The 124,531-nt window shown below is 36.6% G+C and overlaps 1 protein-coding gene and 1 long non-coding RNA gene across 6 annotated transcripts; one reads left to right on the top strand and one right to left on the bottom strand.

Annotated features, from left to right (window-relative positions):
• Positions 1-22,219: 22,219 nt before the first annotated feature.
• LOC129269535 (myosin-10-like) lies at positions 22,220-102,491 on the top strand. 5 transcript variants are annotated; one of them, XM_064105927.1, is made up of 39 exons: positions 22,220-22,243; positions 28,441-28,552; positions 39,841-39,870; positions 41,571-41,663; positions 42,479-42,542; positions 47,109-47,207; positions 47,589-47,732; positions 50,061-50,156; positions 50,450-50,568; positions 51,007-51,159; positions 51,355-51,525; positions 52,010-52,174; positions 52,658-52,772; positions 53,773-53,957; positions 54,544-54,665; positions 56,372-56,441; positions 57,016-57,176; positions 58,466-58,592; positions 58,999-59,184; positions 59,539-59,687; positions 67,863-67,977; positions 74,555-74,710; positions 76,191-76,339; positions 78,903-79,047; positions 79,952-80,164; positions 80,510-80,716; positions 81,462-81,719; positions 82,224-82,391; positions 83,012-83,179; positions 83,627-83,752; positions 84,563-84,775; positions 86,354-86,515; positions 87,323-87,451; positions 87,743-87,955; positions 88,455-88,538; positions 90,950-91,074; positions 91,647-91,755; positions 92,293-92,465; positions 99,142-102,491. In XM_064105927.1, the coding sequence occupies exons 3-39, from the start codon at positions 39,844-39,846 to the stop codon at positions 99,248-99,250; spliced, it is 5,268 nt and encodes a 1,755-aa protein (XP_063961997.1). In that variant the 5' UTR covers positions 22,220-22,243; positions 28,441-28,552; positions 39,841-39,843; the 3' UTR covers positions 99,251-102,491. The 5 variants fall into 5 exon arrangements, with proteins under 5 accessions (XP_063961997.1, XP_063961999.1, XP_063961995.1 ...); XM_064105929.1 differs by lacking the exon at positions 39,841-39,870 and adding an exon at positions 37,887-37,943; XM_064105926.1 differs by lacking the exons at positions 22,220-22,243; positions 28,441-28,552 and adding an exon at positions 97,498-97,511 and having other exon boundaries at positions 99,142-99,260.
• An 8,655-nt stretch (positions 102,492-111,146) lies between these two features.
• On the bottom strand, positions 111,147-115,728 carry LOC135155756 (uncharacterized). Its single transcript, XR_010294934.1, has 2 exons — positions 115,608-115,728; positions 111,147-113,775 (listed from the first exon to the last, which is right to left on the bottom strand). It is a non-coding gene; the product is annotated as an uncharacterized LOC135155756 (long non-coding RNA).
• Positions 115,729-124,531: the final 8,803 nt, after the last annotated feature.

Genomic DNA, 124,531 nt, shown 5'->3' with positions numbered 1-124,531 from the left:
GTCAGAGCTTCAAATGTTGGTTCGCTTCAGTCCCAATATAGAGGTGTAATATTTTCCCCCATCTTCTGAGCAATTATCTTTGCCACATGTATTCTCATTATTTAGTACTATAAGGATTTCTCAAATGTACACTTTTCATACAACTGTGATGTGAAATGTGATTAATAAATGAATGTGTTAAATTTCTTCCTCTAAAAGAAAAAAAATATATAAGCATTGCTGAAACTAAATCATGAACATACATGTCCAACTGTCCTAAGCTAATGCCAAGGTTGAATACATTTAACAATTTTAATTAGTGAAATGGGTGTCGTTATTAGCTCATTTGCAACAGGCTTCCATGATTTTGAACTATGTTTCAAAACCTTGATATGGTAACTATTGTAGTATTACTACCACATTATTGGGGCTCAGTCACTGATAAAATTCAAGATTCTCATGGCAAAGTTACCTTTAAAATTAGATTTTATGCAACAGGGACCTTATGCCCTGGAAAATCTCTCCTGGGATCCTTTTTTTCCTCACCGTATCTTTTTTTTTTTTTGGGGGGGGGGTGTATTCAACTAATTTACGGTTACTCAAGTGGATTCAATTGTTAATTGATCCATTGTTTAAAGTAAGCAATGACACCTAAGGCTTGAAGATGCTGCTTGACTTCCATTCAAAATGATCTATGATGACTTCTTGTTTCACCTCTCGTAAACCATTATCAAATTATCACTTATATATTAAAGTTTCATAGTTGGGCTTTTAATACACATTTAACTCAGCGCATGAGTTTGAGGTGAGCTTGCAGTGCTCTTGACAAATAAACTTAATAAAGTGATTCCAACTTCCTTGATGTAGGATATGAACTCTTTTGAATTGAATGTTCACGTTCAGCAAGTGATCAAGTGCTAGCAATATACTTATATTCTATATTGCATTCAGTACCCAATGATCAAAGAAGCAGTCTGTAATTTCATACGGTTGCTGTTTTAAATGTCTTCCTAAACATTTGATGAAGGCCCTACATTTCTGCAGAAAGGTGTGGGCATGGATTTTTTTGTTGTCTGGCGTTCTACATGTCAGAAGGTTCTTTCACACATGCCTATCACAAAATACATGGCAATTCATAGAACTTGTTCAGGCATCAAGATACCTGTATTTTCAATTATGCATTCACACTTGCCTAAACCAGATGAATTCCCCATACTTTTGAGCCAGCAACGAAATTCCCATGTTGCTGTAGCTAATGATGCAAAGACTTTGCTGTACTTCAAAAGTTCTTCTAATTTGCCCTTATACACTGTAAAAAATGCTGTTTAGATTTGTATAGTTTAAACCTGTCACTCTAACAACTATTTGTAAACTTTTCCAAGTTATTTAAACTTTGAAGCAAGTTGTTAAAATTTGTAAACAAGTTTACAAAAATTAGAGTTACAGACTTAAACAAAATGCTTCAAATTTTAAACAGCATTTTGACAGTGTACTGTGAACATCTCCACAACCTTTGTGATGCCCCTGCGAAAATATCTTATCTTAATCTTGAAAACTATAAGCATATTTTTATAGATATTTCATTTTGGGGATATTACAAGTACTTTGCTTTCACACTGGCAAAATACTGGGGAGTATTTTATGAAATACATGTAAATATTGATTGTTTACTAACAGTTGTTATAAGCTACTGAAATGCTTGCATCTGATTGGCTCAGAGCAAATTTGTCAGTAAAAATAAATGACAGGGATGCTTCATGGAACACTCCCCAAGGTTTTCTTTTTATCTGGCGGATGTGAAAGCACTCAGTACTAAATATACCAGCAAAATATTGTTTTTATGAGGTAAATGTTGGAAGATTTGGTTACTGCAACCATAGGCCAATGGATTGAGAGGAAAAGGATAGATAATCTGGCTGGTAAGGTTGTATGATACCATGATATCTACAAGTACAAGGAGAAAAAGAGAATAGTTTGAGCAACCAGGAACTCGGTATTAGATTATCACTCGGTAATGATAGGATGACCTGGGATGCAAACCATGACAGGATTCTCTTTTCTGTTCTTTTTTTTTTCGTCACTTCCTGATTTCTACAACTGCATTATTGAGCAGGAAAATTTGGCATTCATTGGTATTCATATCAGTGGAATACCCTAATTGAATACAAATTGATATAGAGTTATTAAGAACCAACACCAATCTGTTTTTTCATTCATCAATATGTCAAATTTCTTGATATTGAATAATGATAATAAAAATAGGCATGCATAATGATTTTTAAGAGTTTTTAATTCAAGTAATTGTTGAAATTAAACCCTCTGTCAGGTTTTGGTAAAAATTTCCCCTCCTCCCAAAGAATGTGAACGTTATTCCATTTATGCATTGCATAAATGTCTAGGCATATGTCCTAATTTTACTCTGGTGTGAATAAATATGAAAAAAAAAACCCAAACAGTTTTATTAGAGGTATTTTGTAATTTACATGAAAATTTATTTGGATCCCTACCAAAATAAGAATAACTGCATATATGTGTTTTTGTTACATTTTGGTTTATACTCCAAAACCATTCTCATTCTCCAGAATGGAATGGACTACTAGTAAACATTTTGGGATGTTATCTTTGCCTGTATCATTGTGACATAGGCCTACATGTATGTAATTACCGAACTAGCCAGATAAGGATCTTATTAAAGAAATACTTTAAAGACAAATAAAAACATTGAATAGAGGGTGTAGAATTGTTCTTACCAAGAATCAATGGATAACAAAGGAGATTTAATGGGAGTGTACTTCTGTAAGATTGGAATGTTAAATAATACTTCAATATAATTCACATGATTATTAAACTTTTACCAAAGCTTTATGTGGGCTTTAAAATGTTTTGAATTTCAGTGAGTAGTTTTTTTGTACAAATGTTGAACATATCAAATAGGTCCAAAGAATGCAAGAATCACACTACAGTCCTAGTTTGTTATGACATATAATGGATTCCTTTCAGTATGAAGAAATTATTCACATGGATAATCAACAATTTTGGTTTCAGGTTTTGGCCGGTTCTCAACATTGATGAAAGGTTAATGGCTAATAGTTTGTTGGGTCATTAAGTTTGACTAATGTTCATCATTACTGTCAGCATATTATTTGCAATGAATCTCGGGCTAGTTATGTGTGGCTTTTAGTCTGCCACCCAGATTCATGCTAGCAGTTTGGAATCGTCCCATTCAATGTACACCTACATTCTGCAGGGTTCATGTAGAAGCGGACATCCTAGGGGTGGATGTTGTTTGGCAGTTGTGGCTGTGGAAGTCCTACCCAACTCACCCTTGTATATCCTGTTTTTATATCCGATGGTGTATTTTATGCTTAAGTTGACATAATGACTTGGTTGGGAGTTGAGACTCAATGGTAAAAAAAGCTTCCAGTGATTCTTCCTGTGTTATTCAAGAATATCCGGTAGCTACTGTTGGTTTACCATGGGCAAGGAGAAGCCTTTTTGGAGTAGAATACATACCCACTGATCAGACTCCTTATTGCCTGTTACATTCTGTTGTATAACAGCAATGCAAAGAGCTTTGAATGCTGTCTGTTGTAAGGTGAAAGTTTGGAGTCTTTTGAATTGAAGAAAAAAGTTGAATTATTAACGAATTCACTCCTTAGTCCGTGTGAAGGCATCGGTTCTTTATTTTTTCGTCATTAAATCCCATATATTATAAATAATCATTAAATCCAACCAGCTATTTATTGGGAACAAGAATGTACATCTTTATTATGTGGGTGGAGCTGAAAGAGGAGTCCTAGTTTTATTGATCCATGAAATGAGGTGTGAAGACCCTGGTATCACCCCTCTGAAGAAGCTATCACACCAGCTCAGTTTCACAAGACATATCATGATGACATTTGATGTTGGAGCTGATAATTGAAGGGATTAAGTGTGAAATTCCTAGGACATCTTGAAGGGTACGCACAAACTCATAGTGCTGAATTAGAATATTTAGGCTAATGTTATTTTTTAATGCCAGTTCGTTACTCGGCTGAGTTTGTTGCTTTCCCTTATATCTTGTGTGAAGGAGCCCGTTAAACCTAAATGCATTCCTGTCATGTATCATGGCATCAAGGAACCCAGACTTAATAACATGATCTTCATCACCCCCTTGCTCTCCACAACATTGATAAATCCATCGGCATTCTTTCTTTCTCTCTCATTCTCATTGGATATTAATGATGGATGTATTTATTTTAGGGCAGGGTGAGGATTTATTATCAGGCTCTGATTTCTTGTGGGGGGTGAAGTGACATTACTCAATCCTATGCCTGATTTACTATGTGAAATGAATATTGCATGGTTGATGGAGACAAGGTATCTTAGCAATGAACAATATTCTGCATCTATTAGATCTCTCAAAATGATTATGATTAAGGATAGGAGGGAATGTTTGACAACAAAACGATTCAGCCTCGTTCAAAGACATATTAAAATCTCTAGCGATTAAACACAACTCCAAATATCACACGCAACTTGATTTTCAGTAGCTACCTCTCTCTCAATGTGTTGTTTGATAAATGAAGCAATGACCGTTTGAAGGATGACATCAGGGAGGTGTCTTAGCATCAAGGCCAACCCTTCTCATTGATAAAACCATGGACCTACTAAAACAGGATACACTGAGATCAGGGGTGAACAGATGGAGTCAACATCACTATCAAACTCTCAAGGAACTGCTCCTGAAATTGGGTCAAAACTCTCACAGGAAAAGCCCCCTTGTTGTTTCATTGTCTCGACCTGATCGAGGAGTCCGTTCAGTCAATCACAATTATTTTCATTCTTCAGTTGCATGAAATTCAGGCAGGCATTTTATAAGGAATTTTCTCTCCCAGGCAACCTTGATTTCAACCTGAGGGCAAAAGACATGAATGATAAAAAGGAATATTCAACGAATGATATATTTTGCTATTTCATTTTGTTTACTTGCACTACCATAGTCTATTCCCATCTCAAGGATGTGATTTGTTTGGCTGGCTGCCTACTGTTTGAGGAGTATCAGCCTCCAGAATGTAGAGTAAAGCTAATGAGGTGTGGTCAAACAACAATATGCTATACTATTACGCCTCTCTTGAATTGCACTGAAGTCATATGAGTACATATATAGCTCACACAACTTTTTAATAAATCATTACGAAGGCTTGAGTGTGGCTATTTTTAATTTATAAGTAAAACCCCCTTAGTTCCCTGTAGTCATCCTTGTAACTTAAACAAGTAGACATCTTTATGCCGTTGAAAATACATTTTACTCCCCATGAAAGTCTTCTGTTTGTTATGACTGCAGGTATTATGAGCTACCATATTGGCTATAGTGTCATACTCACAGTATTACGATCCTCTAAAAATACTCTAGTACTAACCTGCATACAACTAGGGTGATTGAGTTATCTCATGAGTACACGTTCACACTTCATCAAAGGTGTGCTGTGCCCATTATTATCATCTACTACTAATGATAATGCCTCATATTGCGGCCAAGGGTGAAAAAAGAAGGGAGAAGAGAAATGAGGGAAAATAGATCCGGTCCTGCCGAGAATCTAGATTGCACATACTTGAGATGTGAGTCAGCCCTGTATTTTGGCAGCGAAGAAAAAAAGAAAAGATGGAGGGTATGACGGCATGAGCCTTTAGTAAAATCCATGGAGTTTGACAGCGGGTATTATTATGAAGCCAGACAGTCGTTGATCCATGACATCCACGGCTTTAGCCTCAAGGAATTCATTAATAATGCATTTCCTTGCTCTGGTTAAAAAAATATATTCTCAACAACCTGACCAAAGACTAATTTTGCCCTCTTTCCACGAAGTTGTGATGGCGTTTTCTTTTTAATACCTGAATGCTACATACACGTATGAAAGCATAATATTAGCAACCAAAGGACTGGCAGCTTAATGTCCTCTCCGAGGGACATTGGGATTTCCCATGCGATTGGCTAGAAATCAAGCTGCATATTATAATTGGTACATTTACAAAGACCCCTTGATCTGGTCCCATGTAAGATAGTATAGGCCTCATGATTCATGTAACTTTGACATCTAATCTTAACTTCCATGGTAACTATTCCGAACAGCAACTCAAAACCAAGGAATCTGAAAATTACCACCGGATGGCAAAGTTACCATAGCTGTAAATTTTTGTGCAATGAGGCCCTTTATTTCACTTTGAAGCGCCCTTTCGGGCCGTCATCGTCTCCAGTCTTTTCTTGCAGTTACCTTTATCTTGAAGATTTGAGATACAGCATCATTTGTAATCAAATGAGAAGAGTGTGGATGTTAGCATTACTGACAACAGGACCCTTGCAATGGGATACTTCTGCCACGCCCATTTAGGATGAACTGTAGCATGGGTGAAAATCCTAGCATGGTATAAGGCCTACTTTATGCATCACTGTTGATAACGATCCAGTTTGATTGCTTATTAGAATGGCATCTATTAGTATAGAAAAAGAACAGTATCCTGTTTGGTAAGGCCCAAAAGATCAGAAAGGGGAGCAGTAGGCCTACTCACTAGATCACCAGAATGCGCAGTACAGTGTTACCTTAATTTTCTAAAGTCAGGGGTCAAGTCTGAAGCTATGATAACAATTCATTTCTTGTCACTGGGCGTACATGCCCGAAGCATACCCAGAGAGCCATTCAAGCATGATTGAATAGGTTATTTTGATGAAAGCATCTCAGATGTGAAGCATAACTTGCTTGTGTGCAATATGGCAGGGGTTTATCCTCTGTAATGAAGATACGATTCTTATGGATGAAGAGAGCAGGTGGCCAGATTGCATGTTGGGTTCATCCGAATTGCCCCTATTCCATAGCTTTAATTTTGATATCTGCCAGTTTCACGTCTTTAAAAAGGCATGTAGGCCTATGAGGTATTGGATGTGACAAGTCTGATGCATTGGGTATGAATTGCTTATACCTTGGTCACATTTACTCTACGGCGGCCGTACGGCGAGTTGAAAACAGCCGTTTTAACATTTTTTGTACTAACTACATATAGGTTGTTTGAATTAAAATCAATAAAACGGCTGTTTTTGACTTGCCGTATGGCCGCCGTAGAGCAAATGTGACCAAGATATTAATTGTCAGTGGTTGGTAGAAAATATAGGCCTGCCCCTGTTAGGCTGCGTTTATGCGACCTCAAGCCAGAATCATGATTTGAATCATGATTTGAATCATGATTCAAAACACAAACATGAATCACGATATCACAGAATCAGCGTTTAGACGACCTTCATTCCAAAGCTGTTTCTCCTCAGATTCGGGCCAATCCAGTGCGCATCACTAGTGCGCAGTTTGACAGAGGAAGTTTTTCGCACGTGTTTCGGCTCTCGAAATATATTTTGCTTCCAGAATTCAACCTAAGTTTACTTCTATCATATAGGGTCCATATGCTTCTATTCATCTTGTTAGTTAATCCAAAATGGTGTTCGGAAGTGAATTTCAGCGTAGATCCAATTTAATATTGACACTCTATACTCAACAACAACTGAGATCATTGTCTGTCCAGTTAATTCATTTACTAGAACTTGAAGTTGAAGACATGACCAAAAAATGAAAAGTAGTGGACGATGCGAAGACCAACACAGAATTTGAACATGACAAGAAATGCATGCAGAGTAATCATGTACATACAATGAGCACATAGAGAGCCTTGAGCTTGGCAAGAGTCAAACCGAAAGCCGTAGCCCGACACAGTGAGGTCATAAATTATAATCATGATTCAAATCACGATATCGTTTATTCGAACATTTTCGTACGTGATTCTGCAGAAACGTCTTTCCAAACGCCCCTTTTTTCGTGTTTCATGTTTGTGATTCTAATCATGATTATATTCAATTTCGACTAAACGCAATCGTGATTCTGCAGAATCATGATTTGAATCATGATTCGAATCATGATTATAGGGTAAAAAAGTGGCGGATAAACGCACCCTTAGCCTCATTCATTGTAATGCAATGAGCTTGTTTCCATATGTTGGAATGTTGATGCTGATTAAAAAAAAAAAGAAGATAAATCTTGGGACTAAACTATTTGCTTCTATTAAACAAAAGATGAACCCATCGCCATGCAAGCTACATACAGTGTAGGCCTATAGTTCTAGCGCTAGGACTCTGAGGGATTGTACACAAGTTGTATAGGCCTTGATACAAACATGCTACTGTGCACGGAACTAATGAAGAGATTTGATTCCTTCATACACTGTGTGTCCATGTGTGTAGCAACCCCATTGCAGACTGTCAGTGGTTGTTTTCATTACTTGACCTCAAATGACCTCCATACCATTGTTAGCATACTTGGCTGGGCTCTTGTGGTTTTAGGTCCTAGGCCAGGGGTTCTCAAACTTTTTCTTTGAAGGGCCAGATGAGACTCCTTGTAAACCTGAAAGGGCCAGGGTGAAGTGGATACTTATTTAAAAAAATGTGCAATCTGGCCCTTATTTTGGAGTATTTAATCCAACAAATTTATAACAGTTTCATATGGAACGCAGGTAAAAATAGAAAAGATTTCAAAATACAGCGAGATTCAATATAAATGATAACAAAATTGTAGTACTTTGTTAAAAGGAATCTAGATTGTATCTATACATACCTGGTATTGGGGTCACAGATAATGGCTTGAAGTATCAATATTTTTTTTTGTCAAAGTAGAAGGAATAATAGAGCATGTCTGTTGTAGAATCTAACAAGGATAGTCTCCTAGTCACTTTCAATATGGGGAAAGAGACAGTCTGTCAGCAACAAGTTGCTTGAACCTTGACACAAAAGGTGTAATTGCCAGACGAAGGCACTGATGCAAATGTTCACTGGTCAAGCAGGGGCGGGGGGGGGGGGGGGGCAGCCCCCTCACTTTTTTTCCAAAACCATGTACAAAAACGGAAAAGTGACCATATGATTGTGATTTTTTGCATGGCCAACCCCCCCCCCCCACTTTGAAAACCGTTCCGCGGCCCTAGCCTGTCAAGGTACTAACTTCGGTTAGTTAGTTCTTTATAATGTTCATTGTGGAAAATGCACTTTCGCACCTGTATGTATAGATCCAAACATGGTGAGAACAGCGCTGGTCAACTAATAAGAAAGTAGATCGAACAGACAGAAAAGACTTCACTAAACTTTTTATTTGACTGCCATTATACGGTTAGGTCGACATGGATACACGATGTAATCATATTGAGCTATGTTTCATAGTGTGACTTAAAAGTGATTAAAAAACCCAGAGTCTCGCGGGCCGGATTGAGAAGCTCCGCGGGCCGGATCCGGCCCACGGGCCGTAGTTTGAGAACCCCTGTCCTAGGCCCTTGCTCTCCTCTCCTCTACCCCTCCCTCCACCTTCAAAAGACTTCCAAATTGAATTTTGTTATGTTTTCATCAGGGAATTGATAACAATTCCCTGATTTCATGATAAAATATAGGTTTACAAGGAGAAAAATTATGTGGAGGAGGCACTTGATTTTGAAGTACAGTAGATATAATCTGATAGCCATTGGGCTGAGTTCTTGAGAATTTTGTCTGAGGTCCTTAGCTCTCCATAGGCTAGCTCCTTACTTTATATAAATTATTTGTCTTTTGGTTTATGTTGAAATGTTTTTTTTTTGCAGGCTGCAAGGAGAAATAGGCATAAATGGAGGATAGTCCATACATTTTGAAGTGGATATATAATCTGATGATAGCTTGATATTATTTGATATAGGTCCTGTATTGTATAATCCTCATTTATACTGAGGAAAAATATCTTGATTTTCAAATGAAGACAACTGTAAAGCTTTGCTTTATGTACATGTCAGACTGTTTTAGATCAAGATCTAAAGAATGAAGAACACTTAAACAATTACACATGATATTAGATTATTGCTCACTTCAACTGCACGAGCCTATAAACTTTAAAATTGTCATTACTCTGTCCATATGACTTGACTGATTGCCATGTAGGCCTATAAAACATTTAAAACACATAAATATAATATTATCCAGTTGTTGTGTTAACCTGTGAATCTGGATATGCCGTTGATGGCAGCAGAAACTCCTTTAATGGCAGGCTAAGTATAGCCCAAGACATTTTGCATTTGGTTCGCAATCCATCGACACATTATTGCACTTGGTATATTCTACATTTGCACATGTGCCTACTTTGTCACGTATCATCAGATTCTGAACTGTGCAAAATGCGTATGGACTGAGGTAGACAGAACAGTTGTGTTTTCATGGTTGGATACTGATTCTTGGGCTACAGTTGTTTCCAATTAAAAGAAACAGAGAGTATCCTTTGAAGACATTTACCTTTAAAGTACCAAGTTTGCAGAAGACTCTAATGATCCTTTGGCACAATATATTTCATGGTGATTAAATTTATCTTAATAACATAGTTAATAATGTGATGGTTTTCTCTTTGCTAATTTTAGAAAAAAAGTATAATCATCGCTGAAATTCCAATTTTTAGTGTAGGCCTATGCTTGGTCACATTGCTCTACCTGTGTTTGTGAACAATATCAAAAGTCATGAATGTGAAAATTGGTGAATATTTAGAAGAACAAAATTCTGAATATATTTTAAAACTTTTGAAATATTGGTTTTTATATAATAATTTAATTAGGTCTACCCCAAAAGTAGTTGTGTAATATGTTTGGAAAGATGAAAGATTGTCCATTCACAATCACTCTTGTCCATTGGGTGGTATATTATCATCCCAGACAACAACCCTTAAAAGGGAAGTTCATCCTTTAATTGGAAATCAATCAACATATTTGGAATAAGAGTGTAGGTCTGCTGTGGAAGTCCCCAGGTCAGTATTCTTAGCTACCACTGTTGACCAGAGGAACCATGATGGTCATTAAGTATTGTTTACTGTCCAGGGTATCCATGGTAAACACTGACCAGTGATAAACACCAGCCCTGATAAACACTGACCAGAGATGACCACTGAGCTAACTTGGGATGGTGGCTAAGCCTGTCTTTTTTTAAAGACTTAACTGTGCACCCATTTTGCCCTTTATGAGACCCCTTCTGTGGTCACTTTTAATGTAATTTATATACAGTGTAGTAAAGTGCTTGATGATGAGAATTTAGAGGCAATGGCAGGTTAGGCTAAATAAGATTGCTTTCCCCATAAACCTAACTGACATACCCTCCCCCCCAAAAAAAGTGGCTCCAACTGACCCTTATTTTGATACATTTTCCAGCCTTTTTTAAAAAACAAATTAAGTTGATTCAAAATTTTGCAAATTGTGGTAGAATATTGTCCATATTGCTATCAGACGAGTCTTTTGACTAAGCAACCTGCAATGATATAAAAATAGCTCAAGGAGCTCTTTCATATCATGCCTTAAAAGAATAATGACTGACCCTATATTTTTGCTTCGTTATGGCAATCAAACATTTTAAAGGCCGTATTGGAGACTTCAATATCTGATTCTGATGGCATGAGGAGAAAGTCAAGATTTAATTCATTGGAAAAAAAGATAAAGGAAGGTGTCATGAAATCACAGCAAAAATTCAAATCACAGAAATTCTCAGCAGTGATATTACAAATGAAACGAACTTGAGTAAAGCAGTTCTCAGCTTTTCTTCATGAAGCATAAAATGTATCTATAACACTGCAGGCCAGTTGAGAAGTCCATCAGGGAATATCAGTATGGATTTGATAGATGAGTCAGGATTATGATGAAAGATGCTGATGATGTGCTTCATGGGAGGGTGATGCCTCTCCTCAAATTCACCTAATTTATATCTTCTCTCAGCCCCCGAGACAGCTCGACTACAAGCAGTAATAGAGTCCTCGTCATCAGTGTTTATGAAGCAGTGAACCTCCCTGTCCAGAAGATGGTGGATACATGTTGAGAAGATGCGCTAGATTGTTAATTATTGATTTCATGATAGATTTGTCAGTTGCATCTCTTGGCATCCACACCCACCCCTCTTCGTGTACAGAAACACAAAATTATACAAGAATGTACCCATAAATCATTGTGGGGGGGGGGGGCTGAGGAGAGGAGAAGTGCCCCCCTGTCTTTTGAAATTTGTACAGATGCCTGTGGAGAGGGTCGCCCCCCCTTGATAGACCATAAATCTCACGATTTTTCCTGCTCAGAAGATTGTGAGTACAAGAAGAGAATTTGCGCTAGATTGTTCATTATTGATTCCTTGATAATGATAGATTGTCAGTTGCATCTCTTCGCATCCACCACACTCCTCTTCACATACAAAATCATACAAGAATGTACCCGTATGTACCCATAATCATTGTTGATGATCTGGGTGGGGGCGGGTGCTGGGAGGAGGGGAAGTGTCCCCCTGCACTTTGAAATTTTTACAGATGCCTGAGGAGAGGGTCACCCCCCCCCCCTTGATAGACCAAAAATCTAATGAAATCACCACCTATGCCCATGTTGCAGCCTTATGATAATAATCTTCCTTTCTTTTAGCCCCTTTATTCCCTTTTCTGGCTAAGTATATCAGGATATTTCATCTTAATAAATGGAAACCACTGTTATGATAGGAATAGAATGTTACCTGGGATTTATTTTTAACAACCCCCCCCCCCCCTTTGATGAATGTTCCCCCACAAATCCATTGTAATGTAGCAGTTGTTTAGTGAAAGTCATGAAATATTGCAGGTAGAATTTTTATAATAATAACAAGAGGCCTTATTTTGCCCTCCCTATTTTGCAGAGAGTATTGGGGAAAGAGCTAGATTTATTTGCCTGTGTGTGACACTGACAGTTGGTATGTGCTTGTGGTTTTATTCCAGCTACGTATTTTTTCCGGATAAACATGACATATCATTTCACAATAGACGTATATATCAAGCTCTCAACATAATTCAAGAGAGTTTTTCTGTACATGATGAGGCCACTTGAGAATAATGACAGGCGCATGCAATGAAATCAGTATGCACATATATGGACATGTATGCAGAATTTCAGTCATTCTTTTTGGTTTGATGATTTCACTTAAGTGGTATTCAATGGTCTCGACAAAATGGTTAAACCCCACAAGTTTTAAAACCTGAATCAGACCCCCACTTTTCAGTCAAATTAACCCAACATTGCTTCTACTAAATTCACAGATGCAGTGAAAATGTTTGATCCAACACCCCCTGAACCCCAAAAGGCAAAAAAAAAAATTGGGAAAAAATAAAACAGACCCCAATTTGATTATGATTGTTGTGGTTGCCTCTGTTTGTCATTGCCTGCTACTGATTTTGTTTTCATCATATCATACAAGTAAGCACATGGATTTCATGTCAATTGTGCCTTATTAATTCTAGAGTTAAAGTCATGTTAAACGCAAATGTGTGGGCTCTTTCATGTTTAACCCATCAAATTCATGGAGTTTATCTCCATGATCCAGCCATGACGATCTGTGTTAGTAATCCAACCGAGTCTTGCTCTGCAGTGGTACACACAGCAAACTCATTGGTTCCAACCCACACAGTGGTCGGTACTCCATACGTTTACACCACACTCAATGCAACTCAGTCGTGACCTTGGTTCGGGTCATCAGCAGAGGTCGCATGAATGTCTTCAAGAACATGGTTTCTAAGGAACATGGAAGGTCTTTGTCAAAAGTGAAACTCTGAGAACTTTGGAATGTTGGATGTTAACTTTGAGGCCCCTTTTTCTGTTTAGATCTTGTCTGGGTTAGTCTGCAGTTATTCAGACCAATATCAACTTTATTTAGAAGGATGTCTTTTTATATTGATTTTTCACTTCTTAGTTTACCCCCTTCCAGGCCACCTAGTCTTTCAGCATATATCAGAAAGTTTCAGCGACAGATGATATTTGAAACAACTTTTTTTTCCTTTTTTTTTTGGGGGGGGGGGGGGGCCTGTGCTAATATTAAAAACAGATAAACATGTATTGCTGGAGAATGAATATGAAGCATCTGTTGAAGGGACCACCATATATTTTTTAAAGAAAACATAAATAATATACTTTAATGATATAGATGCCTATAGTGGTAAATTTGAATCCTCACATTCAAAATACATGTCTTGATTAGCAGTTGTTTGACTCATTTAGAATTGAATTAAGAAGTTTCAACATTTTCAAAATTTCAGCCAGAGTGACCTGTTCATTCCATCATCCCATATGTCACAATGTGCGTCGATTTGACAGAGATGTTACATGTGCATGCTTAGTAGTTGCATAATATCACATACTATTTCTCATTAAAGTAATTAACTTATTTCCCCTCTCAACAACTGGACCGTGTGATTGTCTGTGGACAGACATAGAAGTTGGAAGAAACGCTTGCTGAACATGTGTAGTTTTCAACCGCGAGAATATGGGGGGGGGGGATGACTCACTGTTACTTGTACTGTGACTGAGACGGAACCGCATCAAGCCCATTCATGAATCCACTCTTGCATTCAACCATTCTCACCAACAGCATGCCAGCCAAGCCTTGTTTCAGACCCTTTTAATAAATTTTATATCAAATAAACTAGGGGAACTTGGAGTTGATGGGACTCGAGTCTACTTCATATTCTACAGGTCTTAAATTCACCAAAAAATGATGTGATGATATTTTGGAAGCAAAATATTGATGGTAATATACGTTACCATTTAATGTAGAAAAAGTGAAGAGTATTGTTGCTGAGGCTAGGGACCTTCAGATATATGCACTTCTATTGTTTGCCGTAAAGCATACAGCTATTATGCATTTACCCAATCACAATTATCCTGATCAATAGGAGACTGTAGTTCTTCATTCGTATAAAGATAGCATTATTGTCTGGTGATGGATTCACAAACCTATAAGCTTGTTATTCGCTTATGTGCAAATGTTTGGACTCCTGCTGTGTCTTTTTTTCATTGCGGTGTCTCTGTTAATCTATTCTCATGAATTCTTTCTCTTCAGCTCATGTCTTATCATACTTCCCATTCTATCAGAAATATCTATGTAGCAAAGAGGCCAAATCATGGTTTGTTCACTGAAATTGGTCCTCGGTCGTCACAATTAGAGTGCTTGCAAATTATGTGCTCATTACAATGGAATGATGAATACAGTTTTTTTCTTGAAACACCTAGTGTTGATTTAATGGTTTTGGGGTATTTCATTCGTCATTTGACAGATACCATACATACCAGTGGGTTTTGGTCTTAAGAATGAGGTCATCCAACCTGTCTGAGTGTGTATAACAACAGACCAATGTCGTCACAGCAAAGTAGTGATGGTCTCAGTAGGTTAAAAAAAGGGGTGTGGCACTCTTCAGCTGTTTTGTTGACAATTGCATACTGTACATGTACCAGACTGGCTGACCTCCCTTGGGTAACATTGCATTGAGATTACACATACAAAAGAGATAAATAGATCAACCACAAAATTATAATGATATGACATTGGATTGTTATCTCTATGGGAAAGTAGAAGGGAAACAACGGAACTTACAGAAGCTCTACATGTGATAAATGGAGATTTCTTTATTTAGATGATAGTAGAGAGAATAAGAAAGTTGAAATTAATGAAAAAGTTGGCCCAATGGGCAGAGACATTTGTTTAAAATTGGAAACCCAATATTACCTTAAGCATCATCATGCATGTAATAAACTTGTAATAAACAGATACCTGAATCGCATGATCACTTCAAACTTTTCTATGCACTTTGCATACAGCTTTCAACATTAATTCTAAACAACAAATAAACCATTTCTCTAATAAATGATTCCATTGATGCACAGAACCATTTCTATCATCAAATTCTGTATCATGTGTAAGATTCATGAAGATTTGAGAAATGAGAGTTGTGAATATACACCCAGAATATCACATATTTGATATAAAGAGGGAAACAGTTGTGCCAAAACAGGAGTCTAGCGGAAAGAAGAGTCTAGAACGGTTGATCCCCTCTATGCCTGGAATCAGAACAAAATTGAACCATGGCTTCCTCTGTAGCCCTTATAGAACATTTGATGAGGGTGTATGTCATCACTCATAACATGTTCATAACTCAGGCTATAGCTAATAGATATTCAGCAATCCAGGGGCTGAAGCATAGTGATTGATCATACATTTTATTATGTCTGTCTGTGTGTTTTTATTTGTTTGTAATTAATTAACAAACACATATCAATTGATTATTTACATCTGGCACTGACCCTTAACATCACCATACAAAATACATGACTTGGGACTTGAATCCAGAAACCTCTGCTTCGGTTTGTAACTTCTCCCATGAATTTTGGATTACAGGGGCATTCCATGTACAGTATAAACCAAGTTGTATGATGATTTTTATAATTGATTGCATGTTATGATCAGTCTAATCAGTCCTAAAAATCAGCCCTAAGATCAAGCGTTCGGTTTTGTGTCACACCCCCCCCAGATCTTTACAACAAAAAGAATGCAACTTTTTTTATCTATGAGGAAACACCTTGCCAGTGAACTCAAAGATGTTGATGTTTCCAGTTCTTGATATTTAATGATAACGTTGAAACTTTTAGCAAAGGCTTCAGGATTTTCACACATATTTGTTACAGGTTTTAGGTTTAAGTATACTGTCTGAAATATATCTTAAATACCCTTGAAAAAGGAATGACAAATTTTGCTCATTTGAAAATCATTCAAGGATGCATCTATTTTTGTCCAGGTGTAATGTTTAAAGATGTGTGTTGGACCTTTCCTAAGAAGTAGAACTTTGCAAAATTGTACTATCAGTTTTCTATCATTTACCTAAAGCTTTGGTATTAACAATTTATAATGCAAATTATACTAGAGTAGCATCTACCATTCTAAACTTCAAGCTTGAGAAATAATTATTAGACCATAGGCATAACATATGGAAGCTTAGCTGTGGCATAATGAGCTGAAAATTTATAAGGGGGGGGGGGGGCAGACATGGCATATAACTTCTAAAAAGCTGTGAGTGAGCAAGCAAAACATTGACCTTTTGAGACAAAAATTTTGTGATAGATTTTGACATGATATTCAGAAAACGATATATTTAGGCCTATAGATATGACATCTTATCATTTATACGAGAGTTTAAAGTTGAGAGAGTATGTTTGTATGAATTGGTTTATGAAGTGCCGAATGAGACAAGAGGAGTATTTAATATCATTTAATTTACTGTATACATCATTGAGAACATGAGCTATATTTGGCACTCTTCCAAAACCATCAAAATGCAAATTTTCCATTCAGTAGAAACCATAATAAAAAAGATAAATCTTTCATCTTTTATGACCAATTTATATTATGTTCCCATAATTCCTCTTCCATTTTATTGATGTTTATATATACTTTGCAGATATCATTAACTGTGAAGTAGAAACAAAACTTACTTGCTCGATCTGACTCACCTCTGTATTAGAGAGCACTTGTCCCAAAATATGGGCCAGTGTGATTTCTATAAGTAATAATTATCTAGGATTTATGCTATTTCATCTGACCATTCAAATATCCATGACCCTCCTTTAGGATTTAGCTTTAGTTTAACAGTAATGTAATTATAAGTAAGAAAAAAAAAGATAAGAAAATGAATTAAAAAGCATGAAAGTAGATCAGATAGCAAGGACTTTTGATACAAATCATGTGAAGTGTTCCATATCATTCTCTGTCCTGATCACTCATATGTAGCAATCAAAGAGGTGAGATGAGTGTATGTACCATGAATTGTTCTGAGAACAAAGGTGGTGGTGAATTCCATGCATTCTTTTCTTTTATTTGCTCTCTATTCTTGTCTCCTCTTGTGTGTCTGATCACTGGTGTACCCACTGTTATATACCCCATAGTGAGATGTGTCTTGGCTTTAGAAGGGGAGTGGCACTTCTTTATAAAATAGGGGGGAGGGGCTGATTTGTTTTGGAAGTTGATTTTGGAATGGCTGTTTGTTGTTTTCTTGAAAGTAAGGTAATTTTTGAACCTATTCCACCAAAAATACTACACTAAATCTAAGGTTCTCCCTGATATGCATGTGTGTAGTAATGTCCTTTCTGATTTTCACTGTCTTCCAATAAATCAGTTGAATACAGCGTGTTTTTTTTATGGCGACATTAAAAATTCCTTACCTGAGGTGGGTTGAATAAGTAAATACATAAGAATGTTTACTTGTTGCAGCTCATATTAATATAATTGCTCATATTTACAAACACACTCATTCATTTGGCTACATCCTCCATTGATAAATAAAGAAAAATAGTTGAAATAGGATTTCTGTGAAAGGTTTTATCATGGTTTGTTTACTGTCAGAGTCCTTGCAAACTAGCCGATCCAAACAATCCTTATCAATACTGGGATCACATTGGTAAATACAGGGCCTCTTTCATTTACATTTGTTACTATCACCTTACTAAATACCCACTAAAACAAACATGATATTTTCCTCTGCATACCATACCATTAAACCTTTTGTTAGCTTGGCACACACATTATGCAAGGTAACCAGGAATATCATGAGCTTCTTAAGCTTTAATGGTATGCAAGCATTAGCTTGAATTTAACAGAGATTCATGGTAAATATCAATGGAAACTTCTTCCATAGATAATACACCTTGAACAAATCATTTGCAAGTAGATATACAGGAAAAACATCATTTTGGATTAAAATGTTGAAGATAAAGCATAAAGCTAGCAATCGTTCCGGGGGGGGGGGGGGGGTAATTTCTACAATTTATCATACACAAAAATCATCACATACTAAATGATCAATACAGGGTCAGAGGTGTTTGGGTGTGTGTGGGGGGGGGGGGGGATGAAATGGTCACAGCTTCTTTCATGAGCCAAAGACCGACATGATTCCAATAGTAATGGCATTATCTCAACATTGTTTTTTGGGGGCTATTATATGTTTCATTAGGCCAACAAAAATAAAATACAAACAGAAGAAATATATATTTACAGATAATCATCCAATCATCAGATAAAACAAACACCCCCATAATAAAAAAAAAATGTTTTGTCTTCAAACCCCTGTGAGAAATGAAATGAAGTTATCCATTCTTTTCCATGATATATATAGTTACAACACACATTTAAACTAATATTAGAAGGAGTATTTTTATATACACATGTGAGGTAGGAATATGATGCAGTGTTACAAATACACATGTAACAAAGTATTAAAAGAGAAAGAAGTTAAATGCTACTTGTACATTATGTTGGCCTGCCTATGATCTTGATTTAGTTTAGCACTCTCATTGCACATACAATGTAGATCCCATGCTGTGTGGTTTCTATGAACTCTATTGGTTCCAATTAATAAGCAACAATCCATGAACTTGACCTATCTGCAAAGATTTGTTCAGTACTGAGGTCATATTTCTGTTTCTATAGAAAGCTAATGGTGCATGATCACTTCATAATACTCGGTCAATAATACAATTGGAATATATTTAGGCTGATGTAAGCATGTTTGTGTTAACCCCCCCTAAGCGGATGTTCCATTTACCTGAATTCTCCCATTCAATATGGCTAAAATTTCCTATTTAAAGACAAATACCAGTTCTGGTAACAATCTCAAAATGAGTTCGAACAGAATCCAATGAAATTACCACCAAAGTGTTTGTATACTGTATAAATACAAAATATGTGCCAAATAGCTCTGGAAGAAATTGCATAATTGCTGAGAAATTAGCAATATAAGCACAGAATTCCATCAAATGTCGGGCATTATTCGAAGCAATATTAATACACTGTCCCACATATGCTTTTCTGTGTTAGTGATCATCAGAATTATTGATTTTGAGCTAAGATTTCATGATTTTAGAAAGAAAAGGTTTACATTAATGTACCAGTTCTAGATATATAATAATATTTTGACAACTAACCTTAATTTAAAAGAATTACTCATGAAATAATTGTTTGCTGCAACTACTGTCTTTTACCTTTAATGCGACTGAAATGCTACACTCCCATATTCAAAATGAACTGTGTAATGTTTGTAGTAGCATGAAAGCGAATGAAGTACTATTATGAGTCCCTGCATGTTGCGTGTTCCGTTGGTTTGCGGAAATATTCAACTCCAGGGAGGAAATCCTCAGGTTTGAGCTGGATTACACATTTGTAAACAATTTACCTCTCAGTGGGTGGACACACTGCCTTTGATAATATACTGCAGATCCTTCTCTTATATCTCCATTCTCTCTTAAATTTTCATATTGCAAGGAAAGTGCTGTATATAGGGGTTGATATTCTAAGGTTGACAATATATCCGTCTTATACTTCAACAAAAGTTTGATTCATTGAAAATATAATATAATGAGGCCTATTCAGTTACATTACAGCCTCAATGTTGCATTAACTGATACATATTATAATTAATAGAGTTATAGGCTTTCATACCTGCACATCCTCTATGGACTGACACATAAGTCATATTATTATAATACATGTACACTGTTGGTCATAAAGGTGGAATAAAATATTTTTGAATAAAAATCGACAGTTTTGTTGGTATTTGAAAGGCTACGCGTAGAAAAAAATGGTAATTGAGTGATTACATAATGTTTCCCGATTACACAGGTGACATTATAACATGAGAAATTTGGATTACGTAATAAATTATTTTGTTGTAGACTATAAAAGCCTATGCATATGATATTCTGTCCCTTTCCCTGATTTAGCACTGTGTATAAGAAGTTTGCATTTTTTCGAGTTCCTTGTACCGTTTGAAATAAAAATTGGTAGAGACGTTCCCTGGACTATGCCTGGTCAAACGGCAACAGCAACACGCGAGAGAGTGGTAGCACTGTGACAGGAGGGCTACAAGCAGACTGATATCGCAGAAGTCCTAGGGATATCACAGAGTGCAGTCTCTAAGATCCTGAAACGTCAACGTGAGGCTGGGAATGTGTGGCCACGGAAATCTCCAGGACGTCCCAGATTGACCACAAGAAGAGATGATCGCCAACTGTTGAATTTCAGCCGCAGAAACCGGAAATTGCCCACGAGCCGTCTTCGTCGCTTGTGGAGGAGATATCATGGGATCAATGTTTCCCGGTCAACCGTTAATCGCAGATCGCTCCAACATGGTTACCGAGCACGACGGTTGACCAAATGTCCACGCCTGTCTGTTCGCCACAGAGTAGCTCGTCTTTTCTGGGCTAGGGAGCACAGAAGGCTTCATCCAGGACATTGGCAACATGTGGTCTTCACGGACGAGAGCCGGTTCATCCTTGACCGAAAGGATGGGAGACAACGATTTCGTCGATTAGCCGGGGAAAACCTTCGCGATGAATGTATCCACGAGACGACTCAAGGCGGAGGCGGCTCAGTGATGATATGGGCCGGCATCCATTATGGAGGGAAAACGCCACTGGTGGTTCCGGACGGAAACGTCAACGCCGCCGCCTACAGGGATATCTTGGAGTTCCACTGTCTTCCATATGCAAGACGAGTGTATGGGCACAATTTCCGACTGCAGGATGACAACGCTAGACCGCACAGGGCCGCTGCAGTAAGGGAATTCCTGGAGGCAGAGGGCGTCGTACAGTTGCCATGGCCAGCTTGTTCGCCGGATATGAACCCCATAGAGCATGCATGGGATGCCCTAGGCCGAGCCATCAACGACAGAGAGGTCATTCCTCAAAATCTGCAGGAGTTGGCAGATGCTCTGAGGGAAGAATGGGACGCTATGCCTGTTGACGTCATCAACAAGCTAGTGAACAGCATGCCACGACGTCTGCATGCGCTGGTTCGTGCCAGGGGTGGACATACCCAATACTAGTGACTGAGTATAAAGAACAATGACTCAAGTTTGATGCAAATTTGTCCATGAAATCACAAAAAAAGTCATCTGGAAAACTGAGAAAGATTGAAAATAAATATCTCATGATCCTGTAATTTACTGTATATTGTCGTCATTGTTCCATGCTCATGACATCCATCGCTTAGGACATAAACTTGTAAAATATCACTGTCAAACGTGTGTAAAAGGCAGAATAATAAAGTATAGTGGTTATCATGCACCATAAATGCCATATTAAAATCAGGTTGTAATAATTACGCTCTAAAAATTTGGTGAAAAAAAAATATTCCACCTTTATGACCAACAGTGTATATATATTAATCTCAGTTAGATAATACTTTTAAAGCTGTAGGCCTATATGTTGAGAAAAGGTCATACTTGAGCTATCAACTTCTTTGATTAGGAGATGTTGATTTTATTTGTTTTTATTGTCATCATGAAAACCTTGTAATACTGCATTTATGCAGAAATACCCTTTTTTTAACATGACATTTTCTTTTTCTTTTCTGTACAGATCGTGAGGATCAGGCTATCCTGTGCACGTGAGTATGGCCTAAACTGCATCATTCATACCCCTTTCATAAACCTATCCTCCAATTAGCCGCCTAAGAGTGATGTGGATAATTCAATAAAAATTGCGTTCACAAACTCCGAAAATAATCCGCACTATTTTTACGAGCGCCCGTCCTGAAAAAGGCGGATAATCGTCATGACAACTGCACACGCCCCCTCCGATGCGGTTGTGTTGGAAAAGGGTGACCTTGTGACCGCACCATGGCAATTATCCGCATTGTTTGGAAATGCGTTCATAAAGTCAAAATCTGGTCCCGATGCCGCTATTATGCGGATAATTGCAGCATCAAAATAATGCGGATAACTCTGGTCCTCCTCCGATTTTACGACCAAATTATGCTGCTATTAGCCGCATAATTGGGTTTATGAAAGGGGTATAACTCTATGCCACTGGGATGTTAAAACCTGATCTTAAAAATTGTTTTTAAGCCCAGCTCAAAAAAAGCTGTATTTTCTATTTATGACTGAAGCATCATCCTTCTTTAACATAGAAATAGGAATTTTGTTTTCAGACAATAGTTTGCCAATATTGCGGTAATTCTAAAATACAGCTTTTTCTTTGCCTGCTCTAAAAATTTGTAAATTTTAAGAAACAAGAATTTAACTCCCAGCAACAGTATATTTCTAGGGGCTAAATGGGCCTTGTGCCCTTGCTGCCACATTCAGTGGGAGTAAAAGTCAGGAAAAATAAAAGACAGATGGAAAAAACTTGAAAATTTTATTTGATGGACAAGTGAAGAAGTAGCTAATTTCAGAATTTGGAACTCAGCATGAGGTCAGTACTTTCCATTGTACAGGGAGTCCCCCACTTTTTTTTTTGGGGGGGGGGGAGGGAGGGGGGCACTTTTAGATCACCAGCCTGATTTGCAATACTGTATTACATTTTGCATGGGACCCTCTGAGAATATCCAGGGCTCTTTAAGTTTTCATTGTTTGAGAGGGCATCTCAGGTGACTTCACCCCAAGCTCCCCATACCCCACCCCTGCCTGGTTTCAGATTTTAGAAAGGGTTCAGTTTCAGTGCTTGACCCCCTGTCCCCGCAGTTTATTCTTACCTTGATACGCCACAGAATAGCTATTAATTATAAGCTAAAAAACCCCAACATCTCAGTTGATGAATACCAGCACAAACAATGAAATAAATAAAGGTGATGAATACAATAGTCTTGTTACATAACATTCAATACACCATCAACACAGGTAATATATGGGGGGGGGGGAGTATGTCCACACTGAAATGATTTAAAAAAAAAGAAATGAGGACAAAACAAAGGGTTGATTCTAATGATGAAAAATTCATCAAAAGCTTCATCCTGGATTGTTTCCATCAACACTTACAATGTGCATGTTGTTTGATCTTCGCCATTTTCAGAAAAGAAGTGGAAACCAGATTAAGTGTAGGCAATAAAAAGCTCTAAATTTTCAGAATTACGTTGTCAACACATATATTTTATAGCCTCGTTGGTGTAGAAAGTTACTCCAAATTTTCCACAGAAGGTAAATCAAAGTGTGAAAAAGTAAGCAGCAAAAATGGAAACAAGACTAGCTAGGCACTTTAAGCCCCTTTCACAATTGACGTACGACCTGTTTACGACCACCTGCAACAATTTTTTCTTGTTGTTGCACGATCGATCCCTTGGTGTCTTGCGAGCACTCGCAGTCGTTGTAGACGATCGCACAAACTCGAGGTGGTCGGAGGTGATCGTGACTGGTCGCATCTGAACTTTGAACATGTTCAAAATCCAAACGCGATCAAATACGATTGATTCACTCGCAACAGGTCGTACCATCGGTCGGGCGACCATCGTGTTAGTTTTGTTAAACGTTGTACGACTTGGTGCGAGATGTGGCACAACTAAGTATAGTCGCATTTAGTCGACTGGAGGTCGTACAACACTTGCATGTGCTGGAGACCTACAGAGATCAGTCTTGCGACTGGGTGCGATAATATAAGACTGTTGCAAGATCGATCGAAATTACGGCTTACAACATTCCACTACCGTTGCATTCGCTTGTATGCGACCGTTCAGCCCCTTTCACAATTGACGTCCGACCAGTTTACGACCGCCTGCAACAGTTTTTTCTTGTTGTTGCACGATCGATCTCTTGGTGTCTTGCGAGCACTCGCAGTCGTTGTAGACGGTCGCACAAACTCGAGGTGGTCGTGACTGGTCACATCTGAACTTTGAACATGTTCAAAATCCGAACGCGATCAAATACGATCGATTCACTCGCATCAGGCCGTACCCGGGGTCGTACCATCGCTCGGGCGATCATCGTGCGAGTGTCGTTCAACGTTGTACGACTTGGTGCGAGAGGTGGCACAACTAAGTAGTCGCATTTACTTGACTGGAGGTCGTACAACACTTGCACATGTGCAAGCGACCTACATGTACAGAGACCTGTCTTGCGACTGGTTGCGATAATAATATGGGCCATAAGACTGTTGCAAGACCGATCGCAACGGCTTACAACATTGCACTACCGTTTCATTCGCATGTATGCGACTGTTCCACTCGCAATCCCTCGTGCAACACTCGCATGTGATCGCACGAGCACAATAAGAGCATATGCGACTTACTCGTGCAACGGGGTTTACTGGTTGTTTTTGTTGTACGACAGCTGTTGCAACTGTGAAAGCCTCTGTGCGATATTATGAGATGACTAGCGATTGATGCCTGTTGCAGCCTGTCGCACGACCAAAAGGTCGCAAATGGTCGTACGTCAATTGTGAAAGGGGCTTTACCAAATGATAGATGCCCCATATTGGACCAAGTGATTGTTATACCAAATTAGCAATTATACCAAGTAAATTAGACCAAATGGGTTTAGCCCATTAGACAATTTGTGAAGGAGACCAACTGCTTGTTGACCAAGTAGATATAAATCTTGCACATGGACACACCAACTCTGCCCTCCTTCCTAACTCACTCAAGAAGAGTAAAACCCATTGCTTGAATTCAGTGACCAACACCTCCTGCACAGGAGTGTTCATTCAGACACCTGTCTTGGCCTTGGTTAACCTTTATGATAGTTGAAAGCACTGTTATGGAATATGATCTTAGGGGGAACTGATAAGAATCGTGAAGGTGCCTGGCTAATATCTTCCATGTGACTGTCAGAACCTAATATGACATGTCGCCAGAAGGTGGCAATTCGCTGCATGAGGCTCACCTAGGCCCCACCAGTGTACACCAATGGTTAAGTAGGGATTTCATTAAAAAATTGTAACAGGAAAAAAATGTTTGTCTTCAAAATTGTGATCTTATGGATATCACAATTCAGGAAGAAATAGTTTATAATTTGGTGATGTAAGTTCTTCAATACATGACATGATTATGATTACTAACAATTTCTGAATCTTGTTTGCAAACAAAGTATTATTTTATGTATTCCTTTCTACATAAACAAAATCATGTCACTAAATTGATGAAGATATTTTTTAAAGTCTGTCCCCTTAAAGTTATTTCAAAGAAACTAAAAAAGTTTATACAATGATTTCCACTTTAAGTAAATTTTATTAGCCATGACCACTTCAAAAATGGTAAGTGGAAATATTAAAGATTCATAATATTCAGTTGATTTACCCTCAGACAGTTGAGGTCAAGCAGCCTTATACCCTTTTTACACACGCTAAAATTTCCTTAACCCCTTACTATAGGTGGGGCTAAATTGCCATTTAGCCCCACCTATAGTACGGGGTTAAGCTTAGCCCACTTTCTTTTTACACAGCATTTTTGCAAAGTGGGCTAACCCCACCTTTAGTACGGGATTATTTGGCCCTGCAAAAAAGCAGGGTTATCCCAGCAATTGCGGTGCTAAGAGCGATAGTACGGGGTTAAGATTGCTAGTGTAAAACGAAAGTGGGCTAAGCTTAACCCCGTACTATAGGTGGGGCTAAATGGCAATTTGGCCCCACCTATAGTACGGGGTTAAGGAAATTGTAGCGTGTGTTAAATGGTACGAGTGAAGTACTTTGTACTACGAATGATCGACAAAAACCACTAGTCCGGGGTTAGCGAGTTTCGTGTGTGAAAAGCAAGCTTTCCTTATCCGGGGTTAGCAATAACAATTTGGCATGTGTAAAAAGGAAAAAAAATAGTACGGGGTTAAGGATAGTACGGGGTTAGCGATAGTCCGGGGTTAAGAAAATCCTGTGTAAAAAGGGTATTTGTAATCTAAATCATGTTTTGACGCAGTGTCTGTGTAATCTGACAATACAATCGTGATTAAGGTTGAATTCCAGCACTATTTTTAGGTAGAGTTCTTTGCCAGGAGCATTGTTTTGCATGTTTTGCACTAGCAAAATATGACCCAATATTGATTGAATACTTTAGTTGAACTACTTAGGTGTTTCTGTTTTTGACTTCTATTACCTGTTAGATTCCATAACTATCAATCTACATTGACCCAACCAATCAAATGCCTTCAAACTAGAACTTTAATAAGTGCAAGAAAGAAAGCTTATCTGCTGTTCCATTCAATGATATTTGTGCTTGTTTCACTACTTTTTTTGCCCCATGGAATATGTCACTTTGGAAAGAATGTGAAAACATGTTTGTCACATTTGACTGTGAACTCCCTTGACTCTAAAGTACAGCACTTTTTTTCAATGTAGGGGGACCAGATGAAGTATCTTAGATTTTTGTAGAATAAAACAAATTGAGAAAAAGATCTTAATCTATATTTAGTTTCCCTGGTTTCGCTCTTGTACGCAATTATGATACAAAGGTTTTGCTCTAGACTCAGAACATAGCATTATCAGTGAAACTGAAATCAGAATGAGAGAAATGGGTGAGATATTTGAGAAATGAATTGTTGAGTTTTGGAATTGAAGGCAATCAAAAGTCCTGAGAACTTGAATATATTAAATAGAAATATATCAAATGGCTTTGTAAGATAGATCAGGAATGTGTTGTATGTATTCCTCTGAATAAAAAAAATAAATAGACACAACAAAAACATGGTAAAAAACTCTGCCAAATCTAAGAAGTATCACAGTATGTGCCTGCAATTTTTAAAGCATCATTCCTGCATTTTTTAGACATTGTCCTTCAGGTTGAAAATAGATAAATGGTGGTAATAGTAGAAGAACACTGGTAAAACCAAGAGTAGGTGGTTTCAAACCGCCTCGATCACAAGAATCCCCGTTAAATTACGAGAACTTTTTTAGGCTGAAAAATACCCATTAATTATTCCTGCATTCACACCGCCCTAAAACATACCCTTCGGGATAAGTTCCTGAAGTAGTTCCTGAAGTAACGAGCATGCGCAGTATGGTCTGATAAGCAAGCAAGGCGCGAGATTCAAAATCACTAGCCCAGCAGCCACCCACGGCGCCGCACCCAACGACACGCTGGGCTAAAAGTTCCCGTAATTTGCTTTCACATCGCCAAAATACCTGCGACCTTGGAAAAATCCCTGCGAAAGTTCTCGTAATTTCGCCAAGTACCTACTATTTAGCGGGTATTTTCTTTCGGGGAAATTACGCGTAGTTTGCTTTCACATTACCAAAATACCTGGTATTTTCTGATCGGGGTAAATTTCCCGATCAGAGAATACCTGGAACTGACGAACTTCGAGGCGGTCTGAAACCACCTATTGATATTGTGAAAAGCTAATTTTTCATGTGATTTGCTTGATCTGGTTATTATACATGTCAAGACAAATTTAACATTCCCTATACATTTTTTTCCATCTCATTAGGTTCAGAACTTAGTCTTTCATCAAATTTAAAGTTGTTAGAGTCAGACTCATTGGCACATATTCTGAAGGCGGGTTTAACTTAGACCATGGTCTAACTCTGTGCTAAAATTATGGGAAGCCAAACGTTTCAAAATTTTGTTTACAGTGAATGCTTCTCATGTTTACTGTGCTCTTTACTAATTCTTTAATGGTGAAGACAACTGTCATACTTATCCTTCCCAGGCAGTTAATAATGTTTTGGGAGTCAAATGAGCTGATACATTGAACCTCTACTGTTAGAGATTTCTGTAACAACTGGCTTTCTATAGTTAAACCACAACTTGAAACCAGAGTTAAAATTAAACACGACTTCAGAATACGGGCTATACTGTTTGACTTGTATTGCTTAGCTTTGCATTATAAGGCAACCTGAACATTATTTTTATTGTTATCTTTTTTTCTTAATATCATTAAAATCCAGTGGAGAATCTGGAGCTGGAAAGACAGAGAACACCAAGAAAGTTATCCAATACCTAGCACATATAGCAGCCAGCAAGGGTGGCAAAGGCACAGCCACAATCCACAGTATACAAGTAAGTATTCAACTAGCAATGCAACTATTTAATTCGCTAACCACATAACGCCTGCACTAGACATCCAGTGGGTAGAGATTTTGTATTGGTATGTTTTAATGACAATTTGATAAATCTTTGGAATGCTATTCCTCATTTCAATTTGATGCTGACGGTGCATTGATATTAGAGGATTTGACATGAAATATTTTTCCAATACACATTTTGTGACGGAGATCTTTCATGAAATTGACATTGAATAGATAATGTTTTTTTCTCAGAAAATGCAGATAAGTCGGCCTTAAACACTTTGTTTCATGATGCACACTGGTGAGCTTGTTTATCTACAAGTTTATGAAAGCACTCGAGTGACTTGACACATATTTGTCCGGACAAAATCTCTGCTCACTACTAAAATGAGGATATGATCATCACAATCTCAATCACTTTGAATATAAATAACCATATTAAATCTATTAAATAGTGGTGAAGTCATGATTTTTTTTTGCTTGCTTCGGTGAAATAGAGATATCCAATGATTTCAAATGCGTTTTCATTGGTGCCTTTAGTTAAAACCACCTGTTAAGTTGAATTTTTTTTAAAGTATAGAACGTTAAAAAGAGCAAATTGATTAATTTGTAGCAGTGCGATTAATTATTATTGCAGCCTTTTTCTTGTGATATCGATCAATGGTCTAACATTAAATGTTTTAATTCAGCTTCATTAACAAAGTATAATTTTTTTTGTTATATCTAATAATATTAATGCTTTATTGGCAGAAATCTAGTTTATAAGTGGAGTTCTAACGTAAATTACCAATATCTATTAAAAGTAGCAAACAAGTATACATAAACTTCTTCTCTAACCATAATTAGATATTTATGAATTTTAGTGATAATTGTATGGTGCTATAATATGACATGTATTTATCATGCATTTTATGTATAACTTGATATCTTTTCTCTTTTCAAATAAAATGCCAATATTGATATTGCTGAAATTGGGCCGTGATTATTACTGACAGAGACTCACCAAGACAGTGTTGGAAATATGTACAGTATCTTCAGTTTAGAAGTGATACGGTCCATAGCTTGTTGATTATTCTCTGAAAACCGAATGTATGGCTTATTACCTTTAGCTCTAAGTGCTATAAAACTTTCCATTCACTAAAGACTTAATACAAGTCAAGTATCACCCAGCTCCCATTGGGTAATTGGATTTTGTTAAGATTTAACTTAACAAAAGAAATTAAAGGAAAATCATGTTTTATTAAATATTTACTCATGTTGCTATCAAAAGGTAGCAACTAGCTAGCAACATCCCCTTTATTATATCATTTTGCAAAACATAATTTATATAATTTCAACTTTAAAAGCCTCTTATAGAAATCTGTGAAGTATGTCCAACACTGTTTGAGGTACTGTTAAATAGTTTTCATGTGTAATCAAATGGTTTTAGGTTAAACATAAGGCCCAGGCCATGTTCTTCATCAGCCCGAGCTTACAAATCAACCTGCAGAATTTCTCATCAGACAAACTTGGCAAAGTAAGAGTGCTCTTTGCTGAATAATCCTGCAAATTCATTAAGACCCACTTGAGAATATGGTACAGGATATATTTTTATGAATGTTTCTTACCATCGCTCACTAGATGAAGTGGAACCCAAAATGCGCATGTCTCGTAGCTCAAGGTCACATTCCATGGTCAAGCGAGAATTATCCCACTTGGGCTTTGGCATGCAGCGGGGGTTTTCTTGAACATCAATATTTATCTTGAAAGAGAGCTAATCAGGCTAAAATATTGAGATTTAGCAAACTCGGGCTGATGAAAAACTGCTATATGACATGCTTGCCACGTGTATTTTTGCTCTAAAGATTATTGTTTTTGTTTGTTTGGATGTGCATTGAATGCCGTTGATGCATGACTTCCAGAAAGCTTGGTTTTGTTTTCAAGTTTCAAAAGACAACTTTCTGTCATATGAAAGTTTTGTTTAAGTTTAATATAGGATTTATTTTTCCCATGAACCTGAGTGAGTCTCATAATTGCCTATTTTGGAATTTTGGAATGAAAAATATTTTCCTACTTTGAAGAACTACATGTAGTGAAGTTACTGCATGGTATTTTCCCCTCTCTTTTTCGACTAATGTATAGTCTTTTTGTAAATATTTATTTTATAGTTATTAATTTATGTTATTATTAATGAGCTCATAGTATCTCCAAGATTCCCTTTTTTTCCCTGTTCCAAGAAAAGTGAGGGATAGGGGACAGATATTTGAGAGATTTTGAAAGTGCACTATGTTTGAAGAGTTTGTGCATGCAAGGTCATTGGTTGTTGAAATATGGAATAGTCTGTATTTTGCTTGGATGATGATTTATTGTAAGTCATGCATGACTTTATGAACGATTTTTCAAATGACTGGAACATGTTCATGTTATGGTGCTCAATCATTTGAATTTGTATCAGCTAATGTTGGAGAATGATCATTCAAGTTAAAACTCTTGATGTTGATGAACATTTTAATTCAACTTATTTCCAAAATTTGATAGGAGTTTCTCCGAAAATTTAATATCCCTTTGTTAAAACACAAGTGAAAAGTTTGGGGTATCCTGTTTAGCACAAGAACATACACCAGTCGTTTTAAATCATCTAACTTATGAAATGTTTTCTGAAAAGCCCCCCCCCCCCCACCCTAATGAGTGAAAGCATGCTACATGTAGTTGTACTGAGTGATATAGAGTTGAACAACTAGGGGACATGAAGAAAGTATAATGTGAAGATCATCACATCAACACCTTTCGTTGATATTTAACATTAACATTTTTGTGGTGAACTCTCACCCAGGAATGCCATAAATTTGTCAAAGATATGTGGCAGATCTGTCAAGTACACCAACAAATTTATAATATTTTGGATGTGTTTCAAATAAGGAGATCAGGTTTTATGTTGTTGACAACCAAATAGCCTATATTATAATTCACTTTTCCAACTCAGGTCCTGATAGGTGCCAAGATCTAGAATTGCTTCAGGAATATTTGCATGTACTGTCCGACCCTGGGCATATACAGGGTTGATCTTGTATGGGGATGAGAGGGGAAGTGGAGGGGGACTGACTTTGGAGTAAGAAGTAAAGGGAGGATACTTTAATAAGAATTTCTAAAATACTGACAAAAATGATCCTGTAAAAAAACTAAATGAATGGAAGATGATTATCGAGATTGCCTGATGTTGAATGAAACTGACATCCATGTGACTGTATAGGGGCTAAAATCTAAAATTTATATGTTCCTCTGATATACCAGAAGCAAACAAAATATTCCAACATTTTTTGCTTTTCAGAAGTCTTTTTTTCTGACATAAGATAAGTTCAGGTGGTTGTGAGCATGCCCCCAATTTAATGGAAGAGGTGTTCCAAATTACCAATGTCGGCAAGTTCATAAACCCGATGACATCACTTGAATTATGGTTACTCCTAGTCCACCCCCACGTTGCTTATGCAGCCATGTAATTAGACTCAAGGTCCATTCCTGGGTAATTATACACTTATTTGAAGATCCTCTCACATGAAAACACATATGTGGCTACATTATGGCTCCTGCCTTGTCTACAACTTTTGTAAGGCTTTCAGGCCTGTAATGAGCTTTGTGAAATGGAAAGTCACAGGCTTCAACAAAATTCCATGAAGGGAAATATATAGGTTAATAGCTGGAGCTAAAATGATGCAAATTGTGATAGAAATATACTGCCTTCAAATATCATCCAGATTCCAGGGTTTCTTCGATGCGAGGACATATTTAAACAGTAGTCATTCTATTTTCAATTATCCAAGATGCCACCAACAACTGTTCAAACATTTTTTCCCCAATTTAAAAGAGGCCATAGAGGTAATTTATTATCAGAATGTTCTTTCTGACTGTCAGACTTTAAATGCAATTATTAGATCCAGACATCAGTGAGTACATAGCTGAATTCTATAGGGAAGGATTTATTCCAGTACATGGGACTACATGTACATGGCATCTTCATACGATTTTAGCTTGGCTTATTATGGTACAATGTGTTGGAAAACGAGTCACAAAACAAGGTTAATGAAAACATATGAATGTTTTCCCCTGGGCTTGTACATAGCCTTTTATTCCTTGATGGAATGTTTTCTGAACATACGTGAAATAAAGTGAAAATGGGAGAAGGAAATTGATTTCAGGAATAGACGTTTGGAATCTTGTGCTACACTCTAAATTCCAAGGATTCAAAATAAATCCAGATCGGCAAGATATTAGATTTAGATTTAACGATGTGGATTTAAATATAAAGCTAAATGATTTTAATTCAGATATTTTTTATATTTGAAAGTTAATCCTTGAGAGTGAAAATAAAGCCCAAACTCAGCTGGTCAGTATTCCCAGTCGATCTGGATTAATTTCGAATCCTTTAAATTTAGAGTGTACTACTTCTGAGTGCTGGACATTGTTAAATTGTGTATTTTCTACAAAGAAATCTAGTTTTTAGGCAAAAATCAATGTTTTGGCCAATATGAATTGTATACAAAACAGACATTTCACCTTGTTTCACTCATTTGAACTGATAACCCATGTTTATGTTATTATTGGAGGAAATACAATATATTGCCATTGAAGAGAGAGAGAGAGAGATAGAGAGATGGAGAGAATGAAAGAAAGAACAAGGTGTAGGAGAAGTCCACATACTTGTAGTTTGAATCAACTTGTCAGAGCTTGTTGTTGTTTTGTTGTTTTATTTTGATTTGTATGGGATTTGGAAATGAAGTCATGTGGTGTCTATGATTTATTTGTTGAGTTTTCAGTGTTTTCTGTATTTTTTTATTGCATGCTTTGGTGAGCATTATTTGCGTTAGTATTTTTTTTTGCTATTCGATATTTATTTTAGATTTCTTTTCCCCTTTTTACTCGGGGTGTTTTATCTATTCTTATAATCAATTTTGAAATAGAAGTATATCTTTGAAAGATGATCTCATGAATATGTTTCCCTTTCTCTCTTCCTTTATCATCTCTTTACTTATGGAGTGTAGCAGGTAAGAATAATGAAAGCAAGGATGGTATCTGAAACTTTCTGATTTTTTTTATTTGTCATTTTCATTCGCAGTTTATATACTCACACCAGCTTCCACAGATTACATACATTATATATGATTATTGGGACTTGAGGATATCATTCGGTTTAGTCTGGGACATTTTTAATTTCCTTTAGTTTCATTTATCATTTTGATTTAACTTTGGTGAAGGTTCATGTAGAGAGAAGATTTGTCAAACTATTAGGATTCAACCATCGGTTGATTCTGAATATTTCAGTGAAGATACATTTCCTCTTTTCTTTCATCTATTTTAATTGTAACACATGACATAACAAGAGGACATTTATTTTGACTATTAAAAGTGGTAGATATTATTTTTTGAAGAACTAGAATTATCTGATAAGATATTCTTTCAATTTTTTTTACAGCGGGTGGACTGTAAGCTTCAGAGCTTCTCAAATGATATATTTTCAATTCAGTTTTTGCAATTGCACTTTTGACAGCATACAGTGTATAGCCACCATATATTTTCATTATTTTCTTGTTAATCCCATCAGAATATTTACTATATTTTTAGTGTTCACCTTATTATTATTATCATTATCTATAGATGAAGAATATTCACAGCAAATATATTCTGAAACATTTATCAATTATCTGATAAGATATTCTTTCAATTTTTTTTTACAGCGGGTGGACTGTAAGCTTCAGAGCTTCTCAAATGATATATTTTCAATTCAGTTTTTGCAATTGCACTTTTGACAGCATACAGTGTATTCTGAAACATTTATTAATCAATCAGTTTTTTCTTACTCAAGAACAGCTTCATAATCCCGACACATCAACTAGATCATGACATCCATTTTACACCGTACTCTACATTTTTTGTTATTCCCCAGGTTTGGGCGGGGGGGGGGGGGGGGGGGGGAGTTATTACAAAGTTGATTTGATTTTTTTTCTTTGAATATAGAATGGGCTGATGTGTATGTGCTTCGAGTGTGTCAATGTCATGGCTTCCGTGGTGAACAGTGTGGAGGGGGAATTTGGATGTTGCATCTGTACTGGTAGTTGTGAGAGTATGTTTATGTATGTATGTTTGGGTGTATGTTTGTGTGTATGTCTGTATGTCAGTCTGCTGGTGTTGAATGCAATTTGTATGTATGTCTGTGTGTGGAATGAACGTTCCTCGTGGGGCTTCCTTAAATTTTCTTTTGCATATTGTAGTGATGTCTTAGCTTTAAGGAATGTGTACAACATTTGTGAATCAAAATGAATTCCATTATCTCTTGAATGATAAGCCTATATCATTTTACAAAATTTTTATTTTTAAAGTATTTTCCGTAAAAAAATGGAAAGGGTACAATTAAACAAAATCCTTTAATGGTTAAATGCCTGATAGAGTCTATATTAGTTCTTTAATGATTTGTAGTTTCACAATGTTATGTGAAGCCCATTAAAAAAAAAAAATGTATTACTTATAAATTTCATACACTTTGATACTTTGAATGTGGATTGCAGATATTTCTAACACCCAACTCCATGGATTATATATGACTAGGATAACTTACTTCGACTTAAATACATGTATGCATCCCTGTCAAACCCTCTCTCCCTCTCACACTCTATACTGTGTCCCCTTTTCTACTTTCTACTGGACCCCTCTCTCCCCCTGTAGAGTGTGATCCTACACAAATACCCTACACATTTTAGTGCTGAACTACCCTTACAATTTTCTTCTGCACCCTTCTGATAACTTCAATTTTTACTTTATTATGCTTTTCACACTGCATTTCCTTAACCCCATACTATCCTTAACCCCGGACTATCCTTAACCCCATACTATCTTTTTTTCGATTCACACTGTCTTTCTTAACCCTATACTATCTGCTCAGCCGGGGATAATGCATTAACCCCGGACTATCCCTCAGCTCATGAATATTGATGATTTTACTATACAGAGCGTGATTTACGTGCAATTCGACTTCCGTGATTGGCTAAATGCTTAGCCCCACTTTCCTTACCCCCGTTCGTTTTCACACTGCATTCTCTTAGCACCGCAATTTTGGTGCTAGCACCACAATAAGCCGGCTAACCCTGCTTTTTTGCAGGGCCAGATAGTACCGTACTATTTACCGTGCTAGCCCACTTTGCTAAAACGTAGTGTGAAAACGAAGTGGGCTAAGCTTAACCCCGGGAAATTGGTGGGCTAAGACCCCCCTTAGCCCTACCAATTTCCCGGGGTTAAGGAAAAAGTGCAGTGTGAAAAGCATATATATTTTACCACATTTTACTACCACTTCATCAATCCTGCCATGCCCCCTTACTCCACCTTTCTTACCCTCTACTGACCTATCACTTTACTTTCTAATTGTACCCATCGTGCCACACCCCTCCACCCCTCTTCACTTCTCTTTCTTCTCTATACTTTTCCATTTTACATCCTCTTCTTCAATCCTGCCATGCCCCTCTACTCTGCCCCTCCCACCCTCTCCTGTACTATCACTTCACTCTCTACTTAACCTAATTATAAAGCCTCTTCTTCAATCCTGCCACGCCCCCTTACTCCACCCCTCTTACCCTCTACTATACTATCACTTCACTCTCTACTGTACCCCATTATACAACCTCTTCTTCAATCCTGCCATGCCCCTCTACTCCGCCCCTCCCACCCTCTCCTGTACTATCACTTCACTCTCTACTTAACCTAATTATAAAGCCTCTTCTTCAATCCTGCCACGCCCCCTTACTCCACCCCTCTTACCCTCTACTGTACTATCACTTCACTCTCTACTGTACCCCATTATACAACCTCTTCTTCAATCCTGCCATGCCCCTCTACTCCGCCCCTCCCACCCTCTCCTGTACTATCACTTCACTCTCTACTTAACCTAATTATAAAGCCTCTTCTTCAATCCTGCCACGCCCCCTTACTCCACCCCTCTTACCCTCTCCTGTACTATCACTTCACTCTCTACTGTACCCCATTATACAACCTCTTCTTCAATCCTGCCATGCCCCTCTACTCCGCCCCTCCCACCCTCTCCTGTACTATCACTTCACTCTCTACTTAACCTAATTATAAAGCCTCTTCTTCAATCCTGCCACGCCCCCTTACTCCACCCCTCTTACCCTCTCCTGTACTATCACTTCACTCTCTACTTAACCTAATTATAAAGCCTCTTCTTCAATCCTGCCACGCCCCCTTACTCCACCCCTCCTACCCTCTACTGTACTAACACTTCACTTTCTGCTGTACCCCATTATACAACCTCTTCTTCAATCCTGCCATGCCCCTCTACTCCACCCCTCTTACCCTCTACTGTACTATCACTTCACTCTCTACTGTACCCCATTATACAACCTCTTCAATCCTGCCACGCCCCCTTACTCCACCCCTCCTACCCTCTACTGTACTAACACTTCACTCTCTACTGTACCCCATTATACAACCTCTTCTTCAATCCTGCCACGCCCCCTTACTCCACCCCTCCTACCCTCTTCTGTACTAACACTTCACTTTCTGCTGTACCCCATTATACAACCTCTTCTTCAATCCTGCCATGCCCCTCTACTCCACCCCTCTTACCCTCTACTGTACTATCACTTCACTCTCTACTGTACCCCATTATACAACCTCTTCAATCCTGCCACGCCCCCTTACTCCACCCCTCCTACCCTCTACTGTACTAACACTTCACTCTCTACTGTACCCCATTATACAACCTCTTCTTCAATCCTGCCACGCCCCCTTACTCCACCCCTCCTACCCTCTTCTGTACTAACACTTCACTCTCTGCTGTACCCCATTATACAACCTCTTCTTCAATCCTGCCAGGCCCCTCTACTCCATCACTCTTACCCGGTAACCCTCTCCTGAACTATCACTTCTCTCTCTTTATACTTTTCCAATTTTACAACCTCTTCAACCCTGTCACGCCCCTCTACTCCACCCCTCCTACTCTCTACCAAACTATCACTGCTCCCTCTACTGTACCCTATTATACAACCTCTTCCCCAATCTTGCCTCACCCCTCTTCCCCACCGCTCTAATACTATAGCCCATACTTCTCTCTCACCTGTTCTGCTGTATCTGTATTGGAATCTTTGCACAACTCTACCCCACCCTCCCCTCACACCTCTTCACCTTCCCCATACCTTTCTACTTTACCCCCCCCCCGCACCTCTTTACCTTCTCTTCAGCCCCTCTCCACCCCTCTCTCCTTCAAACCTACATCCACTACTTGTCTCATAACGTATTGGTATACATGTAGTACATCATGTTCTCTGTTCATGTTTCCATCTTTTCAGGACCTAGCTGGAGATAGGATTAAGAAAAAAAAAATTTCCTATCAATTACCAAATGCGGTATGTTAACACTCATTTTGCAGTTGTTGTTCAATTCGAAAATATGAAAACTCCCTTTGCTGTTTGAATTTTATTGCATTTATTTGTGTTCCGAATTTGACGGCACAGTTTGTTCTATACAACACTTTAGCCAAGATTTAGATTATGCACTAATACTTATACATGTTGGTGTTGTTGTTTTCCCAATGAATGAAGCCTTCCTTTGTGATTCTGTATTTATGAGGTGTTTTGAAGCCTGAATAAAAATACTCTTTGTTTTGAATTGTTTGCTTATTAAAGCATTATGCCCAATACTCATATATGCAAAAGCATTGTGAATGAGAATAGAGGGAAATATATTATAATGAATGTAAGAAAACATAATACTCATTTTTATGAAAGAAAAGGAAATTTGCGATTTATTTACTTGAGATTGTGCACGCCATTTCAGCACGGACCAGAAGTGAAATAGTTACTGGATCGGGTGTTGGTATTGTTTATTGAGATAAACTTGCAATATTGAGATAAACATGCAAATCTATATTTACAACACATCTCAAAGAAGATAATATATTTAGTTCACAAACCTTGTCCTAGGGAATTGAACCCATTTTTGGCATCTCAATTTTATGCAAATGACAAAAGTGGTGTGAAAAATTGTTTAGAGGAGGGTATGAGGGCTTTACCTTTAATTTGACACAGTGTATTTACATAATATCACTCCAATACAATTTTAGTCCAGAAAGCAAGAGTATCATGGCCAAAGATTCCTTATCTAAGGAAGTAAATGAATACTCCTGGTAGTAAACTCAATATATTCTTACCTTGCTTTAATCTTAAAGTGACAGGCTGTTTGATAAATGTAGGTGACTGGTGCCTTGATGGCATGATATAGATAAAATGTTAAAAAGAAGAAAGGAGAGCGCACTGGACTGGATGAAATAGGATCTTTGTCTTGGCATCTGCTGGTTGTTTTGGCCTGTCATAGGCATATCATATTTCAAGGAACTTATATTTTCTATGAAGTAGCTTATATCAACATCCATACATGGTATCATAAGCTAGGGAGACTTGACTTCTGTTGTAATGTACATGTAGGCCTATTAGTGACAAATTCTTCAAGGAAGTGACGGAATATATATGAAAATTGCAATATTAATATGATGAAATTAATATCCTGATTTTTATTTATTCATTATTATTATTTTTTTTTTGGGGGGGGGGTGAAACTAGAAAACTTGTGAACTATGTGCTTTTTTCTTATGTTAGAATGGTTTTATGTACCTAAAATATGTTGTCATATGTACATGTATTATGGAATACACTTTTTTGTATTTGCTTTGTATTTCGTAGTATATGTAAATATAAAATCTGGATGCTTTGTGTGACATTACCATGGTTACTCTGTAATGTATGTAGTGTACATGTAGTTTAACTATGATGAAAATTAATGTATTTTGTAAATCTGTATGTACAGATTATAAATCATATTGTAGTATTTATGTATTTGTTAGTTACATATCCTTATATGCATGTGCATGATTTTGTATTTTCTTGTGTTATGGTATGTGCTTCTTTTCAAGTTTCTTTATATTTTAATTTCTGCACTTTTGGTTATATCCCATCTGTCATTCTCCCATTTCAGCATCATGTTGCTCTCTCACCTTGCCCTATCTGTCTTGTACAATATTGATTCATGGTTGCAGGTTTTATTATCAATCTTGTTTTTGTATCTTTTCCCCACCCCCTTTACCCTGTTTTCATGTTGATTATAATCCATCCATCCACCTGTCCTGGATCCACCCACCTCTCTACACCCACACACACCATCTACTAAACTTACACCCCTGCCCCCGCCTTGCCCCACCTCATTCCCTTACCCCTCGCTCCACAAATTATATGCGGTCTGTCTGTGTAGAGTATGCATAGCCTTTCCCGGAACATTGTAGTAAGTATCCATTCTTTGTTTCCCATTTTCATACACATAGTAAAAATGCTGTTTAAAGTTTTACTACACCTGTATATGAACTTGATGGAAGCTGTTTAACAGTTCAAACAACCATGCTTAGTTTTATTGAAGATTAAATATACAATTTAAAAAACTTTATTATTTAAGATTTTAAACACTTAAAACAACAACTGTGAAGTTCATATAGTAAATGGTGTTTGTATAAAAATTGAAACAGTGTTTTTGCTGCTCACTCACTCACATTTCACAATCACACTGGATCACAACACCATTGTCTGATGGTATACTAAACTAAAACTGTCTGAGGAATAATTATTTCATAATAACCATTTAGTTCAAATCGATTTGGTTGTACTAATGCCACTTTATAAGGAAATTCAGAATTAGAGAATTTTAACACATTTTGCCACTAACACCAGCAGTTAACATATGCAGCAAACTGGTATGGAATTGCAATTCTTGATTTTCAGATTCAACATCGGAGATTACTTTGTGGAAACAAAGTTACATTGTCGAAACAAATACAAATAATTTATTTCACTATACTCAAAATGATTCTTACTGAAAGTCAGTAGAATTTCCCTATTTTTTCAGTTAAGTTTGAAAGGAAGGTAAGTATTAAAGTTGATTTGGAATTTGTTTTGTGTTCGATAATCAAAAGCTGATTGTATTCACACGTATACAAAAGTCTGATACAATAATTAATTGATTTCCAATTGTCATTTAATTCCTCTTATAAATAAATGCTCATGAAAACAAAACCCTAAATCTCCCTGATGTATTTCTTAGTCAAAATTTGTTTTATGTGTAAATAATATGAAAAGGTGCATTGGAAGTGTTCTTATTTCTGTTATGCCTGAAACTTTTGAATCTGACTGTTCCCCTTATCCCAGCAATGTTTGTTTTCTTCGTGGTGTTTATAAATTGGGTTTTATAAATGTTTTTTGTTCTTGTAAGTTTTTACACTGCGTGCTGTGTTTGTTAGTCACAAATTTATTACGTTGGGTTTTAATTTGCAAAGTAATCGTGAGTTGATTGATCAACTCTGCTTTGACTACCATGAGAAAGGTAAATTTTTATTTTGAATAAAAATATTAAGAAAATTTGCTAATCATTCAATTCTCATTTGGTGAAATAATATGTGAAGCAATCGTAAAAAAAAAGCATATATCGGAAAGGAAACATATCCTTTGAGACATTAAAGTGAGAATACAAAAACATTTTAGACTTTGAAGATATGAAGTAAGCTGATATGAAGAGACCTACAATATATTAAGACAGGAGACAGACAATGACATTAACAAGATAAAAAGAAGGTCAATTAATTTAGACTAGTCGTTATAATGAAATTTACCATGAATACTTTCATTTAGCAGGTTATCATTGTGTAATTCAATTCAATTTAAAAGAAAAGAATCTTAAAGCAGACGTCTGGTTTGGTTATTGCTTTAAAAAGATAGCTGTCTAAAAAAAAAGTTTTATTAAAAGTCCCTTCTTATTCAACCAATAATCTTATTAAAATGAGCCAATGATAATCTTAAATGGGAAAAATAATTTAAAAGAGTTGTACATTTTAAAGAATTGTTAGGTACGCAGAAGTTCAGTAGGTATTGAGTTTCCATCCGTATAAGATGTTGAAGATTGATTTGGTTTTTAATGTTGATGTTGTGTCTTTTCAGGGTGAACTGGAAGCTCAGCTGCTCCAAGCCAACCCGATCCTTGAATCCTTTGGAAATGCCAAGACCGTCAAGAACGACAACTCTTCACGTTTTGTAAGTAATCGTGGGAAGACGTAAACAGTGATGGTTCTAACAATAAGAATTCATTGATAACTGAAAATGATACCCGGGATCCGTTTCATAAGCTGTTAGAAGTTAAGAGCGACTTTAGGAACGACTGGTGATCCTATCTTACGTGCCATAAATAATCACCAATGAACATTTAATGTTGAATATCATTTACCACAAGAAAGGATCACCAGTCGTTCTTAAAGTCACACTTACCTTACGAACAGCTTTATGGAACGAACCCCTTGACTGTTGAATAGCATTCTGTGTTCTTTCCTAATTCTGTGAAAGCTGTATATTTTATGTGTCTTCTGAAAATAGGGACCCTAGTGTAAATGTATACTTCATGTATTTCTTCATTGAATGATAGCTCTAGCCTCTTGGTGTATTTGTTTACCATTTTCCTGAGGAAAGTGCATCACGTCACCTTGAACTTTGAGTAATGAATAGAATCATTTTAGGAAAGGCTTTGATTTTTATTTCAGGTTTAGGTATTTCATGTGTAATTTGAGATAGAGATAACCATCTTTTGAACAATGGTGGTAACTTCATTGTATTTAGATACAGGAGGTATTGATTAGGGTCGATTGCATAAAGGACTGGCGACGGTTGAAACTTTGCCATTGTGGCAACTATCATGGTAACATTGCTCAGCAGCCAATCACAAGCAAGTATTTCATGACAGTTGCAATAATGGCAAAGTTATACTTATGAAAAAGGGCCCCAGAAGTTAATGATGAAAGAAAAATGTATGTATTGTAAGTCCAAGTTTCATTATCATTTTTTTTTTCTTTCTTCAGGGTAAATTCATCCGCATCAACTTTGACACATCTGGGTTCATCGCAGGAGCCTACATTGACAGTTGTATCCTTTACTTACAGCGGCATTTTCTAGTGGGTGACTCCAGAAACAAGGCAGTTCCTTAGAATGATGATCCATGCAGTAATACCTTAATTATGATGCAACATAAAATAATGATGGGCAATACCAAATCTTGGGGGAGAGGAAATGGGAGGGGCTTGCCTTTGGTGGCCTTTTCAGGGGCTTTTGAAAAGGCTCCCCTTCCCAAAACTTTGGTTTAATGTGATCAACATAAAAAGAAAGCTATGGCATCAGAAGGTGGACAGGGTGTCAATTCAGCATTAGAGAGTAGTGAATCTTTCAGAGCATGTCACACCCACTTCTATCAATGAAGAGTGGGTAGCCTACATGGTTTCCTCTCACATCTGTCAGCAAGATTTTCAAGTCCCTGGTGATGAATAGATCTCGATGTGAACTGACCCTGTTGCTTGGCTCGTGTAAGCTCTCAGGAGGGTGTCTGTCTGTGCCAAAAAAAAAACAACACAAGCACAAGAATGCAATAAATTGTAATTTTTGCATTTTTTGTACTCATTTATTTAAAAAGAAGGGTGGGAGGGAGCCGGAGCACCCCTTGCTACCCCTGATACATGTATAAAATATATTTCAACATACAGGAGGGGGGGGGGGGTCAGTTGGTTTGTACCAAGTTCCGGGTCATTGTTTGATTACAACTGATATTTGAAATGGCAAGGTTCTGTTTAACAAAGGAGTAAAGAGTGGTCAGTGAAAATGGGAAAAGTGTGTGTGAATCAGGTTAAGTGTCTCAAAAGTTGAACCTTTTCTATTGGTTAGAGGGGATGCAATCAAACTTGTGTAAATACTAGCATTTGTTTGGAACCCTTACTGCCTTGGAACCCTCCTGGGAAAATAATGACATTGATGGCTGAATGGACCCTTGTTAAAGTCTTGTCCACAGATGTGAAAGATTTGTTTGGAGTGATAATAACCTTGTTATTCAATGATGACATACATGCATGTATCACCTAGTGGAACACGCAGTCCTTCTGCCATAGACTTATACCGACACAGTGCGGCATATTCTAGCAACATTCTATCTACCAATGCAGAGGCAAGACATTTTTGATCTGGCTGCAAAAAAAAACTTTGGACCAATCAAGTTTGTGACAGTTTAGGGCATAAGAATTTTCAAGAAGGCCACTTGTCAGACTAAAGTCTGAATTCACACCGTGTTTAACATATTTTCAGCCATAGAAAACACCATTTTGATGTAGGAAAGGGGTTCTAGATGATTTTCAGACTTTTAATATCAATTCTAAGTGGCATCCCGTAGTTTTGTTTTTAGCTTTTTGGCAGTGTAATAGTATTTGATGGTGAGTTTTTGCTTCCCATTTGTTCAGATTTTGGAGGTTTTAAAAACAAGAAATTTGTCACATGACAGGTTAGAATACTGCTATATTGTTTACCAGCAGGAAAAAATGAGCAAACACTTCTATCCTATAAATTGTGTTGTAATACCCAGTGTTTGAGGGTCTGCTCATAGTACTGTAAGTGGGTAATTAGTGAGAATGCACCTGGGTGACATGAATTCACAAGGTTCAGATTCTTTTTGTGTTTCTTTATTTTTTGGGTTGTTTTTGTACAAAGTATTTCGTATTTTGCATTTGTATGATTTCTGCTGTCCTGTGGATTTATTTTTGTTTGTGTAGTGGGGGAAATATTTCATCACATTTAGAAATAATTGGAAATTCAAATACCTTACAAATGTGGAGCGTTGTGGCCCAGTGGATTAGTCTTCGGACTTTGAAACAGAGGGTCGTGGGTTCGAATCCCAGCCATGGCATAATTTCCTTCGGCAAGAAATTTATCCACATTGTGCTGCACTCGACCCAGGTGAGGTAATTGGGTACCTGGCAGGAATTTATTCCTTGAAATGCCAACGCGCTGTAAAAGGCTGCGAGGCTAAAGCCAGGGTAATAATATCCAATTAAGCGCATAGGGACACATTTGGCAGTGATATGCGCTATATAAGCATGTTGGTATTATGTAATAATTCACCAAACATTTCCATTCTTGTACCCTTCCTATGGAATACCATCATACTCTGAAGAGGTAAAATGTACATAGGATAGAGAAATGAAGTGTGAGGATATGAGAATTGACATGTACTTTCATGATTCTCCATTGTACTATTCGACTGGTAAAATAATTGCTAAATTAAAAAATTTTGTGGTATAACAGGATAATCCTTACACATTTAAACACTTGCAAACACTTCATGTATTAATGTCATTGGATTTATTGTTAACATTTCTCTATGCCTTTAGATGATAAAATGTTCATTGAAAATGGTTCATTCATTTGATATGTTTCAATATCAAATGCAAACACGATCATATCTGTAAAAACAACCGTCAATAGTCTAGTCAATATAAAATCATTTTCATGTTAGTATACAATTCGATTTGGAGTCTGTGATTATGTTGATGTAAGATGATATTTCTAAAGGGCAGAGATAGGACTTTGACCCAGTCAAAATGGCAATCTATTCTCTGAAAATGATTTAGAATCATTGCCAGACAGGCAGGTACTCTGTACAATGTACGATCATGATTCTAACTATGCTGCATTTTAGCATGAATATACTTGCTTTATTGTGCATTTTTTAAATATATTTTTAACATGAATAGAATGCATTTCATAAAATGCACAATATTTCTTTTGGACATTATGCTGAATAGGGGGAAAAAAAACCTTAAAAAAATGATTGTTTCGTTTTCAGGTGCTCTGTGCACTATATCAACCAGATATGGAAATCTTTATTTGTAATTTAAAGGTGATTAAGTTGGAAAGAGTGTACATTGTACATGAAGGTTATGGCATAATGGGACTACTTGGTCCTTGATAGCAGTGTTATTATTTTAGTTTACCAGTGTACTAGATGTACACTGAGAACCCCCCACCCCCACCCTCACCCCGTCAAAGCAATATTATCTTGTAAAGCCTAAGGATAGCCTCATATTTAAGGGGATGGGGTGGGATGAAGACCCCACCCCCACCTGTACACAAGGATATATGCAAACATCCACATTAAACACTCTTCAGCGCCTTTATCTATTGGTGCACTTGATCTTTCCACCCTTTACTATCTGTAACTCTCTCTCTCTCTCTCTTACTCTTAACAGATCGTCTCTGTCTCTATCTCCCTGTCTCTCTCTGTCTTTCTCTGTCTCCTGGATCTATTTATCTCTCTCTGCGTATGTCTACTTACAAACCTTTGGTGCTTGACATTGCTGAGTGGCAAAAGGACACCAAATGCATGCAATTTACCTCATCTACTTCCCCTACTCCCTTCTGCTGCCCTCCTTACAAGGAAGGAAAATTGACGAGTGATATGTCTTTTTGACAAAGGCATAATTCTTGCCCAAGTTTTGTTGTCAGACTGTCACCCCAAACAAACATGGGGTCTGCTTTGAGGATGTGGGTTTGTTTGTCTTGGATGCATTTCTTTCCTTTGTTTAAGATAGATGGTAGGAAATCTTGAATTGATTCATCATAGATGCATGAGTCAGCTACTTGAACCATGCCTCGTGTGTTGATACGCTACCCTACTGCACTAATGGACCGTAATGTGCTTTTATGGTACATACATGCACATGTGCTTGCTTATTATGTAGTTCTTCCATTAGCATTGATCCCTTGATCATTTTAATATGCAGTGTTTCAAAGGATAGCAAAGGAGATAATATAGAAGGGTGCCTGTTGAGTCCTTAAGAAACATGTACAACATATGGTCTCAAATAAAATGTAAACTGTGTTGTGTGAGCCAAGATATTGTATCTTAGCACTCTTGGTTAGGTATATCACAATGATTTATTTTAGTTTCTTAATGATTGATAGATTTTAGTTTTAACATAACCATTGCCACTTGAGAGCAGGTGCTATATTAAACAATAACACATCAAATTATTTAAACCAGTACATGTAGACTGGTTAATTGTGGTTAAGTGGTATCTGGACTTTGAACCACAAGGTTCCAGGTTCAAATCCCTGCCGCAGCAGTAATGTCCTTTGGCAAGACATTAACCTACTACACTTGTCACTCTCAGCACAGGTGAGGTCAGTGGGCACCTGACAGGGGAAAATAAAATTATCTTTGAAATGTTTTTGTCCTATAAAAAGTCTGCTGGGCGGCCAAAGCCAGGGTAGCAACATCCAAAGTGGAGCATTGAGGCCAATTGGATAAGTCTCCGGACTTTGAAACAGAGGGTTCAAATCTCAGCCACGGCCTAATTTCCTTCAGCAAGAAATTGTTCCACATTGCGCTGTACACAAAGTAGATATGAGGTACATGGGTAACCAGTAGGATTAATTCTTTGAATGCACTGAACACCGTTCATAAAGCGATAGCTTGAGCTTAAGCTGGGGTAATAATAGTTGCACTTTGTATCCTATTACAAAAGGTGCTATATAAAATTCTGCTATTATTATTACGATTTAAGTCGTTTTGGAACTTGTAGGGATATTAGATGATAAAATGATATTTCCTTTTTAAGATTGCAATGTTTTTAGCCCAAAAGACCGTTTTCCTTAACCTACCCTACTTGTCAGACCTTCTGGAGAAGGCTCGTGTCATCCGTCAGGCCGGCACCGAGAGGACCTTTCACGTCTTCTACCAGTTGTGTCTGGGAACCAACGCTCAGGACAAGGGTAAGCATAATGTGAACTACTTCACACAGGAAGTTGATTGTGAATTAAGATCTAAGAAAATAAATCTTCAAGAACATTTTTTGTGTGAAAATCACAGTCGTATGAAACAAATTGATTTGAATGATACTCACTTGGAAAGAAGTGATTTTTTTCTCTGCTGGTTCTAGAGGAAAAATCAGATTTAGTATAAAGCATTCAATTAGTATCACAATCAGAGGAAGTATTTTTTTCATTTGTAATTTTATGGAATTATTTATTACATCCTCTAACATTATCATTCTTGAAAGTATTGTTGGAGATCTAGAAAATTCATCATTAAATCAAACAAAATCAGTCATAACCCAGTTTAAAAGTATCATTCTCATTGCCTCTATCTTTCAGAGAAATATGTGCTGCGTAGCATCGATACCTACAACTACCTTAGCAATGGAAACGTGCCTGTCACTGGGGTGGATGATGTCAAGGAGTTTCAAGAAACCATCAGTGCTATGCAAATCATGAACATCAGCGATGAAGAGATCACATGTAAGTTTATCCAGCTACCATCGTATAGAATTGATCTGGGGGCGGATCTAGACTGTTCCATTGACATTCGCTCTTTCCACAATTGCTCCTGCTGAAAATGCACCCATTAATCCAAACAATTTCAAGCCATACCTTAACCTTGATCATAGTCCTCACATGATTCCAGTGTCGGAAATACATGAGGGAGAGGGGCAATTTGCCCTCGGGACACTCGGCCAAAATCGCCTCTAGAATTCCCCCATAATGCGTGCTTTCGGGCAACCATTCTTTCTAGATTCGCCCAAAGATCTGTCACAAACAATATTCAAAGTTATGTAGAAAATTAGTATTCTAGTTATGGCAGAATAATATTTGCTTTTACTGCTTCATTGCTTGTTACCCCTAAAGAGTTGCCCTTAAAATGAAATATATTGTCCCCAATATTCCGCTATTGAACCAATGTGGAAAAATAGGTAGCCCCTAAAAAAAAATCAACATTATTGCCTCCCCTGCATGATACCCTATCACATGCCCACCCTCACATTGTTTTTTGAGAAATTTATGGAGGAACAGTTGAAATATGAAAATATTGAAATACAGACCTGCCATCGTGCACAAACCCCGTTAGACTGATTCACTGGTTTGATCCACTAGACTGATTCACTGGTTTGATCCATTAGACTGATTCACTGGTTTGATCCATTAGACTGATTCACTGGTTTGATCCATTAGACTGATTCACTGGTTTGATCCATTAGACTGATTCACTGGTTTGATCCACTAGACTGATTCACTGGTTTGATCCACTAGACTGATTCACTGGTTTGATCCACTAGACTGATTCACTGGTTTGATCCACTAGATTGATTCACTGGTTTGATCCATTAGACTGATCCACTGGTTTGATCCACTAGACTGATTCACTGGTTTGATCCACTAGATTGATTCACTGGTTTGATCCACTAGACTGATTCACTGGTTTGATCCATTAGACTGATCCACTGGTTTGATCCACTAGACTGATTCACTGGTTTGATCCACTAGACTGATTCACTGGTTTGATCCATTAGACTGATTCACTGGTTTGATCCATTAGACTGATTCACTGGTTTGATCCATTAGACTGATTCACTGGTTTGATCCATTAGACTGATTCACTGGTTTGATCCACTAGACTGATTCACTGGTTTGATCCACTAGACTGATTCACTGGTTTGATCCACTAGACTGATTCACTGGTTTGATCCACTAGATTGATTCACTGGTTTGATCCATTAGACTGATCCACTGGTTTGATCCACTAGACTGATTCACTGGTTTGATCCACTAGACTGATTTACTGGTTTGATCCACTAGATTGATTCACTGGTTTGATCCATTAGACTGATCCACTGGTTTGATCCACTAGATTGATCCAATCCTTATGCCAAGGTAATGGTTTATGAGCGCAGATATTGCCTGTGACAAGAAATTAGGATCCTTTAAGCACCCACTTTTATTATCTTCATTTTTGTAATATTGTTGATAATTGAAAAGGCATTTATTGGTTACTTCTGAAGGAAAAGATTGCACTCTCCATCTTACATTAAAGCGACCTTCCATCGACAAATCATGGGAAATCAAGGCTAAGCTCAGAACAGAGAAGGGATTTTAGCCTTTCACTAGGCTGCATGCCTGGGGGTTTTATGTAATAGACGCCGGCATGTCTGGGAGGTCTAATATGGAAGAGGAATAGTTAGTAGACAAACAACCAGAAGTAAACTGCGTGTTTTCACTTTGAAACATGTAACTTCAAATAGGTTATTTGTTTTTGTTTAGCAATCAAGAGACCTGCTAAGAGTCTAGGAATTGTTGGAAACTAGAACTGCAACGACCCGAAGTAAATAACGATCACGTGTTCGGTCAAATTTATGCTGTCCGAACTTTTATCGCATTAGTCTGACGGGCTCTCATGACGGACGGATTATATCATGCAGGTCAATTGGCCTTCTGCAAATTTTGTATTGATGCAATTTCCCCATGATTTGTTAATGGCAGGCCACTTTAAAGTTTTGTTTGAACCTGTCATCTACTTCGCGCAAGGCAGCAGATCTACCACTAGGCCATTACTGGTTCATGGTTCAGTCATAATGAATAATGATGCAAATAATGCACAGTTGGCAGTATATTTAATGATGTTGCTCATTATACGCTATCGGCAATGGTGTAACATAAAATATTTGCATCTATGTAAAAATACTCTTATCATATTATTTATGCTCATCATATGCAATAATGATGGATTTTATCAAATGTGTTTCAAAATTAGCACTGACCTAACCTTATTCTGCAACTTGTTCCCATTTTCAGGTTGTCTCAAGGTGGTCTCTGCAGTCCTGTGGTTTGGGAACATGGAGTTCAAACAAGAGAGGAACTCAGATCAGGCTATTCTTCCTAACAATGAGAGTAAGTATACATAAAAATCATTCATACAGGAATACCCCACATTTAGCCTCCACAAGAGCTGGGTCAGTGATTTTGTTGTTGAAGGAATAGAGGCGGAAAGCTGAGCTGCCGAGTTCCTACGAGAGTTACTTCAACAAAACAGGAGCTTGTGATTTGCATGAAAATGATTTCTGTGTCATTGATAATCAATAATTTTTCATGGTATCCAGACTTATCAGATAAGATATAATCCAGAGATCATAATACCTTTGAAATGAAGAAAATTCAAAATCTCTCTCTTTTTTTGCGAACAGTTGCCCAGAGGATAAGTCATCTCCTTGGAATCAGTGTGACAGACTTCACCAAGGCTATTCTCAAACCTCGCATCAAGGTCGGCAGAGACTATGTCACCAAGGCACAAACCAAGAACCAGGTAACTAGTATTCCCCTCCCCCTCCCCCCCCCTTATCCCCCATCCCTGTGTCCTGTTCCCCTTTCTTCCTCACAATTCTTTTGGGTTTAACCTATGCACCTACAAAGCATAAAGCAAGGAACAGGTTTCTAGCACCTTCCTACTCCCCCTTGCCTCCTCAAAATCCTTAACCTGTTTGATCTTTGTCAAGAAAGTAACGACCATGGTACAGGGGACTAGCATAATTGATATACACCTTAACTCCCATCGCAGTTCTTTAAGTGTTCAGTGTTATGTATATTCGTCAACCAACCTGATTGCAGTTTAGTTCTAAATTAGGTGATCAGACCCTACTTGTTTCCTTTGGCATGGATATATTTTCTGACTCTTCATAGCAATAACTCCATCGCTTACATCTTATTAATATTCATGTATTTTCTTCTGTCTTAAACTGTTTAGGTTGAGTTTGCATGTGAAGCTCTGTCCAAGGCACTTTATGAGAAGCTCTTCCAGTGGGTGGTCTACAGGATCAACAAGTCCCTTGACAGGAGCAGACGTACTGCAGCATCCTTTATCGGTATCCTCGACATTGCTGGCTTTGAGATCTTCCAGGTACGTGCACAATCCAATCTCCACCATATTTCTTCTTTCCCTTTTGATAGGAATTTAAGTTTGAGCTGCCAGTTTTGACATTTAAATGTACATTCAAAATACAAATGTGGAATTTTTCTTCCCATGATCCTAAAACTGTTAGTTTTTAGAAATGAGACAATCTATGATCAATATTGGATTTTCTTTGTTTTGCAGATGAACTCCTTTGAGCAGCTTTGCATCAATTACACCAACGAGAAACTCCAACAGCTGTTCAACCACACCATGTTCGTCTTGGAACAGGAGGAGTACCGACTGGAGGGCATCGACTGGAAGTTCATCGATTTTGGACTCGATCTACAGCCTTGCATTGACCTCATCGAGAAGGTAGGAGAGATTCCAGAGAAATAGGAAAAGATAACTTAGAAGCTGGGTAATCCCATAAAGTATATACATCAGGGGGTGTTTTACAAAGATTTAAGTATGACTTAAAGTCGTACTTAAATGTCTAGTTGCCTGCGATATAAAAGGTATGACCGCATTGGTCAGATTATACTAAGAGGACGCTCACTTCCGCGTATTGATCAATAAGATTACGCGTTAATTTCAATTTCCAGCTTTGAACTAATTGGCTATCATTTGACCCATTGCCAAATACCAAACATGAATGGACACCTTGTTTTTCTTTAAATGAAATAAAGCATATTTTATAATAACATGAATAATCATGCTCATCAAAGTAATTTGGATAAGCACTGTTCTGGTTTATGGCAAATTACCTTCATCTACTCCTGGGCATATTGTTATTACGAAATGGTTTATTGGAATACTAGGCAATGATAATGATATCAAATGAAATTTTTTTTTGTAGCCCATGGGTATCTTGGCTCTTCTCGATGAAGAATGCTGGTTCCCGAAGGCCACTGATAAATCCTACGTAGAGAAGCTGCACAAAGAGATGTCCAAACACCCTAACTACATGAAACCAGACTTCAGAGACAGTGCCGACTTCTGCGTTATACATTATGCTGGCAGGGTGAGTGTGACAAGTTATTTCTATAATAATCATGATTGAGTAGATTTATAGATTGAAGAAATTATTCATCAAAGTATAGAACTCCTGATATGCTTGTTAAATGTATGTGTTTTCAGTTTTGATGTGAAGTTGATCATGGATGACAACTTTCCTGAATTTTGATTGGCTGATAAATACAGTAACAATGGTATCTGTCAGATAAAACATTACTTGTCAGATAAAATGTCTTACAAGTCCAGTCATGAAACACACACCAGAGTATGTGAAACATGTACTAATAACACGTTCCAAGTCCAATTTTGCCCAAGTTGAACTGATATCTGTGGTCATAAGAGATTTGAATCTGTCCTTTGTATGTATATATATCATTATGTAATTATGTGACATTGGAAGCTGATGAGTGGAGGATTTATAAATCCACTGTTTGGTATTAGTTTGAGCCAGCAGGTTTATGTGACATATCTTGGTGATCTCTTTCTCTAGGTGGCCTACTCAGCTACTCAGTGGTTGACTAAGAATATGGACCCCCTCAATGACAATGTCATCGCCCTGATGAAGAACTCTTCAGAGCCTTTCATCGCTTCTCTCTGGAAGGATGGTAAGTCTTTCTTTTGTCTGGTCTGCATGTCGATCCAAGTCCAGTGATTCCCCTGTGAATAATCTCCCAGGGGTTTTTTGACAAAGATTTTAAGTGAAAAAAAGTCGCAATTTGTGAAACAAAGTGAAATTGTGGGAACTTTGTGATTTAAATCCGATTTTGATGAATTTTCAGCAGTATGCTTATTTGACTTCTCTCTTTTATTCAAATCAAGTTTTTGTTGTGGTGGATTGAATGTTAGTAATGAGTCATTGGTTGGGATGTGGTGTGCAGTGTAATCCTGAATGTAAAGGCTATTTTCAGTCCCCCCCCCCAAAAAAAAAAAAAAAAACTTTCTGTCTTTACATTGTATTAGAATTATTATTAATTTACTACTTTGGATTTGTATTGATACCAATTCTGTTTGAATACATTTCATAAAACTAAAAGCTCACAAAGTGACAAATAATTAAGAGCTCTCCTCTAGCAATCCTCCACCTGGGTCATATGCAATTGAAATGTAGCATTTCTTATTCATCTTATGACTAAAAAAAAAGAAAATCTTTCTTACCTCTTGAAACATGATTCATTATAAGTCTCTTTTCTCTTATTGTATCTTTTGCACCTTTTTGAAGTCATTCCCTTCACCTGCACTCTTACATTAAATTACTATTATTAAATATAGTTTGTAATTGTTACCACAGACTGGCACAGAGTCAAGCTAAGCTTATAGTGGCAACCCCTGCAACCTTCTTAAAATCGTTATGTTATAGAAAATACAACCTTATTCATATTTCTATTTGTTAATTATTTTGTTGTGTACTATGTAATTTCTTCTATACATTTTGTATTCGAAAAGTTGCAGAAACAATGAATGGAATGAAAATTATCAAATGTTGGAGCAATTTCTTTAGGTCCACACACCATTTACATCACGGCGACCCACTCTTCCTCTCCTGTGATCAGTAAAGACACTTCTTTTCATTTTTTCAAAACACTTTGATACTTTGTCACCCGGTAGCCAACATCGTTGGCATGAGCAACCTGGAAGGAAGCAACACTCGCTTTGGAGGCTCCCAGACCCGTCGTGGTATGTTCCGTACCGTGGGCCAGCTTTACAAGGAGCAGCTGTCTGATCTGATGACAACCCTTAATTCCACCAACCCTAACTTCGTCCGTTGCATCATCCCCAATCACGAGAAGAAGGTAAGATATGCCAGGGCCCTGTCTTACAATGAGTTATGATTGATCCCATCAATCTCAACAGTATGGAAATCCGTCCATACTATAATTATTTCTACAAGAAATATGCACAACCTCCTTCGTAAACCAAGAGAATCGCACTGAATCTTAAAGGGGGCGATGAATGTATGAATATACATCATATCTAGAAAATATTTTGAACAAATTTGCATTTTAGATGTTGATGCTGCTGGCCATCCATAGTTGTGGTTGATCGGATCAATTATAATTCTTAGTAAGGCGGGGCCCTGGTTGATATTCTCTAAGGATATCTCCTACTTTGTAGGTGTTTTGACATTAAAAGTTAGTGAATAATAAGATTTGGAGGAAGAAAATGATAGGGGTGCATTGTATTAATATGCAAATTTCTTAACAATTATCAAAGAGGAGGTGCTGCTTGTCTTTACAAAGCCCAATATCATATATTCGTCTAATATTCAGTATCGCAATTTCAAATATGGATATTGTGCATTGCCAATAAAGTATCTGATGCCATGAAAATAGTTAGAACATGAATTTTAGGTGAATATTGTCATGTTTGTAATTACAGGCTGGCAAGATTGACTCCCATCTAGTACTGGAACAGCTGAGATGTAATGGTGTACTGGAAGGTATCCGTATCTGTCGTCAGGGCTTCCCAAATCGTATCCTCTTCCAAGAATTCAGATCTCGGTGAGTGGCCTTCACCTCTATTTCAAGCTTCAGGGATGCCGGTCTTCAGGCTTTTTAAGGATGTACAGTTGTGCTCAAAATTTAGTGAACCCCACCACAAAATGCACTCCTTCATACTAAGTGTTGAATGTAGACAACAACACTACAATGTTCGGCAAGCCCAGAGAAACAAACTTCATTGAATGTAATATAATCACCTGACTTCACCATTAAATATTTAAAGGGATCGTTTAACTTTGTGAGCAGCTGATTTAAAAAATTCTCAAACTGAGACAAAACATGTGTATGAGTGCATGTATTTGTCCTCAAAAACCCTGAAACAAACCACAATATAGAATGAAAAACTCTTATTTAGATACAAGTAGCAATTTATTAGCTTGATTATGAGAACCGTCTAGTAGACAGGTTAAGCTTATGACCAGTTTACTCCAATTCAAAAAGTCCGTTGGCTATTTTGACTGCCTTCTGTTGTGTGTATCTCCTATTTACACACACACACTATTAGCTGCACTGAACATTCAGTGTATACCTAGTACACACTGTATGTAGGCCATGCTGTGTTCATCTAGAGTTCGTGTGTTGTGGTGCACAGGTTCACTGTATACACATAGTCATTGAAACCAACTCCCAATTATTTTCAAACTTTGGTTTACATCTTTAAGGTTTTAAAATTGATCCTGTGGATATAATACTTTGAAACTTTTGGGATGGTATTTATACACTATAAGCCTAATGTTAAGCCCATTTTCAAGAACCAAAATGAGAATTTTTTAAATCAGAACAAAGTGAAATGATCACTTTAAAACGTGGCAGAACTTGAACACTTAAATATGTTCATATTATGTTGGGTTCACTAACTTTTGAACACCACTGTATTTAGAAAGCACATATGGGCCTGTAGGATGTTCTGGATTCTTTTTCAGGTGCACGGAGTAAATTTGATTTACAACCCAAACTGGATTTGGGTATTTTAAGACACACATGCCCGATGCAGTTATGTAACCTGATTGTTATTTTTTTAAATAGATAATTATTTATACCATGAAAATTGTTAACTTTTATGACACCAGCATATCACAGAGACTGTTAACAAAAATGATTGGTTAAAGAGAATGGAAAGTAGTGTGAAAGATGGAAGTGATCTGCACATTATAAACCTTTCTTGCTCTACCCTTCTCTCTAACATGATGAGATTGTTCCTCTTGCAGCTTGAGAAAGCTTTAACTGAAATGGGATACTCTCAAGTCAAACTGTAGAGCAGCGCAAATGAAACGTGAAATATTTATATTGTGGATCTCTGATAACTGTGGAGGAAGGGTTCAGAAGAAGATTATTTTTGAAATTTTCATTACCTTTTAAGAGCTTGCATGTTGTTCAACTCCATCATAATTTCTGAAAATGTTCTTTTACTCCACATATTTTCGTGTTTTCCGTGGCATTTGCTCCTATTACACTCGCTCCTACGGAAAAGAAATGCATTCATTAAGCCAAACATGAGCACAAAATTCAAACCTTACCCTAGCCCTTTTTTGTATTTTCAGAGAAAAACAGTGGAAGAGCATATGGAGCAGGAGCAAATGTTGCGTTCCCTTTTCGCGGCTTGTTTTTCAGTGTTAATTAATCAAATTGCCGGAGCTCTTGTGTCATAAATGCCCTTGATTGTTACCATTGAGATTACTTTGAATGCTTTTGTCTTCTTTGTGTAGATATGAGTTGCTGACACCAGACGTCATTCCAAAGGGTTTCATGGATGGAAGGAAGGCTGCCCAAGCCATGGTAAGTTGTTCCCTATGCATTGTGTAAAGACACCCATTAGTAGGCCTATAGGTTATGAGATTATGAATGTTATGAGCCTAGAGTCATAAAGACTTGTTATAATAACATATGCAAAGTTTCTGTAACAAGTTTACTATCAGCCAATCAAATTGAGTAATTTCAGTAGCTTTAAACTGTTATTGCAAGTTTTACGAAACGGGGCCCCAGAAGTTGGAGCTAATCAGATTATGGCATTGTAAAGCACCTTAAGATATTATATCAATGTATATTCTATAGTCAAACCTGTCTTTGTTGGCTACCAAATTGTCGCCCTTTTGAAAGGAATATGTGCCATATAATTTGTCTATAAAAGACACATGTCTACACTGGCCTGTTTTTGCCTTTCCCTTGGGCGTTGTTAATAATCAGGTTTGACTAAATAATTTGGGGTTTATGAGAAACCATCAAGACGATGGTGAATGGAGGAGCCTATTACCATACAAGTAATCAGGGATGAGAGAATGATACATTGAAATGATTCTTCAGGTTTTGTGATTTCATTAGCGATTATCATCATCGCCTTATTTCCTTACAGATCAGTGCTTTGGAGCTGGACCCCAACCTGTTCCGTCTGGGGCAGAGCAAGATCTTCTTCCGTGCCGGTGTGTTGGCCCACCTTGAAGAGGAACGTGATCTGAAATTGACCGACATCATCATCCGCTTCCAAGCTCACTGCCGTGGTGCCATTGCCAGAAAGTAAGATATTTCAATATGATGTTAAACAGATCTGGGCCCTGTCACATAGAGCTCAGCAATCGATCATAGCGTAGAATTTTACGATTGATTGCATTCATTATTGTGTATGATCAATCAAAAAATCAGCCTTGTGATCAATCGCTAAGGTTTATGTAACGTGGACCTAGGGCTGGTTTCATGAAGACTTCCAATTGTTGTAACTTCGCTGGAAACCCTGATCCTGATATGGCTGTCAAGACTGTTACCATGGTATTTATAGAATAACAAGAAAGATACCATAATTGTAAGATCTTTATGAAACGGGTCATATTTATCTTTCATATCTGTAAAAAGTTGAATACTGTGTATGAAGAAATAGGAAATTATATATCCATTATTGACTGCTTTAACAGAGCTGTCAATGATTACACTTTTACCGTAATTATTCCAATTTTTTAAACCAAATTACGGCACTATGCTTTTTTTTCCATGAAATACTTCTTGTTTTGGGTTGTACAAGATTGGCAGCTCTTAAGTGTAATACTACTGAGTGTTCCAGAGCTGCCAAGTAGTACGATTTTTCCGTATTTAGTACATTTTTGCAACCAAAATACGGCAGTACGTTTTTTCTTTAAAAAATACGTTTTTTGTATTAAAAAAAAAAAAAAAAAAAAAAAATCATCTCTATACATGTATGTCTCTATTTCATGAAACGTACACAAATATGGTTATTAGATCAATGTAATTTCAGGTAACTTGTTTTTTTTTTCAATCATTTTGTAAAAACCAGGGTGAGATATACACAAGTTTCAATGTTTTTTTTTTTCCATCTGCAAGAGCAGTGCACATTTTAGCTTGCATGCAGCTTGAGCGCCGTGATGGGCGAGTGCGCCAAGCATTTTATTATGAAATACACTTTTTTGGGGGAAAATACAAAATATTTATCTCACACGGTAAAAATACTGATTTTTTTGTCAAAATACTGATTTTGGGAGATAAGAATACTGAAAATGCAAAATACAACTTGGCAGCTCTGGTGTTCTGGGACCAGTCCACAAATCTTGTTATAAATGGCAAGTTACAACTCTGCAGTCCACCTACTGAAGTAATGTCATTTAATTTGTTGTAGAATGTTATGTATGTTAGTGATGACGAGTTTAAAGAAAGAAGGCCTTGACAAGAAGTCTTACCTGGGCATTATATTCTGAAGGATGCCTTTGTTAATGATCCAATGCCTCCCCGAGAAATGGGGTGATGTTTCTTTGTGGAAGCATTACAAATTGGATCTGTGTATGATTTGCATTCAATAGGAACTACCAGAAACGTATCCAGCAGTTGAGTGCTATCCGCATCATCCAACGTAACTGTCTGGCCTACCTCAAACTCCGTAACTGGCAGTGGTGGCGTCTTTTCACCAAGGTCAAGCCGCTCCTGAACGTAAGTTATTTTCTAACCTACCCTGCACCTTACAACCAATCACCAACCCAAGTTTGAACAAAAATGAATTTCTGCTTTGTAACCTATTCTTCCCACACAGGCACATACCAACTGTCCTGTGCATGGTGGGCCTTGGTTATTCTCTCACTCTGACCCTTGCCAATTTGAGGAATAAAAGCTGATCAAAACAAGACTTTAAATAATTAAATGGGATTATGTCATGAGATCATGTTATTTCGAGGTGAATTGTAAAGATGGGAAGATTCAGCAATGAAAGAATTGTAGTAATATTGCCAATTGAGATCATTCAGTCAATGTGAGCTCAAATGCAAAATTGATCAATCTAGGCTTCTGATAATTCATCGGAATTGTGAATTTATTTTGATCAATCATTTCTTATTTCTAGGTTTCTCGTCAAGAAGAGGAGATGCAGCAGCGAGAGGATGAACTGCGTAAGGTCAGGGACAAGCTGGAGAACACAGAGAAAGACTACACCGACATGGAACGCAAACTCCAGCAGGTACTTGACGAGAAGAGCCTCCTAGCAGAACAGTTGCAGGCCGAGTCAGAACTTAGCCAGGAAGCTGAGGAGGTGAGTTAACGTCAGATGGGCTTTGACTATTATGGGGAGTGATGATGATGATGACGACGACGACAAAGTTAGATATTATGGTGATGATGATGATGATGATGATGATGTTAATGATGACGATGTTGATGATGAAGACAATGTTGAATATTATGGTGATGATGACGATGGTGATAAAATTTCTGACAATTATAATGTTGACGATGATGATGATGGCAGACAATATACATTTTTTTTCTCAATTGTTTAATAGATAAGCGTGAAGCTGGCTACCAAGAAGCATCAGCTTGAGGAAATTGTCAGTACATGTATTGATGATGTTGATGTTAAACAATGTTCTGTCCATATTTTTTGTAGATGAGGGTTAAGTTGGCTGCCAAGAAACAGGAGCTTGAAGAGATACTTCATGACCTTGAGGCTCGTATCGAGGAGGAAGAAGAGAAGAATCTAGGTCTCGGTGCAGAGCAGAAGAGACTTCAACAGAATATCAATGACCTTGAAGAACAGTAAGTAATCACTAGAATTTCATAATTCTATTCAATGGTAATAGAATAATGTTTAATTGCAAATCAACTGTAATGGGGTGTTGGGAGAGAGTTGCGTTCTGTTGCAGATCAAACGTAAAGACCAAGTGTAATGGGGCGTTGCAAGAAAGTTACGTTCAGATCAAGTATAATGGATGGTTGCATGGAAATTCTCTTCAATTGCAAATGTAAGCATTGCAAGAAATTTTAGTTACACTTGAATGGAAATCAAATTTGCATTCAATAAAAAGGACCTGAAGTTTGTTTTTCTTGTGCTTGATTTAGAATTGAAGGTTAAGTTTCTTGCAATGCCCTTTTAAAGCACGTAGTGGCTCTGGTTAGGGCCTATTTTATAAAAATACCCTGATAAGTTGTGAAATAGCAAGGTTGTAAATTACCTTTGAGTCTAACAAGATTGGTAATGTAGGATAATAATACCCCCTCAAATAGCTCCAGTACTGAAGATTTTAATTAATTCACTGCCTTATTCACTAAGTTATTCCGTTTTATAATCATGCATAGGAAAGTGTCCCCCCAAAAAAAATGAATAATAATAAAATGTGATGAAATGGAAAGTAAAAGAAAAAAATCATTGATTGGATATTCATCATGGATATTGATTGAGGAAGATGGCACCAAGCATCCCATAGGAGATAGATCTAAAATTGCTTTGTCTGATATTAAACCTAGATTTGTCTTCATTATACCTTTTTGTATACTTTTTTTTAAAATGTGAATGTATCTGAATCTCATTGAGGAGGACTAATCTCGATAGGCCTATGGTCTTTGTTGGTCCCCACCTCCAATAATTGCTATAGGGCGATTCCACACTAGAACTTCAAAAATATCATAAATTTCAACATGCTTTCAATAAGTCATAAGTAGTGTAATATTTTACTATGATACCTAAATTTTATGAAAATTATGAGTTTTAACCAAAAGTGAAGTCAGATATAGTTTTTTTTGGGGGGGAACAATGGAATTTCAAATTTTCAATAATTTTGCTAATTAAATAGTCAAGTACAAACACTGCCTGAAACAATTATTGGCAAAGCACGAGAAGATTGAAAATATTGCAGGTCAATGGAATAATGTATCATTGATGGTTCCAAATAATATCTACAACATTTTCATGATCCATAATAGGGGCAGCCCTGATTTTTCCTAACCTATTTTTGGCAATGTCCCGTACGACACATGAAAATGCGAAAGTTTTTCCTACAATTTTATTTTTGATGATGCAATTTCACAATATCAGTTTCTCTTTCTTTGACCCATGGGTGATCAATTTATCCCATAAGGATCTAATTACTGCCCTTCATTTTTCAATAATTGTCCTATTAAAAGTTGTCCCGTACGACACACACTGTGTCGTACGGGACATGTCCTGTACGACACACAATATATAATGCATTTAATTGCAGGATTTGGATTCAGAAACTATAAATAGTAGGCCTATTTTAATTTAAGTAATTGATTTGACATAAAGTGAACTGAAAAAGCACTTTTTTATCTCCATAGAACATGAAATAGGTGATGCTAACCATTTTAATTGATTTCATGTAGGCGTATTCTTTTTTGAATCCCTTCAGCTAAACTGGTGATTTTCACTGGTCAGAGCAGGTTAATTTCTTTGTCATTGAGCATGAAAAGAAAACCTTTATAATTGATTCACCCTAGCCTGGAAGATGACTTCTTCTTGCATGCTAATGTGGAATTATTATAAGATGTAAAAAAAATTTACATATCAATCATCTATTTGGACTTCCCTTGATGATCATTAATTTTTTTTATATACAGTATTGAAACTCCTTACTTTTTTCAAGTTGTAAAAAAAAAATCTGGAAAATAAGACAAACCATATGGTTTCATGAAATGCAGATAGGTTTGAAAAAGTAGAACCGCATTTCTTTAGAAAAAAATATTTTGTGGAATTACAAGTGACAGTTGTGACATATATCATGTATATATACATTTTATATGAAAAATTATTACATTTTAGCCCCATAATTTACACAAACAGTTTCATTCATTCATTGTTTAAATAGTGTATTGGAAATCATCAATTAATTCCCTAAAATATAACTTCACACAAAACCTCAAGTTTTTCATGCTGTGAATGAACCCTCGTACATTTCCCATCATGAAAAAAAATGATAACATTTTGCTCCCAATTGTGTATATTGAGGTTACTTAATTATATTGTCCTGAATGACTACTTATTAAAAGACTTTTCATTAAAAAGGAAGAATTTAGGGGCAATGCTCCCCTTCTGATAGATAAAAAGTTCATTGTTTTATTCAGGCTGCCCAGTACAACACGCAAGTGCCTGTACAACACACAAGTGTCCCGTACGACACACAAGTGTCCCGTACGACACAGAAGTGTCCTGTACGACACACAAGTGTCCCGTACGACACATTATTTTGTTTATGATATATTAACATAAATATTCAGCCAATAGCGGTTTCTAACATAATGAATGTCTTTAGTTTGATAGGATTATCATTATCATCAGCCAAATAAAGTGATTGAAGAAGTCACAGAGACATAAAGTAAGAAAGTTTGGCTTCAATTTAGAGATGTCCCGTACGACACATTTTGAGTGTCCCGTACGCCACAATGTTCTTGAAAATTGTCATTTGCTTTATTTATTCATCAATGTTTATTTTGCTCTCTTTCATAGATGTGTTTGTTCTTGGGTAATTGAATATCAATTTGAGTTCAGTTTCTACATGTATGAAAATTATCAGTCCAACTCACAGACTTTAGAGTACAAACTTGAGGTTTCTAAAAAAGCCACTTTTTCTGCATCCATACGACACATTACTATTTTAAATCTGTATTATACAGGATGTGAATTCAAGTCATTTTAAGTCTTGGTTTTTCTAACACTCTGGTAGTACTTGATGATCACCTTTAGTTACTGGAATTTTTTTTTTCTTGTAAAAAAACTGTCAAATGTTCTCTAAATGTCCCGTACGACACGTATGGAATCACCCTATAGCTTATCATTACACTTTTATTCGCTTTCTTATTATATCTTTTTTTTTCATATAACTTGTTGCCTCTATGTAATGTTGCATTTCAAATATATTGCTATTACTATGTTATCATACCTGCCAACAGTTCCTATCAAATTTGAATATTCCTATGTTTAGGGGAAAAATTCAATTTTGTCTCACCTGCATAGCAGAGTGAGACTATAGGCGCCGCTTTTCCGACGGCGACGGCGGCGGCGGCGGCGGCGGCGGCGGCGGCGACGGCGGCGTCAACACCAAATCTTAACCTGAGGTTAAGTTTTTGAAATGACAGCATAACTTAGAAAGTATATGGACCTAGTTCATGAAACTTGGCCATAAGGTTAATCAAGTATTACTGAACATCCTGCCTGAGTTTCATGTCACATGACCAAGGTCAAAGGTCATTTAGGGTCAATGAACTTAGACCATGTTTGGGGAATCAACATCAAAATCTTAACCTAAGGTTAAGTTTTTGAAATGTCATCATAACTTAGAAAATATATGGACCTAGTTCATGAAACTTATACATAAGGTTAATCAAGTATCACTAAACATCCTGCATGAGTTTCACGTCACATGACCAAGGTCAAAGGTCATTTAGGGTCAATGAACTTTGGCCGAATCGGGGGTATCTGTTGAATTACCATCATAACTTTGAAAGTTTATGGATCTGATTCATGAAACTTGGACATAATAGTAATCAAGTATTACTGAACATCCTGTGCAAGTTTCAGGTCACATGATCAAGGTCAAATGTCATTTAGGGTCAATGAACTTTGGCCAAATTGGGGTATTTGTTGAATTACAGCCATAAATTTGAAAGTGTGTTGGTCTAGTTCATAAAACTTGGACATAATAGTAATCAAGTATCACTGAACATCCTGTGCGAGTTTCAGGTCACATGATCAAGGTCAAAGGTCATGTAAGGTCAAAGAACTTTGGCCACGTTGGGGGTATTTGTTGAATTGCCATCATATCTCTATAAGTGTATTGGTCTAGTTCATAAAACGTGGAAATAAGAGTATCACTGAACATCTTGTGCGAGTTATAGTAGTTTTCAAAATCAGCACTGCTGCTATATTGAATCGCGTGATGCAGGTGAGACGGCCAGAGGCATTCCACTTGTTTTATATGTTTTTTTCTATTTCTATGAAAAGTTTTTTCCATACATTTGAATAGAAAATGTAAGAATGTTCCCTTTTCTGTAAGTTTGTTAGGATTTTATTATTATTATGTATTGGCTGGCAAGATTGGCAGGTATTTGTTATGTTTTATTTCTGAATGTAAATAAAAGGTCATATGAGCCAATCAATCATTTGATCAATTAACTTATAAAATTTGGCCTTGTTCAGCTCCAAAGGTATATTTGGTAAAGTTCAAAGAATAATATTGGACTATTGTCTGACCATTACTGAGATCCCTCATCTACAATGACCATTAGATGCATTTTTTCATGAATTAAATGGAATCATTGTGGAAATCTCAATATGGATGCTAGATTTAGCTTCATCTTCTGTTGATATTATTACATCCCCTTTTCCATGTTGTCCAAATACTAACTTCATGGAATATAGTTCATCAGATTTGAAAAGCTAACAATTGTATCCTATTTACTAAAAGTAACCTTTATCTCCTCATTTTGGCTGTAACATGAGACGTTATGTTAAGATTTGTCAAAGGCATCATTGCATTAGCCTTTAGTGTATCAATTTTTGTTAATCAGTATTTTTGAAGAGTGCCCTCTTGTGTTGAGAAGAGTAAATTCAGTCCCAATATGTAGATAACCAAATAGCCATTTATAGATATTATTTGCAAATACTGTAAAGAAATTGATATTGATGTACATGGTTTGGAATACACTAATTATTAGGTGTTATAAAGAGGATATTCACCTTGATAAAACAGGGAGGGGGGGGGGCTAGGCTGATTCAGTCAGGCCGTGCCTTGACTTCTTTTAAGTATTCAAATATGAGTTCAAATTTGCGACCATCCCGGGCAGGCGGTTCCGAAATTAAGTAACATTTCCTAAGTGCATGTCAGACCCAAAATAGATAAAAAACATGAATACATTGTGTTCTTAGCCAAAATCCATAAATTTATGATTATTTCTACTTGTACTGATTAAACTCAATTAATTTCATCTTAAATAGGTTCATTATTGCGGACTGAAATAATCGCTAGAGGGTATTCATTTGTCTCGCAATCTACTATGGTCAACAAGGAAATTCGTGATCACTCTCGCAAAAAGTGTTCACTAGCTTTCTAGGAAATTCGTGATCACTCTCGCAAAAAGTGTTCACTAGCTTTCTAGGAAATTCGTGATCACTCTCGCAAAAAGTGTTCACTAGCTTACAAGTTCACAAGAAGGGTCTTGTTAAATGCCTGTTCGACAGAGCAGCACGTATTATACTGTAACTCACCCACCTGAACTCCCGATAGAAAGAGCACACATATGTGGCGCCTTATACAGCAACGGCTACCCACGCCGTTTTATCGAGAACACTTTCAAGAAGAAACATCCGCCAAGGGATCAGAAGGTTTTCAAGACTTGCACATTCTTGCCATACATAGATGGTCTTTCACCACAACTCAAACGCCGATTAGAAGGTCACGGTATCTGAACGGTTTTCCGCTCGGACACCACCCTACACAAACACCTTGTACACCCCAAAGACCCCATCCCTGATCACAGACGTGATGGCATAGTATACAACATTCTTTGCCAGGGATGTGACGGGTCTTACATCGGTGAAACAGCCCGACCGATAGTTGAACACATTTCTGAACACAAGCACGATGTTCGCTTTATACAGCGAACCGACACATCCGCGGTGGCAGAACATGCTTGGGAGAAGCAACACCACCCAGATAGGGAGGGTGTACATTGCGTTGCCAAATAGAGACATTGGTATACACGCAGGATTAAGGAGGCTATTAGTATACGTCTTTGTCCTAACAACTTCAACAGAGACAGCGGGATCGACATCCCCAATTTCTGGATGCGAACCATCCGACAGCACAATACCCCCTTACCTGGCAGTGCACGCCGACCCGATCGTTCCTGGCCCCGAGCGAGGGACCGCTCAGCTAGTCAACCCCACCCACCTATTTGCATATTGCCGACTCGCGGCGTATTTGCATATACCTCAGGCTTATTTTCATTAGGATCACCGGCCGCACCGTACATCGACGCACTGATTGGTGAAACGCCCGACCAATCACACAACGGATCAGTGCCCACCTATTGTTCCCGCGTTTATGCGTATGGTCCTGGGGATTGTTATAAATAGACTACGTTATCAGATAATTTTTGTCACTTGATAAAGAGTTGCAGCGGCACTCGAAAGCTTGTGAACTTGTAAGCTAGTGAACACTTTTTGCGAGAGTGATCACAAATTTCCTAGAAAGCTACTGAACACTTTGCGAGAGTGATCACGAATTTCCTTGTTGACCATAATAGATTGCGAGACAAATGAATACCCTCTAGCGATAATTTAATCTTGTTTATAGTCAGAATAAAGTCGCCAAAGATTTCCATTTAAAAAAAAGTTGAAAAACAAAGAAATACATAAGAATTTTAAAAGACAGCAGAGCTTCCAAGTCTCCCGGATCCTGCGGGAGAATACTGGATTGCGATCCAATCTCCCGTTCTCCCGACCCCATGCCAAAATCTCCCGGATAATCAGGATTTTTGGCTGTTAAATTGTAAAATTCATACAAACGACTGTTTTACGAGTCTAGCATGTTCAACTCCCTAACACCCACGTGGAACCTCATTATCACATTTTAATTTTACCCAGTAACTTTTACCAGTTTTTGTATAATCGTACGTTGATTTCCAATGTAAATGAAGATAATTTTACTGAACGACTGGTGAATTAGTCTAACAAGCCATTTTATTTCCGGGTTCTGCAATGTGTGTGATAGAAACACTTCAGCGGCACTCCATGCACATGCCCCCCGATGCGCCCCGGCGCTGCCCTGCCTGGTCTCCGGCCGGCCGCGCTGCGCCAGCCAGGGGGCTACGAGAAGGAAGTCCACGAGCACTGCGAGGCATTTTTTGTAAGCTTGTGTGCGCTTTATTCGAGCTGAAACTGGATCAACGATAGGATTAACAAGTGGATTACTATTACACCGCGACTTTCAGGAATAATTTTATTGACAATCCTGAAGAACAGTTCTTAAGCAAAGTGGAGATTTTTTCGCCTATGGTACTTTCACTTGGGTTGATCGGATTCGAACATTTTCTCTTTCGTGAGTGAGCTAGCCTGGCCTGGCGCTGGCTGGCTGAGCTGTGCGAAGCACGCCCCGTCCCGATTTATCCACACTACAATTGCAAAATATTTTTTCGAAGTATAAAAATAATTTTCAAGCGGAATGGGACTGTGTGACAATTTTCACAGGAAACCCTCAGAGACTTTAAACAGGCCACATATAATTTAAGTCTTTACAGGGCCAGGCAAGCTCATTTACCATGTTTACCACTACTGCAGCCCCTTCCCCCTCTGGATAAAGGTATTTTCATGTTGAATGCATTCTTTTATGAATTATTAAAAAAAAATACTGTATTGCCTGAAGTATATATTTAGTCGGTGACAATTCATGAAATCTCTCTAATGTGCAGTTATCTATCTGCAAAAAGTTTTGATGGTTTAGACAGCTGTCAGTTACTATCAAATGTTGTTTCTTAATGTGTTTTGCTACCCAAAACTCCCATCCATGGGACAACGTTCCGCCGCTCCCTCACAAAATTATACCTCCGCGAAATCTACTGGTTTCTGTCTTCCCAATGTTGGCAGCTCTGAGACAGTAAAATATATAAGAAAATTTTGAAAACAATAAAATGCATTAACAAAACGCGATATTGAATTTTTTATAGGGTACATTTAATCAGAATCCTACGAAGTGTCTGTGAATAAAAAATAAGGATTTTGGGGTCCTTATTTAGCCAATTAATTACACAGCAAATTTACGTATAGCATGGTCTGCCCATTGTGATGATGCGCTATGTACTGCATGCAACTGGAATAAAGTTTTCACACTTCAATGTTTGTAAAACAGACCTGAAGTATGGTTGTTTGGTTATCTTGTATGTTTATGAAATAAAATATGTTGTAATTTTCTTGTGATTCAGGCTTGAAGAGGAAGAAGCTTCCAGACAGAAGATACAACTAGAAAAGGTCCAAGCTGATGCTAGAATCAAGAAAGTGGAGGAAGATTTAGCCATTATAGATGATTCTCATGCTAAGGTAGGACTAATCATTGGCAGAAGGACAATTTCATTAAAAAAATCAACCCCTATTTGTGAAAATTGTTACTTCACTTTATGAACTGCTCAAGACACGATGATTTGAGAACTTAACCACTTTTCACATGAACTAGAAAACATGGATGAAGGATTTTCCAAATATAGCAGGTTGGATGTAGATGTACATACTTTATGAAATTGTCCACAGGTAGAAGGAATGGCAGAAAAAGGAAGAGAAAAGAGGAAGAGGGAGAGAAAAGGAGAAAGGGAAGGGGGGGGGGTGAAAGAGGGATAAGGTACCGTAAAACAGATCAAAGGAAGCTGAAAATGAGAATTTAAAGATAATTTGATATCATGATTAGATTTTTGTTTGTTGAATGCCAAGTTCAAGTTACATATAAGACCTTGAACTTGCGTCCAATGTTTAATATTTTCATGTTTAATTCTATTTGTTGAAATTTTCCTTCGATATGTGAAAACCTCTCAGTGAAAACATCCAAGTATCTTGGTAAAATCACAGAAGTTAATGTCAAACATTTTTTAATTTGTATATTGATATATTCTTGTTTATTTGCTAAAGTTTGAATTTGAATTTGAATCAGTGATGAAATAATACAGTATATGATATTGTTTTAAAAAGTACAAACTTGAAGAATTATTTACATGTAAACATGTGTAACAAGTTCAATATAGCCATGGATGTAGTTCACATGGAGCTTATTATGAAATAATGACGGAAAACACTTATTGTTGTAAAAACATCTAATGTGCATTATAAATCAAAGTTTACAAAGTGTATATGTTTGCAAGTATTTGAAGTCTAAGTTTGTCAGTTTCTGATAAAATAACTGTGGTTAGTATGATTTATTACAGAGATATCGCCATTAATCCATATACTGTATGAATTTGATAATAACCCATGTATCAAATATACATAGGGAATCAAACTATTGTCAGTTCTGTTTCATAAAACTTGATATCCTGCAACAAAAACTACCGAAATAGTTAATAGCCACAGGAATAGCGTCATTTGATTGGCTGAAGGTGAATTTGCCATAGAAATTTGGTATTTGTTAGGATAACAAGTCATTTTGGGGCCTGTGTCATAAAACATGATATGATAACAGTTTAAAAAGCTACTGAAATCCTTCAATCTGATTGGCTAATAGTAAATTTCTCATAGAAATTGTGCATTATGAAACGTGTCTGAAGAGCTAGTTATTAATAGGCTGATAATCAGTGGCGTACCTAGGATTTTCCACAGGGGGGGGGCAAAACCGTCCGGCAAAAAATTTGACAAGCAAAAAAAAAAAAAAAAAGGTTTTCGATCACAAATAAAGGATTTCGTACCAGAAAAAAAATTGACAAGCAAAAAAAAAAAAAGGTCTTCGATCACAAGTTAAGGATTTCGTACCAGAAAAAAATTGACAAGCAAAAAAAAAAAAAAAAAAAAGTCTTCAAGCTCGTCAGGGGGGCATTAAAGGTCTTAAAGCTCATCAGGGGGGGGGGGGCAAAAAAGGTTTTTCAAGCCCGTCAGGGGGGGGGGGGGCAAAGATATGTTTTTGCATGGTTTGTGACTCGTCAGGGGGGGGGGGGGCAGAGTGCCCCCCCCGTAGGTACGCTAGTGCTGATAATACTGCCATCTCTGTAGAATCAATTAGTAAGGTGTCTTCAAGTGTGATGAGAAACGCCTAAGTAAGACCCAATGTTTTGCTTGCCAATAGGAGGGTAGATACCAGGCCAAGAAACAGCTGTCATATCTATGCTCTCTCGGCCATTCGGCTGTTATTGAAGCGAGGGTGAATTGTAATTTTGAGAGAATATCCACCAAGGGGATGATATATGTGTGTCTGTAGATGTCCAAAGAAGAACTCCGGTAGAGAATGAAAATGAGGCGGAAAACGATTTGAGAGACATTTCATATCCTGCCAAATAGCAAGCATATTGACTTTGCTGTGATGTTCATGTATCGTGTTCACACTCTACCAATAGACGAAGAGCAGTTTTTCATTTTTTGTATTTGTATAAACGATATACACTAATGGGGAGTTGCAAGAAACTTACAATCGATGGAAGTCAACTTTGTATCCAAAAATCAGTCACATCTCTGGCAATTACTTGCAAATTTGAACTTGATTGCTTGCCTGATTCTTACAACGATGCAGTAAAAATCAATATGCTCTTTAGTTGAATAGATATTTCAAATCTGAAATTTACATCAGAAATTTACAACTGATTGCAAATATTTCCTTGCAACACCTTCAAAGATGGAGTTCTAAAAATGGTACTTCCAACAAAATGGAAACCTATTTCTGACAGTGGCTGTTCGGCATTGGCTTTTGTGGGATATGGGTAGTTCTTATCCATGGCCATTGGAAAATAATACCTCAAAAAGACCCAATTTGTAAATGGGACTACGTAGCTTTTGCATCATCAGTGATGTGCTGTGGGTCCGTTCACACAAAGGAGAGAGTCAGACGTTTTGTTTTCAATTTTGTATCTGTGTCAGAAAGCTTTGCACTTTCCAAAAATGAGATTCCGATGACAGCCTTGGAATATCGGGACATGGATAGGTGGTAGCTACCATACGATACCCACAGTGTAACTAGCAATCATCATGCCAGAAGGATGTCAAGTTTTACATCTGTCCTACTAATTACTCAATTTTTTCAAAGGATACATCTTCATTTATCTCCACTCTGAGTTATTACTGTTTACCTCGGGAGTGTGATATCAGAATTGGAAGTAATCAGCCAATTTGTTGTAGTTCGGTAGGAAGCAATATTGGCAGTGATTTGATTGAGGAATTAATGTGTCTATGACCCTGGTGTTTTTACTCTGACTTCGGAAGTGACTAAAGAGGAAGGAAGAATGTCAGAAGTTATGTTTGGCGACTTTTTAGCTTAACAAATGTACAATTGTGTATTTTAGTAACTGAGGATAAAGCCGAGCTTTAATATTTCACTTTTAATGATATGGGTGAAAGCAGAGGATGGAAAGAATGATTTGTTACAATAAACAATCATAATACAAAGTGGATGATGACACCCCAAAGTGAAGGATTTTAATACCAACTTGGCTTCAGAATCGCGATGACATCATGCCTTTATGATAAAAATCAGGAGGCAGAAAGGTTGACTTTGAATCTAGAAGGAAGGAAATGAATTCCTCCCGTAGAATATCTGTAAAGCTTTCAGAGTGATTGTGGGCAAGGACAACATTGTTATTGAAATGGAATCAGTAAGTGGCAATGGAGTGGTGGATTCTCTCCTTACCTGTTTCGTTATTGGAGCGAGTGTTTTGGGATGTACTCCTGGCAGCCATCGCATTGCTTGTGCTCTTCCCCCAAAGAGTTGAGTAAAATAGAAGTGTAAAAAGTATTTATTCAATGAGATATTTTGTTATGATGAATGATTGAAGTGGAAAGGAGAGAAAGTATTAATGGAGGAGAGATGAAGGCACAAAGTAAATAACTGAAATAAGAGCTAAGGGATGGGGGAGGAGGGAGAGGAGGTGGAGGAGAAATAAGAAGTTCAAGAAGGAAAAGAAGATGAAGGGAAAGAAGGAGGTAGAGGATGGAGAGGGAGGGGGAGGAGGAGACAGAGAAGGAGGAGGAGGAGAAGAAAAAGAAGAAGTGGAAGAAGGAGGAGAATAATGAGAAGGAATGGAAAGATAATGAGGGAGAATGAAGGTGTTTTTTTTTCTTTTCTAATATAATTTGTTTCTTTGTTTTGGTATCAGTGAACGTCATCACAAAATGATGATGGTAATAAAAAGAATTATGGTTGTAATAATGATTATAAAACATAATAATTTGTGACCTTTCTTCTTTTGATATATGTAAAGGCATGTAGATTTTATCACATAACGTTACCAATAAAATTGATGAAAATTCATTTTCATCTGTTTGTATTCAGGGTAATTAATTGAATTTCCTCCACTTTACAAATCGGTTTGAAAATATAACCAATAAATCATTCATTAAATAATGATAAAATTGTTCCTAAATGGTATTCAACTGAGATTGAGAGATACATGTATGGCCTTCACCTGCTTTTAGCGTTCATCTTCATCCTCCTGCATTCTATTTATATATGTATACATCTATGGATGTTAGTTTCTGGTCTAATGGGCCTAATATATCAATTTTCCACTGCTGAGGATAACAAGGATATGCAATATTGGTATAGATAACTACCCAAAATTAATTAGATTAGAGCCATGTATTACAGCTGCGTGTTTATGGCTGATTTGTGTGTACAGTTAGAGGAACGACATCATCGTTTCTAAAATAAAAAATTCTTCAGAGTGCAATGTCACAAGCAGAGAATGTATATAAAATTACATTTCATTTTCTTTTTGAGTACATATCTTCTCTATTTTCAAAACAGGGTGGTTTAGAGTTCACTGAGTGTTGTACTGTTTATATTCAGAGGAAATGTAATCCACATTGATGAAGAACTAGATGTTAGTGCATGATCTGTCAAATCGAATCAGAGACAACTACGCCTCAAGCAGAATCATATATATATTCCTGAAAAATGACAGTTTAGAAATGGCAGATGCTTTCACCGTGGAGCCAGACTTCAAAGTGCAGTTGAATCTTCGGACAGTGGCTTACTTCATTTGGCTCAATTCTGCATATATTCATCACGTTGATGTACTGCTCCCGTGCAGTAATTGCAGGGACTCCTGTTTTTCAATTAAGGTTCAATTTGAGGTACTATCCTCGGTCAGTCCAGAGTGAGATTGGCCATGGTTTGGGTTGGTTTGTTGGGAAAGAGAGACTGGAGGGTTTCATATCTTTGAGCTAAATCCTGTGGTGAGGTATGGTGGATGGGGTTGTGTCTCTCCACCGCTCGTAAGAAGGATAGAAGGAAAGATAAAAGGAAGGATCGGAGGAAGGATAGGAAGAAGATGAAGGATATTCCGGCAGAAGATCAGGAGGTATATTTTCCTCTGTGTGTGTGTCTTTATTTTTTTTATTTTTTTAACTTCGTAATGATTTATCTTACATTCTATAATAGGTTCATACACCTGTATGATATGTTTTAAATTGATCAATATTTGTTTGTTTTTTGCAGATGGGTTGAAAGAATATGATTATTATTTAATATTTTGTGAAATCTTACATGTTTTATGTATGAATGGAACTTCATGGACATAAATATTTGTTATAACAAGAATAATGTTTTGAATTATATTGGTTATAAAACAATTGATTAGAGATTATTTTGGGAGCTACCAGTGCACTTTGACATTACCCATTAATATTTTGGTAGCTCTGTTTATTCGATTACATGTGCATTTATTTGTAAAATGTAGAAATATCATTAATTTGAGGCTATACTGTCAAAGTACTAAGTACCATTTTCACCAAAGTCATTGAAGCAACATTATTGGTAATTGCTGTTAGGTTTGATTAGAATATCATTCAATTAATTAAGGAGAGACATAAAGCCAGGCAGAGCCAATGTTAAGGTTTTGATGTTCCTACCTTGTCATTAGAGATTGGAACCATTTTTCTTCCTAATTTTCTCATTGTTTTAATAGATAAAAATATATTACTGTGTTGGACTAACCATTTATGGAAATAAGTTGAATGTGAAAGCCTATGGTAATTACAATTCATTTGTTCATACTCCAAATTGACGAATATCACCTTTTTTCACCAAAAAAGAAAATTCACCACTTTCAAATGAATTTCAATGTTCTCATTGACATTGTTTTTTTGTTTGGAAATTATTCACATTGGCTTTCTCGGTGCTGTATGTTCATATTTGCTACAATATGTATTGTGTATGAAGTGGCAAGGTATAAGAGGCATTTTTTTTTTTCATCAAGCAATATCAGTTATGTGATATGCTTTATGTAAATGATTCAAATATTTTCTGTGTGCTTTGTGCTTCTGCTTATTGCTTGGCTATTACAGAACCTTAATGGTTTGTGTTTTGAGGAAGATTTCTTTGAAATTTATTCACCCCTGATATGGATTATACAGAGTATCAAAGGATATTATTTGGAAATGTTAATTGCATTTAGGAGATATGGACAAGGTGTTTCAAAATAACGCAGCTATCTGAACAAAAAGAATAGCAATTCACTGATGCCTTTAGTTGTGCTGCTTCAAAATCTTTAGATCCAGTCCCTTGTTGGGAATAAGAAATATGAATGTAAGTAATTGAGTTTTTCTGACGTGTATCAATCAGATCTTATTATTCAAGTCTAGGACTGACCTATATATAACATGTAATGTCACCGTCCAAAAGACATGAGTGGGGCTCAAACCTTGGCCCTCTGCATCACTTTGTAACTTGCACCACATAGCTTGGATTTCAGGCATAAAAAGGTCCAATCTGTTGCCAAATGTATCTTCAGAAATATATCAAATAGTTTTTCTTCAAAATCTCTTTATTCCTAGAGTTGTTTTCTAAATTTATGTTTTGATATTGTTGTTAAGCTCCATTGCAGCACATCACTAAACTTTGTATTTGCTATGTCATATTAGTATAATTTTCTATTCTACATGTATAGGAGTGGAGTTTATGTAACTTGATGTTGTGTCTTTTTGTATCTAGTTGTTGAAAGACAAGAAGATCGTTGATGAGAAGCTCTCGGAGGTGTCCGCCACATTGACAGAGGAGGAAGAGAAGAGCAAGGGTCTGATGAAACTAAAGGCTCGCCATGAATCAAGCATTGGAGAACTTGAAGACAAGATTCGTAAAGATGAGAAGGTGAGAGAATTATGAAGATTATGGCAGTTATAGCAACAGATATGATGTTGATGCTGATAGACATGTTGTTGTCTCGCCCACCAGAGGTGAGGGCGAGACTTAGGGATCCAAATGTCCGTCGTCCGTCTGTCGTCCGACCGTCGTCTGTCCGTCACAAACCTTATGACACATAACTCCACAACCGTAAGTCACTTTTCAACCAAACTTGGATGGTAGATGGACTTGGGGGACCTGCATATTATGCTGCTGTCACTTTTCAACCAAACTTGGATGGTAGATGGATTTGGGCGACCTGCATGTTATGCTGCAGTCAGAGGTCACATGGTAAGGTCAAAGGTCATTTTCAGGTCAACGTTAAAGTTTACATGCAAGACTCTTATGACACCTAACTCCGCAACCGTTAGTCACTTTTCAACCAAACTTGGATGGTAGATGGACTTTGGGGACCTGCATGTTATGCTGCAGTTGGAGGTCACATGTTAAGGTCAAAGGTAATTTTTCAGGTCAATGTTAAAGTTTACATGCAAGACTCTCTTATGACACCTAACTCCGCAACTGTAAGTCACTTTTCGACCAAACTTGGATGGTAGATGGACTTGGGGAACCTGCATGTCATACTGCAGTCAGAGATCACATGATAAGGTCAAAGGTCATTTTCAGGTCAGCGTTAAAGTTTCCTTGCAAGACTCTTATGACACATAACTCTGCAACCGTAAATCACTTTTCAACCAAACTTGGATGGTATATGTACTTAGGAGACCTGCATGCTATTGTGTTGGTAGGTCACATGGTAAGGTCAAAGTTCATTTTGAGGTCAACATTAAAGTTTATGTGCAAGACTCTTAAGACAACTGTTATTCCATCCCAGTCATTTCACATTGAAGTTTTGATACAATTCTGTTGCGTGCCCTCGCAAACCTTGATATTTCTGGTTATACTGTTGGTGGTGGTGTTGATGATGATGATAGAGGTTGATGTTTGTGCAGATAATGCTTTTTAAAATGTTGTTGATGAGAACGATTATGATGTTGTCATTATTACTGTTGATGATGTTGTTGCTGTTATTTTTAATGCTGATAATGTTGACAATAGAGAATGTTATAATGGTGATGTTGATTGAAATAATGATTCCGTGTTGATTTTTCGTGTGTGGAGATGAGGTTCGGTGTCAATCAATATAATTATGTTATCTTGGTGTTTATGATTTTTCTTTTTTTTTGTGTTTTAGATGTAGGCGATGGGGACTTTGATGGTAATGTGTTGATGATGTTAATGAGGGCGATAAAAATGTTTATGATAGTGATGATGATGAAAGTGATGTTCATAATTTAGATGATATAAATGATGACAATACTGTTTAAAGTGGATGAGAATATTAAGTTGCTGTAATACTGTTTACGACTACTTATATTTTTATACTAATGGGTTGTGACAGAATTCTAATGGTCCATTCTTGTGTTGTATGATTTTCTGTTTCTAGTTACGTAATGACTTGGAGCGTCACAAGCGCAAGCTTGAAACTGAGACAGAAGATCTAAGGGAACAGCTAAATGAGCTTCGTCAAGAGATTGTAGAATTGAGGGCGCTGCTCGCTAGGAAAGAAGAAGAACTCAATGCTGCCCTCGCTCGGTAAGTAAAGGTGTAATTGTCATACAAGTGTGGATATTTCTTATTTTTAAAAGAGAGGCCAGTGGAAGGAGAAAGGAATATATTTCAATTCAGTTCAATTCAAGTAAACATTTATTTTCTTCCAACTTAACATATTAAGGATCAACTGGTCACATACTTTTGGACCAAGCATAATGAGAATGGCAGTTATATTTACAGGGAAGAAGTGCTAAGTGGAGGATGGGGGCTAGGGGCAAAGATTTGCGAGTGATCTGGGGCCCATTTCATAAAGGTACAGCGTCAGCGTCAAGTCCCAAAACAGCGTCAAATTTTCACTTGCAGCGTCAAATTTAATATTTGACGCTGCAGCGCATTTCATAAAAAGTTGACGCTCCAGTGGGAGCGTCAACTTTTTACTGGAGCGTCAAATAGGGTTAAATATTTGACGCTGGTCATGGGGGAGCGTCAAGTTGACACTGTAAAAGGTTTTTCATTGTGAAGAATGGCATACGTTGTGCTCAGGCATGACCAAAGGGCTCTTACAAGAGAACGGATATCTAGAGCAATGTCTATGATAATAATGCTAATGAAGAATATATTAAGGTAATGCTTTCTAGTAGAAATGCAGTTTCTTTTTTTTTGTTCTACCTATCCCCCCAAAAAAAAAAAATGTTAAAAAATTCCTCTGAAACAGCAAATTTTTCAGTCTTTCCCAGGGCAGGCAAAGGGAAAAAAAGGGAGGTTATAGACAGACTTAAAAAAAAAAAAAAAAATGGAGAGGATTTTTTTTCTTGTGGGAAAAAATAGAGGAAGGTAGATCTATTATGTGGAAGTGTTTAATTCAAGGCCTAAATTAAAAAAGCCCTAGGCTATAAACAAGGTTACACTTAGGAATTCCGAAGGTTCTTTATTCCGAAGGTCCGTAATTCCGAAACACGTAAATTGCCTATACCTCGACGTTCGTTAATCTGAAAACGTAAAAGGGTTCGTTAATCCGAACATTTGTGGCGTTATTTCAAAGGTTCGACAATCCAAAAACGAAATAAGGTTTGATGTTCCGAAGGTTCGTTAATCCAAGAACAAAATAAGGTTTGTTAGTCCGAAAACGAAATAACGTTCGTTAATCATTTCGTTTTCGGACTAACGAACCTTCGGAATTACGAACCTCATTTCGTTTTCGGATTAACGAACCTTCGGAATTACGAACCTCACTTCGTTTTCGGACCAACGATCCTTCGGAATAATGAAGCTTCGGAATTACGAATGTATGCGATAAAAAAATGATTGCTTTTTTTTTTCTGTTTCTGACTTTCTCAGAAAAAAAAGTTGTGGCCATGGCATTGTTGAATCCATTTACTGAATGGTTATTCACTGTTGAAACCGATAACTTAAAAATCATTTCCATTTTGAACAAAAATAATCTTTTAAGGTCATTTTCGATGTTTCATGCATAATTAGAGCCTACAAATTTACTTGCTTCAGGGTGATTTTTAACAGCACTGCACCAGCAGTGGCCTGTGCCTGCCTTGTTGTTGATACAACCTTGCATTACCGACACAAGTAGTCAAGTGTGGGACTGGGATTAAACTTGTACGGTAGAAACTTTGTTGAAGGTGAAATTTCGACCGGCAATAATGATGCCTTTTCACTTTTTTCAAAATAATTTTTTCCATGGCATAGGGCTAAAATATATCAATTCTCTGAAAACTTACACAATGGAGAATAATGCTATGCCATCCCAGGAAAAATTAGTATTTTCTTCTTACTCTCTTCTAGAATTGCAAGCCAGGCATCACCATAGAGCCATCACTCTGTATCAACGGCTAGTCTTATGCTGCAGACCCTGTTTGCAGCTGCTAAATAACAATTTCGCTCCCAAAAAAATTTACAAGCAAAAAAAAATATGTATTCTCCTTCAATTTTGTTTCTTCTAATTTTGCTTCTCAAAGGTGGGGGGGGGGGCCACAGGCCGGCTGTGCCCCCCCCCCCCCCGGATCCGCCAGTACTTTCTACCTAAACTTATGACTTGAATTGAAAACAAAAAACTGGAGAGAAAGGGGATTTCCCCCTAATCAGCCTCGTACATGACTATTCAAATAATTCGCAGGAAAGTCAAGCTGACTTTCCAGCGAATGTGCTTTTATGAAATGCAAAGTTGCTAGCATAGCAAGTTGCTAGCATAGCAAGTAAAAGCTGCTATTCTACCAGAGTTGCTATCATAGCAACTTGCTATGATAGCAACTCTTTATGAAATAGGCCCCTGGTCAACCGCAGCTATGCGAAGAGAGCAACACCATCATCTGAAATGCATGTTTGTTCAAAATGTTTTCTAGATAATCGTTGTCTTGACAATTCAGCATGCTCCTCTTTGTTTACAAATGACATTGTGTAAATGTCCTTTAGGAAATATTATGACAATGATGGATTTCCATATATATAGGTGAGGTTGATTGGATTAATCACAACTCTATGTAAGACAGGACCTTGGGCACCCCTGTTCAACAGGGACAGAAACAGGATTTAACACTGGACTTCTGCCTGCCTGACTGATTGGTGTCATGTTTCTCCCTTTGTTCTTTTTCAGTATCGATGATGAGGTGTCCCAGAAGAACCAGCTTCAGAAGCAGGAGCGTGAGCTCCGTAATCAGTTAACCGAGCTCCAGGAGGATCTAGACGCTGAGAAGGAGGCTCGCTCCAGGGCTGAAAAGAACAAGAGGGATCTCAATGAGGTCAGTATTCAAAGCATTGGCTAGAGCTTTGCGAACAGCCATTATAAAAGATTCTCAAACCAAGATGAAATGTGTGTATGAGTACATGTACTACAACTTAAAAATCCTGAAAACAAACATCGAGAATGAAAAGCTATAAGTACAACGCCAACCATGATTTTATAATTTTGTGCCTTAAGAGTCGTTAATAGAACACATATAGTGTATGTGATGAAATGAAGATGGTGTTTCACTTTATATTTCACTTTTTTGAAGCACTAAATGATTTTTTGACGGCTTTTTTCCTGGGCCTCATATTTGTTACGTATTACGGACACGTGGCAAGTGGGACCTTGCGGCTAATAAAGTCAATTCAATGTTAGTCTGTGCCTCTAAATTCACATGGTGTTCTATCATGGACAGTTTCATAAAGATAGGCCATGTAATATAAAAAGATACGATCAAACCTACAATTTAACAGAGCTACCAAAATATTAATGGGTAATGTCAAAAATAATTGTACATCTATGGCAATCCATGTAAAAAAAAAAAAAATGAAGTCAATTGTAGATTAAGTGTATCTCTTCCTTTTTCTCAATATGCCATCCAGATCCCATGCACTTTTCACAAATTCACCATTTCCCCTCCTCAAAATATGGCATATCCTTCTCAAACCAATTCTCTTTTCCACTTTGACAATTACTTCTAAGCCCAACCTTTCCATGTGCTTGCTTGTGTTCTTTCAATCAGTGGTGCATTTCATGAAACAGGTAGTCAGTGATTTTCACTGTCTATTGTCATCAGCTCCAGCAAATCCTTGAATCTGATTGGCTGAGAGCCATTTAGCCAGTTGATAGGATTTCTCGTGAAACACCCGTCAGATGAATTGACGCTAGACTTTATTTTGTATCTGAATCACATGCAGGAACTAGAGGCGATCAAATCCGAGCTGATGGATTCTATCGACAACACCACAGCTGCCCAGGACCTGAGGAACCGCAGAGAAAACGAGCTTCAGGACATCAAGAAGCAGCTAGAGGAGGGTGGCAGATCACACGAACAGACCATACAAGATCTCCGTCACAAGCACAACAGTGCCATCGAACAGCTCAATGACCAATTGGATAACGTCAAGAAGGTACGTGTTGAAACTGAACCAGGATGGATTTTCACAAAGATTTAAGTGTGACTTAAGAGTCATAAACATAGCAATGTGTCTGCTCATAATATCTGACCAGAGGCAGCAAAAAGTAATTATCATTACAAAAGCATATTTCTTTTGTATCTGGCCAGGAAATCTGTAGATAGGTAGGTAGCTTTTTTCTACAATCTGCAAGAAAAAAAATCTAATGAAACATATGCCTGATATATTTTATCACTGTAACATTAATGTGGTTAAATAGGGAATGTGTTGGATGGTCTCTTAAAACTCCTCGGTTAAATATCAATTATTTTTATTAAATATATATATTTTTTCCATCAGGCCAAGTCGTCTTTAGAGAAGAACAAGTCCAGTTTGGAGAGCAACAACTCCGAACTGAACAACGATCTCAAGCAAGCCACCCAAGCCAAGCAGGAATCAGAGAGGAAGAGAAAGACCCTGGAAGCACAACTAGCTGAACTGAATGTCAGGCTACAGGAAACTGAGAGGGCTAAGATAGATTCACAGGAGAAGGCCTCTAAACTTCAGGTTAGCTATACATGGTTTATATTCACATGATCTTCAAGCAAGTAGTCAAGTACCACATGGACTAAACTCATTTGTCTACTATCGACTAATTGATCCTTAGTCTACACCACACTTGGGGGTCTACTCATTACTTTGCACATTATCAAATGAGGAAATAAATATAATGGGTTATAGTCATGTGGTCTGTAGTAGTTGGGTTAGTTTGATACCACATGGGACCAACCAATTTTGTCTATTGTCAATTTAGTCTATTTGTTGTTTGGTCTTCATTAACCTGGTCTATTTCCCCCACTTAGTCTAACCGTCAGGATGAGTCTAATGCCAGGAATTTGCAGCAATTTGTTGAAGGAAATTTTGACTGAAAAACAGTTCATCTAACCATGTAGACTATGTGGTGTTACTCCAAGTGGCTAATCAATACACATTCTAATTTGGCAAGGTCATGAAAAAAATAAAATCACTGTTTAAAAAAAGGCAAATATGCAACTAATAGTTCAAATATTGATGTCATTATACCATTTGACTGTTATATCCTTATAATTTTTTTAAAGCATGAAGAATGAATAGAAAATTGATTATTGTTGCCAATTTTAATTCCTCTAATTGGCAACTTATCATTTCAATATTGCCACTTGACTGATGTTTTGTCCTTATGGATTTTTTTTAAGTATGAAGAATGAATAGAAAATTGAGATTGTTGCCAATTTGGAGAGCTAAGAGTTTGCATTGATTGCTTATCAAATAGAATGAAGTAGAGAGCCTGAATACCGTCCTGGGGGAAACAGAGAGCAAGGCTTCGAAGGCCACATCATCATCCAACTCCTTGATGGGTCAGCTGACAGAGTTGCAGGAGAACCTCAATGAGGAGACCAGGCAGAAACTAGAGTTCAATTCCAAACTGAGGGCTATGGAGGCTGAGAAAGAGCAAATACAGGAGCAATTAGAGGAAGAGGAACAGGCGAGGAGCAATGCTTTGAGACAGATCTCAACCCTGCAGATGCAGGTAAGAAATCATTACCCCCCTCCCTTTCTCTCTGCCCCTCTGTTTCACTACCCCCTCCCCTCCCTCTATGTCCCTAAAGTATTGTTCAGACCAGGGTGAGCCAACCACCCACTTATTTTAATAGACCTTAATATGGGTATGATGTCACAATCTCACATCCCGCTCTCACAGAGGATATCGGAATGCACGCAAACGAGAGTTGTCAAGAGATTTGCCAGCTGCAGATCACCAACACATTCAAAGCAATAGCTGCAGCCTCTAAGATGACGATGCAATGACGTCAATGCTCAATTAAATGTTGTTCAAATTTGTGCTTGCCAAATTCATAATATCATAAATTGACAACATGGCCTTTATTGACAAACCTTTTTTTTTACAAAACACATTCGTAGGGCATATTTTTTGTATTATAGCACAAGGGGCATTCACAGCCGTGATTGTTGATAGGCTTGACTAAAAACTCTACCAATGACCTTCCTGTGTTTGCTGTGTCTTGCTTAATAGGTAGCTGATCTGAAGAAGAAGGTTGAGGACGATTCCAACTCTCTGGACCAAGCAGAAGAATACCGCAAGAAGATGTCCAAGGAACTGGAGGCCATGAACAACACCAATGAGGAACTCAAGCTGGCTTCGGACAAACTGGAGAAGACTAAGAAGAGGCTACAGGCTGAGGTAAATTATGGATGCAATGCATTGAAAGGTTGGGTTAATCCGTGTGTTTCATAATATAAGTTGTGCCGTCACTGTGTCATCACTCTTTCATCTTGAGGGAATGGTTGACCATTGAACTAAACAACATTGCATTTATCATCCTGATTCTCTTTCGAAGATCTGACTGCTTTCCTTGAATTTGATTGGCTGAGAAGCACAGTTCCTACAGTAACTGTCTGATAAAGCGTCCCACAAGTCTTTACATGAATTCTCTCCTGATGTACAAATGATCCACATTTCAAACTCCTCACAATACATGCCATATAATAATGATGATGATAATAGAGGGTATTTGTATGGCGCACAAATCCACCTTGTTAGGTGCTCAAGGCGCTCCTATATTATCCCCGCTTAGCTAGGCCACTGATATCGGTGCTCAGAGCTTTTTGAGAAACTACTTCCTGCCAGTACCCAATGCCTTGTCTGGGTTGAGTGCAGCACATAGTGGATCAATTGCTTGCTGAAAGAAATTACACCAAGGCTGGGATTCAAACCCACGACCGTATGTTTCAAAGTTCGGAGACCAATGCACTTGGCTACCACGCTCAGCTAATCTGTATCTTTGTTTGTGATGATTATAGCTTGATGATGTGACACTAAACATGGAGAGGGAGAAGGCCAGCGTCACAGCTCTGGAGAAGAAACAGAGGAAGTTTGACAGCATGCTCAACGATGAGAAAGCGGAGAAGGAACGCATCATTCAGGAACTTGATGAGAGATCAAAGGAATGTCGTGACAAAGAAACCAAGGTAGGATGTCGACCATAGGCCAAATATTCCAAGGCCAAGGTTCATATTCATTTGGTCTACTTCTCAGATACCACATGGGCTAAACCCATTTGGTCTAATATCTATTTGGTCTAATTGCCATTTGGTCTACACTACAATTGTCTAATTCCCCCTTATTCTGCTTGTGATAATGCCCAGATTTTCTGTTTGTTAGCTTATTATTTGGAGCAAACTCATCACTCAACCAAATCATTCGGCAATGACCAAACTTTCGCTAGATCATAGATTGATAGGTCTTTGCAATAGCTATGCTGTTTAGTTCATGTGCGCACATTGAGGGCCTAAGTTTTAACATTCGACCTGCCCAATAATCGCACTATCAATTTTTGATCAAATTTAGTAACGTAGGTAGAGGGATTGATGTGTGAACCATCCAATAACGCTTTGTGTTTCATATTTTTTCTTCAGCTGATGAATCTTAACCGGGAGTTTGAGGAACTCCAAGAAAGCTTACAGGAGAGCGAGAGAGTACGCAAGACACAGAGTGCTGAGCTGGATGAACTCGTCTCATCAAAGGATGATGTCGGCAAGAGTGTGAGTAGTATAGAAATAGTACACATCATGATGCCCTCTCTGAGTTTGGTAAATTTGTCTTGTGTAAAAAACACCAGTAACAGTGTAGTTAATTAAACTGAATGGAAGAGCCTCAAAATAAAGAAGGAAGACATCCTATACAAAGATAGAACATAAGATTAAGATAAGAAATTTAGATATTTATTAAAAAAAATCAGCAAAGTCTTCTTTGCCTGCTACATCCATTGGCTTGAAAAGACCTAACAAAAAATGTTAAGATATTTTGGATGAAACATTTTATCATATATTTTGAAATGTAGTGTCAATGTGGTAGGTAGTGTTTATATCTCTTAGGAAATAAATTATGGTTGCATGATCGTATATTTGTGAGATTTTCCCACTAGTTATAAACAATTTTAATATATGACTAGTGTAAATTAGTAATAAAATAATTTCTATGAGTCTGTTTTTTTTTTAATATTAAATAAAGTCTGTCTCAAGCTTTGTTACAGGGTTATTTATATGAATTAGACTCAAGTATTATCTGACATTTTGATATTACAAAAATGTAGCAGTCTTTGAATGTGTTTTCAGCTGTTAGAATTTACATCTGGCATTTTTTTAGCCGTTAAAGTTCGAATTGGCCTGTAGCGCCCTTTCTCTGCAATGTATTTATTATTAATTCAAAATAGCCCTCTGAACGCCTACTCTACACTCTTAGTTACTGGATTTTAGGATGCTACTGACAATAATTGTATCCTGACATTTTCAGCCCACTCCATGCCTAAGAAAGGGTTTTATATGAATATATTCATCATTATCTTGTGTTAGGTTCATGAGCTTGAAAAGGCCAAGAAGTCTTTGGAGACCCAGATTGAAGAGATGCGTACTCAGATGGAAGAACTGGAAGATGAGCTCCAAGCCACTGAGGATGCCAAGCTACGTCTAGAGGTCAATCTCCAGGCTGCAAAGGCTAACTTTGAAAGAGATTCATCATCAAAGGAGGAACAGTCTGAGGAGAAGAGGCGTGCTCTCGTTAGACAGGTATGTAGGCGGGGGTGGTCTGGGCCCCGTCTTACAAAGAGTTGTGATTGATTCGATCAATCGCAACTATGGAAAGCCTGCAAAGTCAACATATAAAATGCATATTTGTTCAAAAAATTTCTAGATATTAATGTATATCCATTAATTCATTGATTTTTTGACAATTTGGTGTGTTCTCCTTTGTTTACAAAATACATTTTGCAAATTTCCTGTATAAAAAATTATGACCCTGATGGATTTCCATAGTTACGATTGATTGTTCAATTAAACGTAACTCTTTGTAAGACGGGGCCCAGTAGTCATCACAGGAGTGTTAAAGGTTTCAAAGTTTGTGAGATTTCAAATGTTGTTAGACATGACTGATGCCTTCACTGCAGTCAGGTTTACCTAACAATGTGGCAATTGGTTATTAAAGGAGAATGAAACACTTGAAACCAGCTGAATCCATATCAAAGATAAAAATCAAAGAAACATATTGTTGAAAGTTTGAGGAAGATTGAATGAATAATAAGAAAGTTATGAGCATTTGAATATTGAAATCACTAATGCCATGTAGATCCTCCCATTGGCAATGCGACCAAGATCTGTGATGTCACACACGTACAACTCCCTCATTGCTTTAGTACTTATTTCACTTATATTCTCACTTTTATAGAATCTATCACAAGGTGAGGTGTTCTCTTTATGAGAGGACAAGTACAGAGGTTTCACAACATTATATCATTGATGAATCGTTTGTCATATGATTAGAATGAGCAAAAAGATATGTTTTGGGGTATATTTTCAGTGTCCAAAAGGGGAGAGTTGTTCATCTGTGATATCATAGATCTTGGTTGCGTTGCCAATGGGAGGATCTCCATAGCATTAGTGATCTCGACATTCAAATGCTCATAACTCTTCTATTGCTAGTCCTATTTTACTCAAACTTTTGTTGATCTTATTCTTTGATTTTTCTGCTTTCACAAAAGCTAACTTGCTCCAAGAGTTTCATTCTCCTTTAAGTTAGATATCTGATGTTGCAGTTTGGAAGATTTACAACTGTATATTGATGTGGAAATGTTATTCCATGACCGAGATACATGTAGAAGGTGAAATTATGCCCAGGAGTGTATTAATTGTTTCTATCACCTCTATTTGAGAAAATCTTCAATAAAAGAGGCTAAAATGCTTGAAAATAAAACAATGCTCGTCATTGTTGTCACTTCAGAATTATTTCAGCATGCTAAGAGTTGAGAATTGAAAAGTTATATTTTAGACTTGTGTAAACTCATTTACACACTTGTAGCTTAAGCTCACCTTCCTCCACTAACTCCCTCCTCACCGACCACATATTGTAGTGTAGAAACTTTCATAAATACATATTGATGAATGTTATAATAATAATATAGGATTTGTATAGCGCACATATCCACCTTGTTAGGTGCTCAGTTCGCTCCTTTTTCACCCCGGTTAAACTAGTCTACAGATTCCGGTGCTCACAGCTTTTTGAGGAATTACTTCTTGCTGGTACCCATTTACCTCACCTGGGTTGAGTGCAGCTCAATGTGGCTAAAATTTCTTGCTTATGATTTTGTATAGCTCCGTGAGATGGAGGCTGATCTCGAGGAAGAGAGGAAACAGCGAGGAAGTGCTGTTAACCAGAGGAAGAAGCTTGAGATGGACCTCAAAGATTTAGAGAGTCATGTGGACGCTGCCAACAAGACCAAAGAAGATAGTGTGAGACAACTACGCAAACTTCAGGTACACAGTCCTTCAAATTTTACCCCTTTAGCAATCCTAATGAATCTTTCAAAGTTTACCTCTTTAGCAATCCTTCTACTGAATCTTTCAAAGTTTACCCCTTTGCAATCCTTCTAATGAATCTTTCAGAGTTTACCTCTTTAGCGATCCTCCTAATGAATCTTTCAAAGTTGATCTCTTTAACTAACCTTCCAATTAACATTTTGTTGTTGAAGGTGATATGCAGAAAGCAGATGTGAGATTATATTTCTTACGATGGAATATAGTTACTGCAAAGAAGGTTATGGATATTCCATCAAAAAGAGGAGACTATGGGTCGGAATGTTTTGTTTTCTTGAGAGATGATGTATGACTGTGCCTAGGTCAATTAGAGCTTGTGCTGAACATTGGGGAAAATACATCCCCCAGAGAAAAAAAAAACAACAACAACAAAAACACAAAATTTGATTTCATGCAGCTCAATATATCTTTAGCAATAATTGCAAAATGAATGGGTCTATTGATGCCATAATCACCCCCCCCCCCCAAAAAAAAAAGGGATTCTAATATTTTTTTCCTTATGGTATTGAAAATTATGACATTTTGTTGTGAAATCATAATTCTGATGACTGGTATCGATCACCATTTTAAAGATATTAAATGATGATAGAAAAGAAGTTATTTTTACAGGTATTTTAATCTTTAACCTGTTGATTACTGAATTCTGTAATTCCCATAGGATTTATACAGGAACGGCCTGGTTCTGGTAGCCAATTATTTAACATTACATTGTTTGAATGTTTGGAATGTTTTTATTTTCTTAAATAGGCTCAACTGAAAGAATACCAAGCAGATATGGAGGATGCCCGCCACGCTAGAGATGAGATCTTCCAGTCTGCGAAGGAAAATGAGCGTAAGCTCAAAGCTATGGAGACTGAACTCATGACACTACAAGAGGTATATCCTCATTTTTTATTCACGTGATCTGTATAATGATAACAATAATGATAATAGTAATGATAATAATAATAATAATGATGAAAAAATAAGAGTAATAAAATAAAAATTATAAAAATGATAAATGTAATATTATAATAATAATAGTAGTGAATATTTAGCAATGCTTTAAAATTATTATATGAATATTTGGCCATAAAAATAGAAAGAAATACTGGCCCAGATGTTGCAGTGATGAAAATGTCTATTGCACATGTAAGAATTATTTCTTGATTGTGTTGTGGTTGACAGGAATTGGCGATGGCTGAGCGTGCCCGCAAGCACGCCGAGATGGAGCGGGATGAGCTCCACGAAGAGATCAACAGCAACACGTCCAAGGGTTCCGCAGCTATGGACGAGAAGAGGAGGTTAGAACAGAAGCTCTCCCAGATGGAAGAAGAGCTGGAGGATGAACAGACTATGGTGGAGAGTCTGATGGATAAGGAGAGGAAAATCACTGCACAGGTAGGAGGGGAGAGAAGAGGAAAATGAATCGGAAAAGAGAGAGGTTGAGAGAGAGAAAGGAAGGATTGGAATGAAGGGAGGATGGGGAGAGAGGAAGGAAGGAAAGAAGACCTGATAACAGAAGATGGGATGAAGATGAGTCTGTATAGAGAGTGAAGAGTCTGGTAGATACAGAGGGGGATGCCCCCTGGACAGGTAGGAGAGAGAGAGAGAGAGAGAAAAAAGAGGGAAATAATGGGGAATGAAGTGGAGAGTCGAGAAGGAAGGGGATGGGTAAAGAGATTAATGTTGGGGTGATATAATATGGGATGTGGAAAGAAGAGAAAGAGAGAAGAGGGAACAATGAGAGTGGCATGTAGTTGTACAGATAGAGAGTTTTGGACTAGCTAGCCAAATTGATCCTTTCTAACGAAAAATTACGATTAATTTCGGCCCTGTCACGAAATGTCATATTAATTCTGAAATCCATTCAATATGTGCAATTGATGTTTATTTGTAGATGGAGCAAATGCAGGCCGAGCTGGCATCAGAGAGGTCTTCCAATCAACGCAATGAGAATGCTAAGAACATTCTCGAAAGACAGGTAAGACATATTGACCCTCTGGGGCCCATGACACAAAGCATAGCAATTGATGTGCAATCAATCGTATGATCAACTGTATGGTCATTATTAAGCTTTGGGTAACGGGTCATGTCGGATTGGATGTGGTTGAGGATATTGAAAAGTGAAAGGTATTTCACATTTTCAAGCACAAAAAAATTATCATGCATTTAGGATAAATCATTGAGCTTTTAAGAAGTGGACAGTAGACTTCTGGATTTTGAGTGTCAGTGATAACAGATATGATTTTCATGTTATAGTCATGATGTTAGTGGTGGTGATAGTTAATAATAATAATAATAATATATACTGATTTATATAGCGCAGAAACTATGTGCATATATTCTACTGCGCTGCATTTAAGAGCTAGTGAAATGCTTGAGAACAAAATTAGAAAAGGGGGTAAAGAAATGTTTGGGAATTATTTGAACAGATAGGTTTTTAATTTAAGTTTGAACGTTTCTACTGATGGACAGGATCTTATTACATACGGCAAAGCATTCCATAATTTTGGGGCTGCACAGGCAAAAGCACGATCTCCCAAAGTTATCTTTGTATTATGAGTGGGGATATGAAGGAGCAAATTATCATGAGAACTGCGCAGGTTATGAGAGTGTCTGTGAACTTTTCTTTGTAAAAGCTCAGAAATATAACTGGGGGCTTGGCCACTTAGTGCCTTGTATACGATTAACAAAATCTTGAAAGAACTGGAAGCCAGTGCAGATCTTTTAAGACAGGGGTGATCCTTGAAAATCTAGATTGACTACAAATCAGCCGTGCACATGCGTTCTGTACTCGCTGAAGACGCCCAATTTGAGACGAGGGGAGCCCATACAGCAAACTGTTACGATAATCTACCTTTAATACTAATAATGCATGCATGAACAATTGTTTTCATGCTTTCATGTATTTTCGTATACGTCTGAGGTTGTATATTATATGAAATGAAGATTTACACACATTGGTAATAAGTGCTTCCATATTCAATTGCGAGTCAAAAAATACTCCAAGATTTCTTAGGATGTCATTGAATAATGATGGTGATGGTGATAATGACGATGATGTTTATGACATTGATAATAATGACAATGCTGATGGGTAACTGTGATAATGATAATGGTCATTTTGTTTTTGATAATGCTGATAATGACAATGATGTAGGTGATGGTTTTATTGATAATGATGATGATGGTATTATTATTATTTATTTGACCAATATAAAAAGTACATACACATTACCGGTACATTAGAATAAAAAAATTACAGTACATGAACATGCAAAGAAATGCGGGAACGGCATGTGGGTCAGGGGGCACAAAAGCGAAATCCATCACTGTTGCCCGAAGGCATGAGCCCCCACACATGCCGCTCCCAAGACATAAATAAAATATATAAATACTCTTACACAAAATATTGCACGTTAAAAAAGGGAATACTGAAAAGGGTGCCAAAATAATTAATTAGATTGTCTTGAGATGCATTAGAAAAAAAAATACCACTGCAAAATTGTAAAAATATAACATAGTAAAAAATTAACACCTCGGTGCTGAACAGTAATATGAAAAGGGTATTCTAAATAAACTTGCAATAGAAATCGGAAATTCAAATATATTTGATTAAGCAGATCTGGTGTAACTGAAGTTCGGAAAAAAAAGAAAGGGGGGGGGGGTAGTTAGAAGTCCAAAGTAGAATGGAATTAATATCGAAAACAGTAAAAACATTTTCAGGATATAACCACTTGATATATCATAACGATACATGTACAGTGAAAAAACATGATAACATGATAAAACTCATCAGGATAGGAAATTGGTGGTGATGATGATAATGGATGAGGGTAATGGATGTGTTGATAGTGATAATGATTATGGGTGGTATTGGTGGTGATGATGATGATGAAGACGATCATTTCTGTTATAACTACTTGAAGTTATTGCTAAATAGAACAAGGATTCGAAAGCTAAGAGGGCCGAGATGAAGAGTGCTAGTCGATCCAATGATGATGATGATGTTGACGATGATAATGATACGGTGATGATGATGGTGATGATGATGATGATGATGACGATGATGTTGATGATGATGATGATAATGATGTTGATAAATTTTCTTATGATTAATATAATGATTGTAATGACCTCTTGAATTCATTTTTACTGCTAAATAGAACAAGGATTTGAAAGCTAAGAGGGCCGAGATGAAGAGTGCTAGTCGATCCAATGATGATGATGATGTTGAGGATGATAATGATACGGTGATGATGATGGTGATGATGATGATGACGATGACGATGATGATGTTGATGATGATGATGATAATGATGTTGATAAATTTTCTTATGATTAATATAATGATTGTAATGACCTCTTGAATTCATTTTTACTGCTAAATAGAACAAGGATTTGAAAGCTAAGATGGCTGAGATGGAGAGTGCTAGTCGATCTAAGTCCAAGGCTACCATTCTACAGCTTGAGAGCAAGATAGCACAACTTGAAGACTCACTTGATATTGAGGCTAAGTAAGCACATAATACCAAGTATTCACATCCTGTCTGCAAGTAATTAGGGCTGAGTTAAAATGTATACAGACAGTTCAATTGATAAGTGGAAGTTTCTTTTCTCTTTTTTTTCCAGCCAGCTTAAAAAAAAATGCTGTTAAGCATTTTTCAAAATGAATGTAGTGATTAAGACAATGCAAGTCATGATGTTGATAATAATATTGATAATAGTATTGATAAATCATACCAAGCCTTTGGATTGTGTTTTCATTCACAATGTGTAGATATTATTTCTAATCCTAAATCTTTTTTTTATCAAGGCTTGATTATTTTTTCGTGAAATAAAAATCTATTTTCATCCTAATGTGACACAGTACACAAATATATCAACACATATATTAAATGAATATATTGTAAATTTGGCCAAGGATGAACAGATGTTGAGTGTAATTCATGTGGCTATTATGCCAGGCCGTCTAACATTGAGAAATATCTGTTTTCGGTAGAAACTAGAATGAAACTCAAATCCATTTGAATCTAAGGGAGCAAACTTAGCTCATCCGTTCTGTGCGTGTGTGTGTTATTTTCAATAGGGAACGCAACACAGCAGCTAAGATGGCCAAGAGAGCCGATAGAAAAGCAAAAGAAATGGCCATGGCTATTGAAGATGAACGCCGCCATGCTGAGCAGTACAAAGAACAGGTCAGTAGATGGCGCTATTTCCATCCCTTCAAAATAGAGAATGGTAACAGTGCGATTGTCTCTCATTGGTCCATTCTTTCATGGATCATCAAATAGTCCCTTGAGTTTATTCATAGAGACAACTTTCCGGAGGCACCATTTTGCTGTATATATCTGCACATTGTAACAAAGTAGTCTCTAAATACTTGTCCATCCACTCTCACACTAAATCAATTTTTTTATGATACTTGTAAGAATGTTCTGAGGAAATTTGTACTCAGGAGAGCCTTTTCACCACTAGTGGATGGTGAAATGAAATATCAATAATTCAACATTTATAATTCCATGTTTTTCTTGTGAATTTTTATGATATGATATCCAGAGTCCAAAGGAAATGCACCCCCCAAAAAAAAAATTTTAGAAAAAAAAATTGTTGAACAAGATGGTTTTGAAAATTTGATGGTTTTCAAAACTTCATAATGAATTTAATAATTATTTGTAGATGCCACCTAATGGATTGGTTACGATAAGTCAAAACTTTGAAATATTTGATTGTAGTTGGACAAGAGCAATTCCCGTTTAAAAACCTTGAAGCGCCAGCTGGATGAAACTGAAGAAGAAGTCACCAGGCTTAATGCCACCAAGCGCAGGATCCAGCGTGAATTGGACGAGCAGACGGAGGCCAATGAAGCCCTACAGAGGGAGACTCAGCAGTATAGGAACAGATTACGGTAAGTTCACCAGGTCTGTCAGAAAAACAGAATGGCTTCTTCACTGGAAATGCATGCTGCATTAGTGTCTCAGGCCTAAACAAATTATTTGGTTTATTAGGGAGATCATTCATTAAAGGTTTACGATTACTATAAACATCCTTATATGGTTACTCCCAAAGAAACCTTGATTTTGATTGGCTGGGGAGATCTGTTACTATGGTAGGTACCATAATCATAAATCCTTTATGAAATGAGCCCCCCAATTTTTTTTTCCTCACATGGATAGTAAATATTTGCATGGTAAAGGGAAATGCCTCTTAAATGTGTTGTGAATGGCATTTCACTAAAAAAGAATGAATTTTGATTTGACGAAAGGTTTGCTACTAAAATTCAATCTTGACAAGCGGTTATGCTACCAGTGTTGGGATGTAATTGTGTCCCTGCATTAGAATGCTGTGGTCATCACAGCTGATGTTGCACATTCTTTACTTTGGATAAGGAGATTTTGAAAAGGTTAAGAAAAGAGAGCATGCTTCATGAGTGTCCATTTGGATAAGTTTGTGTAGATCTTAGCAAGAATCCTGTTGATGGCATAGTCCAAGTCATAATGTTTGAATCACACGAACATGGTTGGTCGTATTCTGCCTTTTTTTAAATTTTCTTCTTGTTTTTTGTTAATTCTTTATTTTATATTGATATTACTTTTCTGCAATTGATTGATTTGAATATGTTGTGCATGAATGTGTGGACTACTGGACTAACTAACATATCTATTTTTTTTAATTGTGATTTCTGGTTAGAAGACCAAATTTCAACTATCTAATAGGAATGCCCCCAGGGAGTAACCCTTCATTTTTTATGAGAAAAAAAAATGGGTCTATTAACAAATTTCCTTTCAGGAAGATTTAAGGTCTTAGCCGAAACCAAGGAAAGACTGACTGCAATGCCAAGTGCTTGTCATTTTCTAGCTCTTTGTAAAATTTTGATTTAAAGCAAGTCTGAAGCTTTGGTAAAGGGCCAATATTGTGAATTATATTTCATTATTATCTCTCATTCAAATCTTACAAATTTGTAGGGTTCATTTAATTTTCATTTTGACCATCAAATTTGGTAAATATTACGTTTCTAGTGCCCTCTCTTATGTTATTTTGATTTTTCTTTTTAAATGGCCATTCCAGCACCAATCGCACAAAGTAAGTGATTGAATATCAGAAACCTACAAGCAAGCCATTCCATGCTATAGAAGTGGTTTTGTATAAAAATGAAAATCGTCGTCTTATTTTGATTGGGCACCCGATCAAGCTAAATTTTCATGTAAAATCACAAATTCATGCATATTTGCATATCATATCCTTGACATCATGTCTGTTTTAGGGAACACACATTCCTCTAGTCTTGTAATTAATTGGAACAGTAGTAGTTGCATTTGGGGGATATTTACCAAAGCTAAAGATGGGCTTTAATGCCTCGGGGTGAAGGGCCCAAATTTTAAAGTTAATGAAGAATAGTATATCACAGAATAATTGGCAGTGATAGTGAAGTGAATTGTTTCCGTGGGTTTTTAGATGAAAATTGAAAAAATGAAATAGTACATAGAAGTCATTTTTCAAAAAGACCTTAATTTTTATGAAAAATTTCTCTAATGATGCTTAAACACTATTGTTATGCTATCGCAAGAGTGAGCAATTTAGAGTTTTTGAATTTTTTATTAGTTTATATCTATGTTTTCCTTTTTGCATCCATTCTTACTCACCGATTCACCTCATGATTTCACTCCTAGCAGCACCGTTTCTTTTTCCCTGTCTGCACATACTCATTCACTGCACTCCTTTGAATCCAATCTCCTGGTGCCCTTGTGGCCCCTTCTAGGTCCACCATTAACCAAGTTTTTACAACCCAATATAATCCTTGAAAGACAAAAGCTTCCATTGTCCCTTTCCCTTGAGATAGTCTCCAGATTACTATGGGTGGTTGTTTCATAAAGTTGTTTGTAAGTTACAGTTGACTTTATGCACGACTGGTGATCCTTTCTTGCGCTAAATGATATATGCCTTTATAGCTGACTTAGCCCATAAGAACAGGTTCCAGTCACATGTAAAGTCATTCGTAACTTGACAAAGAGCTTTATGAAACACCCACCGGGCCCCGTTGCAACAAATAATAATAATAATAATAATAGGCATTTATATAGCGCCATCTATCTAGAAATATTCTATTCCGAGGCGCACAAGAAAAGAAACAAAGAAAGTTTGGATGAGTGTCAAAGTGCCAATAACTAATACTGTTAGAAAAGATAAGACTTCAGTTTAGATTTGAAGGTCTCCAGTGATGGTATCATTCTTAAATATAACGGCAAATTATTCCAGAGAGAGGTGCTGAGGCAGAGAAAGCTCGCGCACCATATGCTAATCGTGTCTTGGGAGTCTTAAGAAGTTGCTGGTGTGATGATCTTAGGCTACGAGCTGGTGTAAAAGGCATGACAAAGTTACCATTATAGTAACTTTGCCATCCAATGGTAACTACCATGGTAATAATGGTTAGCAACCAATCAAATATCAAGGATTCCATGGAAGTTACCATTGTAAGGTTACTATAGTAGGAACTTTTATGCAACAGGGCCCTTGTCAATCACACACCTTCACAATTAATACCTCCCATATCCATTCCTGAGCGTATAATGCGGAGAGATGCCACATGAAGGTTCCTCAAATTCGCCCAAATCCACATTTTATGTCAATAACCAATCTGCCCTGATAAACCTTTATTAGAACCAAATAATCTCGAAACAGTAATATTTCTCTAGGTTCATAGATATTCAAGGGATCCTTTCTTTGTGAATGGGTAATATATACATTGACAATTATCACCCCCCCCCTCCAGAAATGTACCAGCGTTAGGTTACCACTACCACCATCACCAAACTATCAAGTGATGTTTAACTCATCTGCACCATACACACCGCAATCCTTTCCAAATTACACAATCAATTCTTATTCAATGTTGACATATCATTTGTCCATTTCCCTCCTGTCTCATTTATTACATAAATTCCATATAAGACATAAAACCAGCACTTGATGAATATGGACTACATTGGCAATAAGCGTAGGAAATAAATGTGGGCGACGGATGATTTTGCCCCCATCGCAGCCCAAATTGCCTCTCAAATTCAAAAAATTGAATGCTTTGGGACTATCATCTTTTCTAAAGTCACCCCAAGATCTGCCTCATTGTTCAGGCAAGTTAAGAAAATCAACTTACTTTCTACATCCAGCAGAATAGTGATGCTTTTACAGCATAATTGTGTCTTCTACAAAAAGGAGTCCTTGATATCAAAGAAATAGCACCTAAAACTGAGCGATTGCCCCAATGTGGGGAAAAAAATTAGCCCCTGGATATAACATTTTTTTTCCTACCCAGTTGGCTATCATCATTCTAAGGAAATTCCATTGCCTCCACCATCACCCAAAGACACTATCAAAATGATATTAAACTCTTCTCCACCCAGGGTTGTAAGAGAGTCATTCACATAGACATTTGTACAGTGACTTGACTGACTCAACTCCACTTCAACCCTAAAATGTCCTGACTCGACCTAAAACTTGTGACTCGTTTCAACCCTGTCCCCACTGTACACCTATCATTTCTTTTCAAACAACACCAACCAATAACATTACTCGAGTGTTAATGTCTCTTGTCTTCTCTGCCCTCGTGTCTCATTTATTAAAGACCATAAGACAATAAAACAGCAGTACTGTCTCTCAGTCGACTGGTAAGCTTTCTCTTCTTTTCACCCCAAAACAAGCTCTTTTTTTCTAAAGATGTAATCACCATCCAGGAAATTCTCTGTATTATCTAAATACTTAAATCAAAAGCACCCTGGGCTGTTTCATCTGCCTCATTTTCTTTCTTTTCTTTTTTTTCATTTCCTCAGCATTTATTTTGTCTTACTTTGTTGGTTCCGCAAGCTGCATGCATGTTGTGGTATCATCCCAACAACCTTGACTACCCTACTATTGAAGTTGAATTTCATGTTGTATGCTCTGTCAAGATGTTGTTTGAAACCTGGCTTTAACTGCACACCAAGTTGTATGCTTGCTACAGAATATATATCCTCCATTTGGGTATTACATAAAGCTGTTTGTACAGTAATGCTTGACAATATTTTATGCCACACTTAAATATTAAGAGTTACTCGTCTGCAGGCTTATGCCTGATTTGAGCCTGAGATAACTTACCATTTCCAGCCTTTCCATTTTACATAAATATGTGGGATTAATAGTGTTCTGGCGGATTTTAATTTTATTTTGCCCAGTTAGTAAAACTAACGGAAACCATTCATATTCTGTTTTAGAATGTGACCTCATTGTGTTTTGGTTTTGAAGAAAAGAAAATTATTTCCCCACCTTTTTTATTCTGGTAACTACAATACCTGGTACTGATAAGGTGTGTTTTGTTAAGCAATGTCAATTTAGTAATATGATTACACACTTAGCTTGCTTCATTCTTTAATTATGATGTCATGCATACACACAGCTTTAAGAACCACTCCAGGTTATTAGACTGCAAGAGGCTGAATATACGTATAAGATGTGATGAGATGTGGAGTTTTTATAAAGAGATTGTTGTGATTATCCCATCGTAATTGCTGAATGAATGCTCATTTGTAATGCTACAGTAAAAGCAACAAAACTGACTCCAGATCTGAAATAATGTAACGGCTTTATTCAGCCTGAAGTCAGTTTTTTAATGCAACTGATGCGTAATAGCTATGCCATGTTTTTTTTTTGCAGACATGTGTTGGACATTGTTAATACAAGTGTATTACAGCATGGCCTGTATACTGTAGATTCTGTGGTTATTAAAATAATATCAATGTATCTGACAATATTACATAATGCTTGTGTTTAAAATGAGTTTTTAGGAATCCCTGTTTGACATGGAACAGATTCTGTACTGTCGGTTGCAAGTGGAAAATATCTATATAATGTATTTCTTTAATGATTTTATTATCTGGTTCTGATTTTTTCCCCTCCGAAAATCATTTTAGAGGTGTCAAGAAAGGTAGCAGTAATTTTCTCTTCTATTTTTTGCTTTGTAATGCAGGAATATAATTTTTTTTATTTTGAGTTAATTCATCTTGCAATTTTGACTTGGTTTAATTTAAGTTTGAAGATGGATCATGCCATTCTACACCATTTATACATGTAGGATTAATATCTGCATTTTTACTTTTAACTTTAATTCTAATGTTAAACATTTCATTCGCATACAGTAATAATTACACACTCTCAATTTCAAACTAGTTATGCCTGTAATTTATTTGAATCATAGTGTATGAAATGTGTCATTTTAATGGTAGCCACGCTAAGGTGGAAATTTTCTTTCAGAAAGTACTTGGATTCTTAGCCACTCTTGAACTACAAATAATTGTTATGAATTTCTTCTGCATGCAGAAATTTTGAATACATGTATGTTATTTATTATTTATCATTTAAACATCTAGATAAGGTTATTTATTTATTTCAATTCATGCCTGATATTTACAACATGAAAACTGACATAATTTGTCTTAAAAAATCATATTCTTTTAAATTGGTACAAATTCAGACATAGCTTTTGGTCAATTCCTATTGATGGAGTATATGGTGCAATACTATTGATCAGAATGGAGCTTAAACACTACCTTTAACTATATCATAAAATTGCCAGCACAAAGTCAGAATAATGCCCTTAGTAAATAATAAAATCAATGTACAGGTATTGGGCCAATTTACCCAGCTTTTTCAAATGAAGTAGTGTTGCTTCAAAAGAAAATAAATCAGATGTAGTTTCCAAAATTAGAAAAGTTATTTTACTATTCATTTAATATATATATACTGTATATATATTTTTATTATTCATGGGTATTTTTTTAAACATATTTTTTAATGATTTCAAAATTTATAAGGGGTGCTCTGTTGATATTTTTTTCATCAATATTGGGTACTATAAAAAGATAGCCATCAAAACAATTATGGAGCCATTTTAAAGTATAGAGAGTGCTACTAATTTTAGGGTTATGTATATTTATAGATTTAAGAAACCTTACCAATTTTATAGACCAAAAACATTTTTATTATAACCTGATGCATCAGATATACATTATATGGCTATGTGCACTGCTGCTAATTCATACTTAACATATTCACCTGTTCAATTTAATAATTTTACAATATTTTTACATACGTATTTATGGCACTTGCAATTTTTAGAATATTAATTTCCAAGAATCAAAGTATTGTTTAAGAGGGGTAAATAAACAGTGCAAATTAATGGAATATATTTTCTTTTCATTGGCAATCCATAAATTTTCTTAATTTCTTACGGCATATTACGTAGGACATTTTTTTTCTTCATTAAAGATAGAGATGAATATTATTTTTACGGTGCAGCTTACAAATTTTATTTCATTTTTTTTTGTAAAGAGAAAGAAACCCCCTCCTAACATTAAAATTTGTATGTCTTCATTACTTACAAAGGCAAGAAAAGAAAAATGTTTATATTCAAAGAAATAGTTGGACAGACGTCATATCTAGCATTGTATCAATCTTGTGTCATGCCCTAATTTTATCTTCTTCTTCCCCCCCCCTTCTTTCATCTTGATTTTCTCCTCCATGCCTGTCTTCATGTTCTCCCTGTTCCCATATTACAGAGGAGGGTCCTCGCGACTCGTAGGCAGATCCAACAGATCGCACAGGAGCGCCGCAGCGGATAGTGACGATAGGATTGATGGCACTGGCTCGGATGAAGTCCAAGAGTAGCAACTTTCCTTTACATCTACCCAAAAATCATTTCCAAAGCTCTAAACCAATATTCCATTCGTGCTTTGTAACTAAAGCTTTTGTTTCTAAGATATTACAGTATAATTGAATACTCATTTATGGGTTTATCGGGTGATTTGTCTTTGGTTAATAAATCTAATTTTTTATATCACTCATTTGAATGGTCAGTGGGAATAAGAATTTTTTCCCTGGACAGGTTCTTGTATAAACAATATGTATATTATAATTTTTTTACATGTTTGTGGTGTATGCATTTAATCCTTATTGCTGTAGAAATTTACCAAAGTGATTTATCATATGGGATTCAAAATCAAGAAAGAATTAATGTATTATAATGATTTGGGATTGGGTGATTTTCCATGTGTCCTGTAAGGGAATTTTCATTGATTTGATTCACCTAAAAAAAAATAATTGCATTTGATCAGAGAAGCTCTTTGGTAACTGAGCCACAATTTTTTCAGTTTTTTTTCCACATTCGTTAACCTCTGCTGTATTTATGTCACAACAGGTCAAACTTTTTTCTACAAATTGTAGCCAACTTTGAATCTAGATTTACTATGGAAATGATTTGTCTGAGATTCTGTCTTGGAAGAATTTCCTTTGCTCTTTATTGAAAAACAAGTAGAAGGATACCAAATCATTTTGCCCGATTCCTATTTGTTCCAATGTCAGAAATTTGAATTGATTACTTAGTGATTAATACTTCATTTTCCACAGAAAATTGTGTGTTGTATAATTAGAATATGTATGATTGAATTATCAAATTTAAAAAAGTTCAGTGTCATTGAAAATGATCAGAAAAGTGTCAATTTCTAGAATATCAATATTAAGTGCCATCTTTATCAAGAACGGCATATTTTTGCATTGTAGATTTGAGGAAGGAATGTTTATTAGTCCCTTTGTTTGAGTTCCATTACCAGGTATTGGTGGCTTCTTTATGAATGGTCAACGGCATAATTATAAACATTTTTTTTCAGCTTGAATTTCATGCGTGAGGAAAGAAAAATAAATGAAGTGTACAGCAATAGTCTTTCTTACCATCAATATACATGTATTTCTCAATATGAATTTGAAGCAAACAGTCATCCTATAAAATTGGTGATACAGAAATGACTTAGATCCCGTCATTGCAAAAAGCAAAAACTTATGTTATACGTGATTACATTTTGTGTATGCAAGCCTTAACATATATATATTTCTGAAAGTATAAAGCTCAAGAGCATTTTTTTTGTTGTAATATTTTGGTAGCGTTTCTGTATGTAGACTACATTAAGTATGATTTTTGCGGCAGCTAAATTAAAAAAAATAAAATGAAGTCTAGACCAGTGCTTCCCTTGTTTAATATAATTTGTATTTAGTGGTTGTTATATCAATTTATTCCTAATGCTTAGCATGATCTGCAATTTATTATTAGAGTAGAAAAATTGCATATAGTTATGAAATGATTTGTTTTGCTTTCAAGGTATTTTGGGATGGTAAAGAAGAGTGAGAGTTACGGCATGTTATTAAAAATTGTAGATATCTGACAGAGAATTAGAATTGTAACGGTATATTTTCAGATTATTAGGCCACGCCCGTCTTTTGAAAAGAATGACCATTGGAAAGGTCATTTTCAAGCTTTCATATTTTTGTCTGTTTTCTTTCCTGGTAGAATGGAGAAAGAAATAAAAATATTACTTTGATTTTTCTCTGCCCTGACATGCTTGTAAAAAAGGGTGCCCTATGCACAGGTGATCTATATACATATATTATAAATCCATGTTATCTTTAAAAAAATATTTCTTGCTTATTGAAAAAAAAAATATGTGATGTTTTATTTCTATGTTATTGGTTTAATTATAGAGTACTAACAAATTTGTTGATGAAAAAGTAAGGATGTCATTTAAATTCGCGCGATAAGTTAAGTAATTATGATAGAAAAAAGACAAAATTCCCATGCTGATTTATAGAGATATTAAGAAATGAATGGTTTCTCTTTTTTTTCTTTATTAAAATGAGACGTGAAGTATGATATTTAAATCTGATGCATGTTGGGTAGAGATAGATTGAAGAGATTCATTAATATAGGTTTTTTTTTAAGCCTCGAGTTTGATTCATTCCAGATGATAAGAAAGCAGAAAAGATGTTGGTTGATGAGAGTAGTCTTAGTTACTTCACCACCATTCCGTAGGGGTGAAAACAAAGGGCTTGAATTAATGTTTCTTTTGAAATGCAGGGGCTTTTGAAATGTTAGCGTTGTCTATTAAAGAGGAGAAACAGATACCGCATTTGGTGCGAGTTGACGTTGTAATGGGTGTTTGGCATATGATGTGGTATGACGTCTATATTGTTTATATTAATGAAATCTAATGTTTATTGATGAGAATTAATTTTCAATAATGAGAAATTTTGATGAAATGCTACTAGTATTAAAGTGCTGGCAAAGAGTTTGAATTGGGTTAATAAGGTGTCCTCATGCAGTTGCAGTATAATGAGGAATAAATGGGATGACTGGTTAACATTATCGTCATTTTTTGATACATTTTGGTAATCGTCTCTGATTTTAATTAATCATGATATCATCTGCTTGTTTATGTATCTCAAATGATTTTCTTTTCTAATATTTAGAATCATTTTGGTGTTGATGGGATGTAATATGACGCATATTGTTTGAAGTGATTTTTTTTTACATGCCACCTTGACATACGCAGGCTTTGTAAATCAACATATATGAGGGAAGAAACGTCCTTGGCTCACATTGTAGAATCTCCGGTGTAACACTGGCATTTTTTCCTAATTTATAGTTATGCATATATAGTTGGTTAACCCATTATTCTTGTATGCTATAGTGATTTTTTTTTCTGTTTTAGTCATGTATTTGTACATTATATGCTTTCGAGGTAAAAATGGTATAATACAGACCAATAGAAATATAATGTAGACAATTTTGATATTGTACTTGTATAATTATGATAGGGTGAGAAAGCAACAATAACCTTTTGAAATTAACGTTTCTTTTTTACCCAGAAATCAAAAAAAGGATGAAAAGGATATGAAACCTACATTGTTAAAGGAGCATTTATTTTCTGAGAACTATTCAATTTATACCAAAACCCCAAATATCACCAATCTTACATGCCCAATTTTGTTTGGAATTATGGAACTTCTCATGTAGTTATTGACAATATTGTTCATCCCTGGGAATCGGGGTTGTAATAAATCTAAGAGATGTATAATCAAAGTTTGCTTTCATTTTGATGATTTTATGTGATATTTGTGTGCACTGTAGAATCCATTGAAAAGACGTTAATACGACTGAGAAGCCAAAGGGCTTCTGGGGCTGAAACTTGGCGATTTATCGTGGGGCTCATATTATATTCAATTAGTCAGAGAGATTAGCCCCACGATGAAGCGCTACAGGACCCTGCTCTGTAAAATATGGTAAATTAGAAAGAAACTACAGAAGATAAATTGCCGACTAGTCTATACCCAAGGGAGGGGAGGGGGAGGGAGGGAGGGGGGGGGGGGAGAAATATAAACCATGGGTTAATTAGCCCAGGTTAAATCTTAGACCTTGGTGCGATCTTGTCGGTCTAACTTTTAGATGGTCTTTCGAAATATTTAGACTAGCCGTTCACGAATTTGGCCAAGTTGTCTCTAACTGGACATAACAAGGCACGTATTGCTGATTTGTTGCTTTATTGGGTATTCTTACAAAAGAAATTGCAAAACTAAAGTGAGTTCGCCAAATTCTGTATGTTTAAGGGCTTTGGTTACATCCAACTTAAAGGATTGTGTGACTGCCCCTTTCGAGACTGATGTTGTAAACAACTACACCATTAAATAATCACTCATTCCCTGCCATACCTACCGTATGTTGTCAATGAGGACAAAATCAACACATCTTTTGACAATCAAATCTTTATTGCCGATATCTGCTTCATACTTAACACAATATATATCTTGTTATTGTTACAATTTTCATTTTTACATATATATGAAATCCACCTGTTTTTTTTTCTTCAAATAATCTCTTAACAATGCAGCTTTACATATATAGTACATATACATGCATATATAAGAAATTTCATTAGTCTTTTCTGTGCAACATAAATATATACTTTTATGTCTATTTACATTTGAAAGTTATGTATGATTATAAATAACATACATGTATATTATAGACTGAAACAAATGTTTCAAAACATTTTCTAGAAGGACATATAAAGTTTAATCTTGGAAATTGTTCTACAGGAAAACTAGAACGTCACTCTTCTGTTGTGTTTTATCTCCATATTTTTTTTCCCATATAAAATTGCAAGGGATTTGGACTTATAAAAAATGTTGTGGGAATACGTTAAAGGGACTTTATTAAGGACTCCCATAATACTTCTTTGATTAATTACGTTCACTATATATTTATGTATACAGTGTAGTTATAAAATGTACATTTTATCCATTATTCTTAACCATTATACCTGTATTTTTCATCAGTTTATATCCTACCTCCGTAGATTAATTACGTCCACATACATATATCCAAAGTAAAATAATTTTTGGCAGAACAGAATACATGGAAGAGAATATACTGCAAAGTGTGCCGTGCTAAATCCAACCCTTATTCGTTCTGCAATATAGAAAGGGTGAAGAGAAACTCAAAGTACATAGTATGATGGGGTGTCCAAACTTCGCGGATATTTCAAAAATATTCGTTCAGAATATATTCACAATTTATACAAAACCAATTAAAAAATAGCTACCACATTGACAGCAAGATCGTTAACTATATAATTATTGACGAAAGTGTTAAGTACATGTATGTCAAGTGGTTTCACCAGTATCGCGATCTCAAAATTCTATTCAGATCGACGAATGCACGCTGTGCTCGAAATCCGTTATGAAAAAGTGTGACCTAACTTTGTGAACCAAAGTTTTGAGGAGATTTAAACAAAAACTCAAGCTAAAAGGGTTGAGATATTCACATCAGATTGATGGCAAAATGCTTAAGAATAGCTCAGTACCACATTTTTGATGATATCTGCTTGCAAAATGATATTGTGATGCTTGTTGGAAAGTTCAGATTTTTTTCGGATTGGGCGCTGACGGTGACAAATTTGCTTATCTTTTGTCAATATTTTCATGAATAATGAACTAATCCTAACGAAACTTTCGCAAGTAAGTAATTTTAGGTCACTTTTCACATTGATGTCAGATTTTAAGGATATTGGCTAGTTTTTTAGATACTGACCATCCTCGAAGTATGGACACGCGTGAAGTTTGGACTCACTGCCATACTTGTAACAGCAATAAAATAGATTCCAGAAAGCCTTTTCTCACAAAGGGATTAATATAAACACAGCCCTTTTAAAAGTCTTATGGTATAGGAGGTGGTGACTTTTGCATATACTAGGACAAGTGAGAGAAAAAGATTGCAGGTTTCCATAACAAGTTTTCATAATAAAGTTGATATGAAGGGAGGCATAGATACAAAAAAATCCTTTTAAAAGTGCTTAGAGATCATGAATGTTGTGTGCTATAATAAATACCATATTATTACACTATTATTAACAAGGGGAAATTTTCCGGCCAGTATGAGTTGAAAGGAGATATTTAAAGAGAAAGGGTAGAAAGAAGAAGAGAACTTGTAGAGAAAAGGAGAGAAAGCAAGAGAGTGAGAGGGAGAGAGATGGAACAAGCATACCTTATGTTTTATGCACCTTTTAGAATGATGCTTGAATACATAGTTTCAATAATCATTAAAATACATGTACTAGTATCATCAATAAACATAAAAGCAAAATGCTGAACATTGGGAAATTTGTCCTATTTAAATAAATAATAAATCTTTCCAATATGTCTCATAAATAGGATAGTGTCGGATCTCTATCGGAGGTCAGTGGAAGTTTACAAGCACAAGCAAGAATGTTATTGCTTCCCCCTCCAATTGATCACCTTTCAATAGTCCTATTAACAACTATTAACCAAAATGTTACCCAACAATTATTTTCAGGATTATCTTACTTAAAAAAAAAACAGAAAATTATCATCTAGTCTCACCACCCTGCAAACCTTCAAAGCTCATTTTAACCAGTTGTATTTCTTTTATTTGTATGACAACAGTACAGTTATCTCAGACACAGACATTTTCTTCATATAAATCTGGACACAAAGAACAAGTTCACATATTCTATTCTATTAAAAAAATGAAAATAAAGTTGCAATGAAGGGAGGCATAGATACAAAAAATTCCTTTAAACAGTGCTTAGAGATCATGAATGTTATGTGCTATATAAATACATGTACCATACTATTATGTTCCAGCCAGTATGAGTTGAGAGCTGAATGATAATATCCTGGAAAATTTAAATCTTGATTTACATTGAAACTCATATTCATCTTGTCACAAATCAGATACTCAGATTGTCTGGAGCTGGCTCTTGTTTCTTAAAAATAGGTCTAGTGGAACAATATGATTTCATGTACAATTATACATGTAAAGTTCATCTTGAATATATGGTGTGCGACTTTTCATTATAATAATAATGATACTTGCTTATATAGTGCTTAAAACTTACTTTATCAGAAGTCCGCAAGTGCTCTATAGTAATGCAGCATAATTACCCTGTCTTTAGCAGAGCAGCTGTTACGTGCGCTGCATTTCAAGGAATAAATTCTTACAAGGTACCATGTACCTCACCCGGGTTGAGTGCAGCACAATTTTTTGCTAAGAAAAACATGCCATGGCTTGGAATCGAACCCACGTCCTTCAAATTGAAAGACGAGAGACATAACCACTAGACCACGATGCCCCCATTACATCCAAATGGCATAAAACATACATTTTTGAAAAATGAACGACTCCTGTATTCCATCATTGATCAAGGCCATTCCATTTTACATTTGAGAGCAATGAGTAAAATCAACCAGTTTGGGTGCAGCCCCATATCAACGGAGAGCATTTCATAATTCTTTCAGACCATGAAAATATGATTTTCTTAGGGAAGACATAAAGGAAAACACATCCCCATCCATTCATTTAAAAGATAAGAGATCATTCTTGAATGTGGAACATGACACCCCCTCAAGTGGTCAACCCTGTTTCAGAGTGATAACCCTTTAAGGATGCGAATAGGTTGGAAAGAATGCCAGCAACATTAAGACAGCAAATATCACCCTAAGTTTTAGGATTTCTTTTCTAGAAAAGATCTGTAAAAATAGAGCTACTATAGCCAGTATGCAGTACCTCTTTCTCTGAAAAGTCCTGAACATGCATGCAGTAGAAATGATCACCTGTTGAGTGGGGAGAGGGTGATGGCTACATTAATTAATCTAATCGAAGAATGCATGGGTATAACCTTATATTTCAGCATCCAGAATGTAGAACATTCACCTAAAGGGGTTTTCTACTGCTAATGGATTTCCCTTCATCTCCTACAAAGAGTTCCTTTTATTGTTCATTTATCTTCTCATGACAATCCAGGGGGCTGTTTTGTAAAGCTGTTCGTAAGTTAAGAGCGACTTTAAGAATGACTGGTGATACTTTCTTGTGGTAAATGATATTAACCATTAATATTCATTGGCGATTATGTAGCGTTTAAGCAAGGATCATCAGTCATTCTTAAAGTCGCTCTTAACTTACAAAGAGCTTAATGAAGCAGTCCCCTGCTTTTTGTTGAAGCAGATGAAGTTGTATCAAAGATCGAGAGACCAATGCCTGAAGGTTTAAATAAAGTCTCCTTTCCTTTTATCACTTCATCTGACATACACATACAGTTGATTCAGTCTTTCTAATAGAGTATGGCCCATACACGTTCATGTGTACTGAATGAAAACTAGATTTCTTGTACCCAAAGGGGGTTCTGAAAACCATTCATCTTTTTACATAGAAGCCTGTGAGGAAATTGAGAGCAATTTTCTTTTCAATCCAGAACTTCTTGAGACTTCTCCCCCTTTTCAGCTAAAAATGTATCCTGCTTCTCACCATCCAAAATGGTGCCAGAGGTGAAAATGTCATTCATCGATCCAATTACTTACTTTAGGCCTACAGCATATATTGGAAATCCTGATTTTTCACTGATTACTTATTCTAGAATGGAATTGGGGTAGGATAAAATAGGAAGAACATTAGGATGGTGGGGTTCCATGACATTTGCTCCAGAAACAATAAGCCAGTTCACGGTTAGCTCATGATCAACTTTTCTCAAATGACCTTTGTGATTTTTCATTAGGATAAGCACTATCATTTTCAAACGTAGATTTTGCGTAAGCTTTACTGGTAGAGTATTCAAATTCTAAGAACAAAAGGCATTGTATAGACCAGGTGACTAGAATAGTACATCAGGGATAAAGTTTGGAAATCTGTTTTATTGTCTGCCTTTGGCACATTTGACTATTGTTTAGGCTACTGTCAAATACCAGTGATTATGAAGGCTCTATTTATTACTCTTCAGCTTGGATGTGATAAATATTTTGAAAGGAATACATGAATAATCATCAAATCACAAATGCCTATGTCAGTGAATTTGAAAGCCACCTTCATGGTTGTCTCCAATGACCTTTTTCTGCTCGTGCGCAGTTTACAACCGTGAACAGGCTTATTGCTCTGCTGTAACTTCCACACACTAACTGATAGACCAACTTCAACCCTGTATTTAACACTATACCCTACCCTAAACCTAACATAATACCATATTGCAACCCTTACCCTATATCTTAGATGAAATAAAGCCTGGAGAAAATGTTGTGTCACCAGTGGGGGGGGGGGGGGGGGGTCAAATGCTTCTTTGTTATGCATGGAAGGAATGGTCTATGAAGTTCCAAATATATTACATCCATATCAGGATGACATTTTGTAAAATGATTGAGAATCCATTTTGGCTTGCCATAAGCAATTTGTACAGTCAGTCATTTCTTTCAAAGGGCTAAATGAAACACTCGCAATACATGTAGTATTCTTCCCAAAATCACTAGTTAACATTGGTGTTCCGCAAAGCAATTTATATAAATTATATCAGTTATTAATGATGACATACACACATGTATACATACATGTTTTGTAGTTGTACAAGCAAGCCAATCATTACAAATTGTAAATATGTGAGATATGACACAGCATATCCCATGCCATTATAAAATAGTGACTAACAAGTTGCTTTGAAACAGAAAAATCTGCCAGGAGTCATTCTTTGAATAGGGTGATAGATGTAAGCCCATAATAAAGTATACAGTCAGTCCGCAAGCCCTGAAAAAGTAGCTTCTTTTATCCAAGTGATATTCATGACAAGAGGGTTTTTGCATAGTTAATGAGCTTGGTGCGAACCAAAACACCTCTTTTTATTCGGCCATTGCTGCTCTAAATATTGACCAAATTTCATGCTTTTGGTATCTTTGTAAAGAAGAAGAATCAATCTTTTAGGTCATGTGTTTTGATTTTTTAAAGAATGTTGTAATATAGGAAAAACTTTTGATCTAAAACATGAAACAAAATATTTTTTTTCATCGAACAAAAGTTGTTGTTTTCACACTTAATTTCTGTTTGGGCACAAATGATTTTTAAATCATGATAAAGCTGAAGATCTAAGCTTTAATATGATATAATTTCTATAAGAAGATGTATTTTAGATGGGTCAGCAGCCAGCTTTTCATAGGCCAAGTACATTTTGCAGCTCAAAAACAAGAATACTGCGCTCTGATTGGTTGTAGACTCCACACACCCACGCAAATTCCAATGTTCCCCACACTGGGCCTCTGCAAGGTCACACTCACCATGTGGTAATCTCTTCAAACTACCCGCCGCTGTTTGTTTTGAAAACAGTATTCAGCCAATCAGAACTCTGGATTTTATGTTACTCAAAAATTTCAGAAATCTCGTCTTGCATCTTGATGGAAATAACTGGCTGCTGACCCATCTAAAAGATGCCACATATCAAGAGTGACATTGTAAGAAAGTACCTGTATAGAGTTTGAGCTTTCTGATGATATAAATAATGTTGGTGCCTAAAACACAAAATGTTGCACAATTTGCAAGTGAAAACAGAGGAAGAAAATTATGTTTGATGCATCTTTTCAGGTAAAAAATTCACTTATTTATCAAAATATTTCATTCAAAAGAAATGACCATTATAAAAGGGTAACATTTACTCTTGCCCATGGTACAAAAATAATCAATATTACTCAAGAAGAAAGTGGTTAAATTCTTTGAGAAAGAAAGTCTCACAATTCACGAGATTTTGCAGGGACATGAATTCAGCCACGAGAGGACTTGGATAAATCTTGCTCATTTGCTCATTAACACAGGGGCTTGCGGGACTGACTGTATAGCAATATTGAACAATGACACAGAGTTCAGTTAATAATGACAATATTTGGTTCTTTTATAGTGCATAACAAATTGTGTAGCATGTCCCTATGCGCATATAGAAAATAAAGAAATGAAATTACAAAGTTAGGTAAGTGTTGGTCACTTAGCTGATTACATGTTAAATAAATACTTTCTTAGAGAAGTCTTCAAGTTTTTCTAATCATGAATATTTCTTATATGACTGGGAAGCGCATTCCATAGGAAGGAAGAGATGTGTGCAAATGAGTGTTCATCATATATTTTGGTAACAATAGGAGGAATAGCAAACGGCCGCTTTGTGCTTGATCTTAGTAGTTGGAATGCACACTCACACAATGAATATAGGCCATGAAAAGCAAGAAAATTAAGATTATATCTTGTACGAGTATAGAAAAGAAAAGAAAAATTTATACTTATGAAAATTCAATCTCCCCAATCATAAATCTCTACTAACTCCATGTCATGTAAATGTACATGTATGCTGATACATGATACAATATCACCTAATTGATGTACTTACCTGTCATACACAGACCCCCTGAAGGAAAAATCCCTTGTGATGCAGATAACCAACCAAGATTACATCATTTCAATTGTCTAGGGAATTGGCATGGCTAGCTATGTTCACACAACCAGCCGTAAGTCCAACTTTAATTCCAAGTTATCCTCAAGAATTAAGTCCTCAAGGGTGACTTGGAGTTAAGACACGTGAGCACACACTCACGTTTTACATCCTCGAGAATTAGTCAGGGCTAAGTACCCCAACGAATCTTAGGGTCTAAGGCTCGAAACCCTGAGCAATGAGGGGTCTTTATTTGAGAGATAGTGTGTGTGGACGTTTGGTGTGGACACGATTTGAACAAATAGTTTTGTGTTCTAGAGAATAAGAATGACATATGAAGGTTAACCCATCCAATCAGAATCTCACAAAACATAATGCGCGCACACTACAGGAAAATGAGAAGCATGCGCTGCCGACAACTGGTATTTCTGGTCTTCAAGTCTCCTGCTATTCTCTGTTTGAACCCGACTCTGGAATTAGCCATTGGGGTTTAAATTCCAAGGTTAATGCCAACGGATCTTTGAATAGTCAAACCCAATGGTCACGTGTGAACATAACTTTTGCTAGGCATCAAACATGGATCATACCCCGAGGCTAAACACTAATCAGTCAGACTTTAATACATGTACCTAGAAAGAATATCATGGTATAATCTATAAACGAGGTCAGGTTGCAGCAAATATCACTTGGATGCGCCTTTCCACGAAAAGAGGCCATTTTCACAGCCAGAGCTTATTAGCAAAGAGAGCATCGTAAGGTTGCCATGGTAATGATATATTTTTTACTTCTTCTAATGGCTTGACAATGATCACTTACTACCCTTGAGGCAATGTAATGCAGAGTGGCACTCCATAAAAATAACAATAGAAATAAAGAAGCGTGGTAATAGTTTGTATATCTGTCCCAAATTAAAGGAACATAGATATTGTATGGTTGAATCCAGGGAATTGTTTCATGTAAGGAATAGACGGATGATTTCACAAAGTGATTCAATATATGGAATCATTCAAATCCAACCTTAAAACATATTTATTCACATCATATTTCATACAATTTGCTTCTCCACAACATCTTCCCTCTTCATCTCAGAATAGGTAACTAGATAGGAGTACTTTAAATGCTACATATCATTATTATTATTACGAAAGTATGTTTGATATGATAGTAATAGTGCTTCTCAGCCAATCATGGAGAGTTGCCAGATCCGACAACTTACCAGACAAAAATATTGATTAAATGTTGAAATCACTTCAGGACGGAATGTGAAGTAGATCTACTATTACCATATTGATTGCATTCTTCTGGGTCTGCTGAGATAGAAAAAGAAATTGCCCATGTTTTCCAAAGAAAATGAAATATACCTCCTGATGACTATTCCTGATTGATATTTCAACAGCATCATTTACATTAATTCTGAAAGTCCATAGTTGTTTTTAATAAAAATATATTCAATAGGTAAGACTTTTAATGGGAGTAACGAAAAAAAAAGAGCCAATAGGTAATATTTGAATAATACTGACTGGCCTTGAGGGGAACATGAATTATATTGCTTTTAACAGAAACAGAGGGAAATAATGGTTCTTATAAGGGCAATAAATTTGTTGCTCCCCAAAAGTTCAGCCAGCCAATTCTGATATTATAATCCAAATCAGATATCACCCCTACGAATGGGGTTATGTTATGTCATGTTTATAATGTAGGAGCTCAAATCTACACCATTGTGGCATAATCATCAAACGGTACAACCGATGTTGTTGCTGCACGGATACTCTTATCTTTAAAAGAGTAATAAATAATAAGACAAATTACAAGTAAATCTCAAAGTTAATAATACTTTATGCAATACAGTATATCTTTCAGAACTTTGTTTGAATTGGTGCAACAGAATGCACATGTACTTTTTATATCATCACAATTTCATTTGTGGACTGGACAGATTTGAACTAATACTATATCATGGAATACATATATACATTGTATATACTAATGAGTATTGGGTGATTGAATATTATTATGATTTAAGTGAAAAATAGTACATTGACAATATCTCTAAGCAAGCTTTCTCACAGTGTATGCACATAATCCCATTAGAGTACTCAAGCCTAGGGTTGTTTCATAAAGCTGTTTGTAACTTGAGAGCAACTTTATGAATGACTGGTGATCCTTTCTTACGCACTAAACCATTGCCAATTAACATTTTGGCGTATACCATTTACCACAAGAAAGAATCACCAGTCGTTCTGAAAGTCGCTCTTAACTTACAAACGGCTTTATGAAACACCCACCTAATGCCGTGATGATAAAAAATATATTGAACTTCACGTCCTACAAGACCTGTGATTCATAAAGCTGTTACCCTTGACTTTAAGCATGACTTGTTACCAAATTTTTTGCTCATTCAGAATGTCAACAGATTGTGTTCTCATTCATAGAGCTGCCAACTTTATTATTCGCTTCTCAGGGAGAATTTACTGGGGAAGGAAGGAGAGCTTTCTCCATTACACACAATCCAATGAAAGAAATTAATGTATTGAATCAGGGAGATATTGAAAATCAAGAGTTTTTCACTAAGAAATCAGTCATTTGCCAAGGAGTCTCCCTGATAATAAGGGAGAATTGGCAGCCCTGCATTCAGCATTAGTTAAAATCTAATCTCTTTAGATTGAAATTCTTGTATTTGAATACTAAGTTCTTCATTATTTGCCAACATTTCATTAGAAATTAAAGCACACTACCGTTATCTTAAAAGAAAAGTTTATGATAATAGCAATCATATCATTTGGAACTAGAAAGGAAAGTTATGTATTCCACAACTTTTAGTGTACAACATATCTTTTTCGAAGTGACTATTACAAAACATAGACGGACTAGTCCTGATACATTTGGATAAGGTAACTTTAATAAATTACGTCAGCGGCTTTGACCTATGCTGAATTTAGAGTAGCTTTCTTGATGCCAAATTGTTTTTTCTTTATAATTGATTTAAGGCTTGGAGAGAAGCTAACATGCCATAAACATGCTAAAGCTGGAGTTCTGTGAAAAGGTGATGCTAAAAAGATCAAACTTTTATAGATAGATCAATATTGGGGTAAAAATCAATGAGCTGTAATGGAATTGTGTGACAGTAATCTCTGCACGAGAAGTTTGTTCGATGCTTGGTAGACAGCCAAGCATCTTCACCACCATTGAAGTTCCATGCTACAATCATTCGGGCAGATCAGATGAGAAACTTCTTCCTGATGCAGTAGAAGCATTAGAAGTAACTCATCCATTCATCTGTTATTGGATAATATCACGTAGTGTCATGAAGTCCAGCTTCAATGTCTAACACAGTCTGCATTCCATGACTGAGTTCCTTCGCATGGAATTTGCGTAGAAGACGAGTAGCAGCGACTTCAATGTCGTTCCTTATATCTGCCTATTACCTGCATGGACCTTGGTAGGGTCTCTATAACATTCCACATAGTCAATGTCATCTAGGAATGGGTGTCTCTTTATTCAGAACTCTTCCACCCATTCATTATCACATAGGAATGTATCAATCACCTCCTTCATCCCTAGGTTGGGTATAAGCTGGTCTTGGATCAGCTTTGAGCGTGTCACAGGGTCGAAATGACCCACTCTCTGTAGGAGAAGAATATAATATGAGAGTGAAAGAGAGAGGAAGGGAGAGGGGGGGGGTGCGATGGGGTACAGAAAGTGAAAGAGAGATAGAGGGGAGATGAGGAATCCAAAATTATCAATGCAGATAATAATATCCATTATAATAAAATTTCTTATGAATCCACACGTATTAAATGTTTTGTTCAAGTCAAATAAGGGAGAATGTTCCAGTCTAGTGTATAAACTGCATTAATATTCACATCATTGCTACACATAACATTCACATTATAAGAAGAACTAACTAAAAAATCAGTGAATTAAAAAAACAAGTGGAACGCCTCTGGCACTCTCGCCTGCATTACGCGATTTGATATAGCAGCAGTGCTAACTTTGAAAACTACTATAAAATAATCATTCACAAAAACACCATTCATATAATGACATAATACCACGTTCATTGACCATAGATGACATTTGAACGGTGACTTAAGACTTGTAAACTACACCCATGTCCACATTTCATTTACTCTATCCATAAACTTTCAAAGTTATGATGGCAATTCAACAATTACCCCAACATGTCCTAAGTTTATTGACCTTAACTGACCTTTGACCTTGGTTTTGTGACCTGAAATCACAGGGGATGTTCAGTGATACTTGATTACTCTTATATCCCAAGTTTTATGAACTAGATCTATAAACTTTCAGAGTTAGGTTGGTAATTTAACAAATACCCCCAACACGGCCAAAGTTCATTGACCTTAAATGACCATTGACCATGGTCATGTGACCTGAAACTCGCACAGGATATTCAGTGGTACTTGATTAACCTAATGTCCAAGTTTCATGAACTAGATCCATAAATTTTCAAAGTTATGATAGTAATTCAACAAATACCCCCAACTTGACCAAAGTTCATTGACCCTAAATGACCTTTGACCTTGGTCACATGACCTGAAACTCGAGCAGGATATTCACTAATACTTGATTAACCTTATGCCCCCAAGTTTCATGAACTAGGTCCATATACTTTCTAAATTATGATGTCATTTCAAAAACTTAACCTTCGGTTAAGATTTTGAAAATAATTCTCCCAACATGGTCTAAGTTCATTGACCCTAAATGACCTTTGACCTTGGTCATGTGACCTGAAACTCAGGCAGAATGTTTAGTAATACTTGATTAACCTTATGTCTAAGTTTCATGAACTAGGTCCATATACTTTCTAAGTTATGATGTCATTTCAAAAACTTAACCTTAGGTTAAGATTTGATGTTGACGCCGCCGCCGTCGGAAAAGCGGCGCCTATAGTCTCGCTCTGCTATGCAGGCGAGACAAAAACCCTGCACATTTTATATTTACAGCCATTTTATTTTGATATTTCAATAGTGGCAAACTCATGAAAAATGTATGCATCAGATATTGAAAATGTTTAGTTTGAATTGAAATCATGAAAGTACCCCACTGGGAACTCGGTAGCTATACATTTATTCAACATTCTCATACATTATGTATGCTCTAACTGAATCACATGAACACTTGCAATGAAAATTCTGAAGGCTTTCGCTTTGGGGCATAGGAAAGTTTGTCATGAAATGGTTTATCCGAGGTCAAGATTCAAATACCACAAGTAATATTTGCATTGAAACAACTATTGAGCAGTGCCACAAGCCATATCGAACATTCCAAAGCATTTTTTTTTGGCGATCTTGACACAAAATTGCATTGATATTTTAGCACATTGCACATAATCGAATCATTCATAATCATGAAGTTAAATTGAAATGTGAATATTTACTTTATGAAAATCTTAAAACTACAATTTTATCATGTTCAATGTGAAAGATACTCACCTGTAGATGTTCCTCGATATCTTTGCGATCATACGTGATACCACTGGGCGTGATGACAGGATCCCTCATCAATTCAAAACTTATCTTGCCACAAAGGTAATCTGGGACCTCACGTTTCTGTTGGGAAGAAACAGCAAAGAGGAGAAATTCTAAGTGTTAAGCTTTTATCAATAAAAACCACAAGTCCCCAAATGTGACCTGTCATCACAAACCAACAATAAGCTTTACTCAAAATCAATTGGGATATGTTTTTAAATGAAGGTCCAAAAAGCATTTCCTAACATTTAAAACATATCGGTAATATATTTAAAACATATTGGTAATTATTTCATAGGTAATAATTGTAAGTTTAAATATTAAGTTATTCTGAAATTCACAAGTCTATTTTCTTTGTTTGTAGTATGTGTACTTTGTATCCTTTATTGTAAAGTGCGTAGAGAAACTTCAGTTTATTATGCGCTATATATAAAGAGAAGTATTATTATTATTATTATCGATGCTGGGCTGATAAAACCTCGTTATCTTAAAATTTAAATATTTTGATGACAGCTCAGAATAAGGTAGATTTTAGAGTTATAACATGGGTAGCAACCTTCTTTTGCCTTGAAAGAGTTCTTCACAGGTTTCAGGAGACTGTTTTCTGACAACATGAGACTGCCACCATTGCTATATTTTTAAAATACAGCCTTTTCTAAGCTGCCTTAAATTTTTTTAAATTTTGAGATATAAGGTTTTATCAGCTCAGCCACAACATGTAAATTGTAAAATTTGACTAAAGGTGACCTATGCAAGTACTTGACTGAATGTAACTTTATGAGAACTTCAAAGAATAGAAAGAAACAGGGAGAGCCAGAGGAAAAGAAGAAGAGGGAGAGAGATGAAAGGATGAAAGAGGGAGAGATAGCGAGAGAAAGTAGCATAAAAGAAGTAACAATAAAAAGGATTAATGTGAAATGAAAACACCCCCTCACCCTATCTGGGTAGAAAAACATGTAATAATTAATGAAGCGATGAAAAGATCTATTGTGGGGGTGAATTATTACACCACAAAGAATCCTGAAAAACAGAGTTATTTTGATTGACACAGTGCGTGTATCTCTTCTATCTCAACTAATCTCAATGAGACATCAATGTTGTTTTGAAAGCATTTCTCATCGTATTTAAAGAGCCCATCAATGCTTGTCATAAAAACCATTAGATGAGAAACGTTCGTTGGTAAAAGCTTTCACAGTATATATCAACAGACCTTTCCAAGAACTATGATGATCCATCAGGAATATGAGCGATCGCAGACCTGTGCATAAAATATCAGGACGCACCTATATTCAAATGCACCTAAATTCAGAATTTAATGAGGAAATATTGTTTCCTAACAAGGCTGGTCTTTTCATGAAATGTTATTTTGATGATTTAACCCAGCCTTAAAATACAAATTCTCGATGCAATGAAGTGTGACTACACAGGCCACCAACATCAAGAGGCATATGGGACAACAACCTTACCGTTTCTGCCATTTCTTGCAACATGCGTACAAGGTAGCATGAGCAAAAAAATTGAAAATTAAAGATCGTAAAATGAACAATGAAGCTTAAGTGCAGGAAAGAATAACAATTAATATCTCTAAAAGCGAGATCTTGGCAAATTTTGCCCACTTTGACAAAAGCGGGGATCAGCATTGGAGATAAACTGTGGGTTCAACGATGGTTTTCAAAACCACCTTTGTGGATTGGGGCCATAATAATTGAGATTTATGAAACACCAACCAAATCTGCAACAGTCATTAATTTAACCTGTGACCAGGGACCAGTTACATAAAACTTTTGGCTTGAAAAAACTATGGCTATTTTTTTGCCAAAGTTCTTTAATGTATAAGATTCAATGGCCTAATTTTGTTCGCCAGAGATTTTGTTTATTTGCCACAGTTTTTTTATGGCAAAGGTTTTATGCCAGGGTCCCTGGGGCATGTTGCATAAAAGAAAAACGCTGGCACTTATTTTGCCAGAGTTTTTCATGGCAAAGAATTTTATGCAACGGGCCCAGAAGTTCATCAAGAAACACTCTTCATGACATCATCTATTGGGACTATCAACCATCTACACTCTTAAAAAAAACAGACAAACATATGTACAGATGTTCTTCCACACAATTAATCATTAATGATCTTCAACGTACATGCTAGTAAATAGTAAGTGGGTGTAGAGTCACAGTCAACAGCTGCAATTTCCAATAAATGATTTTCATTTTTCTTGAATTGTAACTTTTGTCCTCATTAAAGTACACCTCATGTGATACATGTAGGTAATTAGGTATACAAAAAGCAAGGGCAACTCATCATATCTAGCAAATACCAAAGATAATTATGAAAGCAGTATTAGGGAAAGGTGATCATTTAAACAAAAAGTTAGCAAAAAACAACCCCAAGAACAGTCGCTTGTTACGTACAGACCAGTTACATCAATTCCAAATGTCTGTTTTCTTGAAATAGTTTTAATGGGAGAGATTCAAAACAAAATAAAGGGGAAAAAAGGTTTTTCTGCTGATTTTGAAAGGAATAAGCAAACTGACATGTTACATGTGTATGTGCATATTATTGTCAAAATGTACATTAGTAACAATGAGTTGCTTTCTACTCATAAAATTAGGAAAATCTCTTTTTACCCAAAATTATTTCACATACAGCAAGACAGTGTGTCACTGTGTTGCTAAACAAAAAGAGCAATGAAGTGGACAAAGGTTTTATACTTTAAATGCTGCAGTCACAATACAGTGTCCACACAGTGAGCCGAAAACAGCCATTATATCTATACTCAACCACATACAGTGAGCTGGTACAAAAATAATAAAAACTGCTCTTTTCTACTCACCGTACAGCCAACGTAGGCTAAATGTGACTGCGCCATTAATAAAAGAAAAATAGTTTGTTTAGAGCTTCAACAGTAAAATATTGTTATTTTCATGTAAAGTTTTTGCTCAGCTGACACTCTTCAACTGATGTTTTCAAAATCTTCTCACATATCATTTTACTATGAAAAGGTCATGGAGGGGTTTATAGGGTTGATATTACCTCTGCTATAAGATAGCCACAGACCAACCCTTACGTCACAGGAGCTCTTCAAGTACCTGGAAGGATGCTCACCATATGGAGATAAAATGCTCTGATTTGTTATTTCTTCAATAAACCAGTCATTGGTTCCCCACTTCATCTCATGATTAACGATCCTATCAAGTGGTTCCTCACGCCACCCTAACCCAGTGCACACACGCTCACACACATACACGTACCCAAACTCACAGACTCATCACCATGACGACAGTGAGACGATACATGATATCCAACCCTCCTGACCAACCCTCCCCTTTCCTTTCACACCAGACATCAAAGCACCTGCCAGGGTCATAGTTAAATCTTACACACCAGTTTGTTGAAATGAAGGCTACTCTCTGCAAGCTAATCAGAGGTTTGCCTGACATAGCAACAAGATATATACGCATTTCAAGTAACTTAGTATACTTGGAATCCTAGATGACTGCATGACTAGGTTGCCAGCAAGCATGCATGTACATCATTATTGAAGTTCAATTCCTGGCAAACCTAGTAATTAATGCAGACTGCGATCTCAATCATATGATGCACATTTTGGTGCATCTGACTTTGAACATGTTAATCTGGGCAAATAAATTTCTATTCGATTTGAGGTTTTCGTAATCCACAGTTTCAAAGGTTTTGACTTTTCAGAAGAAAAATCACACAACAAAAAGTTGTCAGTATATATTTATATCTGAGCAAATTACCGGTAATTTCTACTCAATTTGAGGGTTTCATAATCTAAATTTTCAAAGATTTTTAATTTTTAAGAAGAGAAATCACACAACAGAAAGTTGTCAGTATACATTTTGCTCTTTCAACTTTTCAAGCTTCTGTTTAGCTTATATGAAAACCTCCATCAAACTTAGCTTCGGTATAATACCCAGTATTTTTCAGTGTGGTGTGAATGACCCTTAGTCATAAGATTCACTTGGTACTTGTGCCAACACTTCAACTCCCCATCTATTAGTTGGGGCTGAAGAACCGGGGTCGTAAAATCTGGAATTCAGAGTTTTCAGACCATGAATTGGAGTATTTACGAGCCTTCTCATTATTACCCTTGCATGAAGGTAAGATAGAGAATAAGAAGATGATCCATACAGCAAAGATACTGCCCTGCTATATATTGATTTATTATGAAGTTGGTATGCAGTAGGTATATGAACCAGCCTTCAAGGCAGGAGGAACCCTTAAAGCTATTCAACTTTCCGTCAAGTTTCGGTAAATTGTCCTGTATTGCACTATTACTAAATTATCGAAAGGTGTACAGTATGCCCTAAAACATGCACGACATGGAGAATATGAAAAATAAGAAATGTGTTTTATTAGATAATTTTGTGATTTTTACATGAAAATTCCATTTAGACCTGGTGATTGATTTTTTTTATATAAAAACTCTTCATGGGCATGAAATGGGCTGAAAATTTCAGAATCTAATCTTTGTTCCTTAGTTAATGATATGAAAGTAATACATTTGTTTGATTACATGTAGTTGCTTTAGTGCTCAAGTTGCCCCTTGCAAAGAAAGACTGAAAAACATTACTGAGGGTGCTACATGTAGATGACTTAAAAAAAACTCAAAAATTTACATTTTCACAAAGAATTGAAGGTTGAAAAAAAAAATTAAATTGCCATTTTCATCTTGTAAGATTGGCATACACATGTAAGAAGATACTTAAAGGTCAAGTCCACCCAAAAAAATGTTGATTTGAATCAATAAAGAAAAATCAGACAAGCATAATGCTGAAAATTTCAACAAAATCGGATGTAGATTAAGAAAGTTAGAACATTTTAAAATTTTGCTTATTTTTCACAAATAGTTATATGCACAATAATAGTACATGCCAATGACAGAATCGATGATGTCTCTCACTCACTATTTCTTTTGTTTTTTATTGTTTGAATTATACAATATTTCAATTTTTTTACAGATTTGAAAATGAGGACCAACTAAACTGAACCATAAAATGTTTAAATACAAAATAGTAAAATTCCACATGTTCAGTGAGAATAGTCAGGCAGCATATGTCATGATTTACCGGCTACTTCGAACAATTGGCTAAGTCTGATTTTTCAATTTTATGTGATTGGTGACATCACAAGGAACAATTTTCAACTAGGTGACAAATTTCTAATGGTCATCTTGACCATGTTAGGGGTCAATTTTTGAAATTGCCCCAATTCTGTCAAGTGACATCAAATTGTTTGTCTTGTTATACTGAACAAGAAAGTGTACACAACTATATACTTTTGACCTCCTGTTAAAAATTTATGACCGGAAATGTCAAAAGGTCAACAAACTTTCGGTAAATGGCAAATTACACTGAGGTTGTTAAGAAAGCTAATTTTTTCGTTTTTTTTATGCATGTGTGTACTTTTTTTATTTTCTATTTTGATAAGTTCATCGTCGGAAGTCCTTATCCAGAAGATATAAAGGGTCAAGACAAGGTCAGGGAAAGGTCAAAAGGTCAACAAACTTTCATTGGTAGCCAAAATACACTAAAAGCGGTTAGAATCTTGGAAGTCTTATTTTTCGTGGGTTCTTTATTTTGAAAAAACTCTATCTATTAAGAAGACATAATATATAAAGGGGTCAAAAGTGCTTATTTAGGAACAAAAAAAATAAACAGAGATAGACGTCAAATACATTCAGTGTGGTATCATGGTATTGCAGGAATACCTTGAAACGACTTGACAAACCCTTATGCCCCTAAAATGTTATTATCTTCATGATGTGATAAGTGCAAACACCTCTTTCCGAGGTTCTTGATTTAGGAATTCAATTCAGATAATGAAGTTAGGATTGAGAATGGTATGATAAGTTGGGCTCCAATTGCTTCCTAATTAATTCTTATGTGTGACGGTTATATTATTTCTGACAAAGAGGCAACATCATGCAGGCATGCTCATTGTAGTCATGGGTGTCCATTATGCTGATGTGATATACTCTGACCATTACTTGATCTCTGGAGCCAAAATAGAAGGATTACACATTTCTGGTGCTATGCTATTTTGAGCTTATCATCGGGGTCCTTTTGCATTTTGTAAAGAGAAATTTAAGGATTTTGTGCAAAAACAAATACAACAGAACAAAAACAAAATCAGCATCTATGCACATCACTATCATGAGACATGGTATTAAGTTTAGTTTCATGTTATGCACTCTGGGAAAAAACACACTTGATAAAATAGTACAAGCCGTGTTAATGACAGCACATAATCAGAAATGTGTAGTCCTTCTTGGATCCATACATATATGTATAGTATGTATGTATACATATGGTTGTGTACACACTTTTGTTCAGTATAACAAGACAAACAATTTGATGTATGACTCGACACAATCACAGAAATTCTAAAAATTGACCCCATTTTGACCCTCTACATGGTCAAGATGACCATTAGAAATTTGTCACCAAGTTGAAATTTGTTCCTTGTGATGTCACCAATCACATAAAAGTGAAAAATCAGATTTAGCCAATTTGTCGAAGTAGATGACATATACGGCCGCACCTTACATCGACGCACTGATTGGTGAAACGCCCGACCAATCACACAACGGATCAGTGCCCACCTATTGTTCCCGCGTTCGTGCGTACGGTCCTGGGGATTGGTATAAATAGACTACGTTATCAGATAATTTTCGTCACTTGATTAAGAGTTGCAGCGGCACTCGAAAGCTCATGAACTTGTAAGCTAGTGAACACCTTTTGCGAGAGTGATCACGTATTTCCTAGAAAGCTAGTGAACACTTTTTGCGAGAGTGATCACGAATTTCCTTGTTGACCATAGTAGATTGCGAGACAAATGAATACCCTCTAGCGATTAGATGACATATGCTGCCTGACTAGAAATAAAACTTTGTTCACAGGACAATGAAGGGAAAATTAGAATATTTCTTTTTTATATAATAAAATACAAAAGAAATAGTAAGTGACGTCATCAGTCCCCTCATTTGCACACCAACCAGGATGTGCATAAAACTGTTTTGTGAAAATTAGGCGAAACTTTAAAATGTCATAACTTTCTTATTTTAAATCCAATTTTGATGAAATTTTCAGTGTTATGCTTGTTGGATTTTTCTCTTTTTATTCAAATCAATTTTTTGTTGGGGTGAACTTGTCCTTTAAGTATAATTCACAATATACCCTTTCCCATAGCTTAAGGCAGTCTTTAAACAATTTATATGATATTGATTTGATTGGGAGATCCTTGATACACAGCTTATCCAATTCGATTCAATGCAGATGGGAACTTTATCAGAATTTAATGTGCAATCTATTAAAATTGATTTGCTAAGTTTACATTATATATTGGGCCAGATGCATACAAGAAAACAATTGCCTGCAAGTTTTTGCTTTAAGAAGCAACACAAACAAAAGCTGTTGCCATTCATCTACATAATAGAGCATAATTTCCTAGAAAAGACATGCATAAAACTGCTTAATGAAGTTTTGAAATGAAGTTTTTAAATGCCAGCTAAAGCTTTTGCTTCACAGGGAATGCTTCATAAAACCAATAAAAATCATTTAAAAAGTGAAACAAGAGAGTTCTAATTCTAATGAGATGAAAAGATTGTGCATTTTGAAATAGAAACCATAAAATACACAAAAAGGTGAGTGGATTATTACTTTGTGGAATCAAAACGTTAAAATGTCAAAAAATCCTAGATCCTAAGAAATGAAAATTCATGGTCTAGAAACCAGTTTGAGTGCAATATTATGTGCAATGTCTCCCTCTATAGGGCAAGAAGCATGATGAATAACTGTAATTTTGCTTGCAGTGAGTAACTGGCAGGGGACTGTATCACCAAGTTTGCTTTCTCCTCGAGGCCCCAGGCTCATAAAACGAGCAATATCTCATTCAAATCTACTGGAAACGTGCGCACAGCAGCGACATCACTTCCATTTACCTTGAAAACACAGAAAAAGACTCTCCGCTATCAAGAAATTACCCCCAATTACATCACCCATCCAAATGGAGACAGCATCCTAAATTGAAAATTAGACCTCTCAATACCAAAGAACAAATTAATCTTTCGCACCCGCATGTATTCATAAACAAAGCCGATATTGTATACATAACTTGAGCATCTGAGCCCCAAGATTCTGCCTAAAACCCTGATGTGCATGTATACACGTAGATCAAGGAATACAATGCAACCATATATTCTAATCAAGCAGAGAAGAGGAAGTGTTATCCACCATTCTCTCTTCTAATAAATCTGAAACATGATGCCTGGCTGACAGATGCTCTCCAGTCTCCAGTAAATCTGTCTCTCCACTCTCTACCTACAATATTTTTAATATTCCAGCTTCTTTCTTCTCCCAATTTCTCTCTCTCTCTCTCTCTTGCTCCTTTACTTAAAACTCTCTACATAAACAGACTGGGCATGGAGGCTTGAGTGGTACGTGTACACTGGAGTAAATGTACCCGTCCTGGGTTCGGTCCCTGGCAAGAGTCATGCCAAGGACTTTAAAAAATGGGACCTTCTTCCAATTTAGCCATGCTCTCGGCATATTAAAATGGAGAGGGGGTAATAATATATGCTTTTTACATTGAATTTTCTTAGCCCCGTACTATCACTATTAAACCCCTTAACACTGTACTAAAATTTTTCCTTTTCACACACGCCAAATTTTCTTCCTAACCCCGGCTATAAAGGAAATACTTGTTTATCTCGAACATAATTTAGTAATCCCCAACTAGTGGTACCCATTTATGAGTCTTTTTCTCTGATTGGACAACAGCGCTGGCCCCTTTGCCCCTAGGGCATATATCAAGCACTGTCCTTGACGTGGCAGGGTTTCGTTTTACACTAGTGATCTTAACCCCGGAC

Source organism: Lytechinus pictus, chromosome 10, assembly GCF_037042905.1.
Source record: "Lytechinus pictus isolate F3 Inbred chromosome 10, Lp3.0, whole genome shotgun sequence".
NCBI classification, from domain to species: domain Eukaryota; kingdom Metazoa; phylum Echinodermata; class Echinoidea; order Temnopleuroida; family Toxopneustidae; genus Lytechinus; species Lytechinus pictus.
The sequence above is the reverse complement of the archived record's forward strand: the minus strand, read 5'-3'. Positions and strand labels throughout refer to the sequence as shown.

What these genes read in the sequence shown, in the direction of transcription:
- LOC129269535 (XM_064105925.1), top strand. Translation starts at nt 37,869, where the DNA reads ATGTTTCCATCTTTTCAGGACCTAGCTGGAGATAGGATTAAGAAAAAA. An exon ending in GTCGTGACAAAGAAACCAAG is followed by an intron (nt 83,180 to 83,626) that starts GTAGGATGTCGA and finishes TTTTTTCTTCAG; the next exon opens with CTGATGAATCTTAACCGGGA. An exon ending in GACAACTACGCAAACTTCAG is followed by an intron (nt 86,516 to 87,322) that starts GTACACAGTCCT and finishes TTTCTTAAATAG; the next exon opens with GCTCAACTGAAAGAATACCA.